Source organism: Myotis daubentonii, chromosome 9 (assembly GCF_963259705.1).
Source record: "Myotis daubentonii chromosome 9, mMyoDau2.1, whole genome shotgun sequence".
NCBI lineage: Eukaryota > Metazoa > Chordata > Mammalia > Chiroptera > Vespertilionidae > Myotis > Myotis daubentonii.
The window spans coordinates 3,493,520-3,631,833 of NC_081848.1; the positions used below are offsets into that span (position 1 = coordinate 3,493,520).

A 138,314-nucleotide genomic window follows, 5' to 3' on the forward strand; every position below is an offset into this window, starting at 1 on the left:
TGGGGTGGGAACACCCTCGCAGGTGAAGTGGGAACACCCTCGCAGGTGGGGTGGGAACACCCTCGCAGGTGGGGTGGGAACACCCTCGCAGGTGGGGTGGGAACACCCTCGCAGGTGGGGTGGGAACACCGCGGGAGGATCGTGGAGATGCGCTAACAGGCGAAAAAGCGCTTTGCGGGCTGCGTGGGGTGGTCAGCCGGGCAGGGATTCCATCCCCATGGTCTTTAAAAGCTGCACAGCGGGAGGGTCATTAGACATGAAGGTTGCTTTGGCCAGTGTATCTCAGGTGGGTCTCGGGGAAGCTATGGGCTCGCAAAGGCTCAGAATCCGCATGGGCACATGCGACTCAGGCCGAGGGCGCGCACTGCAGGACTTTGCCCACAGAGGGTGCTGAGCAGGGAGGTGCTTCCGGAGGCCAATCACTGCGAGGCAGTTTCAACACTCCCTTCCCAGGCGGGCCTGCAGCCTGTTTGTAAAAAGCGTGTGCAGGGGCCAAGGCCAGGGCGGCTGGGACGCAGCAGCCTGGCACCACCTCCCCGCTGCTTCCGAGCCACCCGGAGGCCAGCGCCCAGAGGAGCCGAGCAGGAGAGCGAGGCTGCGGCTGTGGGCTCTGTGCAGACTCGCTCAGGGCAGAGGGCGGAGGGAGGAGGCAGGGGGGAGGCGCTGGGAGCGGAGGCCCCACCTTTCATTCCAGCAAAGTGCACCCGCGGAGCAGGGATGAGTCACAGGCGCGGGCGCTCGGGTTCCCACAGGTGAGGGGCTGCCGCGCTCCGGACAACGCAGGTGCCTGCTCGGGAGTGGCCTGGCAGGGGGCTGGTGCCTGCTCGGGAGTGGCCTGGCAGGGGGCTGCAGCCCTCCGTCTTCCCGTCTGGCCTGGGGGCCAGGGCTGGGCTTCCTCATGTATGGCCGGAGCCTCCCGCGCGCGGCGCTGCTCCTGCTGGGCATACAGCTCACAGGTAAGGGCCGGGGAGCGGGGGAACGGGGCGGGGGGCTCCCGCAGCACCCCCCTCACCGCCCAGCCCGTGAAGGGAGCGAATTGTCTAGGAAGGAGCCAGAGTTTTCCTCTGGAGCCTGAGCCACAGTGGCAGCCGCTTTGGGTGGACTTTACTGAAACCGAAGTCAGTGGGTACTTGGAGGAACTGCTTTTGGACAAACAGGTTTCGGTGAGACTCGGCTGGCAGCCGGGCACAGAGAGGGTTTTCAAATCTCAGGTTACCAACCATTTTCCTGCCGCTGCTTCGCCTCCTCTCAGGCGGGGCTTGGGCGGGCCCCCTGGGGGTGGGGTCTGGGCCACCGGGAGCCCGGGGCAGCGCTGGGGAGCCGCATTGTGCGGGGAGAGGACAAGTGGTCTGAGCGTGACCCTCATGCCTAGGAGGCCGCGGGTGTGGAGCGTCAGGGGCCCGGCCAGCACGAACCGTCTGGCCTTGAACTTAATTTTTGCAGAAGACATAGCAAGGGCCCCTCTGGACAACTCCCTGCTCAGGGACCGTCACAGGCAGCACATACCGCTGCACTCGAACCCTCGTCCAATGCATGTTCGGATCCGTGTAGACTTCTCGGTTTCTGCTTCCCTTTTGATTTGCCGATGGCTGAGGTTTCTCCCAACAGTTTGAAGTGGGTGTCATGCCAGCAGGCAGGCGGGTGGAGAAAGCTGAGGAGGCCTCTCTGCTCTGCTCTGCGCCCGCTCACGCGGGACTTGGGCGGAGGCAGCAGCTCTCCGCTCCCGCCTGTTGACCCTTCTTCCTCCTGCTCCCGCCGCAGCTCTCGGGCCCGGAGCCGCCGTGGAAATTTACACGTCCCGGGTGCTGGAGGCTGTGAACGGCACGGACGTCCGGCTGAAGTGCACTTTCTCCAGCTTCGCCCCCGTGGGCGACGCTCTGACCGTGACCTGGAATTTCCGCCCCCAGGATGGGGGCTCTGAGCAGTTTGTAAGTGATGGGCGTCATTTTCTCGGGGATCTGGGTTAGGAAAACAAGCCGGTCTGTTTCTCCTGGCCCTTCCTGTGTCTGTTCATTTCTTTATTTTTTAATATATTTTTATTGATTTCAGAGAGGGAGAGGGAGAGAGAGATAGAAGCATCAAAAATAAGAGAGAATTGCCGAAACCGGTTTGGCTCAGTGGATAGAGCGTCGGCCTGGGGACTGAAGGGTCTCAGGTTCGATTCCGGTCAAGGGCATGTACCTGGGTTGTGGGCACATCCCAGTGGGGGGTGTGCAGGAGGCAGCTGATTGATGTTTCTCTCTCATCGATGTTTCTAACTCTCTATCTCTCTCCCTTCCTCTCTGTAAAAAATCAATAAAATATATTTTTTTAAAAATGAGAGAGAATCATGGATCAGCTGCCTCCTGCACACCCCACACTGGGGATTGAGCCTGCAACCCGGGCGTTGTGCCCTGACCGGGAATCGAACCTGGGACCCTTCGGTCTGCAGGCCAATGCTCCATCCACTGAGCCACACCGGCCAGGGCCAGTTATGTATTTATTAGAGTTTTAGCAACGAGCACAAGGCAGGGCTGGGAAGCAGTTCCCGGGACAGAGGCCGCTGGCAGGGAGAGCCGGGAGCTCCTGCTGAGTGCTGCCGGCCGCGAGGCTGGCGGGGTCTCTTCTGCTCCCCCCACGCCCCCCAGCCCTGGCCCTGAGGAAGACCTTTGCCATTTCTCCTCCCAGGTTTTCTACTACCACATGGAGCCCTTCAAACCCATGAGCGGACGGTTCAAGGACCGGGTGGTCTGGGACGGGAACCCCGAGCGGTCTGACGCCTCCATCATGCTCTGGAAGCTGCGGTTCGACGACAACGGGACGTACACCTGCCAGGTGAAGAACCCGCCCGACGTGGACGGGCTCGTCGGGGAGATCCGGCTCAGCGTCGTGCAGACCGGTAGGTGCCGCTGGGGAAGGGTCTGGGGAAGCCTGGGAGCTTGTAGAAAAGAGAGGGCAGCCCTAGCCCGTGTGGCTCACTGGATAGAGCGTTGGCCTGCGAACGGAAGGCTCCCAGGTTGGATTCCGGTCAAGAGTGCGTGCCCGGGATGTGGGCTCGATCCTCAGTGTGGGGCCTGTAGGAGGCAGCTGATCAATGATTCTCTCTCATCATTGATGTTTCTCTCTCTCTCCCCCTCTCCCTTCCTCTCTCTGAAATCGATAAAAATAAAGAAAATAAAAATAATTAAAAAGAAAAGAAAAGAAAAGAAAGGGGCCATCTTTTGTGGTGGCTGAAAGTGTAGAGAGAAGGATGAGCCCTTTCAATCTGGAAGCTACGGAGGGAGAGTGAGGAATCCGGGGGTGAAAGAGAAAGGAAAGCAAGGGATCCAAGGAAGCTGTTACAAAAATGGCGTGAGACCGTGGAGGGAGAGGAAGCAACTCCCTGGTAAAGGGTAGCCATGGTCTGTTCGTTCGGCCACTTCCGCCCAGGAGGTGAGCGAGTGCCTGCTGGGCCCTTGCCATCCGAGCTGGAGGCGCTGTCTCCTGGTCCTCACAGCCCACCTCGCCGCAGACGCCCATCAGGGCCCTTTTTTACCGAATGGTGTCGGGGCTTTGCAATCTTCACGTATCCTGTCAGTTCATTGTGTTCTTGGTGTCCCCCACCCCCATTTTACTAATGAGGACACTGAGGCTCACAGAGGTGAAGTCACTTGTCCACAGCCACGTAGCTGGTGGGTGGGGCACTTTTGGCTCCAGAATGATGCTCCCAACAACGGCATTGCATCGTCTGCGCGTTGTCTGCGTCCCATGACCCAGCCCGGCCAGCGGTGCCGGGTAACAGAGCAAAGACCGTGGCACTGCAGCTGTAGATGAATCATTTCCCTCCAGGCAAGTGAGAACAATAGAGCGAGGATTAGGGCTGGGGTGGGCAAACTTTTTGTGAGTGCGTGCCAAAACCAGCAAAATCTCTGACTCAAAATTCTTCTGCGTGCCAACCCTAATTTTTTGAGAACATGTTATGCCTACTTGATATCTCTTAAGGTGTATGTATGTGAAGAACCTTGAAGAAATAATAAAATTCATTTGAGTGACAAAAACACAGTATATGATAATGAAAAATACATTTATTTTTTAATGTATACATGTACACTGATAGTCCGACAGAAAACTTTATGACTCCGTTTGATATTATCAGTGGGACTTTTGCTGCTGCATCACTGATGACTGAGATTTTACATCAGGTTTGTATTTCCTGATCTTCAGAGATATGCACGAGCTACTACTTTCATCCGTCAAGCTACTCCTACTAGGAGACTTAACAAAACACATCACTGAGAACAAAGATTCACAATTGTAAATGGAAGATTATAAGAGAGGGATTCGTGAGCCAGTAAAAGTTACTGGCATGCCATGTTTGGCACACGTGCCAGGGGTTGCCCACCCCTGGATTAGGGTGAGGATAAAATGAGATAACAAATGTAAAAAGTCCCCAAACTCTTAATCATACTGAAAATTATAGTAGTTACTGTATGCTGAGTGTTTATTACGTGGAGGCACAGCCGGGAACAATTTAAATGAACAATTTTATTTTGAGTAAGAACCCAAGAAATGGGTATTGTTATGTCTATTTTATACATGGCGGAAATGGATGCTGAAGGAAGTTAATTACCCCAATCGCACAGCTAGTAAGTGGGGGAGCTGGTATTTAACCAAGCTTTCTCTGCTGCGTGCTCTGAACTAACACAGTATCACTGCCTGTAAAGTGGTTGATTTCCTCCTTCCCGCCCCAGCACCGGCCTCCAGGCCCTGTCAGGAGAGAGCTGTGTGGCTGGAGAAGTAATCTGCGTGCTGAAAGGAGTAATAGCCTATCCTAGGACCTCAGTTTCTTCCTCTGCAAACCGAACAGATTAGACAAGACACATGGTTCTTAAGCATACGGGATCACTGCTCTGAGATCTAACAAAAGCCGTGGCCTTGCGTCCACAGAATGCGCACACACAGTGAGCCGTGGCCCTGCGTCCACAGAGAATGCACACACACAGTGAGCCGTGGCCCTGCGTCCACAGAGAATGCACACACACAGTGAGCCGTGGCCCTGCGTCCACAGAGAATGCACACACACAGTGAGCCGTGGCCCTGCGTCCACAGAGAATGCACACACACAGTGAGCCGTGGCCCTGGGTCCACAGAGAATGCACACACACAGTGAGCCGTGGACTCCAGGCTGGGAGCCCCCGAGCTAGACATCTCTACTGTCCTTGCTGGTTCTGAGGGTTTATTGAATTTTAAATCAGAAATCAAGCCCTAGGCGGTTTGGCTCAGTGGATACAGCGTTGGCTTGCGGACCAAAGGGTCCCTGGTTCGATTCCGGCCTGGGATCGATGTGTTTCTCTCACACTGGTATTTCTTTCTGTCTTTCTCTCTCTCTAAAAATCAATGGAAAAATATCCCGGGTGAGGATTAAAAGAAAGAAAAAAAAGAAAGACAGAGACCCAGACGTCACAGGCGCAAGGTCCCTGGTTTAGGGACCCTGACCTGTGGGGCCCCTCTTGCATCGTTCGCCCGCTAGCCTGTCAGTCCGTCCTGTGCCACATGATGATGCTTCGGTCACAATGGACCACATGTGCAGTGGCGGCCACAGTGACCACAGAGCCGGAAAATCCCGCCCCCAGCGGCGCTGTAGCCGTTCACATCACAGCTCAGAGGCGGTGAGGAACAGGGATGTGGTTGCGATGGGGAACGTTAGCCTCAGCGTGATGAGGGCCACCCGGAGCGCCTAGCCTGGCTCCCCAGGGACGGACGGACGGGGAGGGGCTGGATTGGCACAGCGGGCACGGCTGCAGAGGAGGCAAAGGAAGGAAACTGCCGGGCAAGAATAAGGCCGCAGGAAAACGCACGGGAAGCTCAGCAGGAGCCTCTGCAGCCTCAAAAGCTCCGTAAAAAGCTGGGAAACGTGGGCCTGCCTGGTGGCCGGGTGCTTGGGCGTGGTCCCAGGCACCAAGGGTCCCGGGGTGATGCCCAGTCAGGGCAGGTACCCAGGTTGCGGGCTTGACCCCTGGTGGTGGGCGTGCAGGAGGCAGCCGCTTGATGCTGCACTCTCCAATCGATGGTTTTCCCTCTCCCTCCTCTCTCTCTAAAATTCTATAAACTATTCTTTTAAAACATTTTTTAAAAAAATATTTTTGTTGATTTCAGAGAGGAAGGGAGAGGGAGGGAGAGATAGAAACATCAATGGTGAGAGAATCATTGATCAGCTGCCTCCTGTGCTCCGTCTCCTGGGGCTCAGAGCCCGCAACCCAGACAGAATCGAGCCGTGACCTCCTGGTTCATAGGTTGATGTTCAACTACGGAGCCACGCAGGCTGGGCTTTTTTAGCACGTTTTTATTGCACCTTTTCCATGTGTAGATGTGTTTCTATGCACAAATACCACTGTGTTACAACTGCCTGCGGCATTCAGACAGTGACGTGCCGGCCAGGGCTGTAGCCTGGCAGCAGGGGGCTGCGCAGACAGCGAGGTGTGTAAGGCGCTCTAGGATGTCTGCACAGTGACAGCATTGCCTACCGAGGCAGCTCTCAGGAAGCGGCCTGTTGTTAACGATGCACGAGTGTGGTCACTGATTTACCCACCTGTCTCCCCAGGGGCGTGAGTTCCTTGAAAGTGATGTCAGTTTCTGGCTTGGTGTTTCCATCAGTGCCTGGAACATGGTAGGCCCTTCACACATCTGAATAAACGACTGACTGAATGGCAGAGGGACTGAGGGAGAAAGGTTTGGGCCCTCGATGGGACTACGTCAGCAATAATCTTACTCAACCGGCCCAGTGGTGCTCACAGGTTAGCGGGCATCACCACCTGCAGGGACTGTCAGAGCAAACGGCCAGCCCCACCTGCAATTCAGTAGGTCTGGGGCGGGGCCTGGTCATTTGTGTTTCAAAGTTCTGTTGCTGGTCCTCCTGGGACACAGTCTGAGAGACACCAAAGGAGAATGTTGGCTTTCCTGTGCTACTAGAGTTTACAAGGTAACACGGTAGGTGAACGATTCCACTTAATGACAAAAGTACATCCCGTCTGCTGGCGTGGCTCAGTGGTTGAGCGGTGACCTCTGAACCAAGAGGTCATGGTCCGATTCTGGTCAAGGGCACATGCCCGGGTTATGGCTTGATCCCCAGTAGGGGTCATGCAGGAGGCGGCCAGTCAATGATTCTCTCTCATCATTGATGTTTCTATCTCTCACTCCCTCTCCCTTCCTCTCTGAAATCAATAAAAAAATTTTAAAAATTGCATCCCTATTGTACCTTTAGCTGACATCACAATCCTCCGCTGTTCGAGAACCCTAACTGGACCGTTTTTCTCTCCCCAGTGCGCTTCTCCGAGATCTACATCCTGGCCCTGGCCATTGGCTCCGCCTGCGCGTTTATGGTCATCATAGTGATCGGGGTGGTCCTCTTCCAGCATTTCCGCAAACGGCGGTGGGCCGCGCGGGCCCACAAGGTGGCGGAGATTACACCGTAAGGCTGGGAGCCGGGGCCATCTCCTCCTCTCCCTCAGGGCGGCACCTGGCGCTTACGGGGGGGCTAGTCCCTGGGGAGCGGCGCTCTGCCCTTTGAGTGCATCTTAGAGGCAGGGCTCAGGTTCACAGGATGAGCACGTTGGGGTGGATTAGGGACTGTACAAAAGGCTCTTGGTTTTACAGATTTCACGATGGCCTCTCTTTATGATGGAGGATTTGATATTGAAATCCGTCTCATCAGATGGGTATGAGGTTTATCAGGAGGATCACTTAGCAAGTTACATAATGTCTAACTGGGGTGTGCACCTGAAACTAATATAATATTGTATAAGAAACTCATATCTGTTAGACAAAGCTTTTTTAGCGCACTCCTGCCCTGGCCAGTGTGCTCAGTGGTTACAGTACTGCCCTGTGCACCTAAGGGTCCAGCGTTCAATTCCCAGCCAAGAGTATGTACCTGGGTTGCAGGTTCAAACCCTGGCCCTGGTCGGTGCACTTGCGGGAGGCAACTGATTGATGTGTCTCTCTCACCCTTGTTGTTTTTTTCTCTCTCTCTTCCCCTCCCTCACTCCCTTCCACTCTCTCTAAAAAATCAATGAAAAAAATATCCTTGGGTGAGGATTAACCAAAACAGAAAAAAGAAAAAAAAAAAGAATACTCCTTACCTTTAATGGAAAGCATACATTTCTAAGAACCACTGGTTGGTCAGCAGGGTCACTGTGGATCAGTGCCTAGGGAATCAGCCATGCTGCTATTAGGCGCTCAATAAATATTTTCTTATTGAGATAAAATTTACACACTATAAAATTCACCCTTTTAATATTCCATAGTCACCACTAATTCCAGAATATATTCATCACTCACAAAAGACACCCCACACCCTCTTGCTGTCACTCCCTCCAGCCTCCTCTCACCGGCCCCTGCCTACTCTGCTCTCTGTCTCCGTGGATTGGCCTGTTTGGGACGTTTCCTATAAATAGAATCATACAATATGTGGCCTTCGTGTCTGGATTCTTTGACTTATTATAGGGTTTTCAAAGCTCATCCATGTTATAGCATGTAGTAGCACTTCATTCCACTCTGTGTATATATCACATTTTGTTTATCCATTTAATTGATGGACATTTAGGTTTTCTCTACTTTTTGGCTACTATGACTAATGCTGCTATGAACATATGTCTATAAATTTGTGTGTAGACATGTTTTCTTTTTTAAAAAATTTAAATTCTTTATTGTTGAAAGTACTACATATGACTCCCTTCCCCCCCATTGACCTTTCCCTGGCCACTCCCGCCTAGACATATGTTTTCAATTCTTCTGGGTATATACCTAGGAGTGAAATTGCTAAAATACTTGGTAATTCTATGTTTACCTTTTCCAGGTATTCCCAGACTATTTTCCAAAACAGATGCACCATGTTACATCCCACCAGCAATGTATGAGGATTCCAGTTTGTTCACATCATTGACAACACTTATTATTGTCTGTCCTTTTGATTATAGCCATAGTGGATGTCAAGTGGCTTCTCATTGAGGTGGTTTTTAAAATTTTTTACTTATTGATTTGAGTGAGAGAGAGAAGAAGAGAGAAGAAGAGAGAGATTTGTTGTTCCACTTATTTATGCATTCATTGGTTGCTTTTGTATGTGTCCTGACTGGGGTTCGAACTGCAGACCTTGGTGTATAGGAAGATGCTCTAACTAACTGAGATACCTGGTCAAGGCTCACTGAGGTTTTGATTTGTAGTTTCCTAATGACTAGTGATGCTGAACATCTTTCCATGTATTTATTGACCATTTTTATATCTTTTTGGAGATATATCTATTCAAATGTTTTGCCTATTTAAAAATTGGGATGTCTTTTTATTGTTGAGCTGTAAGAGCTCCTTATATATTTTAGAATATCTAAAAGTGCTTTATTAGATGTATGATTGCAATGATTTTATCTCATTCTGTGGGTTGTCTTTTCACTTTCTTCACAGTGTCTTTTGAAGCACAAAAGTTTAAAATTTTGATGAAGTCCAATTTATCAATTTTTTTCTTTTGTTGCTTATGTTATTGGTGTTGTATCTAAGATACCATTGCTTAACCCAACATGATGAAGATTTGTGCTTATGGTTTCTTCTAAGAGTTTTACAGTTTTAGTTCTTACACTTAGGCCTTTGATTAATTTTGAGTTAATTTTTGTAGGTGGTGTGAAGTAGGAGTCCAAATTCATTCCTTTGCACAGGTTGCAGTTTTTTGGTACTCCCAGCACCATTTGCTTCTTTTCCTTGAGAAATATTTACTGAAATAAATAGAATTGATTTTAAGGAGCTTAACGAACTCACCTCTGAGGTTCTGGTTTAACCCTTCGAGTGCCAACCAATATCCTAGGAACTATGCTAAAATTGCCAAGGCATTTTGAGTTAAGGTTTTAAAATTTTTTTCCCCCACATAAAGAGTGAATTACTAGCATCTAATAGTGACACTGCAGGAGGAGCGAGATCGCGCTCCCCAGCACTCTAGGGGTTAAACTGAATATACTAGTAATGAATAAAGATGACTTCTAGGTTAACACAAAACTTTTTCTGTCTTTTTAAAATTTTTCAAATACAATTTACTGTCAATATTATTTTGTACTAGGGGCCCGGTGCACGAAATTCGTGCACTGGGTGTGTGTGGGGAGGGGAGTGTCCCTCAGCCCAGCCTGCCCCCTCTCACATACTGGGAGCCCTCAGGCATTGACCCCCATCACCCTCCGATCACCTGATCGGCCCCTTGCCCAGGCCTGAGGCCTCCGCCAGAGGTGTCAGGCTTGGACAGGGAACCCCCATCTCCCCCTGATCACTGGCTCTGGCCCCCGCCCAGGCCTGAGGCCTCTGGCCCAGGAATCATGCCTGGGCAGGGGACCCCCATCTCCCTCTGATCGCTTGCTCCACCCCCCGCCCAAGCCTGACACCTCTGACCCAGGCTTCAGGCCTGGGCAAGGGGACCATCATATCCCCCCAATCCCCGGCTCAGCCCCCCGCCCAGGCCTGATGCCTCGGCCAGAGGAGTTGACCCTCATCACCCTCCGATCACCAATCACCGGATCGGCCCCTTGACCAGGCCTGAGGCCTCCGGCAGAGGTGTCAGGCCTCGGCAGGGGACCCCCAGCTCCCCGTGGTTGCAGGCTCCGCCCCTGCCCAGGCCTAACGCCTCTGGCCTAGGCGTCCGGCCCGGGCAGCGGGGACCCGCAGCTGCAGCGGCCCCGCGATCGTGGGCTCCGCTTTAGGCCCAGGCAAGGGACCCCTAGCTCCCGGGACTGCCAGCTTTGACCGTGCCCAGCTCCCATCGCTGGCTCCACCCCTACTTCCTGCTATCACTGGCCAGGGCAGCAAAGGCACCTGATTCTCTGATCATGGCTGGGGGGCAGGGCAAAGGCGGCCCCAGGGCCGCCTTTGCCCTGTCCCCCAGCTCTTAGCTCCCCCCTGGGTTTCCGATCACTGTCAGTGGCAGGGGGCTTCTTCCTGCTTTCCCTTTCGCCTCCCTGCATTGTGCCTACATATGCAAATTAACCGCCATCTTGTTGGCAGTTAACTGCCAATCTTAGTTGGCAGTTAACTGCCAATCATAGTTGGCAGTTAATTTGCATATAGCCCTGATTAGCCAATGAAAAGGGTATCGTCGTACGCCAATTACCATTTTTCTCTTTTATTAGATAGGATTGGTTTCAGGTGTACAATGTAGTGGCTAGATAGACAATCATACACTTCACACGGTGTTCCCCTCGATAGGCAGGACCCACCTGGCCCCGTACGTAGTCATTGACTGTATTCTCTATGCTCTACGTCACACTCCCTTGATTATTTTGTAACTTAATTCTTTCACCTCCTTCCCTCCCCTCAAACTTTTTCTATTTTGAATAAGGAGTAGAATTAGAGGTAAGATACCAACAGTAAACTAAAGTGTCTGCTTTAAATCCCTGGAGTTCCCTAATTATATGGCTCCCTTCTACAAATATTCTGGGAAGTGTCTGAGTTCAGACACCCAGGGTCATGGGAAGGCACTGAGTGTGAGAGGTGAGACGGCACTGGTGCCCTGGCTCTCCGGAAGCTGGGCTCTATATCCAGGTGCATGTAATTCTCCCCAGAATGTGGGGAAGGATGCCTGGCCTAAGCTATGTAAGACTCGCCTCCCTTGCTCTGGTCTTGTTGGCTTGACATTGGTTTCTGCTTCTTTCTTACAGAAAAGAAGAAGAAAGACTCAACCAAGAGAAGAAGGTCGCGGTTTACCTGGAAGACACAGACTAACGTTCCTCAACGGTGAGGTCGCAGAAGGTTCCCTTCTTTCCTCAGCTCTCCGGGTCCGGCTTGTCTCGAATGTGGGTCTCCCCGATGATATGGCTGTTAAGTGGAGGTCAAAGTCTGCGTTACAGACGGCTTCTCCTCTGAGTGTGATTTGTGCAAAGTCTTAGGAAGCGAGGCGGTTAAACTGAGAGAATTCTAAGATTTGAGAATTCTTTATTTAAGAATAACAAATTAACTTTCAACATGTAAATAAATATATTTTTATTGATTGGTTTTAGAGAGAAAGAGAGAGGAAGAGAGAGAGAGAGAGGGAGAGAGAGAGAGAGAGAGAGAGAGAGAGAGAGAGAGAGAGATATCGGTGTGTGTCCTACTCATTTATGCCTCATTGGTTGACCCTTGAATGTGTCCTGACTGGGGATGAACCTGAAACCTCGGGGTCGGGATGACGCTCTAACCAACTGAGCTACCAGCCAGGTTCTAATATAGCTTTTAAAAAGATAGGCCCGACGTTTTGACAGAACTATTCAGTTCCTCTCATTTAGTTATTGGGACCATGAATCCAGTTTTAATAGTGTGTGATTTTGTTTTTCTAGTTTTCAGGTTTATCAGGCTTGAAAGATAGGATGATTTTTTTTTAAAAAGAATATATATTTTATTGATTTTTTACAGAGAGGAAGGGAGAGGGATAGAGAGTTAGAAACATCGATGAGAGAGAAACATCAATCAGCTGCCTCCTGCACACCCCCTACTGGGGATGTGCCCGCAACCAAGGTACATGCCCTTGACCGGAATCGAACCTGGGACCCTTCAGTCCGCAGGCCAATGCTCTATCCACTGAGCCAAACCGGTTAGGACGATTTATTTTTTTATATGATCAGAATTTCTTCTATTCTCTGAAGTAGGTCCACTATTATTATTTGTAAAAAGAGTCACATTTTTATAGCCCGAGACTCCGGTGAAAGCACCTTCAGGATCTATAAAATAGTCTATGGAGAGAAGCGATTCCATTGTGAACCCAGAAAGACGAATTTGGTGTCAGAGGGATTTTGCCAAAGGCTATTTTCTTCTTTTAATCAAGCAGGTTCTCCAACATGCGGGTCATGGAAAAAAGATGGAGCTCTTCTATATTCAAAGAAATGTAACGAGCTAACACAGCCAAGTGCAATGTGTGGTCCCTGACTGGATGGCACTAGTTTGAACAAACTAGTTGTAAAAAGATTTGGGGGACAATTGGGAGTCTTGAATATGAAAAATCTGAATATGGATATTAGGAAATTATTATTAATTTTTATTAGGTATAATAAGGGTGTTGTGGTTATATAGGAAAATGTTTCTATTCTAAAAATGCATATTAGAATATTTGTTGGAAAAAATGTCAGCCAAAAAAAATTTAAGTAAGGCAAAATGCTTTAAGATTAGGTGATGGGTGAATGCCTCTTACCTACTTTTCCGTTTGTTTGATTTTGCTTCCAATTAAAGGAAGAGAGGGAGGGAGGGAGGGAAAGAGAGGAGAAATGTATGTGTGAGTGAGTACAGATCACCAAGTGTCCACAGGAGGCAGAGGCGATGAATTAAGGACACTGACAGAATAAGAATCAGGAAACGTCTTTTAAAAGTGAAATTAGGGGAGAATAAATGCATTTAAGAATATTTTCATTCACAATGGAGAACAGGTCTATCAATATGTATGTACAGTAAAACCGCGATGTAACAGACTATTTGGGGGTGTCCGGTAAAGCCCCAAGTCCCTTATATGAGAAGGTAGGTTTTCCCAATTCATATGCTACAAAATGGACAAATTCGATAGTTTACCACCTGTTTTTACGTATGTGGACACATTTGTGTCATTAGAATCATGTAGAAGAGGTTTAACTTCACAGAGGTTTCTATTTGTGTGCTGCAACTTTAAGTTCATGCTGAATGGCCCTGGTGAGTGCGTGCGTTCACCGGTCACCGAGAAGGCGTGCACCGCGCTGGGCGCCGCGGGTTGGTGGTCTCGGTTGGAGGCCGCGGCCCGGACCACAGCAGCAATGCCTGGTGCGGAGCCGTGCGGCGGCTGGCCGTTCCCTACATTGTCTACCAGCAGCGACTCTGCACTTAAATGCTGGGCTGTGGTTGCAGACACTGTAGTCATATTATTCATGTCGGCGAAATCAGTGTTTTTTCCAACATGCGGCCACTCACGAAAATTTGTTAAAAACAACAGTGAATTGATAACAACAACAACAAAAAAACCAACCTGTTAATCTAATTATACGCAAATCTCGGTTAAAAGCACTTTAAATTCAACCGGTATTCATGTTCACATGTGACACACGGACGGCGTTCTGTCCGTTAAACCCAGTCTGTTAAATGGAGGCTCGCAGAGTCCACGGGCCAGGGGTCCCAGCGCCCCCTCCCCAAGTGCACGGTCCGCGGGCCAGGGGTCCCGGCGCCCCCTCCCGAAGTGCACGGTCCGCGGGCCAGGGGTCCCGGCGCCCCCTCCCCAAGTGCACGGTCCGCGGGCCAGGGGTCCCGGCGCCCCCTCCCCAAGTGCACGGTCCAAGGGCCAGGGGTCCCGGCGCCCCCTCCCCAAGTGCACGGTCCGCGGGCCAGGGGTCCCGGCGCCCCCTCCCCAAGTGCACGGTCCAAGGGCCAGGGGTCCCGGCGCCCCCTCCCCAAGTGCATGGTCCGCGGGCCAGGGGTCCCGGCGCCCCCTCCCCAAGTGCACGGTCCGCAGGCCAGGTCCCGGCGCCCCCTCCCCAAGTGCACGGTCCGCAGGAGCTTTGTGTTTCAGGAGGCGGAGGAGGCCAAGACCCCAGGAGGAGCCGAAGTGGGGGGAAGCTTGCCGCTGGCCCTTTCGTGGTGACCTGTTTCCGACCAGCTCTGCCCATGACCACCCAGACCAGCACCCCGAGCCTTCCCGGGGAGACACGGCCAAAGCACCCCTCGCTGAGGACCTCTTCTCTGTTAGTTACAGCGCAAGCAACTTCAAGTGAGCGTCTGTGCCCTGGGGAGCGGCGCTCTGGCCCCGCAGCCCTCGGGGATGACTCTCTGCACCCCTGGCAGCGCCTGGGAGGAAGCCCCTGTCCACCACGCATTTCCTGTGCCTTCGCTGGGGAGCAGCGCTCCTGCTGCTGGAGTTGATGGGTTCGCTGTCCTCCCTCGCAGCGAAGCAGGCGAACCTCCCAGCCGTTCCTAGGAACAGAAAACCCCATCGTTAAGCCGCGCAGAGCAGCTTGGTTCTCACGGCGCTCTAATCTGGGACACATCTGACTGTATGACCTTCCTTTCAATATCCCTAGATGGTAGTTTTTCCCTATTTTTGTCAATTGGTCAAAAGTTTACCAGAGAGCACCGTCTAAACCACAGAGTCGCTAAGGGAAGGTTACCGTAGTGCTAACAGGTGACACATGCCACTCTCTGGGTGAACTGCTCGTCACCGGCGCCTTTTTTCTGTTTTGTGAAAAGCCATGGACAGCGCAGGTCTTTCAGAGCAGTGCCGGCTGTCCCCGCCCCTCCCCACCTCTATGACCTGTACCAACAGAGCGAACTATGCTCATTCGTTTGTAGCCGGGATCATCAAGCGGTTAAATAGAAGGATTCTGAAACGGTATTTTGTGACTTTATAAGTTTAGGGCAGGTGAAAAAAATCAACCCTAAATGATGGTCATTTTGTTCAATGGTACACAAAGCTCTGAGAACTGGAAGAGGTTACTTACTTTTTTCTTTCTTTTTTAAAAATTCACTTGTTCTGGGGGAGAATTTGGTGTGGGGCAAAGAAATGCCAACACTAACAGAATGAAATCAACTTTATTCTTTTTTTCTCTTATACTAATAGATAAAAGAAACGTTATAAGTGAGCTATGAAAAAAAGAGAGCTTTTAAAAAAGTGTCTAGTTTTCTGGCTTATTTCCAAACTTAAGCTATAGCAGCATTTATTCAGAAGGCAGGAAACATCTCAAAGTTTAGGCTTCCCCCAAATCTTTACAACATGGTATGTTCAGTTTTCACTGACTGGGCTAAAGACGTTATTTCTTTTAATAAACTGGAATTTTCAAATAGATGATCTGTATTTAAAGATACTGAATGAAAGGTTAAACGCGGTGGTGGGCAGGCAGGCCAAACGGCCATCTCAGACGGTGAATAAAGACAAATGGAATTTCTTTAAGGGAAAGGGGCTGGAGGTTGGGGATATCCGAAGGGAAGGGCTGCACAGCACTGAGCCAAAGGGTACGGGGCCCATGATGGCAGCGGAATGTACTCAGGACAGTGAAGCAAGGAAGGCGGAGAAGAAGCACCAGGAGAGTCCAGGCTGCGCTGCTCTGCTCACTGGGCGGTCAGAGCACAGGGGGCCTGGAGACAGGGTCAGGGGGTGAGGCCCGGACGACCTGCCACTGCCCACCGCTCCCCTGGTTCCCAGTCTCGCGAGGTGGGGGAGACGTGCCTGTGAGGGGGTGGCGGGCGTGCTCCTTGGAGGGAGAGTGCACATGGGATCCTTTGCTCTGAGCATAGTTCTCTCTCTTGCAGGTGGGAATGTTAGGGGAGGGCTCAGGGCCTTAGGAGAATATTCATCAGCTTCCCAGGTGAGCTCTTTTCAGTCTCCCCTGATTTGTTGTTTCCAGGGTGGGGGTGGGGTGGGGTTCATTAGTCAATGTGGCTGGACCTGAGGCAGCCACGGTGTCACTTGTCTGGTTTTGCTGCTTTTCTGGGCCTGGAGCCGAAAGGCAACTGAGGCCTCGATGTTATCTGTAGGGAGGGAAGGTCGGGTCTAAACCGCCTCACCAGGGATAGGAGAGATCGGGGTCCAAACCGCAGGACCAGTGATGTGGGTGGGGAGGAGAGGTCACCCTGGGGGCGAGGCGCTTGTTTTCCCAGCTTGGCCCCTTGCTGGGCACCTGGAGCGTTCTGCACCTGGCCCTTCGTCCTCGCTCTGCTCATGTCTAACACTGAACTTTGATATTTCCCCCCAAGAGTTCTTAAATAAATTGGTGTAATTTACATACAAACCTTGATTCACAAATACATTCCATACCTGTCTTGTTTTGCCCATTACACTGACAAAGTAAAGTTTCAATACCCAGTTTTGAAACTAAAAATTAGATTTAGAGTCAGTATTATTTTTAATTCACATTTTCTATTTTTTCTTCATAATTCACCCTTTTAAAATATAAACACTGATGTTTCTCCAGACAGATGGCCTGGATGATGCCCCACAGTATAACGAAAAAGTAGTCACAAACTCAGGGAGTGTGTCCAGCAGAACTTGTAGCTGTGTCTTGGCCAAATACCCAGTTACTCAGTGTCTCCTTCCAAACAGAACTTCTGTGATTTATAGTTTTCTTCTGCCTTAAACATCTATGTAAATAACCTTTAGCAATAAAGATTTATCAGTTATACAATTGGCTTTATATACACATCTAAATTCTAAGTAGCAGGTAACAGAAAACAGACGGATATGTATTTCATCGTCACTGGAAATTTTCTTCCTGGCAGCCTGGACGTTAATAATGGGCAGGTTAATGTCTACTGGAGAAATAAACTGATACGGAGTTTCGCAGAATTTTCACATTGCCATGGGTAACTCAGAATCCGGCACAACAAACTACCTAGTTGGGGATTCTTTTGTGAGAAACGCTTACCTGTCTGAATTCAGATAACAGACTTGGAGACAGAAGAATAGCAAAAAATGAGACTTTTAATGCGGTCTTGCAAGATCAGGTGTCTGGTTGAGCAGGCACCCTGGGAGCGTGGACCCCAGGCCGTTTATCCCTAGTCCCAGAGCCCCTCCCCGGTTGCTCGTTGGCTGAGTACTATGGGGTTAGCAGCCCCCCCCCCCCCACCTTGCCTAGGTCTTATTGTCTCCTATTGGATTATTTTAAAAAATGGGCTGAGGCCTTTTCTAGTTGTCTCCACCTCCCCTTGTCTAGCTGCGGAGGGCAGATCTTCCTGGAACATGTGCTGCTGGTCTGCACCGTTTTTTATGCTCATACCCTTCCCCTCCTCCCTATACCCTTTGCTCCGCCTCCCCCGGACCCCCACCCTGAAAATTCAGTAACAACTGGCAACATGCTGCTGGTTTTCTGCACTAAAAGTTGGCTTTGCTGGAGATGGACCGCAGAGGCCTATTTCCTGTACTTTCAAGGGCATATATCAGCTATTCCATTTAGGACTCTTTCATTAGCTTCTTAAAGGTGAAAACCACCAGTTTTCACGCAGTGGTTCTCAACCTTGGCTGCATATTAGAATCACCTGGGGAATCTTTTTAAAATCCTGATTTCTGGGCCTCATCCTCCGGAAGTTCTGTTTCTTTGTTACTAATGTTGTGGCCCCACCCCATAACAAAGAAATGGAATTTCCGGAGGATGAGGCCCAGAAATCAGGATTTTAAAAAGATTCCCAGGTGACTCTAACGTGCAGCCAAGGTTGAGAACCACTGTACTAGAGGAATGAGAGTTGAAAAATGGAAAGTTATGACATTTCCCCAAAAGCTGAACAGAGTTCAGTTCCCCTCTTGCTTTCATTCAATATCCTGAGATGCCAGGTTGACTAGTGATGAAAGCAGGTACCGTCTATTTCTTTTTCAGAACGTGAGGCCATCTCTTCACGTCATGGTAAGCCCTGTGAAAACCTTACCTCTTCATCGTCCCAGAGAGGGACAAACATCAGTGTCTACCCGCCCCCGCATGCTGTAATGGTTTAATCCAGCGGTTCTCAACCTTCCTAACGCCTCGGCCCTTTAATACAGCTCCTCATGTTGTGGTGACCCCCAATTTCATTGTTACAAATTGAACATAATTAAAGCATAGTGATTCATCACAAAAACAATATGTAATTATATATGTGTTTTCCAATGGTCTTCGGCGACCCCTGTGAAAAGGTCCTTCGACCCCCGAAGGATCCACCCACAGGTTGAGAACTGCTGTCACTGCACCTTCAACAGCACTTTAATAAACACCAATTCAAGCAGGTGCTGACTTGGTGACCTAGCAGCTCCACCTAAAGGCGCTGTCACCGCGCAGGCCCAGCACATCGGTTCTGATCCGATCCCAGGTTATCTCTGAGCTGTCACAGAAGTCTGTCCTGGGGCACTCAGATGGGCACTCGGATGGGCACTCAGATGGGCATTCGAATGGGCACTCAGATGGGCACTCTGATGGACTTCGGATAGGCACTCAGATGGGCACTTGGATGGGCATTCGGATGGGCACTCGGATGGGCATTCAGATGGGCACTGAGATGGGCACTCGGATGGGCATTCAGATGGGCACTGAGATGGGCACTCGGATGGGCATTCAGATGGGCACTGAGATGGGCACTCGTATGGGCATTCAGATGGGCACTGAGATGGGCACTTGGATGGGCACTCAGATGGGCATTCGGATGGGCACTCGGATGGGCACTCAGATGGGCACTGAGATGGGCACTCGGATGGGCATTCAGATGGGCACTGAGATGGGCACTCGGATGGGCATTCAGATGGGCACTGAGATGGGCACTCGGATGGGCACTCAGATGGGCACTGAGATGGGCACTCGGATGGGCACTCAGATGGGCACTGAGATGGGCACTCAGATGGGCATTCAGATGGGCACTGAGATGGGCACTCGGATGGGCACTCAGATGGGCACTCGGATGGGCATTCAGATGGGCACTGAGATGGGCACTCGGATGGGCATTCAGATGGGCACTGAGATGGGCACTCGGATGGGCACTCAGATGGACATTCGGATGGGCACTCGGATGGGCACTCAGATGGGCACTGAGATGGGCACTCGGATGGGCATTCAGATGGGCACTGAGATGGGCACTCGGATGGGCATTCAGATGGGCACTGAGATGGGCACTCGGATGGGCACTCAGATGGGCATTCGGATGGGCACTCAGATGGGCACTGAGATGGGCACTCGGATGGGCATTCAGATGGGCACTGAGATGGGCACTCGGATGGGCACTCAGATGGGCATTCGGATGGGCACTCGGATGGGCATTCAGATGGGCACTGAGATGGGCACTCGGATGGGCATTCAGATGGGCACTGAGATGGGCACTCGGATGGGCACTCAGATGGACATTCGGATGGGCACTCGGATGGGCACTCAGATGGGCACTGAGATGGGCACTCGGATGGGCACTCGGATGGGCACTCAGATGGGCACTGAGATGGGCACTCGGATGGGCATTCGGATGGGCACTCGGATGGGCACTCAGATGGGCACTGAGATGGGCACTCGGATGGGCATTCAGATGGGCACTGAGATGGGCATTCGGATGGGCATTCAGATGGGCACTCGGATGGGCACTGAGATGGGCACTGAGATGGGCACTCGGATGGGACAAGCGGCGGGAGTGGAAGGTCCTGGAAAACAGCCGAGGGTGGGACTATTTGACCTGCAGGGTCCGTAACCGAGGGAGGGAGTGCCCAGGCCCGGGCCGCGGTTCCAGGCAGCAGAGAACCACCCGCCGCGTGGGGGGTCGTGCGCAGGTGCGGCGCGGTCCCGGGAGAGCCCTTCCCGCCTCTCGGAACCGCCATCTCACGCGTTTCCGCCGCCACCTGCGCTGCGCCACTTCCGGTGTCACCTGCGCTGTCAGGGCGGTAAACAAGGTGCGCCGCGCGGGAGTCGGGAGACGGGAGACGGTCGGGATGCAGCCGCCGGGAGCCGCTCCAGGCCGCGTCCCGCTCGCGCTGCTGGGCGTCCTGCTCCTCCGGGGTGAGCGCGGGGCGGGGGGCGGGGGGCGTCCTGCTCCTCCGGGGTGAGCGCGGGGCGGGGGGCGGGGGGCGACCTCTCCTTCGGGGTGAGCGCGGGGCGGGGGGCGGGGGGCGTCCTCTCCTTCGGGGTGAGCGCGGGGCGGGGGGCGGGGGGCGGGGGGCGTCCTCTCCTTCGGGGTGAGCGCGGGGCGGGGGGCGGGGGGCGTCCTCTCCTCGGGGTGAGCAGGGGGGGGCGGGGGGCGGGGGGCGTCCTCTCCTTCGGGGGGAGCGCGGGGCGGGGGGCGGGGGGCGACCTCTCCTTCGGGGTGAGCGCGGGGCGGGGGGCTACCTCTCCTTCGGGGTGAGCGCGGGGCGGGGGGCGGGGGGCGGGGGGCGACCTCTCCTTCGGGGTGAGCGCGGGGCGGGGGCGCGCGGGGGGCGTCCTCTCCTCGGGGTGAGCGGGGAGCGCGGGGCGGGGGGCGGGGGGCGTCCTGCTTCTGCGGGGTGAGCGCGCCGAGCTGGGGGCGGGCGCGGGTCGGGTTCCGCGAGAGGGTCTCGAGGGTCTCGGGGCAGGAATGAAGGGGGCGTCGGGGGATGCTCTCTCCCTGCGATCACCACCCCCTCGGCTGGTCCGCACCTTGGGGAGCCCGGGACTGACCCGCTGGCCGGGCCGCGTGGTTCGGGGAGGCCCGGGTTAGGGCACACCGCGGTCTGGTGCGGGTTTCGGGGGCTCGGCTAAGCTGCGGGTTTGCGGGCTCTGTTAGGATGAGGCAGGGGCAGTCCTAGTGTTTAGGAGCTTGTCCCAGGATTTTGGGGAAGAAAAACATGACTTGGTAACTTTATTTCTGGGAGGCGATTATCAGAGCCTAGGAAACAAAACTTTTATTAGTTACAGGAAAGACGTGCTGTGATTTGGTTTTGTAACAGAGGCACATTTTGTTGAAAAAGATTTAGCATTTTAATAGCACATTTTTCTAAATACAAGAAAGGTACATGGATTCTGTTAGAAGTTTAATGTATAGTGTTAACTGATATCAGAAGTACAGTATCCACCCTGTGACTTATTCTCAAAATTTGGGTAAGTTTTGCTTTCATGCAGTTCCCAAATTGCAGAAATTTCAATCCAGCTTAATTGTCTAATTTTACGTTGCAATTATTTGCTGGATTTTTGAAAATATGTATGTGTGTATCTTTCTGGGAAATCCTATTACTAGAGCTAGCAGGAGAGTGACTCATTACCATGGTAACACATCCCTGTGGGTCATGGGAACTTCTGAAGGGGACCTTTAGCATGAAGACTTACGGTGTGCTAAGTCTCAGCACGGAAGGCGGGGAAGCTTTTATTTGTTTGGTGAGTAATATTCCTGCTGCCAGCACACTCCCTGACCCTCCCAGCTGCTGCTGTCATTACAGGTGACCAGTTTTTCAGCTAAATTATTTTGCAACAGAATACTTAGGTTGACCTGTCACTCCTCATAATCCCAGACCCCTCCCACAGTAAGGTTCAAATATTGTCACATTGAGGAAAAAAAATAGTAGAAATGGTGGGTGGGTTCTTAAACTTGATGTCATTTCACAGGTAGTCTGCATCAAATCTGGCAGACCAAATAATTCAAACATTAAAAGTTGATTTTATGATCTGTGTACTTTATGAATTGATTTATCTTTTGCCTTTTAAATATAAGTTGTTTTTTAAAATATATATTTTTATTGATTTCAGAGAGGAAGGGAGAGGGAGAAAGAGAGAAACATCAGTGATGAGAGAGAATCACTGACCGGCTGCCACCTGCACGCCCCACACTGGGGATCAAGCCCACAACCTGGAGATGTGCCCTGACCAGGAATCGAACCATGACCTCCTGTTTCATAGGTGGATGCTCAACCACTGCCAGCTGGGTTATAAGTAACTTTTGTTTTTTAGATATAATTCACATGCCATACAATTTGTCCATTTAAAGTGTACAATTTGGTGGCTTTTAGTATACTCACAGAGTTGTACAGTCATTAGCACAGTCAATTTGGCATCATTTTCATCCCCCCGGAGAGAAATCCCACGTCCATGAATAGTCACTCCCATTCCTCCCTTCCCCTCGCTCCTGGCATACGTCAGTCTGCTTTCTATTGCTGTGGATTTTCGTTTCTGGACGTTTCAGGTAAATGACATCCTGTAATTCGTGGATTTGTGAGTGTAGGCGTGTGTGACTAGCTTCCTTCAATGAGCGTGATTTCAAGGTTCAGCCTTTAAAAACAACCCTTTGAATCTGTTGGTGATGCCTTTGTTTCACACCATGTTTATTGTCTTCACTCCTCGGAGACGGGACCCATTGATTTATTAGCGAGCTTGAATTCTCCCTAAGTCATAATGTGGTCCCGCTGGATCAGTTGTCTGAGTACTATAAACTGATTAGGCACCTCAGGCTCTTATACTTATCTCTTTCTCATTTATTTATTTATTTTTTACAGAGAGGAAGGGAGAGGGATAGAGAGTTAGAAACGTCGATCAGCTGCCTCCTGCACACTCCCCACTGGGTATGTGCCCACAACCAAGGTACATGCCCGTGACTGGATTCGAACCTGGGACCCTTGAGTCCGCAGGCCGATGCTCTATCCACTGAGCCAAACCGGTTAGTCTTTTTCATTTAAATGGGCAGTTTTATGAATCAAAGGCTGACAAATTTATATTTTGGAAAACTGGGAGTACAAAATTGGGAGTTTGGTCATTTAAAAAATGTCTTCCATGGCTAAAATTACTTATGTTTGAGAGAGAGAGAGACATCAATTTGTTGTTCCATGTATTTATGCATTCGTTGGTTGATTTTTGTATGTTCCCTGACTGGGATTGAACCTGCAACCTCGGTGTATGGGGACAACGCTCCTACCAACTGAGGTACCTGGCCAGGACAGAATTAAATCTAAAAGAAGCATGAAAGTTACTTAGAGATAGGGAATGAGGAAGATTCCAGACACACAGAGGAACACAAACAAGACATGGAAGCATTAAATAACTCGCCAAGCAAATTTTCTGAAACATACTTTTGCTGGGTTAACTCAGAGCACAAATGTGGTCAGACATCCCTGTGGTCAGGAGGGTGATAAACGGGTCCGCTCCCACTGGCTCTCGGAGCCGGGTATGCACATGTTGTCCTAACAGCCTTCGGAGACTTCACCTTTGTAGCTTGAAATTAGCCATGTGGGAATATTTTATCACAGAAATTGTCAAACCCTACATATTTGAATTTTTAAATTTTTTTATGGATTTCAGAAAGGAAGGGAGAGGGAGGGTGAGAGAAACATCAATGGTGAGAGAGTATCATTGATCGGCTGCCTCCGGCACGCCCCTCACTGGGGACCTAGCCTGCAACCCGGCATGTGCCTGACTGGGAATCAAACCGGGACCTCCTGGCTCATAGGTCTACACTCAACCACCGAGCCATGCTGGCCGGGCTTGGATTTTTTTCCCTGTAGCTGTTTACCAGCACACCTCTGGATGAAGTGATTGTTTTAATCCGGTCTGGTCCTGCCCCCACCTCCCAGGCTGGGGTAGGGTCAGTTGCTAGTTACACCTCATTTGCTCCGCTCACCTGGTCCATTCACTTCCCCGCTCTGCTCTCTCCTCCCTGGGAGGCTGACCCTTCAGAGCACCAGCCGGGCTCTCTGCCATTGGCTTCCACGTAGGTCTAGTCACTGGGTGGCACTGGCAGGAGGTTGGAGGGCAGGAGGGGAAAGACACCAGGGTGTTCCTGCCCTGCTCGCTCCTTGCCGTGGTGCCCTGGCCTGTGTGGCCGAGGCCCGCCATGGCTGCAGCCCCTAGTAGGTGGCCGTAACGCCATCTCTACCCGGCTCTGGTAACAGCATTGTCTTCCTTTGTTCCTTCAGGCTTGGCTGGCCAAGGGCGGGGCCTTTGTCGGCTTCCTTGACTCTTTGAAAAGTCCCTTTGAAAAGTGGCCCATGTGCTTTTCAAAATCTCAGCGTTTATGCCTTCTGTGTCCTGCCTGGGCCCTGTCCGCCTGAGGCATCTTCCCCAGGGGCTACATGGGGAAGGGTGGGTATCCAGAGCAAGTCTGTGTATTGTTAGGAAAGGAGTGGAGGGAAAAGGATCGAACTCGCAACCAAGTTCATTCCATTCCACTTGTGCTGCGGGGTGGTATTCAGGGGTATGCCCAGTCACACGTGGGCACTCAGAGGCCAGTCGTGGCTAGCGTTAAGGTTGGGGAATCATTAGCCAGTTGGCAGTTGTTGCATCTATAAAAGTGGGCAGGATTATCCAGGAAAATGTGTTGTATGAAGAACCATGGGCTCAGGGTGGAGCTCTAAGGAACACCAGTATTAAGGGGTGGGCAGGAAAGGAAGAGCCTTCGAAAGAGATTTTATAAAAACGATCAGAGATGGGGAAGTGTGTGTGTAACACAATCAGTGTGGAGAGTTGGTTGGAGGGAGACTAAAGAGATTCTGGTTGTAACTCTAACCCATATTCTTTGCTGTAAACCAAGGTTGGCAACCTTTTGTAAAGGACCAGAGAATAAATATTTTAGGCTTTGTGGTCTCTTGCAGTTAACTGCTCAGCTTTGCTGGAGCAGCACTAAAGCGCCCGGAGACAGTACAGCAGTGAGCCAGTGTGATGTATTTTTGTGGATGTTGTGGGCTGACTTGGCCCATGAGCCATAGTTTGCTGACCCTGCCCTCAACCAGCTACCCACTTGACATTATCCCTTACATGTATCCAAGGCACCTTAAGCTTCTCCAACATAAAACTCGTTTTCTTTCCTTCCAAGCTTGGTACTTTTCTAGTCTTCCCTGAGTGCGTCAGCGAATGGCAATCCCAAGTCAGCAACCTGAGAGCGTCCTTGACACCTCTCTCTCTCTAGCATCCACATCGGATCTATCACCAGTTCTGGCTGATGTTACCTGGAAGGTATCGTCTTCCCTGTCCCCTCCATGCCCATGGCCGCCAACGTAGTTCCAGTTCCCTGATCCTCACTGGACTATCGCAGTGGCCTCCTAAGTCATCTTCTCTTTCCTCTTGGCTCCTCCTCATTGTCTTCCCTAGAGCATTCTTACAAATGCAGACCTTGTCATGTCTCTTATCGCTCATTTCCCATGGCTTCCCCTTACTCTAAGAATAAGGACTCAATTTCTAAGGTCCTACATGATCTGGTTCCTGCTTACCTCCTAGCCTCGCCTCATCTCATCTCATCTCATCTCATCTCATCTCATCTCATCTCATCTCATCTCATCTCATCTCATATCTCTCTCCTCTGTCTCTGTCTCTCTCCTCTCTGTCTCTCCCCCCCCCCCCCCCCCCACCTTTGGGTTAAGGCCATACTGCCTGCATTTCAGTTCCCTCATGCTGTGCCTTCTGCCTGGAACACTCTCCCTCTCTCACTTTCTTGCCCTTCAGGACTCATCTCAAAAGTAGCCTTTTCAGGGCTGCCTGCTTAGCCGCTCGCTGCTCCCCTACACACAGGTGGGTTTTCATAGCCACTCTCCTGTCTTTCTTCATAGCACTTACCGAAGTTCGTCATTATGATTTGATTAATATATTGAATTTCTGTATTTTAAGTTCCAAACCTGGGTGTATATTTATTTTGCTCACATTTAATTTCTTGCTGAGAAAGTGGCACAAAACAGATGCTCAATGAATATAAGTTTGAAGGTTGAGCGAATGAATGAGAGAATTTGTCCTGGGAGCTTGGGATAGAGAAGGTCAAGTAGTCGCTGCTGCGGAGACAGCCAGTAAAGTCGGGAGAGAAAGTTCCTTGTGTTTTGCAGTTGTCAGACCCGGTGCCCTTTGCCACAAGTGGTAGGGGAGTCCGGCTTGGGCTTTCGGGGTCCGGAAGTGGATGGGATGGGAGGAAAGGGAGATGGCGGGTGTCGGCCCGGGCTTAGGAAGGGAAGAGAGCAGTAGTTGATAACGTAGTATTACAGGGCAAGGAAAGGTGATTGTTGTTTTGTTCGTTGTTATTTATTGGTTCGCGTGTGTTTCAAGGTGAGAGACTGTGTGCTTAGAGGCCGAGGGAGGGAGAGCCTGTGCCGAAAGGAGGCTGGAGGCGGTGGAGAGGGCTTTCTGCTGGAGCAGGGCTGCGAGGGAGACACAGGGCTGCGCAGAGGAGCTGGCTTTGCAGAGGAAAAGGAGGTGGGAAGCAAGGATGGATGCACATGCGGGGAGGTGAGCGGCTGGGCCCTTTGTATGGCCTTAAGTTTCCTGAAGAAGAGGAGACTGTCTTCTGAGAGGGAGGGATCTATGGGCTCCGAGGGTGAGAGAGAAGGCAGTTTGAAGAGTCAGACAGAGGAGCTGGCCAGGGCTGGTTAGAGGGCCCCCGGCTTCATCCAGGGCTCCGCTGGGGGTGGATTCAGGAGTTTCTGCGGTGACTGTCTGTGCAGTGGTGGGAGTTCCTCCATCTGCACACCAGTCACAGGCCCAGGAGCGCACCAGCCACAGGCCCAGGAGCGCACCAGCCACAGGCCCAGGAGCGCAGGGGTTGAGAATGTTGGAAACACTGTAAACGGTGTTTCTCCCCAGAAGAAACTGTCTTTCGAAACAGATCACCAGCGGTGTATGCCCTGGAGGAGCGCTGTGTGCTCGATGCAGTGAGAACATTCAGAAATGCGGGGAGCTGCAGTCAGAGGGGGCTGCTGCTCGACTGGGTTGTGAAGGTCTGTGACCCTGGTGTGATGGGGGCGCCCAGGCAGCACTCATAGGGGTGGGGAGATCCTTCCGGACAAAGGCAAGGCACACAGTGTGAACGGAGAACAGGACGTGTAGGAAATGGCAGGGCGTTCAGGGCCCGGGAGAGGGGATGGGTGGAGGGGAGAAGCAAAGGTTTGGGTCAGGGCGTCGCTATTTGGATTTTATGCTACAGCCCGATAGAGAATTCTTGGAGGGTTCTGAATGTCTGTGACGTTTATTTTAATGATGATAACCTCCATGGAAAGCTTCTGTTTCAGGCGCTGTGTTGCGCGTTTTGTGGTTATTATTTGATCTCATCGCCTCCTCCCCGCGATCCAGTGAAGTAGGTCTTGTTATTCCCATTTGCCAACAGAGGAAACGGGCTTGAGCAGATCAGGTGACTGTGATGCAGGTCTTACAGCTAGAAAGTGTCTGGGCTAGAAATCGCAGCCCGGATCTGTCTAATTCTAAACCCACACGTTAAAATGCTACATTTATGCTTCAGGAGGAAGGACGGGTCCGGGAGAGCGTAGTTTACCCATCCATTCCCACCTTGCATTTTCTCAGCCGCTTCTTGAGTGATGCAAGGTGGCTCAAGAGCGAGGTCCCCAGAGAGAGCTGGGCGGAGGGATGGAGGCCTTCCAGGCAGCACTGCATTGCAGAGGTGTCAAGGGCAGAGAGGACGCTGTGGGCGAAGCAGAAGTCACTGTCATCCTCACTGTCATGTGGGCGGGTCAGGTCTTAGCAGAGTTGTGAGCAGCCCTGGTGTCCCCCTTCCAGAGGAATGTGAACGGACTGGATTGTCTGGAGAGGAGCAGGAAAAAGGGCTTGAGGCAGCGGAAGGGCAGGCCTGGCTGGGACTCGCCTGCCTGGGGCCGCCTGTCTGGGAGCGTGGGCCGGACTGAGGCGCAGCTATGAGGAGGCTCTGATGGAGCTGGCGCACGCGCTCTGGGTGGGTTGGGCTTCTCGGGCTGTACGTGTCTTAACTCATGTATTCCTCCCGAGCTGCTGGGAGACGTGCTGTGATCATCCCCACAGCGCGAGGGACTGAAGCAGGAAAGTAACTTGCTAAGGCACAGGGCCGGCCAGCCATGGGCCGGGGTGCGCCCCGGCTGCTGCCTGGGGAGCTTGGCTTTGGGGTCGTGTGCGGCTGCTGCCTTCAGCCTCCTGCTCTGTGAGCCCAGAGCCTGGGCCATTGCCTAGAGAAGGAGCAAGACACAGCCCCAGCGGCTTGCTTTCCTCAAAGCCGGCGCCCATGTGGGAGACAGCCCCGCTCACTGTTCTCCGAGGCAGAGGGGATTGGTCAGAAGAAGGGCCCACTCTTGTGGGGGTGGAGCTTCAGAGCTGGATATGGGAGGTGGTTTTGGAAAGAGTAAGTCTCTAGAGAATTTAAAAATGATATCTTATTTTTACTTTACAAATATATGTTTTTATTGATGTCAGAGAGGAAGAGAGAGTGAGAGGGAAAGAAACATCAATGATGAGAGAGAACAATCCACCGGCTGCCTCCTGCACGCCCCCTCCTGGGGATCGAGCCCACAACCTGGCATGTGTCCTGACCGAGAATCGAACTGTGGCTTCTGGTTTATCAGACACATCAGTTAGTTGCCTCTCCCACTTGCCCCAATGGGGGCTGGGGAACCTGCAACTGAGGTACCTGAGGAATCGAACCCATGACCCTTTGGTCTGCAGGCTGACACTCTAACCACTGGGCAACTGGTCAGGGCTTTTATTTTTACACTAGGGGCCCAGTGCACGAATTTGTGCACCTTGAAAGGAACTGTGGGCCACGGTGGGCACAGGGGCAGGTCTTGACTCATCCTCTGTGTCCTGCCTGGCCCCTCCTGCCATGGCTCTGGTCCCCTGTCTGCTGGCACCCCCATTGCTGCCACTCCCATGTGCTAACGGCAGCGGCCCCACTCACACCCGCTGACAGTGCAGAGTGATTGGGGCTGGTACCAGCAGCAGGTCCGAGTGGGGCCGGCAGTGGGTGTGAGCAGTGGCTCCGGCACCAGCAGCGGGTGTGAGTGGGGCCTGCAGCGGGTGTGAGCAGCGGCTCCTGCACCAGCAGCAGGTGTGAGCAGCGGCTCCGGCACCGGCAGCAGGTGCGAGTGGGGCCGGCAGTGGGTGCGAGTGGGGCTGGCGCTGGGTGCGAGTGGGGCTGGCGCTGGCAGCAGGTGCGAGTGTTGGGCAGGACTGTAGCACGTGGGAGCAAATAATTTTCAATAACCACCAGAGGCTCGCCCCAGTGACAGCGACCGGCGCCCCGCCTTGGTCTGGCGCCCCCGCTCACCTGCTCCACCATCCCGTCGCAGCTGATGCCTGCCATGTGGTGCGCTCTGCTGCCTGCTGCTGACGCCCCCCATATTCCATGCGCACCCCCTGGTGGTCATCACACGTCATAGCGACCAGTTGTTTGGTGGTTCTGCTGTTCGGTCTATTTGCATATTAGGGTTTTATATACGGTAGGTCCTTGGGTTACATCAGAGATCCGTTCCTATGGTGCGATGTAACGCAATTTTTGCCATAAGTCAGAACCCACCTACATAAGCACCTACGTCACTCACATGGAGCACATACACAGTGGTAATGAAGTGAAACAGTAAAAAAAATTTAAAAGAAAGATAATTCCTGACCTTTACTTGTGGTAAATAAATAATAAAAAAAACATAAAGCACATATGTACATACGTTGAAATGATGCAACTTTTTTTTTATATATAAACTAGTGGCCTGGTGCACGAAATTCTTGCATGGGGGTGTCCCTCAGCCTGGCCTGCACCCTCTCCAATCTGGGACCCCTTAGGGGATGTCCAACTGCCAGTTTAGGCCCGATCCCTGTGGCAGTAAGACATCCCTCTCGCAATCCGGGACCGCTGGCTCCTAACTGCTCACCTGCCTGCCTGCCTGATCACCCCTAACCACTCTGCCTCTTGGCCTCCTTGCCCCCAGCTGCCCTTCCTGCCGGCCTGAGTGGCCCCTACTGCCCCCCACTGCTGGCTTGCTCACCCCCAACTGCCCCCACCCCCGGCCGGCCTGCTCTCCTCCAATTGCCCTCCCCTTCTGGCCTGATCGCCCCTAACCGCCTCTGCCTCGGCCCGCCACCATGGCTTTGTCTGGAAGGTCTCCCGGTTTAATTGGCATATTACCCTTTTATTAGTTTAGGTGGGAGATGGCGCTGTAACCATGAAACGACGTACGTTGAGTCCGACGTAACCCCGGGACTGCCTGTAGATAGATAGATTTTAGAATGCTTTCCTCCCCCTGGTTTACTTTTAAATTTTTCTTTTCTTTAATATATTTTATTGATTTCAGAGAGGAAGAGAAAGGGAGAGAGATAGAAACATCAATGATGAGAGACAATCGTTGATTGGCTGCCTCCTGTAGGCCCCCCACTGGGGATCCAGCCTGCAACCCAAGCTTGTGACCTTGACCAGAGTCGAACCCGGGACCCTTCAGCCTGCAGGCCGACACTCTGTCCACTGCGCCAAACCGGCTAGGGCGCCCTGGTTTACTTTTAGTGGATGTGTGAGTCATTAACCAGCCTTGAGACCGAAAAACCAAAACAAAGCTAGATAGAACCTTAGGGCAGTTTTATATGATTTTTTGAAAAACAAACAAACAAAACACACACACACACACACACACCAAAAAATGAAGTCCTGTTCTTTTTTCCTATTCGCACTGCCGGTGGTTGAGGCAGTGCAGCTGCAGGTTGCAGCCACGCTGGCTGGGGGGAAGTCCCTCAGACCTCAATAGCGACACGTTCCTGGACGAGTGTGAGGGCGTGGGTGGTGATGCCGCTTGGCCTGCTGTGGGCTGACCCACTTGTTCGCACCAGTCCAGCCACGCATCAGTGTTTGGGAAAACCCACTTTTACAGTTTCACCCAGCATTCCTCCTACGACTTCACATTGTAAAACGACAAAAACACTGCCCGTGATGGATGCGGACGTCCACGCCTGGTCCCCCGGGCTGGTACGGGGAGGTGTTCGCTGCGATGGTGTTTATGAGAGCCTGAAAAACGATAAGTAGCGCGTTTCTATTGTTCAGTCATCGGTATATTCCAAATGAACACATTTCCAGTGTCTGGCTTGCTTTGATCAGGTGTTCACACGGTCCTCACCTTGGAGATTAAAGTGGATGCGCATGTCCGGGGTTACGTCGGAGAGAAGATCAGGTTGAAATGCATTTTCAAGTCGACGTCGTCTGTCACTGACAAGCTCACCATAGACTGGACCTACCGGGCCCCCAGCAGCAGCCGCACAGAGTCAGTAAGTGTGTGGCAAACAGCTGTCCTCGCGTCTCCTGTGCTCCGCGGCCGGGAACCCTTTCACCCGGAGCCCGGGCGCCCCTCCGCCGTCCGTCTCAGACTGGAGGGTGTGCGTCCCCTGCCCGACCGTCACAGGGTCACGGGAGGCTGTTCATGCTTCGCTGCAAGAGTTGCAAATAAGGGACAGGAAAAGCTCGTCCGAAGGTCAGAGGACGTGTGGCTGGGCGTGCTCCCTCCTGGTGGTTTCTGTTGGCCTGGCTTCGCAGCTTCCTTTTCAGGTTCCGTGCGCTCAGCGGTCCTGCAGGACCGGTGGGAGAAAGGTCCTCGGGGTCCCAGCGCAGGCATCCCTCTCTCACAGCTCACTTCCTGCCGCCCAGGTGGCCCCAGTGGGCGTGTCTGCTCTGGCCCTGTGCTCTGTGGACCTGCTGGCAGCGCCCGTAGTGTAAACCTCAGCACTGATTTAGGTGGTTCCTTTGATGACTGACAGATGCTGTCGGTGACAGATGGTCTGTTAATAGTAGAAGCAGTATCCTTGTGTCACATGTAGACTGCATTTATGGTTCAGATCCCATGTGGAGGCCTAGTTAAAAAGCCCTTTCTCTTGCCCTGGCTGGTTTGGCTCCATGGATAGAGGGTCGGCCCTTGGACTGAAGGGTCCTAGGTTCGATTCCGGTCAAGGGCACGTACCTCAGTTAAAGACTCCTCCTGGCCTGGGCCCTGCCCCGACCCGCGGGACAACAACGGGGGGAACAAAGAGACACCCTAGGAGAATGAAACAAACAAGGGACACGAAAGAATGGAGGCAAGACAAGTCCTGATCAAGCCTCCAACTTTATTCTCACCGCGGCAGAATATATACTGTTTTAGGGAAGGGGGGTGGGTAAAGGGGTCTATGGGCAGTAACCTATTACTAGAGATTTATTAGGCTCCTGATGGCTGTGCTTATCAGTGGAGATTTAGCAGGCTCCGGATGGCTATGTGTTTATCAGAGGAGATGTGTGATTTAGCGGCTGTGTGAGGGTAGTTTATTTTTAACTGCTGGCCAATTTGCAAGACACAGGTGGTTTCTGGTAATTAGGAGTTTCTGGAGGAACCAGAAACTTATAGTTTTTAAGATGGCTTTGTCTAAGCCAATATTTCTAATGGCTCCCAACAGGGCCCTAGTCGGGGCATGTGCAGGAGGCAACCAATCGACGTGGCTCTCTCACAACGATGTTATTCTCTGTCTTTTCCTCTCTTTTCCACTCTCTCTATAAAAGATCAATGGAAAAATATCCTCGGGTGAGGATTAACAACAACAACAACAAACAAAACCCCCTTGTTATGTTTCCAGCAGCACCCTCAGCTCCGGGTAGCTGCGGTCAGGAATGTGAATGTCAGCTGTGTATAGGACTGTAGTATTGGAAGTCCCTTTAATCTGCTTTCCTGTTTCCTGCATTGGGAAAACTTTCCGATTGATTTTAACGTGTAGCTTTGCATTTTGTGTTAGGAGTCCTTGTTGAATGCCAGGACGCTTGGGTAGGCAGGTGGCTCTGGTGAAGGAAATCAGGCTGTATTCATGGTCCTTTTTTCTTTAGACTTAAAATAGTTCACTTTGTTTTGAGTGGTTGGAAACTGTGGCTGGCCTTGTTTCGCTCTGCCCCCGTGGCCAAAAGTAGGACAGAAGAAGCAAGGGGGATTTTCTTGGCTCAGAAACCTCAGATACAAGCAGCAAGGGTTCTGCGTGGCGCTTCCTGTGAGCTGGTCAGGAAGCCCGTTCACCAGCTTGGAGTTCCTGGGCCTTTAAAGGCACATGAAGTGATGCTGCAGTTACGTCCTGGCGGACTAACCAGGATTACACCTCAACTGAACTTGGAATTCGAGGTCACATCCATCTCTCAGTGCACAGCAGGCCTTGTGTGGTCAGTAAGGAGTTTCAGACCCTTGCTTTTATGTTGCTGCTGATCATCAGCAGTAGGTATTCTTTTTCTTTTTTAATCCTCACCCAAGGATATTTTCCCAGAAAGTGTAAGAGAGAGGGAAGGACAGAGAGAAATATCGAAACACATTGATTGGTTGCCTGCTGCATGTGCTCTGACCAGGGCCTGGGCTGGGGAGGAGCCTGCAACCGAGATTCATGACCTTGACTGGAATAGAACCCAGGACCCTTTGATCCGCAGGCCGATACTCTACCACTGAGCCACACGGGCCAGGGCAGCAGTAGGCATTCTCTATGTCCCTTTGTGGAACACAGAGCACACATGTTGTTATTTATTTATTTATTTATTTATTTAAATATATTTTATTGATTTTTTACAGAGAGGAAGGGAGAGAGATAGAGAGTTAGAAACATCAGTGAGAGAGAAACATTGATCAGCTGCCTCCTGCACATCTCCCACTGGGGATGTGCCCGCAACCAAGGTACATGCCCTTGACCGGAATCGAACCTGGGACCTTTCAGTCCTCAGGCTGACGCTCTATCCACTGAGCCAAACCAGTTTCGGCTGTTGTTATTTATTAATGCCTGTGTTTCCCACCAGACTGCAGACTCCATGAGAGCAGGGCCTGTGCTTCTGTGGCTCCCATTATCTCCTTTGGCATAGCACACAGTAGGTGCGCAGTGCGTAGTTGTTGGATGAATGCATGAACAGGGACCCATAAGTGATTCAGCATCTTCTTTGGGAAGTTGCTCTTCACAATTGGGCAGTGGTTCCGAAGTGGGGAGGTGCCAAGTAGGCAGAGAAAGGGGACAGCCAGACTCCCGCCTGAGACGATCGTGCGGTGTCGCAGGACCTGCCGGGCCACCAGCAGGTGTACGTAGGTGCTTTGCTGGGAAGCGTCCAGTCACCCTCCTGAGGCAGCGGTGTTGTAATTCAGCACACGCCTTACTTCCCTCTGCCCTTGGCCACAAGTAGGACTGAGTGCTGATCATGCATCGGCCGGACGTTTGTTAATTGCCGAGAGAGGTAACTTGAGAGAGGCTTGGTTATATCATACCCTCCTGGTGATTTTGAAAATATACAAACATCCCCCTTTTTCACTTACTGGCCATGTGCCTTTGATAACTCACTTAGTTTTTTGTTCTGGGCCTTGTTTCCCTTTCTGTAAATTTGGAAGAATTATACTTGCCCCAAATGTAGTTGTTATGAGGCTCAAATGGGCAAATGCATACGAGTCATTTGTAAACCCTACAGTGTTAGACGAAGACTAGAGGCTTGGTGCACGAATTTGTGCATGGCTGGGGCCCAGCCTGTCCGCCCAGATCCAGCAGATGGGGCTGGGCCTGCAGCGGGGAGGGGTCGTGGACGGTTGGCCAGCCCCACCCCCTGGTCCAACTCCCAGTCGAGGGGGTAATTTGCATATTAGCCTTTTATTATATAGGACTAGAGGCCCGGTGCACAAAAATTTGTGCACTCGGGGGGGGGGTCCCTCAGCCCGATCTGTGCCCTCTCCCAGTCTGGGACCACTCGGGAGATAACGACCTGCTGGCTTAGGCCTGCTCCCAGGTGGCAGAGGGCAGGCCCAATCCCTAGGTGCAGCGCCTGGTCGGGCTCAGAGCAGAGCCGATGGGGAGTTGGGGTGCCGCCCACTGTGATGCACAGAGCAGGGCGGATTGGGAGGTTGCGATGCCACCCTCAGTCATGCTCAGGGTACGGCCGATTAGGGGGTTGGGGCACCGCCCCCTGTCACACTCAAGGCAGGGTCGATGGGGAGGTTGCGGCGCCACCCCCTGTCACGCACAGAGCAGGGCCAAACAGGGGGGTTGGGGCTCCGTACCCTGTCACGCACAGAGCAGGGCCTGTCAGGGGGTTGGGGAGCTCCCCCCTGTCACGCACAGAGCAGGGCCGATCAGGAGGTTGAGGAGCTCCCCCCTGTCACTCACAGAGTAGGGCCGATAGGGGAGTTGGGGCACCGCCCCCTGTCACACACAGAGCAGGGCAGATCAGGGGGTTGGGGCACCACCCTCTATCACCCACAGAGCAGGGCCAATCAGGGGGTTGGGGCACCGCCACTGTCACACTCAGGGCAGGGCCGATGGGGAGGTTATGACTCTACCCCGTCACACACACAGCAGGGCCCGTGGGGAGGGGGTTGGGGCGCTGCACCCTGTCACCCACAGAGCAGGGCTGATCAGGGGGTTGGGGCGCCACACCCTGTCACACACAGAGCCACAGGGCGATCAGGGGGTTGGGGAACTCCCCCCTATCAGGCACAGAGCAGGGCTGATCAGGGGGTTGGGGCGCCTTCCCCTGTCCCGAACAGAGCAGGGCAGATAGGGAGGTTGTGGCCCCACCCCTGTCACACACAGAGCCGCAGGGCGATCAGGGGGTTTGGGCGCTGCCCCCTGTCACGCTGATCCCGGTGCTGGGAGGCCTAGCAGCTCCGCTGATCCCAGTGCTGGGAGGCATGTGACCCTTTTACTATATAGGATAGAGGCCTGGTGCATGGTTGGGGGCTGGCAGGTTTGCCTTGAAGGGTGTCCTGGATCAGGGTGGGGGTCCCCACTGGGGTGCCTGGCCAGCCTGGGTGAGAGGATGATGACTGTTTGCAGCTGGTCATACACCCTTCAGGGTGGGGGTCCCCACTGGGGTGCCTGGCCAGTCTGGTTGAGGGGCTGAGGGCTGTTTTCAGGCTGGCGAGTGACTGAAGCTCCCAACTGCTCCTTTTTTCTTTTCTTTTTTTTTTTTTTTTTTAATTCTGGGCCAGCTCTAGCTCTGGCTCCAACTCTGAGGCCTCTATTGCTGAAAGCAGGTATCTGGTTTGTTTGGGTTCTATAATCGAAACACTGTATCATCTCCAGCTCTGAGATCTCGGCTGGCTGAAAGCAGGTTTCTGGGGTTTTGTTTAGCTTCTATATTTGTAACAATGTTTCAAACTGCAAGCTCAGAGGCCGGCAAGGCAGGTGGGGAACGTTGGAGTCCTCGGTTACTGAAGCAAGCAAGCCTCATGTTCACTTCAAGCTGCCTGGCTGTCGGCCGCCATCTTGGCTGGCAGTTAATTTGCATATTGCCCTGATTAGCCAATGGGAAGGGTAGCGGATGTACAGCTAATTACCATGTTTCTCTTTTATTAGATAGGATTAGATGCTACTTTGGAAAAGGGTTTCTCAACTTTGCCACTGCTGCCATTCTGAGCTGGAGGACATTTTGTGGTGGAGGCTCTTCTATGCATCATAGGATTTTATTTTATTTTTGTTTTTAAATCTATTTTTTTTATTGATGTCAGAGAGGAAGGGAGAGGGAGAAAGAGATAGAAACATCCATGATGAGAGAGAATCTCAGATCGGCTGCCTCCTGCACGCTCCACACTGGGATTGAGCCTGCAATTCAGGCATGTGTCCTGACCGGGAATTGAACTGTGACCTTCTGGTTCATAGGTCGACGCTCAATCACTGAGCCACGCCGGCCAGATTCTGCCCTCCATCCACTGGATGGCAGCAGCACTCCCCCCGTTGTGACAAGCAAAACTGTCTCCAGACATTGCCCCGTGTCCCCCTTTGAGAGCTCCTGCTTCAGGACTTGAGGGAGACATAGAAGAGGCTCCAGGGTGCGGGCGAAGTCTTCCGTCAGGCCTGCCTTCTGTTTCCTTGGCCCTCTTTGAACCTACAGGATGGAGGCAAACCAAGTATAAAACAGTGCTCAATGGAGAAGACCCCTGACACACCTGTATTTTACTTAAGACCTCTAAGCTTTCCATTGTCTTTGCGTTTTTCAAATTAACTGTTTCTCTCCTGTGCTGCTTTCTTAGATTTTCCACTACCAGTCCTTCCAGTACCCCAGCACCGCAGGCACGTTTCGCGACCGGATCTCCTGGGTCGGAGACGTGTACAAAGGGGATGCGTCCATAAGCATAAGTAACCCCACGACCAGGGACAACGGGACCTTCAGCTGTGCCGTGAAGAACCCCCCAGACGTGCACCATAACATTCCCACGACGGAGCTCACAGTCACAGAGAGGGGTGAGCCTCCTCCAGCCCCTGAGGGGTTCACAGTCAGAGAGGGGGGAGCCCGCCGCCCTGAGGGCTGGGGCTGCGCTCTGGGGAGAGGCTGTGGCAGCGGAGCCACCTGTCTGAAGCCAGTTGAGTTGTCCATTAGGATGCACTCTTTAATCTTTATTCTACAAACTGACGTTTTTCTTTTTCCTTCTTTTGTGAATCCTCACCCGAGGATATGTCCCCATTGACTTTTAGAGAGAGTGGAAGGGAGGGAGGGAGAGACAGAGAAAGAGAGACATTGATGTGAGAGAGACGCATCAGAGAGACGCATCGATTGGTTGCCTCCCCCAGGCGCCCTGACTGGGGCCGGGAATTGAGCCTGCAGCTGAGGCATGAGCCCTTGACCAGAATCGAACCCGGGACCTTGCAGTCCGCGGGCCGATGCTGTATCCGCTGAGCCAGACCGCCTAGGGCCTAACTGAAGTCTTTCTTCAGATATTGTCCCAGTTTCTCCATTTCTCTTTGTTGTTTTAGACTTCAGGTGGCCAGGGGTCTTGTGGACAACGTGTGACAAATCCTTGAGTAAACGGACGATGGTTATCTCTGTGAAGTAGAAGTCATCTGATTTCCCTAATGTGTTCTCGCCCTCAGTGATGAGACATGTGCTTGCCTGGGTCCTGAGAGGCCCCCCCGCCCCATGGTGAAGGGCCCCCGCCCCGTGATGGAGGGTCCCCCCACCCCATGGTGAAGGGTCCCCCCGCCCCGTGGTGAAGGGCCCCCGCCCCGTGGTGAAGGGTCCCCCTGCCCCGTGGTGAAGGGTCCCCCCGCCCCGTGGTGGAGGGCCCCCCGCCCCGTGGTGAAGGGCCCCCGCCCCGTGATGGAGGGTCCCCCCACCCCATGGTGAAGGGTCCCCCCGCCCCGTGGTGAAGGGCCCCCGCCCCGTGGTGAAGGGTCCCCCTGCCCCGTGGTGAAGGGTCCCCCCGCCCCGTGGTGGAGGGCCCCCCGCCCCATGGTGAAGGGCCCCCGCCCCGTGATGGAGGGTCCCCCCACCCCATGGTGAAGGGTCCCCCCGCCCCGTGGTGGAGGGCCCCCCCCCGTGGTGAAGGGTCCCCCGCCCCGTGGTGAAGGGTCCCCCTGCCCCGTGGTGAAGGGTCCCCCCGCCCCGTGGTGGAGGGCCCCCCGCCCCGTGGTGAAGGGCCCCCGCCCCGTGATGGAGGGTCCCCCTGCCCCGTGGTGAAGGGTCCCCCCGCCCCGTGGTGGAGGGCCCCCCGCCCCGTGGTGAAGGGCCCCCGCCCCGTGGTGAAGGGTCCCCCGCCCCATGGTGAAGGGTCCCCCCGCCCCGTGGTGAAGGGCCCCCCCGCCCCGTGGTGGACGGCCCCCCCCGCCCCATGGTGAAGGGTCCCCCGCCCCATGGTGAAGGGTCCCCCCGCCCCATGGTGAAGGGTCCCCCCCCCCGTGGTGGACGGCCCCCCCCGCCCCATGGTGAAGGGTCCCCCCGCCCCGTGGTGGAGGGCCCCCCCCCGCCCCATGGTGAAGGGTCCCCCCCCCCCCCCGTGGTGAAGGCAGTGCCTTTGTGCTGTGAAGACCAGCAGTTGCCTTTCGGTGACAGGAGAACAGGCTAAGGACTCCCTTTTTATCTGCCTCTCTTCCTGGGGACGAGTGGCAGCCCAGCCCTCGGTTGAATTTGAACCGAAGGCTTAGAGATACAGGACTATATGATTTTTCTAAAGACAATCACCCATACATTTTAAAGACCTGAGCACCTTCCTCCTGGGGGTGGGAGCAGAAGTGACACAGTGTCTCTGGAAGACAGCTGGCAGTGTGAATCGGGTGTCTTACCGGTGTGCACTCTTCCATCTAGAATTCTGTTTAAAAAGTTACCTTAAGGAAATAGAGCTCAACATGAAGGTTTATGTACAAGGATGATCACCATAATGTCATTCATAACTTCAGAGAATGGGGGTGACTGGAATGTTCAGCACTCGAGGACTGAGTCCGTAAACTACACAGGGCGATAGAATACTACGCAGCCATTAAAAAGGTCTCGCCTGGCGGTGTGGCTCAGCAGTTGAACGTCGACCCAGAAACCAAGAGGTCACCAGTTCGATTCCCGGTCAGGGCACATGCCCCGGTTGTGGGCTTGGTCCCCGGTGCAGGAGGCAGCCGATTGATGATATTTGTCTCTATCTCTCTATCTCTCTCCCTTCCTCTATCTCTAAAAGCCAATAAAAAATATTTTTACAAAAGGTCAGATCTGGAAGGAATCTTTACTGACATATAAGGTACTTGTGTAGTAAGTAACTAGGGGTTGGGAATGATACATAAAATACGACTCACACTTTTAAAAACATGCACTGTCCTCCCTATTGCAGACCCTAGTCACGTGTCTTGGGAAGAAGATGGAATGGGTAGATGACAAAGCGTTACTCTAGGGCAGTGATGGCGAACCTATGACACATGTGTCAGAGGTGACACGCAAACTCATTATTTTGGTTGATTTTTCTTTGTTAAATGGCACTTAAATATATAAAATAAATATAAAATATATAAGTCTTTGTTTCACTATGGTTGCAAATATCAAAACATTTCTATATGTGACCCGGCACCAGAGTTAAGTTAGGGTTTTTCAAAATGCTGACACGCCGAGCTCAAAAGGTTCGCCATCACTGCTCTAGGAAATAGGATTCCGGGTAAGTTTTTACCCGTTTTGCATGTTTAGTTCTTACCTTTCTGTCTGTTGAATCTATTCCTTTTGTTACGAGAAAAGTGTGAGTGCAAAAGTGAGACCCACCTCATGTCAAAGGAACAGGTCTGCAGGGCCTCCTCTGCCTGCCCCTCCCGCAGGCTTCGGCACCATGCTGTCCTCCGTGGCCCTCCTCTCCATCCTCGTCTTCGTCCCCTCGGCGGTGGTGGTGGCGCTGCTGCTGGTGAGAATGGTGAGGAAGTCTGCGGGGCTGAGGAAGAGGAGCAAGTCCGGCTACAAGAAGTCGTCCATCGAGGTTTCAGATGAGTAAGTGCAGCGGAGCCCCGAGCGGTGCGCCCGAACCCTCTCAGACCCCTGCCTTGCGGACGGTGCCAGGCCCCGGCAGCCTTGCTTTTCTTACTCCCCGCTACGCTTAGTTCTGCTGGTGAAATGTCCTTTTTTTTCTTTTTATATTTTTTACTGTTGATAGTATTACAGATCTCTCCTACCCGCCCCCCCAATTGGGCTATGCATTTTAGTATGTAAGTCCTTGGGTTGGTCTCTTCTCGCCCCCCCACATTCGGTGTGCCAGTTGTTCCAGCCTCCTGCTTCGGGTCTCATTTGGTTGGTCAAGCCCGTTTGTTCATTAGGTCCCGCAAGCAGTGCGACCACGTGACGCCTGTCTTCTCGGTTTGGCTTATGGACTCTCCTCTCGAAGAGGCCAGCTCTGGGGAGCAGTACTGGACGGGAGGCTGGAAGTGAAACCTGGGGGCAGATCTGGGGAAAGATGGGGGTGACAGCAGGTACGAGCTTCCTGCTCTGGAGATCAGACGATGGGTCCTTTGGTTCTGAACTTAAATTGTGAAGTAGATGCCTCGTTCCTTCAGAATCAGCAGGATTCCCACAGCCGCCGTGTTCCCGGCCACTTCCCATGCGCTCCGCGTTCCAGCCACAGCCAGCTTCTGTCTTCTCTCAGCAAACTGCACTCCGGCCCGTCTCCCGCCACACCCTCCTCCCTCCCCTGGGTCCCCTCCTCCTTTCCCTCTTTTGCTGGAACACTCTTCCTTCCCTCCAAGACCCAGTGGAAACGTCCCTTCTCTTGAGTTTTCCTGAGTCTCAGGGAGGAGTCACTCCTCCTCTTTGCTCCACAGCAGTTACCTCAGCCCGTTCAAACCCTGGTGGCCTTGCATGAGCGCGAGCTTCTGCGGCTCAGCAGGCCTCTCACCCCAGGAGGCGGGATACTCCCAGGGGCTGTGCTTTAGCGACGGCCTTGTCCCCGCCCAGCACGAGGCCTCAGGCATGCCTGGTGCCCGTACATTTCTACAGGAGTGGCTGTGACCAGCTCCCATTTATTGAACACTTACTATGTGCCAGGCACTGTGGTATGTGTTTGATGTGTATTTATTTTTTATTTACTCCTAGCCACTGTGCTTTAAGCATAGATGTAATATCTGCATTTTATTATTTATTTTTATTTTTTAAAGCCAATAAAAATACATGTTTAAAATTGTTTTCAGAGAGAAAGGGAGAGGGAGAGGGAGAGGGAGAGATAGAAACATCAATGATGAGAGAGAATCATGTATCAGCTGCCTCCTGAACGCCTCACACTGGGGATGGAGCCCACGACGCAGGCATGTGCCCTGACGGGGAATCAAACCATGACCTTCTAGTTCATAGGTCGACGCTCAACCCCTGAGCCACGCCGGCCGGGCTAATATCTGCATTTTATAGCTGAGGAAACAGTGCCGGAGCTGAAGTCCCCTGCCAGGCACCCTGCCGAAGATGGCAGAGCCGGGTCTGACAGCAGAGCTGTGGACTTCAGTGCCGGCTGTGCCGTGCGGAGCCAGTGATGGTTTCGGGGGGCGGGGGGTGTCCTGTTTTGCAGCACTGACCAGGAGGAGGACGACTGCATGGCGAGGCTCTGCGTCCGCTGTGCCGAGTGCTTGGTAAGCCACGCCCTCTGTGCCCTGTTCCTGGGTCGCTTCTTGGCTCATTTATGGGGACCCTTTGCCTTTGGTGGCCGCAGAGGGTCGTGCCGGTAGGTCCAGAGCATGGTGGCAACCGAGGTCTGTTAGGGTTCAGGGCACTCCCTCAGCTCAAACGGTTGTGTTTTGTCTTCTGTCTCCTGGGCACAGAGTGGTGGCTTTGGACTGGGGTAGGGACTCCGTGGCGCAGTCTCCGCTGGGTGACAGCGGACCTGCTGATGGAGGGTGTCCTCTGCCCTGCGCTCACTCTAGGAGACTTCGACCGGCTGCATCCAGAGCCCGGAATTGAACTTTACTGTAGACCCTTGGGTTTTTCCATCATTACATGGCTTTCATTGCATCTTTTTAAAAAAATATATTTTTATTGATTTCAGAGAGGAAGGGAGAGGGAGAGAGAGATAGAAACATCCATGATGAGAGAGAATCATTGATTGGCTGCCTCCTGCATGCTGCAAAGAGAGTGAGGAGGTGGTTTTGGAGGTTCGGGAGAGGGGAAGGTATGCGCAGTCATCTAGGAGAACAGGAGAATGAATGGCCTGCAGAAGTGTGGTGTGCCGGGGAGCGCCAAACGGCCCGCTTGAGTTCAAAGCAGTGAGTACAAGTTGGAATATAGGCGCTTCGCTTACCAAGAGCCAGGCAGTGTTTAGTGAGTTACAGACATCGTCTCATGCAGTTTTCGGAGCTGTGCTATGTGGTGTCAGTATTTTTATTATCCCCATTTTACAGATGAGGAGACTGAGGCTTAGAGAAGTTAAAGAGCGCGACTCAAGGTCACCCAGCCAGCAAGGGATTGAAACTCAGAGGGAGCCTGACTCCTGGCCGAAACGCCAGGCCACAGCCCTGCACGTTCTGCAGCCTCTGGGCGCCTTCCTATGAGTGCCGAGGTTTTAAAAAGTATTCACCGAGGAAGAGGGAGCGCTTAGGGTTTCAAAGCAGAAATTCGCCATGAGACCATGTAGGTGGATTGAGCCAGTGCCACCTCATGTTGATGTTGCCCCCAACTGGGTTCCTTTGGGGGGGTCCTAATGTGTGGCCATTGGCTAAATTCTGACTCTAATTATACTTCCCGTACTCACCACAGCCGCTGCTCTTTCCTCTCCAGGACTCGGACTATGAAGACACGTACTGAGGGAAGTTTGCAGGACGTCAGAAGAATCACCGAGTCACTGAGAAGTATCGCCCCCGGCACGAGGCCCTCGGAGGAGTGGAGCCGCCGGACAGCCGGGACGGAGGGCTCTGGAACCCACCAGTAAAGACTTTAGGAACCACTTACTGATTGGCGATTTCTTGTTGTATTTATGAACTGCTCAGAAACTTGCAGAAGAGACTCCTAACGACCCCTTTAGTCACGCATCCTCTAACTGAATGAAGGAACCCTTTTCCCGAGGAGAGAGGGACTTTATTTCGCCGTGCTCTTGATGTATTACACCTTCTCTTCCCGTCATTTGAGGGAGAGCCCTACCTGTTAGCCACACTGCCGATGCCGGAGCCTTTCATTTGGAAGGAAATGGAGCTCGGGGTTCCTGATGTGCTGGCGGATGGGACGCGTTTGGGATAAGCATTCTCCGGTTTTGCTCCGGGAACATTTTCAGCTGTGAGTGAGCACACGGCCCGCCCTCGCCGCTCAGCGACGCTTTGGCAGTTACGTGGGCGACGTGGCGTGGACGGCATCCGTCTCCCTGGTGGTCGGACCAGGGGCCACGCTCTGACCCGGCTCCCCCGCCAAGTAAAGGGACAGGGAGGCGAGGCAGAGGGAGGCCTTCCTTTTGTCCTGCCGGGAGCAGTTTGTCATCTCACTCTCTTACCGCTGGCTTCCTTCTTGACTTTTAAGATCTGAGGCAAGAAAGACCCTTCAGCAGATTCTGCGGGACTGTATAGAGTAATTTTACCGGTTATTTACAATGAAATATTCTTTTAACCCGTGTTATTCTTCAGAACGTCTTTGATTTCTAAAATGCACCAAGTCTGCGCGAGCTGAGGCACTGACAGACTGTTGGTCTGTAACGTGCGAGACAGGGAAGTGGTGTTGTGCATAAGCGACGCTCCCCCTCTGGTCTTGCAAAACCTTTCACCAGCGGCCCCCACTTCGTGCAGACGCCGCCTGGGGTTTCTCTAAGCCGTTAGGGAGTGTGCGTGCCGTCCGGAAGGACAGCAGGCAGCCCCTGGCGCCAGAGCGATGGGTTCATGTCTGGGTTCGGACAGCGAAACGATGCCTCCTCCCATCTTCGTTTCCACAGGGCGGCCCCTCCACGGGCCTCCCAGGGGGCGGGAGGTGTCCCGAGGACGGCACCACACACTGGACGTCGTGAAAAAACACCTTTACAGTTCTTGCCCAGATCTGGTTATACATTGTGGGTGGTTAGCTCTGCCTCTTGGACTTGCCCCGCCCTCTTTTGCTATCCTGGTCCACGGAGGAGAGCCTGGTTGGTTCACAGACAGCACGATGGACCCTGGTCGGGCGAGGCAGGGTTCGCAGTTTACATTTCCAGCGCGACACCTCCATCCGGGCCTGCTTGGTGGGGCGGTGGTCGTCAGGCCGCTCACGGAGAGGAGAGCAGTGTGAGCACTAAGAAGTCACGGGGCCACAGGGGGACTGCCAGATAGAGCTCTCGCGGCGAGGCGGCCTTTCTGTGGCTCCTCGTGTCTCCCACAGCGAGCTGCTGTGACGGGAACCCGGCCAAGTCCACGTCCCGTTGAAGGAGGAACCTGTTTTCGCCGCGTTTGCTTGTCATTTCCTTCGGCCTGTGTGGAGGACAGGCCCGTGTGATATGTCTGTCACCTTAGACAAAAGGCCCTGGGGCTTCCTCAGTCGTGTTGTTTTGTGGCCTCGATCGTGGTTTGAACCAGTTCCTTCCTCCAGAAATGAACAACAGCGCCCTTCACGGGGGAGAGCAAGCTGGGGGTTCAGTGCTGCCTGGGCCTGTGCTCACCTCACAGCGCGGCCGCCAGCGTCCTCCTCCCCGAGGGGCAGGCACAGCTCCCCTCGCAGGAGCAGAGCAGCCGGACAGCGGCTCCCCCAGGGTGGAAGGAGGGAAAGGGCTGGTTTTAGCCCGCGGCTCTGACATGGCCTGGGTGCAGGTCTCCCTCTTTTTCTTCCCGATGCCCATGAGGTTTTGTCACACTAGAAACCAGGCCGGTCTACACGAGGAATTGAATCCTGCCATCTGCCGGGGGCTGAAGGCCTTCAGAAGTCCCTGGCCGATGAAGCCTCTCTGTGCGGCTACGTGACGTGATGAGTTTTGTGCGTTGACCCCTTAATTCCGTCAGAGTGTGAGCTCACACAGGCCTGTGGCCAGCGGCTTCTTGGGAAGCGCTCAGCTCTCTGCCCGGGGGCTCCGAGGGGCACGTTCCTGCCTTGAAAACTGGGGGCCACATCCCTAGTCGGCAGGTTCTGGGTGTCACTCCGCTAGGGTCCCAGGGGCGCCGTGGAGAGAGCCACGGGGCGGGTCCAGGCTGCCATCTCGTCGCACCGCGTGCGCCTTCGCAGCAGAAGAGGCCGCTGCACCCGTGCCCGCGCTGCCGTTGGGCAGAACTGCCATTTCCCTGCGGTTTTTGTTTCTGGGCGGTAGGAGGATGTGCGGGTGCGCAGACACCGTAGCCTTGATCTCTTTGCCACATCAGAGTGAATGACCGGCTCGGCACTTTCTGGTGCATATTGACATGTGAGATGAGAACTGCCGTACGAAAGGGGCAGGCTTGTGGTTTTCAGCATCGAGCAGCGGCTCCTGAGCTGCTCTCCGGCGAGGCCTGCGCGGACGGAGCAGCGAGGCCCCGCTCCTGGGGCTGGAGCGGCTGCTAAGGTTCAGGGATTTTTAAATCCTCTGGTCCCGGTGTTGGTGGCGGGCAGCGGGCAGCGGGCGCATTAGGGACAGGCTGGCTCCCAGCACCGCTGCTGCGGACCCGCGGCGCATAGTCCTTGAGAAGAGCAAGCGGCACCGGGCGCGGTGCGGAGAACCCGGGTGCCGCGCCCCCGGCGGTGCGGCGGGAGAAGGCCTGCGCGTGGGAACACTGATTGGGAAGCGGTGATTTAAAAGCAAAAGATTCCTTGAAGCCAAGAAGCCTTGAGCTCTTATCTGGGGTGTGCAGGTCACCCCCCGGGCTTCTGGGGGGTGCGTGCAGGCAGGGGAAACGGCAGGTGGGTGGTGAGCGGGGCTCTGGGTCGAGGGAGGAATCAGAGAGGTGGGTATGTTCTAAACGCGTTCTGTGTGCACGAGGCTGACGGCGCACTCAGGACCCCCTCCGAGAGCTGCTGACCTGGCGGAGGGACCCTCAGGGTCTGGGCTTGAGTTTCTGCTCTCCTAGAGGGATTTACCCTGGGAGCATTCATGAAAACGGGGCAGCGGGCCAGAGACGGAAAGGAGAACCTGCACGCAGAGAGGTTCCTGTTTTGCCTCCGCAGCCACCTCTGGACGCACGCATCTGCCTGCTCTGACCGCGCCTCCCCGGCGCCGCCGGCATCAGACCCGAGCGGCTGCAGCGACCGGTGGCTGTCAGACACTCGGGCGGCCTCCTCTCCGGTAAGTGGCTGTTTTGTTTCCTGAGCAGCAATTGCACTTTCTTCTCGGGAGGAGCTGAACCTTAGCGGTAGCCCTTTGGGATGGCGAGGCCTCGATCACAGACCTCGGGCTCCGGGTGGGGGACCATCAGAGGTCGCCTGGCGGGGTGCAGTTGCCTTTCTGCAGTGGAGAGTGACTTCTGTGAAGATCTCAGAACAGAGGAGTGAGGTTTGCTCTTAGTAGAAGAGTAAATGGTGATGACACGCTTTGAAGCTCAGCTCGATGCAGAAAACCACACACCTGCGGCTTGAGGCAGAGCCCCGACGGCTGTCTTGGGCCTTATGGCGAGACTCTCCTTCCCTGTTGTTCCCTCTCAGCCTGAGACAGACTAACGTTTAACCTCAAGAAGCCAGGGACGTAGACCTCGCAAGAGAGCCAGGCGTTGTCCGTGCTCGTCACCTCTGTGTAGCCCTGGCCTCAGGAACGACCGATGTGGCAGGGGTAGGTCACCTGGTCGGGAGGGTGGGCAGGAGTAAGACTTCCAGGTCGGACACCGGGCGGAGCGGTCTGCTGAGGCCGGCCCGGAGGGCGTGGGTTCTTGACCGGGTGCAGGAAAGATTTCACAACGCGAGTCCAGGTGATTGTGAGTGTGTTCATTAGAGCTGGGTCAGAGACAGGAAGGCTGAGGTAGAAGCAGCAGCAGGAGCGAGCCAGACGGGGCTGTGCTTAGCTCCATAAAGAGTAGGAAAGAAGTGAGCCACACTGGGCTGCGTGAATTCACTGGGAAGCACAAGCGACAGGGACAGGAGTGAGCCACACAGGCTGCTGTCAGCTCACTGGTAAGTCAGGAAGGGGGGCCTTGGAGACGGGTTCCGCTGGGGTCAGCTTGGGATGAACTGCTGCTGCCTGCTACGCCCCAGAGAGCAAGTCTTGTGGGGACCCTGAGAGTTGAGGAGAGAGAAAGTAAACAGCCCATGCCTGAGAAGAGGCCGGGCGTGCTGGGCCTTTGTTTGGAGGGGTTTCTCTCTCTGCTGGCGGGAGTCCTAGGGAGGTCTCAGGGGAGGGTCTTACAGAATATTCATTAGTTTTCCAGGCGTGGCCTTCGAAATGTTGATACTTCACCGTGAGCCTGCCGGGAGTTTGGGATTATTCTCTGGTCACTTTCACCGCCTTGCTTTTATCTTGGGTCTGTCTGGCTCTAGTTGTTGCTGTGGTTATTTGTTGCCCTGACTCCATCTGTCCTTGGGTTTGGCTTTTACAAATGGCGTCAATTGGGTCTTTGTGATCTGTCTGCCTGACCAGCGTGATTTAAGCTCTGTGTTCTCCGGTTAGGGAGGGGAGGTATAAACCATTTGCTCTCAAGTGGCCTTGGCGAGGGAAGATAGCGTCACTGTAAAGCGTTCACATTGTTTGGCCTTGTTTAATGATCTCGTCTCAGGTTCCCCGTTGCACTTGCCCAGGAGTTTCCCAGCTTCTTGCGCTCCTGCCTCACTGATGGTAGAGGGTTGACAGCTGTCACCCAGACGGTGTTCAGGAAGCCTGTGACCTATCAGGCTGCATTAAATGGGCTGGCAGGGAAAGCGAGGACGTGTTTTGAGAGGTTCAGGCCTCGTGGCCGTTGTGTGGACTCATATCTAAAGCCTTGGAGACCCCGAAGGCACGCAGAACCCAGGCGGACGGCTGTGGAGAAGGGCGGGCTGTGCAGTGCTTCTGCTCAGTGGTTGGTTGTCCTTACGGGGGGCAGGCACTTTGAGACAGCACCTCTCCCGACCTTGTCTTGTAATGGAATATGTGGGGGTCCTTTTCACATCCTGAGTGGGGGTCTTACTGTTCGGAGTCTCTTCTCTGAAGATTTTTTCCTGTCATAATTGGGTCAAAGATAACAATTCCCCGGCACGTTTAATGGTAGGGGAGCGGGTCCTGAGTTACAACTCCCCAGGAGTGATAGATACTTGCCAGTTATTATAGCTGCAAGAGCCATGAGCCCAGGTCGGAACACTTAGCCAAGGTAGGAGACCGCTTACTCTGTAGAATTATCTCAAAGATATCTGCTGAGGAGATAAATCAGTCTGTGGAGAAGGAAGCAGGGCAGAAGTTGAGACTTCAAAGGGAGCCTGTTATTATTAAGGTGCATCTGAATGCTTTTCTGGATTTTTAAAGACTGAGATTTATTTTATATACTGTATGTCCTTACTTCGTGTCATCAATAAGTTCTTGGAAACTGTGACTTTAAAGGAAATGATGTATACTGAAACTGACCTTGCTATAGATTGATATAATCAAGAGTTACATTCTTACAGCATATTCCTACTCACAAAACATCACCTAACGTCTGAATAAAGACCCAAACACTTCTGATATTAAACATTGAAATAAAAGTGAGCTACACATACGTTTAGGAAAGATTGATAAAAACTAGTAAGATAATTACTTTCCAGATCACTTTCTCCAGTTCAGGGTCGCAGGTGGCTGTGTCTATCGCTGCAGCTCATGGGCAAGGAAGGAACCACCCTGGACAGGGCCCCTTCCACCACAGGACCACGCACACCCACACCCACCTACGCAGCACAGGACAATGGAGCTGTGCCAGTTAACCTAACGAGCCCAGCTTAGGGTGTGGGAGGAAACCGGACTCCCTAGAGAAAACCCGCGCAGATATGGGGAGAAGTGCGAACTTCATAGACAGTGGCCCTGGCTGAGAATCATTTTTTAAAAATATACATATTTTTATTGATTTCAGAGAGGAAGGGAGAGGGAGAGAGAGATAGAAACATCAATGATGAGAGAGAATCATTGATCGGCTGCTTCCTGCATGCCCTACACTGGGGATTGAGCCCACAACCCGGGCATGTGCCCTGACTGGAAGTAGAACTGTGGCCTCCTGGTTCATAGGTTGATGCTCAACCACTGAGCCACACCGGACAGGTGGGAATCATTGTTAAAAAAATCATTATAAATGAAATGATGTTGAAAAAAATGTATGTGTAGCTCACTTTTATTTCAATGTTTAATATCAGAAGTGTTTGGGTCTTTATTCAGACGTTAGGTGATGTTTTGTGAGTAGGAATATGCTGTAAGAATGTAACTCTTGATTATATATAAATAGTTGACCCCGGAACAACATGAATTTGGACTGTGTGGGTCCACTTATATGTAGTCTTTAAAATAAGTATGTATAGAGCTGTAACTATATTTTCTCTTATTATTTTTACTAGCACTTTTTAATAACAGTGATTAATACATACTTTGTATGTTATAAAAATGCTATTAGTAGTTCAGTTTTGGGGGAGTCCAAAGTTATACTTGGATTTTTGAGGGTCTGGACCCTCAACCCACATGTAAAATTCAGAATTTTATTAGTCAGATATATAATCCTGAATTTATATATACACACATGTGTACTTAGAAATTCCTGAGGCAGACTAAGATGGTGGCAGATTAGGTGGAAGCTATACTCACCTCCTCCCAGCACTAAACTGGAATTACAACTAAATTATAGAGCAATCATCCTGAATAATCAACTGAAGATTAGCCGGAGAGAAGCCATATAACCAAGGACTTTGAGAAGGAGCCTCATCGAGACTGGAAGAAGTGCAGAGGTATGAGAGGGCTGGCCAGGCTGTCATAGGCAGCGGCTGAAGTTCTGGAGGGATATCTCAGCTGTGGGGGGCTAAACGCCAAGCCAGGCTCCCCAGCCTAGAGCACCAGAACTGGGAAAAGAGCCCACATAGCATCCACTCTGAAAAGCAATGGGGTCTCTGTCCACTAGGGAGAGATGGTTAGCGACACAGACATCCTCTCTAAAGGCCCAATGCCCCAAATTTTGTTTGTAGTCACTTACCCTGGGCTCTGGCGGAGGGAGGGCAGAGTGGACTTCATGAGGAGAGTCTGAGGTTGGTGGCTCTGGGGAGAGAGCTAAGGGCTCAGCCACCAGGATCCCTGTGCTGAGTCATTCCTTTATACTGTAGAAGCCATCTTTCTCGGGCAGGGAAATCTGGTCCATACACATAGCCTGTGGGGCAGCAATAGCCCCACCTACTGGAATGCCTCTCCCCACCCTATGGAGCTATGCCTTGCTGAGGAGTACAGCGAGAGGCTCTAAGTCTAACTGGACCCTGAAGGCGGAGGCAGGTCTCTGTGAGCTTTGAAACACTTGCTGACCTGCCCCCCCGGCCTGGTGCTGCCGAAAGCCAGCCTGGCATGCAGCTTAGTGCTTTCCACGTGCGGCCAGGCCCAGCAGAGAGTCATAGCTGTGTGTCACTGATAGCTTCACACAGGCGGCCCAGGCCAGTCACAGGCAGTGCCTGAAATTGGCTTGCACTGGAGTCTTTCTGAAAAGGCCCGGAGTCCATACACCTGCGGGTTCAGACAACGACAGAACAGGGATCCAGTAAGCGTCACAAGCAGCATATCTGCAGGGAAATCTCAGCAGGCACCAAACCCTGCTGAGGGAATTCTGCTTCGTGTGATCAGCACCTGCACAGCAGCTTGCACACCACGGTCAGGGTTGAGCATCACAGTCAGCCAGCCAGAGGGTCGATCCCATGCACGAATGGGCCAATAGCAATCAAGACTCAATTATAAGAGGAGGGCCCACATTACATACACAAGGGGGATTCCAGAGCATCCAGCTCAGATGATCAGGGAAACTGTGCCACTGGGTCCCACAAGACACCTACTATATAAGGCCACTCTAACAAGACTGGGAGTAATAGCAGATCTATCTCATACTCAGAAACAAACACAAAGAGGCAGCCAAAATGGGGAGACAAGGGAACAGACCCCAAATGAAAGAACAAGAGGATTGTCCAGAAGAAGGGCTAAATGAAATGGACCCAAGCAATTTATCTGCTAAAGAGTTCAAAGTAATGATTATCAGGATGATCGACAGCATGAAAAAGGACATAGATACCACAAAAAAGTACCAGTCAGAAATGAAGAATGCAGTATCCAAAATCAAGAATACACTGGAAGGAAAAAACAGTAGGTTGGATGAAGTGGAGGATCAAATCAGTGATTTAGAAGACAAGGTAGGGAAAAACACCCAATCAGAGGAGTAAAAAGAGAATTTTTAAAAAATGAGCATAGTTTAAGGGACCTTTGGGACATGAAGTATAACAACATTCACAACATAGGGATACCAGAAGGAGAAGAGAGAGAACAAGGGATTAACAACCTATTTAAAGAAATAATGACTGAAAACTCCCCTCACCTGGTGAAGGAAAAGACACACAAGTCCAAGAAGCTTTGAGTCCCAAACAAGAGGGACTCAAAGAGGCTCACACCAAGACACAGCAGAATTAAAATGGCAAAAGTTAAAGATAAAGAGAAATCTTAAGCCACAAGAGAAAGGCAGTTAGTTACCTACAAGGGAGCTCAGCTCCCATAAGACTGTCAGCTGATTTCTCAACAGGAACGTTTCATGCCAGAAGGGAGTGGCATTACACATTCAACATGTTGAAAAGCAAGGACCTACAACCAAGGCTACTTTACCCAGCAAGGCTACCATTTAAAAGTAAGAGAGAAATGTTTTCCCCGACACGAAAAAGCTAAAGGAGTTTGTTACCACCACACCAGTATACAAGCAATGTTAAAGGGCTTGCTTTGAGAAGAAGAAGGAGGAGGAGGGAAAGGAGGAAGGAAGAGGAAAGAGGAAGGAGGAGAAAGAAGAAGAGGAAAAAGAAAAAAAACCCAGGAACACAGTTAAAAAAAATAAAATAATGGTAAATATGTACCTATCAATAATTACTTTAAATGTAAATGGCTTAAATGTTTCAATCAAAAGACATAGGGTAGCTGAATGGATAAGAAAACAAGACTCATACATATGCTGTCTTTAAGAGACCCACCTGAGAGCGAAAGAAAGACACGACTAAAAATAAAAGGATGGAAAAAGACATTTCATGCAAATGGAAAGGAAAAAGAAAAGCTGGGGTAGCAATACTTATATCTGACAAAATAGATTTTAAAAGCAAGCCTATAGTAAGAGACAAATGTTTATAGTAAGGACACTACATAATGATAAAGGGAGCAATCCAACAGGAGGATATAACCCTTATAAACATTTATGCACCCAACATAGTAGCACCTAAATATGTAAACCAAATCTTGATGGACATAAAGGGACAGATTGACAGTAATACAGTCATAATAGCGATTTTAACACCCCATTAGCATCAATGGATAGATCTTCCAGACATAAAATCAACAAGGAGATGGCAGCCTTAAATGACACATGAGACCAAATGGATTTAAATGATATCTTCAAAGCATTTCACCCCAAAGCAGCAGGATATACATTTTTTCAAGTGCACATGTAACATTTTCTAGGATAGACCACATGTTAGGACACATAAAAGTCTCAACATATTTGAGAAAATTGAAATCATATCAAGCATCTTCTCTGACTATAATGTTGTGAAACTAAAAATCAATCACAAGAAGAAAACTGAAAAACACACAAAGACATGGAGGCTAAATAACATTTTACTAAACAGTGAATGGGCTAACAATGAGATCAAGGAAGAAATCAAAAGATACCTTGAAACAAAGGAGAATGAGAACACAACAACCCAAAATCTGTGGGACACAGGAAGAGCAGTCTTAAGAGGGAAATTCATAGCACTGCAGGCCTATCTCAGGAAACAAGAAAAAGCTCAAGTAAGCAATCTAACTTGACAATTACGGGACCTTGAAAAAGAATAACGAACAATTCCCAAAGTGAGCAGAAGGAAGGAAAAGGTCAGAGCAGAATAAACAAAACAGTCTAAAAAAACAATATAAAAGATCAATGAGACCAAGAGCAGGTTCTTTGAAGTGATAAACAAGATCGACAAACCTTTAATCAGACTCACCAAGAAAAAAGAGAGAGGACCCAAATAAATAAAATCAGAAATGAAAGAGAAGTAACAACTGACACCAAAGAAATACAAAAGATGGTAAGAAAATATTATGAGCAGCTATATGCCCACAAATTGGACAATTTGGACAAAATGGATAAAATCCTAGGAACATACAGTCTTCCAAAATGAATCAGGAAGAACCAGATAATCTGAATAGACAGATTACAACTACTGAAATGAAACAGTAATAATAATAAAAAAAACTCCCAACAAACAAAAGTCCTGGACCATTGGCTTTCATAGATGAATTTTACCAAACATTCCAAGAATAACACATATCCTTCTCAAGTTATTCCAAATAATTCAAGAGGAGGGAAGACTCCCAAGCTCATTTACAAGGCCAGCATTATACTAATTCTAAAACCAGATAAAGACACTACAAAAAATTAAAATTATAGGCCAATATCAGAAGAACATAGATGCTAAAATCCTTAACAAATTATTCACAAACCGAGTCCAGCAATACATTAAAAAGATCATACACCATGATCAAGTGGGATTTATTCTGGGGATGCAAGGTTGGTACAATATCTGCAAATCAATAAATGTGATATACCACATAAACAAAATGCAGAATAAAAAACCACATGATCATATCTATAGATGCAGAAAAAGCATTTGATAAAATCCAGCACCCATTTATGATAAAAACTCTCAGAAAAGTGGGAATAGAGGGAACATACCTCAATGTAATAAAGGCCATATATGACAAACCCATAGCCAACGTCATTCTCAATGGGCAGAAACGACAAGTGTTCCCCTTAAGATCAGGAACAAGACAGGGATGCCCACTTTGACCACTCTCACTCAACATGGTACTGGAAGTCCTAGCCACAGCGATCAGACAAGAAGATGAAATAAAAGGCATCCAAATTGGAAAGGAAGAATAATAAAACTGTCATTATTTGCAGATGACATGATACTGTATATAGAGAACCCTAAAGATGCCACCAAAAAACTACTAGAATTGATCAATGAATTCTGTAAAGTAGCAGGATACAAAAGAAATATCCAGAAATCATTTTGTATACACCAATAATGAATCATTAGAAAGGGAAACTAAGAAAAAAATTCCATTTACAGTGCTTAAAAAAACAATTAAATACCTAGGAATGAAATTTAACCAAGGATGTGTAAGTCCTGTACTTGGGAAATAATAAGACACTGAAAAAAGAAATTGAAGAAGATACAAATAAGCGGAAACATATACCCATTCATGGACAGGAAGAATTAACATCATTAAAATGTCCACACCACCCAAGGCAGCCTACAGGCTCAATGCAATTCCTGTCAAGACACCAGGGTGTATATCACAAATATTCCACAAATTTATACAAAACCACAAAGGACCCCAAATAGCAACAGCGATCTTGAGAAAGAAGAACAAAATTGAAGGAATCACGCTACCTAATATCAAACTGTGCTGCAATGCCGAAGTAAATAAAACAGCTTGGCATTGGCATAAAAACAGACACACAGACCAATGGAACAGAATACAGAGCCCAGAAATAAACCCACATCTTCAGTCAATAAATATTTTCCAACGGAGGCAAAAACATAAATGGGAATCGACAGTCTAGTCAATAAATGGTGTGGGGAAGTTTGGACAAATGTGTGCAAAAAAGTGAGACTAGACCACCTTTTCACACCACACACACGACGAGACTAAACTCAAGCCCTAACCGGTTTGGCTCAGTGGGTAGAGCGTCGGCCTGCAGACTGAAAGGTCCCAGGTTCGATTCCAGTCAAGGGCATGTATCTTGGTTGCGGGCACATTCCCATGATCGATGTTTCTCTCTCATCGATGTTTCTAACTCTCTATCCCTCTCTCTTCCTCTCTGTGAAAAATCAATTATATATATATATATATATATATATATATTTTTTTTTTTTTAAAAAAAAGACTAAACTCAAAATGAAATAAGGCTGAAATGTTGGACTCAAAACCAGAAGACTCCTAGAAGAAAACCTAGCAGTAGAATCTTGGACATTTCCTATAGCAATATTTTTTCTGATGTATCTCCTTGGACAAGGGAAACAAAAGCAGAAATAAACAAATGGGACCACATCAAACTAAAACGTTTTACACAGCAAAGGAAACCATCAGCAAAATGAAAAGATAACCCGCCGAAAGGGAGAACATATTCACCAATAATACATCTGATAAGGCTTAATATCCAAAATTTATAAAGAACTTATAAAACAACACCAAGAAAATAATTCAATTTAAAAATGGGCAAAGGATCTAAATAGACACTTCTCCGAAGAGGACACACAGAGGCCACTAGACGTGAAAAGATGCTCAGCGTCACTGATCATCCGAGAGGTGCAAACTAAAACGACAATGAGGTACCACTCACACCTGTCAGAATGGCCATTGTCAGTAAATCACAAATGACAAATGGTGGTGAGGACGCGGAGAAAAAGGAACCCTTGTGCACTGAGTGGGGATGCAGACTGGTGCAGCCATTGTGGAGAACTGTGGAGGTTCCTCAAAAAATTAAAAATGGAATTGCCTTATGGCCTAGTCTTTCCACTTCTGGGCATTTATCTGAAGAAACCGGCAACACTAATTGGAAAGAATACGTGCACCCCTATGTCCATCGCAGTGCTATTTACAATAGCCAAGGTTCAGAAGCAGCCCAAGTGCCCCTAGAAGATGAGTGGATAAAACAGCTGTGGTACATTTGCACAGTGGAATACTACTCAGGCGTAAAATTGGAAGAAAATTTTACCCAGTGCGACAGCTTGGAGGGACCTGGAGAGCATTACGCTGAGTGAAATAAGCCAGTCAGAGGAAGACAAGTACCATCTGGTCTCACTCATATGTGGAATCTAATGAACAAATTGAACTAACAAGCAAAATACAGACTCATAGACAGAGAGCAGCTGACAGGGAGGTTGGGGAAGGCAGGGGGAATGGAGGGACTGAGCAAAAAAGGAAAAACAGAGAAGGAACTCATGGACACGGGCAACTGTGTGGTGATTATGGCGTGTAGAGGGGTGTAGGGGGACAAGTGGTGATGGGAAAAAATAAAATAAAGAGAAAAAATAAATTCCTATCATATACATATGTGTGTGAATATATATATATAATTATTCTATATATATATAGAATAATTATAAAGGCAGCATTTATTAAAATACATTTCCTTTTCAAAATGGAATAGACGTCAGTGTGTATGCGTTTTGGGACACCTGTATATGTGATAGGAATTTCTGAGTAATTGCCAACTAACGAGACATTGACACTTGACTAGCGTGTGCCTGGCCCTGTGCCACTGCCTCCCGGGACAGTGGCCACCGCCCCACCTGGGCCTTCCCCTGCGGGCACTGTGGAGGGGCGGCGCACAGCACAGCTCTGGCCTCCTGGAGCGTACAGTCTTGGATGGGTGCGGCTGGGGAGCAAGACTTTAATCAAACAAGCAGGCTCAGCACCAGATCATCAGAACGGTGGCTGATGCCCGGAGGAATGACCGACAGCGCTATTAAAACCTGGGCCCATTGGGACAGCATGGAGGGGCCTGGAGAGTATCATGCTGAGTGAAGCCAGTCAGTCAGAGAAAGACACGTGTCACATGATCTCACTCACATGAGGAATCTAATGAACAAAATAAACTGATGGACGGAGGGGGCCCAGAGACATGGGAGCAGGGAACAGAGTGCGGGATCTCCGAGGGAAGGTGGGGGAGGGCGGGTGGGTGGGAGGTGATCAACCAAAGACCTTGTATTAATATATGCATGACCCATGGACACAGTGGGGTGGTGAGGGCCTGGGGCAGGGGTGGGGGCAGGCTGGAAGGGGCCAATGGAGGAAAAAGGGGACATATGTAACACTTTCAACAGTAAAGAATTATTAAAACCAACAGAACAGAAACAGAAAAACAAAAACACCTGAGCCCAGGCAGCTGGCCTAGGAAGGGCGCTCCGGAGAGGGTTCCCCGAGGAAGTGACATTTACCCCGAGGTCTGAACGAGGGGGAGGGGGTGGGACAGCATTGAAGCCGGGAGTTGGTTCCTCTCCCAGACATGGAGGTGCAGCGCTTGAATCCTGGTTCTGCCGCTTGGTATGTGTTAGCAGGCACGTCACTGACCAGTCTTCGCCTTAGCTTCCTCATCTGAAAAACCTCATAGGGCTGCTGTGAGCGTTAAATACCTGGCGTGGAACGCTCTCTAGTTTATTGCATATCGAGTACTGATGTCTAGTGTGGTGCTATACTAACTAGGGGGGTGAAAGCGTCCGAGCCTTTGCCCTAGCTGTGTGGCTCAGTAGTTGGAGTGTTGGCACTTGCACCAAAGGGTCACGGGTTCGATCCCCGGTCAAGAGCGTGTACCTGGGTTGCAGTTCGATCCCTGACCGTGGTTGCCCCAGTTGGGGCACCTGCAGGAGGCAACCGATCAATGAGTCTCTCTCACATTGATGTTTCTCTCTTCCTTTTCCCTTCCCCCCTTCCACTCTCTTTAAAAATCAATGGAAAAAATATCCTTGGGTGAGGATTAACAACAATGAAAAAGTCCGAGCCTTTACTGTGAAGGAAGAGACGTAGGTAAATTGAGTGATTTCCCAAAATCAAAGAATTAGGTAATGGAAGATCTGACCTGGGACAATAATTTTTTAAAAATTCATTTTGTGCTTTTCCCCCTTCATTAAATCATTGCTTCTCTGTTCATTTACACAGCGAGCGATGCATTTGAGTATTTAGAACTGAAAATGGCTCTGTTATTCATCAGATGGTTTCCCCAGTTCCTAGGGATTGTTTGAAAATGGTTTGGGTGTGGCTCTGGGCGACTTGAGTTTGGGGATCAGATTCGGGTCCTTTGGTGGTTGCTGGTGTCCCCTGACAGTAGCGGGGTGCAGTTGCAGGGATTTCCATCTGATGGTCTTTCCTGCAGCTGTCGCCCTTACCCGTGTGGGCCTGCCCTCAGTCGCGTGGAGGGAGTGTGGTTGGTGTTAGTCACGTACATCGAGCACCACCTCTCCGTGCAGGGGGTGCGGTGTGTGGGAGCTTCCGGAAGCTGCTTGCCGGGCGGGGGCGGAGCACAGCTCCCTGGAGAATAATTCATCCAGAACTCTGAGGAGGCCCCAGGGATGATGTGCTACAGGCATGGCATGCTGTGAAGGGCCCCCTTTATCATGCTCACCATGTGTGGGGGGTGAGGTGGGTGTCACGGAGCAGGAATAGGGCTGTGGTGACCCTGAGGGGCCTGTGTTTGCCTAGAGGTACTTGTGCTCGGGGAAACTTACCGTCACTTCTGGTGTATCTGAGTCGGTGTCGTCATCATCGACATTGCGGGCTGGGATTCAGTAATGGAAACTCACATGTTCCCAGCTCATTTAAATGAATTATTTGCTATTCTTCTAAAGATAGATGCTCTAACCCCATCCTCTCCCCTGAAAGCTACAGACTATTGCCTCTCAGGTTAGAAAGAATTGGATCTTCTGTGGTTATGCTTTATCTTCTTCAAAGCACGGTGACTTTATCAGCGCTGGTCCCTGCATTAGCAGCCGGTGTGATAGGTGAGGGTCGGGGTTCAGGGTTTCACCTGACTTCTCGGAGTTGGGACCAGGTCGGACCTTCTCGGACAGTTTGACCCTGGTGCTCCTTGTGGAGCTGTGGTTGATTAGAATACAGGTAAGGACTGTTCTAGATCTTTTTTTTAATCCTCACCTGAGGATAGCTTTCCATTGGTTTTTAGAGAGAGTGGAAGAGAAAGGGAAAGAGAGAGAGCATCCATGTGAGAGAAACACATCGATTGGTTGCCTCCTGCAGGAGCCCCAACCAGAGTCCGGGCCGGGGAAAAGCCTGCCACCGAGGTATGTGCCCTTGACCGGAATCGAACCCGAGACCCTTGCCGATGTTCTAGCCACTGAGCCATACTGGCAAGGGCTGTTTATGGATTTTAGAGAGAGAAACAGCGAAGTGAGAGAGAAACATCTATGGGATGATGCTCCAAGCAGCTGAGCCACACCGGCCCCGGCTGCCCAGCTCTCGTCTGCGCAGGCGGCCCTGTCTGAGGAGCTTCACAGAGAAAGCGGACGGTGTTCGGCGTTCCTTCCTGTGGCTTCTGTGCCATCGAGCTGAGTGATCCCGCACCCGGCTACAGAGTCTCCCTGCTCTGTCTGAGGCCTGGGCGGCCTTCATCCGTTAAAGGTGGTCACGTTAACTTCAGGCCGAGCGTCCCGTCGTCTTGTCCAGGTGAAACTCAGGCTGTAGAATGTCCAGGGTTGTCCTCGCCAGGGCATTCTCAAACCATGTGCTTTTTTTCTCTTGAAAAGCAACTTTCATCCCATCTGCCCTTCCAGCTCAACTAAGGCAGCCCCAGCGACTCCCAGGCCTGGCGGCAGCCCCACCCCTGCCGCTCTGTTGTTCGCCGTTGGCTGCTTTTCGCCTCTGGCTCCCACGCAGCCGCTGCCTGTCTCCCCTCCGTGCTGCGCCCCAGAGCCGGGGGGCCGCCGGGGGTCTCGCCGTGGGGGTGACGTGAGTGAACTTCTCTTGAAACTGTTTCCTGACTTTTCCCTTTTCTCTTCAGGCTGAAGATGGAGAGCGGCGTGCTCTGCCTCCTGCGCCTCACCCTGAGGCCAGTGCTGCTGGGTGAGTGGAGGCCGGGGGGCGGACGGGGGCGCGTCATTTCTTATAGGCCCCGTGAGCAGCGGAACAGCCGTCGGGGGTGTTTTTGTTTCTCCTCGATTTGCCGGAAATGGAAACCCTAAGCTGGAGCGGCACCATCAGTGGGGACAATGGTTTCAGAAGCCGCTGTCTGTCCTGGAAAGTCCAGGCTCATTCCTGTGCGAGACAGAGAAACCTCCCTCCTCCTGCCCTTCAAATCGGCATCTTTTTATTTATTTTTTATTTTTAATCCTCACCCGAGGATATTTTCCCATTGATTCTTAGGGAGACTGAAAGAGAGAGGGAGAGAGAGAGAAATGTCGATGTGAGAGAAACACATCGATTCGTTGCCCCCTGCATGAGCCCTGACCAGGGCCCAGGCCGGGGAGGAGCCTGCAACCAAGGTATGTGCCCTTGACCGGAATCGAACCCGGGACCCGTTGGTTCACAGGCCGACGCTCTGTCCACTGAGCCACACCAGCCAGAGCTCAAATTGTCATCTTTAAATTCACCGCGGGTGTCAGATCAGGAAGTGAAATCACCAGAGAAAGTCCCAGAATCCCTGTCGTTGCTTCCTGCTTCATCCAGGGTAGCCTTCTGTGGCTCCCCAGACACACCCAGCTCCTCCTGCTTTGGGAGGTTTCTGTGCCTGGAGCCTCTCCCCGCCTGCCCGAGGCGCCTGTCCTCCAGGTCCCCACGCCTGCGGGCTGCCTCCGCCACAACGGCCTCCCTGCTGCAGGTGCCGAGAGCTCGGGTGCCCTTGCCCGTCTCAAGTGCCACCTTCCCGTCACGTCCCGTCTTTCTCACAGTCCCATGTCCCACCTTCCCGTCGCGTCCCGTCTTTCTCAGGGTCCCATGTCCCACCTTCCCATCGCGTTCCGTCTTTCTCAGGGTCCCATGTCCCACCTTCCCGTCGAGCCCCGTCTTTCTCAGGGTCCCATGTCCCACCTTCCCGTCGCGGCCCGTCTTTCTCAGGGTCCCATGTCCCACCTTCCCATCGCGTCCCATCTTTCTCAGGGTCCCATGTCCCACCTTCCCGTCGCAGCCCGTCTTTCTCAGGGTCCCATGTCCCACCTTCCCATCGCGTCCCGTCTTTCTCAGGGTCCCATGTCCCACCTTCCCATCGCGTCCCGTCTTTCTCACGGTCCCATGTCCCACCTTCCCGTCGCAGCCCGTCTTTCTCACAATCCCATGTCCCACCTTCCCATCGCGTCCCGTCTTTCTCAGGGTCCCATGTCCCACCTTCCCATCGCGTCCCGTCTTTCTCACAATCCCATGTCCCACCTTCCCGTCGCAGCCCGTCTTTCTCACAATCCCATGTCCCACCTTCCCGTCGCGTCCCGTCTTTCTCAGGGTCCCATGTCCCACCTTCCCATCGCGTCCCGTCTTTCTCACGGTCCCATGTCCCACCTTCCCATCGCGTCCCGTCTTTCTCAGGGTCCCATGTCCCACCTTCCCATCGCGTCCCGTCTTTCTCACAATCCCATGTCCCACCTTCCCGTCGCAGCCCGTCTTTCTCACAATCCCATGTCCCACCTTCCCATCGCGTCCCGTCTTTCTCAGGGTCCCATGTCCCACCTTCCCATCGCGTCCCGTCTTTCTCACAATCCCATGTCCCACCTTCCCATCGCGTCCCGTCTTTCTCACAATTCATGTCCCACCTTCCCATCGCGTCCCATCTTTCTCAGGGTCCCATGTCCCACCTTCCCGTCGCGTCCCGTCTTTCTCAGGGTCCCATGTCCCACCTTCCCATCGCGTCCCGTCTTTCTCAGGGTCCCATGTCCCACCTTCCCATCGCGTCCAGTCTTTCTCAGGGTCCCATGTCCCACCTTCCTGTCGCGGCCCGTCTTTCTCACAGTCCCATGTCCCACCTTCCCGTCGCGTCCCGTCTTTCTCAGGGTCTCATATCCCACCTTTCCGTCGCGGCCCGTCTTTCTCACGGTCCCATGTCCCACCTTCCCGTCGCGCCCCGTCTTTCTCAGGGTCCCATGTCCCACCTTCCTGTCGCGGCCCGTCTTTCTCACAGTCCCATGTCCGACCTTCCCGTCGCGTCCCGTCTTTCTCAGGGTCTCATATCCCACCTTTCCGTCGCGGCCCGTCTTTCTCACCGTCCCTGGTGTCTCTGTGAGAACAGACGACCAGACCCTGCTCCCATGGCCTTTCCTTTTTCTCGTTCTCAGTGTTTGTAACTGGGATGGTGACCCAAATTCGGACTCAGCAAGTACATGAAAGAACCCCCTTTGCTCTAGTTCCAGGCAATAGGGTGCACGTGCACACACATGGACAGACATGGACACACACACACACATGTACACATGCATGGGCACATGTACACGCACACGTAAAGCGCACATGTGCACAAGCACGCGCACGCACACACTAAGTATATACGTCTGAGAGTTTTTCTCCGGGGTTTTAAGCACTTTCAGAGGTCTGCAGCCATTTCCCAGGGGCTGCCCAGCAGCCTGAGGAGGCTGCCCGCTGTGTTACTGGCTGGTGGGTTCGTGCCCAGGCGGGGAGCTTCCCCCTTAGAAAGTCTCCTTTTCCTCAGCCATTTCTCTACAGAGGGGACCCGGAGCTCTAAGCTTCCCTTTGCTTAGGCTGCCGCTCTTGCCTTCCTACCAGCCTCATTTTACCTGCACACAGCATGCTCCATGTGAAATCACAGTCCCTCCATACAGCGTCACCCACACGCAGACTTGCTCAGTTCTTCCTGACAGGAAAATGCCAGACTGTTTTTGGAGCTCATTTTGATTTCTTTCTAAGTAATTCTCTGCAGAGGGTCCAGAGTCCATGTTTCCTTTTACGTCTTCCCCACTGTGTGCCCGCTGTCTCCCTGTCCCCACTGTGTGCCCATTGTCTCCGTCTCCCCACTGTGTGCCCACTGTCTCCGTCTCCCTACTGTGTGCCCGCTGTCTCCGTCTCCCCACTGTGTGCCCGCTGTCTCCGTCTCCCTACTGTGTGCCGCTGTCTCCCTCTCCCCACTGTGTGCCCGCTGTCTGTGTCCCCCCACTGTGTGCCCGCTGTCTCCCTGTCCCCACTGTGTGCCCACTGTCTCCCTCTCCCCACTGTGTGCCCGCTGTCTGTGTCTCCCCACTGTGTGCCCGCTGTCTCCGTCTCCCACTGTGTGCCCGCTGTCTCCCTGTCCCCACTGTGTGCCGCTGTCTCCCTCTCCCCACTGTGTGCCCGCTGTCTCCATCTCCCCACTGTGTGCCCGCTGTCTCCCTGTCCCCACTGTGTGCCCGCTGTCTCCCTCTCCCCACTGTGTGCCCGCTGTCTCCGTCTCCCACTGTGTGCCGCTGTCTCCCTCTCCCCACTGTGTGCCCGCTGTCTCCCTCTCCCCACTGTGTGCCCGCTGTCTCCATCTCCCCACTGTGTGCCCGCTGTCTCCATCTCCCCACTGTGTGCCCGCTGTCTCCATCTCCCCACTGTGTGCCCGCTGTCTCCCTGTCCCCACTGTGTGCCCGCTGTCTCCCTGTCCCCACTGTGTGCCCGCTGTCTCCCTGTCCCCACTGTGTGCCCGCTGTCTCCCTCTCCCCACTGTGTGCCCACTGTCTGTGTCTCCCCACTGTGTGCCCGCTGTCTCCCTGTCCCCACTGTGTGCCCGCTGTCTCCCTGTCCCCACTGTGTGCCCGCTGTCTCCATCTCCCCACTGTGTGCTTGCTGTCTCCCTGTCCCCACTGTGTGCCCGCTGTCTCCCTGTCCCCACTGTGTGCCCGCTGTCTCCGTCTCCCCACTGTGTGCCCACTGTCTGTGTCTCCCCACTGTGTGCCCGCTGTCTCCGTCTCCCCACTGTGTGCCCGCTGTCTGTGTCTCCCCACTGTGTGCCGGCTGTCTCCCTCTCCCCACTGTGTGCCCGCTGTCTGTGTCCCCCCACTGTGTGCCGGCTGTTGGCAGGGCAGCAGCACTCAGCCTCGACTGCAACGTGGATGAAAAGCCCACACAGTCTTCATTCCCCGTGTGTGCTCTTGGCTCTTCTCTGATAGAAACTGGCCAGTATCTCACCTTGTCTTTTACTTTTCTCTCTAATTTAAATGTCATCTTTCAGGTGTAGTTTACAGCATCGTGCTCAGACGGTCGTACATTTTAGGACGTGTGCCCCCCAATCTTCCCAGTGCCCACCTGGCCCCTACACAGTTATTACAGTACTAGGGGCCCAGTGCACAAATTTGTGCACCTTAAAAGGAACTGTGGGCCGTGAGGCCGTGGTGGGCACAGGGGCGGGTCTCGGCCCATCCTCCGCACCCTGTCTGGCCCCTCCTGCTGTGGCCCCCAGTCCCCTGTCTGCCGGCAGCCCCACTCCCACCGCCGCACGCTTGCACCAGCTGACGGGCAGAGAGCGATTGGGGTTGGCGTCAGCAGTGGGTGCGAGCAGGGCCAGCGCTGGCAGTAGGTGTGAGCGCTGGGTGGTGCCGGCGCACGGGAGCAAAGAATTTTCAGTAATCACCAGAGGCTCACCCCGATGACAGCAACCAGCGCCCTGCCTTGGTCTGGTGCCCCCCCCCCCCCACTCACCTGCTCCTCCATCCTGCCATGGCTGACGGCCACCATGTTCCATGCTCTGCTGCCTGCTGCCGATGCCTGCCATGGTCTGCATGCACCCCCGCCCCCGGTGGTCAGCACACATCATAGCAACAGGTTGTTTGGTTGTTTGGTTGTTCCAGTGTTCGGTCCATTTGCATATTAGGGTTTTATATAGATAGATTACTGACTGTTCCCTGTGGGTACCTCCCATCCCCAGGACTGTTCTGTAACGGCCAATCGGTGCTCCTCATCCTTTCCCCTCTCCCCAGCACCCCCTCCCCATCAGCGTCATCTCTAAAGGTGTCTTTCTTGACAAGGGTGTCTCTTTTTGTGAGAACAGAGCAGATCTTCTGGAAACAGGAATACCCATCAAACGGTCCTCCCTTAGTGACAAGAGGAATGACTGGACAGGTGCCGGGCCAGCGGGCTGGTGCCGTGGGCACCAAGCCCCGGAGGCTGGGAGCCAGGGCTGCTGGCAGGGCTGGGGCAGTGGCCCGGGAGGAGGTGGACACCAAGGCCACGCAGGGAGAGCCATGCCCTGCGCTGGCCTGATTCCGAGGACCCGCACGCAGGGCAGCCAGAAGCAGCGGCGAATGCAGAGATGAGCTTTTGTGAAGGAACCAAAGAACAGAGCAAACAGGAGGGAAGGGAAAGTACCTGGGAGTCATTTTTTCAGATGGGGAACCAAGAACAAGGGACACATTCCTGTGCGTAGGCGTTTAAATACCTCCGACAGCAGGGACCTCAGGGTTTCTCTTCTTTCTTTGGAAAGGAAGTGGGGGGGGGGGATTGGAGAGGGGTTCTGGAAAGGGGAAGGGCCAGGTAGGAGGAGGCCAGGTAGCCTGTGTGGAGCGTGGTGGTCGCAGAGCCCTTACCTGATCCCGATGGGAACTAGAGGCTAATTAGCGAGGGCCTCAGCTTGTTGTCCCCGTTGGGCCGCCTGGGAGGGAGGTGTGGCCCTTGGTGATGAACACTGATCTGTGTCCTCCGGGGCGCTTTCCTAACGGTGCCTCCTCTTGCCTTGGCTTCTGCAGGCTATTTCTTGGGCCTGAATGACCTGATCGTGTCCTCGCTGGAGCTGACCGTGCACGCGGGTGAGCCCGCCCTGCTGGGCTGCGTGTTCCAGAGCGTGGAAGGGAAACGCGTGACCAAGGTCGACTGGACATTCTCACCCAGGGAGCACGCCCAGGTGACGAGGAGGACACAGGGCCGAGCTGTGGGAGCCTTGCCCGGGGTCGGGATGCGAGGGGCGGGGGGGGGGGCAGGTCTCCAGGGGCCATGAGGTGAGTGTCAGGAGCTCGGGCTCTGGAGCGCGCCAGGACCCCTCTCCGCCCGGACGTCCAGCCTCGCTGCGCGTCCGCCTCCCTCTGTGAGGAAGCTGAGGCCATCATTGGGAGCTCATGGGAGGCGTGCACATACGTTTCAGTTTGTTTTCTCAGTGTTGCCCTCCGTGGAGCAGCGCAGGTGCCTGGGGCGGGTGGCGGGGAGTGAGTGGTCTGCACAGTCGGTTGTGACCTCAGCATGTATGTGCGGGAGAATCGGCCTCCTTCCCAGCTGTGTGCCCCGTGGGGGTGGGCAGGTGCAGCACAGCTGCGGAGGAGGTTTCGTGGGCTCTTTGGAGCAGGAAGGAGAGCTTCTGCGGAGATGCTTCTATGTCAGGATCACTTGGGGAAAATGTCCTACTGGCATGTTATTAACAACAAGCTCCCAAGGCTTGCAAATGAAATATTATTTTTGAAGCTCAGGACATGTTATTCCCAGAATGCTACGCTCACTGCAATGCTCATGGCTGCTTAGTGTTACGGGAGGATGTCCCATGTGTAAGTAGAGATGAGAATCCCCAGGCCTGTCCCTACGGCCTGTGCGGCACTTCCTGTTGATGACTCCTCGTGCCTCACTGGAAGCTGCCAAGAGGGGGGCAGACGGGCGAGTGACAGCCCCAGGCTGGGACTCTCACGCAGCCAGCCGGGGCGTCCCATCGTACCTCCGATTGCCAGCTGCTCCCAGGGCTGTGGCAGAAGACGGGGTGAAGATGGGAGGTGGTTCCCACGAGCGGAGTCTGAACCCCCAGAGCGATCTTCAGAGTGGGTGCTGCATTTCACCCCCAAGGCCAGGGCCGAAAGGTGTGGCCCCTCTTTCTCCATTCAACTCTCTGTGAGCCATGGAGCGTGTGCACGTGAGATGCTTCCTGGCACATGATGATGTTTGAATCCCACTCAAAATATTTCACTCTCGCCCTGGCCGGTGGGCTCAGTGGATAGAGCATCAGCCTGTAGACTGAAGGGTCCTGGGTTCGATTCCAGCCAAGGGCACATGCCGGGGTTTCAGGCTTGATCCCCAGTGTGGGGCGTGCAGGAGGCAGCTGATCAATGATTCTCTTTCATCATTGATGTGTCTATCTCTGCCTCTCCCTTCCTCTCTGAAATCCATAAAAAATAAATTGCAAAAAAATAATAAGAAAATATTGCCCTTTGAATGAGCACCTTCTGATGATTCACATCAGCTGACTTGGGCCCTGATGCCGTGCCCTCCAGGTCGAGTACGTGCTGTACTATTACGCCAACCTCAGCGTGCCGGTGGGGCGCTTCCAGACCCGGGCGCGCCTGGCGGGGGCCCTCTCGCACAACAACGGCTCTCTGCTGCTCCAAGACGTGCAGGAGGCCGACCAGGGAACCTACACCTGCGAGATCCGCCTGGAACTGGAGAGCCGCGTGTTCAAAACCGAGGTGGCGCTGCACGTGCTGCCGGAGGAGCCCCGAGGTGCGTGGCCGCCGCTCAGAGGGGAGGCGGGGCTGGAGACATGAGGGCGAACCGGGCAGGGGCCGGATGTTGTGGTAGATGCCAGCCCCGGCTCCGTGCTCACCACAGCACGAGCCTGCAGTCAGGAGTGCTCTCCAGTTAGAGCGAGGAGGAATTCCCTAGCCGGCTTGGCTCAGTGGGTAGAGCGTGGGCCTGCGACTGAAGGGTCCCGAGTTTGACTCCAGTCTGGACACATGCCTGGGTGGTGGGCTCGATCCCCAGTACGGGGTGTGCAGGAGGCAGCCAACCCATGATTCTCTCTCAGCATTGATGTTTCTCTCTCTCTCTCCCTCTCCCTTCCTCTCCGAAATAATAAAATATATTTAAAAAATAAATAAAACGAGGCTGACCGACATTATTAGTTTAGAATCTCTCATGCTCCTGAAAGTGCTTCGGGGGAAGTGCATTCCTTCCGCTCACAGGCTCAGAGAAGCCCAGTGCCGGCTTCCGCCCCGTGTTTAGTAAACGCCAGATCCAGGGCTTGATCCTGTGGCCTCTGACATGCCCTTTTCACCGCGCCCACCCTTCCCGCCGTTCCCACGCTGATGCCACGGTGTGTGGGTCCTGCAGGCAGCGCTCGGGGCATGCAGGGCGCGAGCAGGTTTCCCTAACTTCTTTGGTTCTCAGTTTCCCATTGGTAAACGGAGCGAGTGGCTTCAGTAGATGGTGGTGTGAGAGCTGCTCTGTGGAGCCTGGGGGCGCTCGAAGGATGAGAGCAGGGAGGGCGGATGGAGGGCCTGGCCAGGTAGGACCTCACGCTCTCACCTGCCCTGCACACTCAGCCCTTATCTTGTTCCTGGTTTATTATGGGGCCGCCAGGTAAGATTTTGTTTGAAGAAAGAATGCTGCTGCTTTAAAAGGTTTGGAAACCCCAGAATTCTGCACAGTTTTTGCAAGTGTGAGACAGAAGGAGATGTCTGGTCTGTGGCCTCAGGAACTAGTTGGGGCACTGGAGTGTGCTCCCCCGCCCCCATCCGGCTGGTTTGGGACCCTCCTTTAGAGAGCTCCTCCCGCCACCCCGCCTCCCGCTGGAGACGCTCATCCCTGCTCAGCTGTCTCTGCCCCGGCACCTGGGTCTGTGTTTTTTGTCCCCTTACCAGCCCTGACCGGCTCCTTTTGTCCCCTGACGGGCACAGAGGGAGCGATCAACAAACACTTATGAATGAATGAGATTCTTGAATGTGCCCCTCACTGGAGTTTGGCGTCTGGAAACTGGAGTTGTAGACGGCAGCTTCTGGCCTCTCTCCTAATTTATTTATGTCTGTATTTATTTATTTTACTTTTCTTCAATTGTCATTTTTCTGATTCCCAAGCTATGGCCCTCTGGGAAGAGGACAGCAGTCAGCTGCCCGTGTCCCCTGGGCTTGCCTCGGGGCCATGGCTGTCTGCTCTGTCTCTCATGCCACGCTCCAACACGTGTCCACACAAGTGTGGCCCACAAAACGGGGCCTTTTCCTGTTTAGAAGAAACGTAGAGGGAATGAACCAAAAGGAGCGGATTCCAGGCGTTGAATCCGTCCGCACAGCGGGGACATTTGTGGGGTAGTTAGATGTTCCCCAGGGCTGTGTCTACTTCCCCCTCGCGCCCGATGGGAGTAGATCCAGCTCCTCGCCCCGCGCGGCCCATGCCTCTGCCCTCCTCTTCCCTGGAAGCTCCGTCTGTGCAGTGGCTCTGATTTTCTCCACCAAGTGACCCTTCAGCTTGTAATTTTTCTGATTCTAGGGCTTTAGTTCTTTTTTTCACTGTTCTTATTTAAACACTATAGACAATATTCTTACAAATAAAAACAATACCAGCTCCTGTTCGGCTGCTCTGGGGCGGCCGTCCTTCCGCTCTGAGGTGTGGAGTGAGGGAGTGAAAGCTGGGCGTGTGCCCACTCAGGCGGCTCTGGCCTCTCAGGTTCACCCTCTGTGCATGGGGAGGGTCCGAGTGAGTAGCTCCAAGTATTGTAATGCCCAGTCACAGGCTACGCATGGGTGCCTCCCACATGCCCGCTGCATTGGGAGGGTTCAGAGGGTTCACTATTATTATTGCTTTTAAAAAACAGTTCAGTTTTAAAAATATACACATTTTTAATATTGATGTCAGAGAGGAAGGGAGAGGGAGAGAGAGAGAAACATCGATGAGAGAGAATCATTGATCGGCTGCCTCCTGCACTCCCCGTGGGGATCAAGCCCACAACCCTGGCATGTGCCCTGACCAGGAATCGAACCGAGACCTCCTGGTTCAGAGGTTGACGCTTTAACCACGGAGCCACGCCAGCCGAGCTAGAGTTCAGTTTGTAATGCGTTGCTAGCATTCAAGGCTCTTTCCTCCTCTCCTGGTATTCTTTGGAGTGAATTTTTATGACTTTCAAAACAATTCCCTCTGCAGAGTTTCGAGTTCATAATGTTTTCGTTGGCTTCGCTCTCGTTCTGCATTTGTCCTGCTGGGCAGGAAGCGCGTTCTCCGAGGGGAACGGGTGGAGAGGCCGGCTGTGCGCCTTTTGCTCCTTCCTGAACTTCGCTAGTGCTCTTTGGAAGGAGCTTTGTCCAGTTAAGACCTGGGCTCGTGCCTCCCTGAGCACCACCCTCCCTTCCCTTTCTTCACTGGCTTTGTGTTTGATTTGGGTAGGGCAGCATCGAAAAAATCAGCACATCTTCCTTGTTGTTTTCTTTTCCAAGGGCCTCTTGCAATGATTTACAAAGTACACATGTGATGGGGTCAGCTGCTCACAGAATAAGCAGAAGAGGAGCCCAGGACTTGCAAAGCCAGAAGCAGGGGAAGTGGGAGCAGGCTGGAGGGTGGGGCAGGGAGTGAAACAGAAACAACATTCAGAGGAAAACTGTCTGTTGTCTTGGCCTAATTAGTAAGGAGTCCTGTGACCTGCTCTGTAGCCAGAACTGTCCTAAGCAAGTCCTAAGGCAACTTGTAGAAAGAAAGGAAGTAGAGGAGAGCCACCTGTGACTCAGTTCTTCAGCTGGACGCAGGGAGTTATCCTATTCTAGAGGCCCATTGCAGGAAGGTTCCTGCAAGAACTGGGCTTCCTGAGGCCAGAGCGAAGCGGAGAAGGGAGCAAAGCCAGAGGTGGGCTTCGCTCCCTCCCTTCCCTGCTGCCTCGCTCCCTCCCGTGTCCTCTGCCTCACCTCCCTCCCGTGTCCTCTGCCTCGCTCCCTCCCGTGTCTGCTGCCTCCGATCCGTTCCCTTCTCCGCCACTTGGCCCCTTCTGCAGTGCTTGGCTTCCTTCTACACTGTCTTCACTCTTCACTGGGCCCTGTGTATGCAAATTAACCATCTTTGTTGGGTTAATTTGCATACTCACCTGATTGGCTGGTGGGCGTAGTGAAGGTACAGTCAATTAGCATCTTTGTCTTTTATTAGTGTAGATAATAAAAGGCTAATATGCAAATTTTCCCCTCCACCGGGACTTCAACTTGGAGTTCGACCAGGGGCAGGGCCACCGGCCAACTGCCTGTGGCCCCTCCCCCCCGCCAGCCTGGCCCAATCAGCCCTGATTGGGTTGGGCTGACCGGACCCTGCCTGTGCACAAATTTGTGCACCGGGCCTCTAGTATATGTATAAGAATGAGAGCGTTGTACCTTCCCACTTCCTGTTTATGCGAAGCAGGTGTGGGAACCTCAGGAGGTGGGCAGAAGGTGGTGGTCTTCACGCTTTCTTGTACTGCCTTCAGTAGGAACTTGAAGTGGAGTGGGGCCCATGTGAGGGAGAAGGGAACTGAAGACCAGGAAGTGTTTGTCGTACGAAGACAACAGGACTCTCACCTTGATGTGCATGAGGGGCTCTCTTCCTTGGGAGCACTGTGTGGTGTGAGGGGAGGCTTCTGAATTCGTGGTCCATCCGGACCATCTGGGCCATCCGTGGAGAGGATGTGTGTAGTGTTGGTTGGTAATGTTGACCTTATTGTGGAGAATCTTCGGCTAAATGTTATCTCTTCTAGAAGTTCTATGGCCTCTACTGATTGTATCTTGGGTTTGACCTGATTTATCCTTTTATCCCCAGAGCTCACGGTCCATGTGGGTGATTCAGCTCCGATGGGCTGTGCTTTCCAGAGCACGGAAGAGAAGCTCATGACCAAGGTCGACTGGACGTTCTCGCCAGGGAAGCATGCCAAGGTAAGGAGGAGGGACCGCCTCGGTGTGGTAGGAGCCCCTGGTTGGCAGTATCAGGACAGTGGGGGAATCTAGGCATCCGGTGCCATGTGGTGGCATGACTGGGCCACTTGGCTGGGCCACTTCAGCTTTTTGGTGGGAAAAATAACTCTAATGAATATGATAAGATAATGAAGAAGGAACCTTAGCTGATGTGGCCCAGTGGATAGAGCATTGGCCTGCGGACCAAAGGGTCCCAGGTTTGATTTTGGTCAAGGGCACGTACCTCGGTTGTAGGCTCCTCCCCAGCCTGGGCCCCAGTCAGGGTGCGTGCAGGAGGCAACCAATCAATGTGTTTCTCTCACATCAATGTTTCTCTCTGTCTTTCCCTCTCCCTTCCACTCTCTCTAAAAATCAATGGGAAAATATCCTGGGGTGAGGATTAAAAAATATAAAAAAAAAAATAATGAGGAAGGCGAAGGAGGGTGAGGAGGAGGAGGAGGAGGAGGAGGAGGAGGAGGAAATGCATAGCTCGTATGGCAGTGGAGACTTGTATGAGGTGGTGCTTGTGAGGCATCTGTGCATGGCTCAGCCACTGTGTATCGTTTCCCCCTCTCTCCCTTCTTCTCTTCGTGGAGTTCCTGGGAGAGAAGGCAGGGTTTCTGTGGCCTAGGCAGGAAAGCTGTGGGCGGAGGGAAGAATGACAACTGTGTTCTTATGTAGGTTACTTTTGTGAGTTTTCTTCTGCCTGCCATTGCCCCACTCATGTGGTGGAGAGAACCCCCTGTCGTCAGGGGGCTCCAGATGCTGGGACTGTCGCTCCCAGGGGCCGGGGCGAGGAGCATGTCCTGCGAACCCTGAAGCTGTAAAATAGCACGTTCGTTCACGAAACCAGGGATGTCACTGTGGCGGGTGAGGTGCTCCTGGGCCCCGCTGTGTAATATAATATATTACTGTTAATATAAGTTAAGGCGGACACTTCATGCAAGTTTTAGCTTTTATAAATTAAGACAGAGGTCATCCCTATAAAAAGTCACTGAAATTCACTCGATTCCTCTCTGCTCTGAGGGTCAGGAAGGGCGGCCTCGAGTGGCCTATGGGGAGGTCCGAGTAGTCTCAGGCCACCGCTGGGAGCTTGTCATGCACTTACATGTCAGCCACCAGTGAGTCCCACAGCAAACAGGTGAGAATTGACAGTCTGAGCTGTGAGTTTGAATCACAGAGGTAAGAGGTTAGGGTGAGGCCTTTTTATTCGTCTTTGTCTGTACAGCCATCCGTTTCTTCTCCTAAAAGCTTTTAAAAATGCGAATGTTTATGTTCCTGACTTTAAAAATGCCAACACGTCCTCATTTAATGAGTGCTTTTGGGCATCTGCTGTGCAGTGAAAGCCCCGCCCTGACGGGGTCCCCCCCCCCCGGGGGGGAGGGAGCCACAGTCCGCTAATGCAGGGGCAGCTGCAGCCCATCAGTGAGGAGACTGGAGAAGGAGCCGCAGGGTCTTGCTGCTGCTTGCACAGGCCTCGGGGAGGCCTCGCCGAGCAGGTGGCATCGGAGCAGAGGTGGGAGGAAGGAAGGGACTGAGCCATGTGCATGTCTGGGGAGAGGAGTGTCCAGGTGTGCAGAGCAGCATGTGCGAAGGCCCTGAGGCCGCGACTCAAGGGGCAGCGAGGAGGTCAGTGAGGCTGGAGCGCAGTGACCCAAGTAGGTGCGAGAGCAAGTGGGCGATGGGCCCCGAGGAAAGGGCCTGTAGACGTGCAGGCGCATCGGAGGGTTTGCAGAGGAGGAACATGCTGTCACTTCCGTTTCTAACGGCTCATCTCCTGGGATTGGACCGCTTGGGAGCAAGTGGGAGACAGTGAGGAGTCCGGGTGAGAAATGGCCCGAGGAGGTGGGAAGGGGCTGGAGGTGAGGTGCCGGGGAAGGTCGCGGTGAGGGGTGAGATGTTCACGGAGGAGGGAGCGAGGGTGACTCCGAGAGGTGCAGCCTGAGCCTCTGAGCAAGGCGCCGCTCACAGAACCCAGAGGAAGGCCTGGGCGGGAGCCCGGAGCGCAGCGCTCCACCGCTGCCACTTCCCGGGAAGCCGCCTGGACAGGGCAGCAGCGTGACGCTGCGCTCTACTTCTTGGTCCCAGGGACGAGTGGAAAGCAAAAGCCCCTTCTCACTTCCTCGTCCCTCCCTCCCGACGGACCGTTGTCGTGACGTGGGAGTGTCCTTCCCGACGACACCGGCCCGCACACGCGTGTGTTCGCGCAGACCTGCTGACAACACCGGTGCTGCTTACACACTCGCCCCCCTTTGACTCTAGGAGGAGGTGATGCTGCGCTATTACCCCACACGCGGGCCCGGGGGGTACTCCCAGAGCGGGGGCCGCTTCCGGAGCCGCGTCGCCCTGGCGGGGGACACAGCGCGCAACGAGGGCTCCGTCCTGCTCCAAGAGGCGCGGGAGTCCGACACAGGAAGCTACACCTGCAGCATCCACCTGGGGGACCTGACTTTCAGGAAAACCTTCGCGCTGCACGTGATTCCGGAGGAGCCCCGAGGTGTGTGGGTGTGCCGGGGAGCGGGCGGGGGCGCGGCTGGTTAGCAGGACCGGGGCTAGCGAGGCCGGGGCTCGCAGGGTGGGAGACGTCAGGAGGCCTCACTCGCGGTGCTGCCCCGGTACTGGCACGGCCCTGAGGCTGGTGCCTCTTTGAATGTGGTGCCCTGGGCAGCTTGGGGGCCTCGCCCTAGTTCTGGCCTTGCTGGTCGGTCAGTGAAAAGGAGCCAATACGTTCGGGGAGCCCGGCCCTCTGCCAGGCCTCCCCGTGGCCAGCGCCGTCTGCCAGCTTAAAGGTCCCGGACGCAGGTGGACTGGAGTTGAAGTTCAGACCGTTTTCACTGTGTGCTCTGGGGTGGAGGGTGAAGGGACCCTGAGCTGGTGGGAGCAGCAAAGAACAGAGAAACAGGAAGGCACCAGAACCAGCAGTAGGTGGGGGGGGGGGGGGGCGGTTTCCTGATCAAAGGTGCTGTGTTCTGGGAAACACAGGCATTGAGGCCGGTGTGGAGGAGGACAAAGACTGGGTTGTGTTGACTGAGAGGTTGCTAAGTGAGGGTTAGAGTTAAACCTTAACCCAGTTAGCAGCCAGGATGTGGCTGTGGAGTCTGCACGCTTGGTTGTGGTTGGCTGGAGGGGGGTTGGGGGCAGGATGGGGCTTACCTGATGCCCCTGGCCTGGGACTTAAGTCTGTGGAGGCACCTTCTTGTCCGTAGCAAAGGGTCCCAGCTGCAGAGGGAAGCAGGACAGACAGCCTTCTCCACCTCCGAAATCTTATCCCAACGTCACAGACTAAAGACCAGCCATAGTGGGAGCACGTCCACCCCCCAAGCCCTCCCCCCAGCGGTCTCTGTCGCCCGCCGCCCTCTGGCCCTGCCCTGCCTCCAGCACAGGGCGCAGGTGCCTTCCCGCTCCTTCCCCCTCACGTCAGTGGCTCCTAAGGTTCAGTAAATAAATGCTCACCTCTTCCTCCTGCCCCAGGCTCCTCTGCTTAGCTCGCATCCTATAGCTTTCTTCTTTTTCTTTTGTTAATCCTCACCCGAGGATATTTTTCCATTGATTTTGAGAGAGAGAGGAAGAGAGAAATATTGATGTGAGAGAAACACATTGATTGGTTGCCTCCTGCAAGGCCCCAACCAGGGCCTGGGCTGGGGAGAAGCCTGCAACTGAGGTACTCGCCCTTGACCGGAATCGAACCTAGGACCCTCTGGTCCGCAGGCTGACGCTCTATCCATTGAGCCACACCGGCCAGGGCACTGCCTTTTTCTTAAAACAGCTTTATTGAGATATGAACACAGCGCACCCACTCAGTGCACAGCTCGTGGTGGGTGTTCAGAGCTGTGCAGCCTTGACCACATCGGGTGTGTGGTTTGACGAGGTGCTTGCTGCAGCGCTCGTGTGACGTCTCTCGTCTCACTGCCCATCATCTCGTTTCCTCCGCCCACCGCATTCTGGCTGCCGCTGCTTCTAGCTCAGCTCCGATCCAACGGCACTTGGCACATCCTGCCCCCTTTCCTCATGGGATTGGACGCCACACACTCCGTGTGGGACACAGTCTGTCCATCTCTGTCCATCTCTGCAGAGCTGTATGGGGTCCACCCCAGTGCCCCCCAAGTCCTTCAAATACAAGACATCCAGCCGCGGCCACCTCTTCCCAGCCCACCTCACCCCCCAGCCGCCATGATTGCTGCCACCTACCCGTTGTGCGCGCTGCTTCCCGTTCCGAGGACCCTGTCTACCCGGTGGACGGTCCTGTCGTCTGTGCCTGACTCTGAATCTGCCTTCTTCCCGTCCATCCTGCCGCCTTCGTGCTGGTGTCTTTATCTCCGTCTTGAACTCAGGCCTCTGACTGGTCTCTGCTTTCATGCGTGGCTGGGCTCCCTCTTCCTGCAGCAGCCACAGGTCCCAGCGCTCAGCCCCATCATGATGTCCTCTCAGCGGCTTCTCGTTGCCTCCAGCACAAAAGCCAGACCCTGTATTTGTGTGTTTAGAACGAATGCGGAAACGAGTGCAGGAAAGTGCCCCGAAGGCCTCCCGTGGCGTCCTGCCCGCGGCTGAGCTTTGTAGCACAGAGACTTTCGAAAAGAACGACTTTCCCTCTGCCGGCGTGGCTCAGGGGCTGAGCGTCGCCCTATGAACCAGGAGCTCACAGTTCGGTTCCCAGTCAGGGCACCTGCCCGGGTTGTGGGCTTGATCCCCAGTGGGGGGAGTGCAGGAGGCAGCCTATCCGTGATTCTCTCATCATTGATGTTTCTATCTCTCTCTCCCTCTCTGAAATCAACAAAATATATTTAAAAAAACAAAATCACTTTCCCATAGAAAGCTCAGTAGCGTCCAAGAGTCTGTTATGTCTACGTCACTTGTGACCCAAGTTTTAAGATAGAATTGTTCATGCACAAGGGAGCTCTAGGTGAGGTGCCGTCTCTTCTCCTCCGCCCGTAAGCAAGGGCGTCAGGCTTTGGTTCTCAGTCTGTAGGGACTGCAGGAGTCCTCGTGCTTCAACACGGAGTGGAGTCGGCCTTCTCCCCCACTTCCTGCCCGGCTGTGGCTGCTGCGTCTATAACTGGGGGCCTCAGCCCTTTCCTGTGCACTGAGGCCCCCACTGCTTCCTCCCTCCCCAGCACTGGTGACCACCGTGGCCCGCAGCCCCGAGGTCCTGGGCAGCAACCATCTGGTGATCATCGTGGGCATCGTCTGCGCCACTGTCCTGCTGCTTCCTGTGCTCATCCTGACTGCGAGGAGGATCCATGGGAGTAAGAGGTACAGGCCGCTCTCGCCTGAGACGGGGGCTGGTGGTGCCAGGCTGCCTCTACCCCGAGCGGGGAGGGAAGACCGGCCGGAGCGGTGCCCTGTTCCCAGAAGGGCTGTTTCAAAAGGGAACGTCCTCTGTGGACGATGTGGTGTCAGATGCCCTTGGCATAGTCACCCGCACCCTGCACATTCCCACACCCGCCTCCTTTGAGTGGGTGTTTTACAAAGATCGGCAGCTCCTCTACAAATGGTGGTCTGGGTCAGCGGTTCTCAACCTGTGGGTCGCGACCCCTTTGGGGGTTGAAAAACCCTTTCACAGGGGTCGCCTAAGACCATTGGAAAACACATATATAATTACATATTGTTTTGTGATTAATCACTGTGCTTTAATTATGTTCAATTTGTAACAATGAAAATACATCCTGCGTATCAGATATTTACATTATGATTCATAACAGTAGCAACATTACAGTTATGAAATAGCAACAAAAAAAATTTTATGATTGGGGGTCCCCACAACATGAGGAACTGTATTAAAGGGTCTCGGCATTAGGAAGGGTGAGAACCACTGGTCTAGGTGGTCTAGGTGCAGCATAATTCAGAGTCTAAACCAGCCGTGGGCAAACTACGGCCCGCGGGCCGGATCCGGCCTGTTTGAAATGAATAAAACTAAAAAAAAAAAAAAGACCATACCCTTTTATGTAATGATGTTTACTTTGAATTTATATTAGTTCACACAAACACTCCATCCATGCTTTTGTTCCGGCCTTCCGGTCCAGTTTAAGAACCCATTGTGGCCCTCGAGTAAAAATGTTTGCCCACCCCTGGTCTAAACCTTGCCCGGCCGGTGTGGCTCAGTGGTTGAGCATCAACCTATGAACCAGGAGGTCACAGTTTGATTCCCAGTCAGGGGACATGCCAGGGTTGTGGGCTCAATGCCTAGTAGGGGGCGTGCAGGAGGCAGCCAATCGATGATTTTCTCTCATTGATGTTTCTATTTCTCTTTCCCTCTCCTTTCCTCTCTGAAATCAATAAAGACATATTTTTTAAAAAATTTTAAGGAGTATAAATCTAAAGCACAAACTATAATGGTGCCGTTCAATGCCTGAGATAAATGATTAAAAAATATTTTTACTGATTTTTAGAGAGAAAGAGAGGGAGAGGGAGAGAGTGAAAATAGGAAATAGGCCAAAATAGAAAAAAGTGTATTCAATGGCAAATGCAGAAGGCAAATGGCCGATATCAAAGGCTGAGGAGTGGGAAGGGGCCAGAGCGCATAGTGGGGTGCTTGTGGGGTAACTCGGCTGGGCCTTTGACCTGCTTCCCCTGCTGGCCCAGCAGCACCTCCCTGGTCCTGGGAGATAAGCAAGTAGCCTGTCGCCCGGCTCTGTGCACCCACTTGCATGGCTACAGACAGAAAGTCGGGGTGACAGTGGGGAAGGGGGAGCTGCTGCCCGGCCTCACGGTCTCAGGACACTCTCTGCTCACCGGGAGGTGCTGCGGGCTTCGGGGTGAGCTGGGGAGGAGTCCAGGGAGAACAGCCCTGCCCTGGTGCCTCTTCCCCAAGCGCTGTCGGCACCTGGACTGGCCAGTCCTGGCCGCTAACCGCCTGCATCTCCTGCCTTGCAGTTCCGGGACGTCCACAGCCCTGGTGAAGAGCCTGGAGGACAGGGACAAGGCTCCCCCTGAGGTAAGAGGAGGCTCTGCGCTTGCTGTGCCCGCCGAGGCCAGGTGAGCCCTGTGCCTATCAGGGTGGTGTCGCCCTCGCTCCTGCACCCGCGTCTCACTCATCCTGTGTCTCAGCACGTGGGCCAGTGGCTGGCACAGAGCCCGGCTCTGGCCTCTCACCGCTGGACTAAAGCCCCCGGCGGGGGTGGTGTGGGCCACCAGCCGTCCAGTGTGTGAGCGTTGGGGGGGTGGGGGGGGGGTAGGGGCGCGCCTGAGCCGAGAGCACTGGACTCCGGCCAGACAGTCCCTGTGCGGGCCCAGCCCTGCGCCCTCTCTGAGCAGGACAAGGGCACCCAGACCTGCCCTGCCGTGGGCTCAGGTGTCGGGGTGACACGCAGGTGCTTCCTAACGCATGAGGCTGTGTGCACAGGAGGGGGAATCAGGGCGCGTTGGGGAGTGTCTGGGGGAGCCCCGGTTAAGGGGAAAACCCAGGCCCCGTAGACAGCAAGGAGCCACCAGCCCTTTTCTTCCGCGTTCGTTGTAACAGAGCTGTGAATGGTTACGGCTAGGGACTGAGAAATGGATTTGTTCCTTTGAACTCCTTTTTCTTTCTTTTTTTAACTTTTAAAACCCCCTTTGGGATGTGGACCTTCCCACCTTTTGTCTGTTTGGACCCGGGGAGTCGGGTTTCCTCACAGTGCAGGGCTCCAGAGCCCAGAGCCTTACACTGGATGACGTTGCTTCCCCAAGTAAAGACGGAAGTGGGCATCGCCAGTGCCCCAGCCTCCCAGGTGAGAGGCTCTGAGAGGCCGCCCCGCCACAAAGCCTCTGAAAGGCTGGCCGACAGTCAGTGGCTGGCTGGTGCCGGCCTCCCCGCCAGGATTAATGAGGAGGATTAACCATGGAGTGGATCTGATCTGGTGAGATAAGGGTTCGGGCTGCTCCCTAAGGCCCACCAAACAGAGACTGGCAAAGAATTTGGTTCCTAAGATAGTGCTCTTTGCTGATGAGCTAATTTTCTGGAACATTGACGATGGAATTATCGTTATTGATGATAATTCTCTAGCTTTCAGTAACCTCTCGCCTGCCCGTGTGGGTGGCTTGATGCCTGTGAATCATACCAGGTGGCCTTTTCTCTGTCACAGAACCACTGAGCCCAGTGGGGGTGGATCAGCAGTTGAGTATCGACCCAAGAACCAAGAGGTCAGGGTTCAATTCCGGTCAGGGCACATGCCCCGGTTGCAGGCTTGATCCCCAGTGTGGGTGTGCAGGAGGCGGCCGATCAATGATTCTCTCTCATCATTGATGTTTCTATCTCTCTCTCCCTCTCCCTTCCTGTCTGAAATCAATATAAATCCTAATATATAAAAACCCAGGGTCCGTTACAACCGACCGAACACCGGAAGTCAGTCCTGCAGTCACTGTGGGCGTAGCGACCCAGCACTGACGGCCGAGGGGGCTGTGGATCAGGCCCGAGAGAGGCCCGGAGAGAGAGGCAGGGTCTGATCTGCAGCCTCCATGGCAGCTGTTGATCAGCCGTTGCCTCCCTCTTTCTCTCTGGGCTTTGCCAGCAGCCGTGTCTGGCGTCTGTTTCTCTCCGGGCCTCTGACTGGACTGCTGATCAGCCCCGCCTCTCTGATCAGGCCCGGAGATAGGCCTGGAGACGCTGACTGGCATAGAAACCGACCAATCAGAACCAAATTGGCCAGCAGGGGAGGGCAGTTGGGGGTGAGATCAGGCCAGCAGGGGAGGGCAGTTGGGGGCGATCAGGCTGGCAGGCAGAGGCAGTTAGGGGCGATCAGGCAGGCAGGCAGGTCAGCGGTTAGGAGCCATCGGTCCCAGATTGCGAGAGAGATGTCCAACTGCCAGTTTTGGCCTGATCTCCCTAAACCGGCAGTCGGACATCCTCCAAGGGGTCCCCGATTGGAGAAGGTACAGGCTGGTCTGAGGGAACTCCCCCCCGCCCCCATGCACAAATTTCATACACTGGGCCACTAGTGTATATATAAAAAGTAGAACCACTGATTTTCAGGAACGTTTTACCATTTTCCCCTGTAGAAGCACGTTTACTCCTCAATCAACACGTGGGAGGTGACCAAGGAAGAAGAACCAAGTGACAGATCAGAGGCCACCTACATGACCATGGTGAGGAGGGGCCGGGTGTCTGGAGGCAGAGGACATGGCGGGGATACAGCTGGGACCTAGATTGGGGGGATACAGCCAGGACCTGGGGGGAGGATACAGCTGGGACATGGGGGGAGGATATGGGGGAGGAGATGGCCAGGACCTGGCGGGGTGGGATATAGCCAGGACCTGGGGGGGGGCGGGGGGGAGCTGCTGAGGGCAGAGTCTTCTAAGCGGCAGGAAAGTCAGACGCTGAAGCTCTGCTGGATAGAAGAGTCATTCCAAGGTGCCTTCTCGCCCAGCCTTGAGTACGAGGGGCATGAAGGCCAGAGGTGGTGGATTTTAGGGGTGAAGAGGAACTTCAGTGTGGGGGGACAGGGTGCCTCTGCCCCATCAGTAGGGCCTGACAAAGAGGGCACCATGGGTCCTTGCTTAGGTCCTACGTCAGGTTGAACACACCCTAATGAAGGGGTGCCGTTGATCCTTGCACAGCGCTGCTGTAAGGGCAGACTCGCAGATGGCAGGCAGGCACACAGCCTGTGGGCTGGGCAGGCGGGAGGGTCTTGGGGGGTGGGGGATTGAGGGAAGAGAAGAGAACTCATGGCTGTGGATAGCAGTGTGGCGGTGGCTGGGGAGGGGGTGGAGATGGAGGAGGGCAGAGGGGGGCCCCTCCCAGCTCCTAGATTCCATCACTCTGAGAGCGACTTCTTAACTGCCGGGAGGGCTGCACACTGGATCCCATAGCATCACGAGGACCTGGTTCCTTCTCGCTCTTGGCTCAGTTCCCCAGGGAAGCGTAGCAGCTGGAGGAGGCACCTGGGTGTAGGGAGCGGGGCAGGACAGAGGCTGAGCGGCAGGACAGGCTGCTTGTGGACTAATCATAGACCCAGGCCCCGGGGAGCGCAGGCTCCGCTGTGCGGCTGATGGCTCGTGCGCTTCCTGCTGACCCGGGGCTGAGGACACATGACTCCCCGCGGACACAGGCCGGGAGGCTCTCCAGGGACGCGAGGTCGGGGCCTGGCCTGGTGCCTACGGCTGGAACAGTAGCTCCTCTCTGGAGCCACAGTCGGACATAGTCACCCCCCTCGGCCATCACTGCCCTGTGACCTGCCATGTGGTCTGCAGGGACCTCCGGCCCAGCCGCCCTGAGACCTGCTGACGCAGCCGCCCTGGCTCCTGCCCGCGGGTTCACAGAGGCTGTGGGAGGAGGTGGGTGCGAGTTGTCTTCGAAGCTCCCTGCCCAGGTTCAGTGGTAGGTGCTTCTAATTTATTCTTTTATTTTTACTTTTTTATTTTTATTTTTTTATTTTTACTTTTATCACCTGAGGATATTTTTCCATTGATTTTTAGAAAGAGTGGAAAGGAGAGAGAGAGACAGAGAAACACCAATGGATTGGCTGCCTCCTGATGCCCCTGAGCAGGACCGGGAGCCTGCAGCTGAGGTGTGTGCCCTTGACTGGAATCGAACCCGGGACCCTTCAGTCCCCATGCCGATGCTCTATCCACTGAGCACAACTGGCTGGAGCGGTGCTTATAATTTAAACTCTGCGGGAAATAGCACCTCTGTCCTCTTAAAATGGGCCGCCAACTCCCTGGCCGTCAGAGCTGGTCAGGTTATTGTACCACACTCTGCGCCAATGAGTAAGCTCGGGGCGGACTCCGCCTGCAGGGCAGGGGGCAGGGGGCAGGGGGCAGGGGACAGGGGGAACACAGAACCTTTGATTTTGTTGTTGAGTTGATGTAAACGAAGGGGCCCCATACCGGTCCCTTTCTCAGCTTGTACAGCAAAGTGGCTAAGATCACAGCTTTGGAGCTGGGCTGACCCACAGGTCCAACCCTGACTCTGACTTAGAAGCGAGGTGACCTTGGGCAGGTCACTTAGCGTCTCTGAGCCTCAGTTTTCTCATCCTTAAAATGGGAATAATATTACCTACTTCCCCGGTGGGGGCCGGATGGGCGGAAAGAGCTCCGTACGGGGTGACTGTTCGGATTGAAATCCGTTTCACAAATTGCTTTCTGCTCCTTCCCTCCCTTCCCTGCAGCACCCAGTGTGGCCTTCAGCACTGAATTACCCGCCTGAGAAAAAGTGGGCCGAGGGAGTGCCCCAAACAGGGCAAGGCTTTTAAGAAGAGTGCCCTCACCTTCCCGAGGCAGAGGCGCCCCTGTGCGGCCTGTCCCTGTGCCAGCCATGCAGACCCCCCACCCCCACCCCAGCTGTCCTGCCGCCCTGGCCGGCCAGAGGCTGAAGATGGCCACAGACGTGGGCCCTCTGGAGCGGACCCTGGCTGAGCTGCCCCAGCTGCACCAAGCACCCCATCCGATCCATCCCTCAGGTTGAATGTGATCCTGGGAAGAATCACAGTGAAAACCAACCCGAATGTTTCCTGTGGCACATCGTCCCTAAATAAATGTGACCTGTGGATGTCATCCTGTCGTCGTCCCCTGGCTGGGGTGAGAGGAGTGGAACCCTGAGTCAGCCGAGGGGACTGAGAAAGCTTTGGAGGGTTGGAAGTGGGGTATGAATACACCTCTAAAATGTAAGCCAGCGCTTCTTTAACACACACACACACACACACACACACACACACACACATAATTGATTTTAGAGAGGAAGTGAGAGGGGGAGAGAGAATCATCGATGGGCTGCCTCCTGCAGGCCCACACTGGGGATCAAGCCCACAACTGGGCATGTGCCCTGACTGGAAATTGAACCCTGACCTCCTGGTTCATAGGTTGATGCCCAGCCACTGAGCCACGCCAGCTGGGCACACCAGTGCTTCTTAACTCGGGCTGGGTGCAAAGTGGCTGGTGGCTCTGCGGAGCCTCACGAGGCCCCCGGAAGTCCCGGGTGGAGCGTGGACATTTGTCTCTTTCAGAAGCGACGCCCGCAGGTGGCCAAGGTAAGTAGCCATCGACCTAACTGTTGGTCTGAAATGCGAGGTCCCTATACCTTCTGGTTACCATTACAAGATTCACTACGGTTAGTTTTTAAAATCTCTGGTTCTGAGCTCCGATTTCTAGCCTGGGCTCAGCTCACGTCTCCTCTCGCCTCCTGTGGGCCCCTGCTCGGCCGCTGTCTCCCGGCCTTCCCTTGGGCTGTCCGGGCAGGTGAAGAGGCCGTCATGCTTCTCTGCTTCTGGTACAAGTTCGAGTGGAGCTACCTTTTTCAAAGCGTCCTCTAACTCTAACCAGCAGCACCCTCTCATCACCACCCACGAGCGGCGCCTCTCTTTCCCGCTGTTCTGGGGTCTCCACCTGGAGGCCTCCTCTTGCTCTTGCTCAGCCAGGGCCGAGGGTCATTAAATACTGTCTCCTTGCCCCGGCCAGGGCGTCGGCCTTCCCCCCCCCGCAGGGTCTGGGTTGGATTCTGACCGGTCGGGCGTACCTCGGTTTCAGGTTCCTGGTCAGGGCTCGCGCAGGAGGCAACCAATCGATGTGTTACCCTCACATCGATGTTTCTCTCTGTCTTTCCCTCTCTCTTCCACGCTCCCTAAAAATCAACGGAAAAACATCCTCAGGTGAGGATTACAAAAAATAAAAAATATTGTCTTCTTACCTTTAACTCTAAATGAAGACGGTGCCAAGGGTTTCGCTATGCGCATTGCAGGCAATACCCTGCCCAGGACTTGCCAGCGGGGACACATGTGACCTGAGGAAGTGGCTTCCTTTCTGGGCTGTTAAGCAATGTGTTGTCCTGGGCTAGGTGGCCCTTTCCTACTTCCTCAAACCCTGGCTGCATAGGGTTAGGTGGGGGGACGGTGGTTTCGCAACTGCTGCTCTGGGTCAAAGAGAGTAGCTGGGGCGAGAGCTGGCGGGTGGCCGAGCAGCTCCCACAGGCCCTGCCCTGTGCGCACACCCTCCAGGGTCTGACTTGCCCAGATTTGAATTTGATTCTTTCAAGGCTTGGCTTTTATCCTGGGCTCAGCAGCTGTCACTGAGGGGGGAGAAGGAGGAAGGCCACTCCCCATCCTACCTCCCCACGAACCTTCCTCTTGTCCCAGGACGGAGTCCCGGTTGAGAGGAAGCCTGCGGCTCTCAGAAACGAGCCTTGCCTAAAACCCATCTCCCTCCGGGGCGAGAGGAAGACCTGCTTACGCCCGCGTGCCTTCTCCTGGGATTGTCTGGCACACGCAGGAGCCTGGAGGCCTAGGCGCAGGGAATGGGCTTCGTGGTCCAACGAGCCTAGTTCGAATCCTGCTCTCTCTTCAGCATTGCAGCGTTTACTTCAACGCTCTGAGGCTGTTGCCCTACACAGGCAATGGGGGCGCGGGCATTTTGGGGGACTACACGAGGGCCCTTGGGGACAGTGCTGGTCCGAGCCTCCACCGCTCCAGTGTAGTTTCCCCGGGGGGGGGGGTGTTTCTTCTGCTGACTCAGTCCCCATCTCTCATTCATTTTTAAATTTTTTATTAAAAAATATATTTTTATTGATTTCAGAGAGGAAGGGAGAGGGAGAGAGAAACATCAATGATGAGAGAGAGTTATCCATCAGCTGCCTCCTGCAGGCCCCACACTGGGGCTCGAGCCCACAACCTGGGCATGTGCCCTGCCCAGGAGTCGGACGGTGACCTCCTGGCTCGCAAGTGGACGCTCAGCCACTGCACCACGCGGGCTGGGCTCTCACTCACGTTTTATTCTTTGTGCAGGAAGCTCTTTAACCCCAATACCCAAGTTCCTCTTCCCACCGGAGAGAGAGGTAGGAGCTGAGCGCGGCGGGAGGCCGCGGGAGGCGGAGCAGCTGGGCCTCCTGTGGCAGGGCCTGCAGCATCAGGCTTCTGCATGAGTCTGCGGTATTAGAAGTTCCTAGAAGCACACAGGCCTTTGCTAATAGAAAGCAGCCTAAAGGTGGAGAGGGTGGGGCTGCCCATAAACAATGAAGAATCCAGCCCTGGCCTGGTTGGCTCAGTGGTTGGAGGGTCAGCCTGCGGACTGAAGGGTTGCGGCTTTGATTCTGGTCAAGGACACGTACCTGTTTGCAGGTTTGATCTCGCGTGCAGGAGGCAACCGGCCGATGCATCTCTCACATCGACGTTTCTGTCTCTCCCCCTCTCTTCCACTCTCGCTAAAAATCGATGGGAAATATCCTCGCGTGAGGATCATGAAGAGTCTAGTAGCACCGGAGTTTGGCCGCCGCCGCCAGCCCTGCAGGCTTTCGCTGCTCGCTGCCACCACGCTTTTTTCTCTTTGCCTGGTCAGTGTGCTGACATGTCAGCATTAGCCTTTTTTTAAAAAAAGTTGTTTGTTTTATTTATTTAATTAATTTATTTTTTCATTTATTTTGGTTAATCTTCACCGAGGATGTTTTTCCTTGATTTCTAGAGAGAGCAGAGGGAGAGACAGAGAGAGAGACACCGATGTGAGAGAGACACATCAATTGGTTGCCTCCTGGACCGAGGAACCTGCAACCAAAGTACGTGCCCTTGACCAGAATCGAACCTGGGACCCCTCAGTCCGAGGGCCGATGCGCTATCCACTGAGCCAAACCAGCTAGGGCTACATTAGCCTTTAAACACACAAACACACACGAACACAAACCCCACTGTGTGTGTGTGTGTGTGTGTGTGCGCGCGCGCGGCAGGGGTCAGGCAGCTGCTGAATCAGCTCAGTGACTTCGACCCAAAGCACCTTAGGTTGCAAGTTCTCTCCCACGAGACCAGCGGCCCTCTCACTAGGGATAAACCCAGTTTCCCAGGACGACCGACCGTCCCAGCCAGTGGGTTTGCAAATGTGGTCTGGTCTTCCGCAAGGGGGTCAGGCAGTCGTTACCACTTCTGTAAAACCAACTCGCAAGACGTCTCTTCTCTCTTGTAAAGTGAGGCCACTCGCATTTTCTCAGAAAGCAAAGGCCTTCGTGTGAGGAACTGTGGGGAACCTTCGGAGCGCCTGCCTGAGCCCCACCTGGGTGCCTGCGCCTCCTGGAGGCAGGTGCGGTCCTGTCGGCCCGGCCGCCCCTTCCTCTGTTTTCGTGGCAGGAATCTTATTTTTAAAAAATATATGTTTTTATTGATTTCAGAGAGGAAGGGAGAGGGAGAGGGAGAAACGTGAATGATGAGAGAGAATCATTGATTGGCTGCCTGCTGCAGGCCTCACACTGGGGATCTAGCCCACAACCTGGGCATGTGCCCTTGATGGGAATCAAGCCTAGGACCCTTCAGTCCACTGGCCGATGCTCCATCTACTGAGCCACACCAGCCAGGGCCATGGCAGGAATCTTCTGATACAAACACCTGTGTCTTTCCTGCTCCTGTGCCTGTGCTCTTGGTGCACCCTGCCTGGATTGCCCTTCCCTCCTGCCAGCTGTCAGCATGCCTTCAGGGGCGGCTGAGCCCTGCCCACCGGGCCCAGCTCCTGCTCTCACATCTTCTGGATGTTTCTGCTTTCCGCAGTGCATCTTCTGAGGCTCTCTAGTTATTTTTATGGGAGCGAGGCTGTAATCTCTCGCAGAGCTCCTAAGCTCTTGGAGACCTATGTCGGGTCAGCAGGGACCCCGTGGGGACAATCTGTCCTTGAACAGTTCCCAGGGCCGGAGAGGCCCCGCGTGCCCAGGAGCCGCACCTGCTCCCACCTGGCCCACCTGTGCGAGGCTGCGTGAGGCCAGGCTGGCGGGGGGGGTGCCTTTCTCTGGATGTAAACAGGCATTTGTTCATGCGCATCTGCTGGGGGACCAGGCCGGCCCAGCACAGACTCAGAACTTTAAGACACATCCCTGTCCTCACAGAGCTCAGTCTGCCTGGGAGGGGGGAGTGTCAACAAAGAGGGCAGTACTCTCCGCTGGTCGGCACGGGCCCGAGAAATGTCAGGAGTGCCTGTGCCCGTCCTTGGCAATGGGCTGTGCCCCTCGCTCTGTGGGAGCTCTCGGGGGTGAGCTGTGGCTCATTCGTTGCCGGGTCTCCAGTTTCTAGCTGGGTGCCTGGCACGTACGGGGCAGTAAATAGATATTTGAGTTTGTTGGATGAGGGACTTGATAAACAAATGCGTGAGTGTGCCCAGTGTCACAGGAGCAAAGAGAGAAGAGGTAAGTAGAAGACAGGAAGTTGGTGACTCTGCAGCAGATACTTAAAGGAAAACTAGGAGTTGGTTGAGCAGGCAAGAGAGTGTTACCGGGAACCCCCGGGTGGGCTCCGGCCGCTTGTCGCTGTGCCCACTCATGAAGTCAGGCTTGAATCATATGAGGCGTTTACTGGGGCCAGCCAACCAGAGGACAGGGCGCCTACAAGCATCAAATCCTGCCTTCCCGCAAGGCACAGGGGGCAGGATTATATAGGGGAAGGGGCTGGGGTGAGAAGCACAGCCACGTGCAGGCCGGGGGGCCCACAGATGTCAGCTATCATAATTAGGCATTAGGCAATGAGATGATGTTGAGATGATGGTTTGACTCCTGACCCTGACCCCGCTTATCGGTTCTGATTGGTGGGTTCACAGCTGAGTCACCTCCCTAATTGCTTCCCAAAGGTTTGGAAAAGGAAACTTTAAGAAAAACTTACCCCCCCCCCCTACCTATCTAATAAAAGAGAAACATGGTAGTTAGCATATGACCGCTACACTTCCCATTGGCTAATCAGGACGATATGCAAATTAACTGCCAGCCAAGATGGCGGCCAGCAGCCAGGCAGCTGGAAGCTAACATGAGGCTTGCTTGCTTCAGTGACGGAGGACTCCAACGTTCCCCGCCTGCCGCTGCCGGCCTCTGAGCTGCAACTCTAAGCAACTATGTTACAAATATAGAAGCTAAACAAAACCCCAGAAACCTGCTTTAGTCCGTTGGGCTTCAGCCAGCAGGATCGCAACATTGTTTCAAATACAGAAGGTAAACAAAGGCCAGAAACCTGCTTTCAGCAGCGGAGGCCTAAGAGCTGGAGACAAGCCTCAAAGCTAAAGCTGGCCCAGAATAAAAAAAAATTAAAAAAGGAGCGGTTGGGAGCTTCAGTCACTCGCCAGCCTGAAAACAGCCCTCAGCCCCTCACCCAGACTGGCCAGGCACCCCAGTGGGGACCCCCTCCCTGAAGGGTGTGTGACCAGCTGCAAACAGCCATCAACCCCTCACCCAGGCTGGCCAGGCACCCCAGTGGGGACCCCCACCCTGACCCAGGATACCCTTCAGGGCAAACCAGCCAGCCTCCACCAGTGCACCAGGCCTCTATCCTATACAGTAAAAGGGTAATATGCCTCCCAGCACTGGGATCAGCGGAGCCGAGAGGCCTCCTGGCACCAGGATCAGTGTGACAGGGGGCAGTGCCCAAACCCCCTGATCGCCCTGCGGCTCTGTGTGTGGCAGGGGGTGGGGCCACAACCTCCCTATCCGCCCTGCTCTGTTCGTGACAGGGGAAGGTGCCACAACCCCCTGATCAGCCCTGCTCTGTGCCTGATAGGGGGAGCTCCCCAACCCCATGATGGCCCTGCAGCTCTGTGTGTGACAGGGTGTGGTGCCCTAACCCCCTGATCAGCCCTGCTCTGTGTGTGACAAGGGGCAGCACCCCAACCCCCTGATTGGCCCTGCTCTGTGTGTGACAGGGTAGAGCCATAACCTCCCCATCGGCCCTGCCCTGAGTGTGACAGTGACGGCGCCCCAACCCCCTGATCAGCCCTGCTCTGTGTGTGACAGGGGGCAGCGCTCCAACTCCCCTATCGGCCCTGCTCTGTGAGTGACAGGGGGGAGCTCCTCAACCCCCTGATGGGCCCTACTCTGTGCGTGACAGGGGGGAGCTCCCCAAACCCCTGATTGGCCCTGCTCTGTGCGTGACAAGGGGCAGCGCCCCAACCCCCTGATTGGCCCTGCTCTGTGTGTGACGGGTTAGAGCCATAACCTCCCCATCGGCCCTGCCCTGAGTGTGAGAGTGGCGGCGCCCCAACCCCCTGATCGGCCCTGGTCTGTGGGTGATAGAGGGCGGTGCCCCAACTCCCCAATCGGCCCTCCTCTGAGCCCGACCAGGAGCTGCACCTAGGGATTGGGCCTGCCCTCTGCCACCCAGGAGCAGGCCTAAGCCAGCAGGGCATTATCTCCCGAGGGGTCCCAGACTGCGAGAGGGCACAGGCCGGGCTGAGGGACCCCCCCTCCCCCCCGAGTGCACAAATTTTTGTGCACTGGGCCTCTAGTCCTATATAATAAAGAGCTAACATGCTAATCAGACTGGACAGTGGAAGGACCTTCCTAACGACCAGTGGGTGGGGAGTGGGGCCACAGCTGAAGCTGTGAAAGCCTATCCTTGCACGAATATTGTGCACTGGGGCTCTAGTCCATATATAAGAAACTTAAGCCCTCAGTCACATAAGTATATGTGTTCTAAGATCTAAATAATATGATTACGTTTCAGATAAATTTAGATGCTCTATCTACCAGGTTAGAGGTGCCCCTATGGAGGGGAGGGCGTTCTTGGAGGAGGGGCTGCCGAGACACAGACACCAGAGGTGAAGCCCCCTGTGGGTGAGAGAACCTCCCCTGGAATGGGATGGTTGGGACGGGCGTGGGCCAGAGAGGAGAGGGGAGCGGCCGAGCCCGCCAGCCGCCAGGCCGTGGTGTCCTGAGCCAGCGCGGTGTTTGCAGGTCCCCGAGGCCAGCATTTACCCCTCCGCTTGCTCCTGCTCACCAGTCCCGTTCCTCCAACCCCCAAACCCGACCGCTTGCTCCGGGCTGCAAACCTTTTCATATTCGCTGAAGGCAATACTTCTCAGACTTTACTGTGCTCAGGCATAACCTGGAGCTCTTGTTAGAAATGAAGATTCTGATTGGTTGGGTCTGAGCTGGGCTCTGTGAGTCGATCTGGGGACCGCACTCTGAGAAGTGAGGCTCGAAGCCCAGTGCAGCGAGGGAGGCTCTCTCTGCCTCAGGTAGGCATTCCGAAGGCGACAGCCATCTTCCTCTGGGTTACGTGTAAGACCGCTTCTCCCAGCAGAGCAGGTACCTGAGTGTCATCTGGTAAAATCTGCAGGATGTGTGGTAGTTGGTAGAAATGCAGCCCATTTTGGTACTGGTGTTTCATTCTGCAAAGTACTGACTTCCTGCTCCCTGGGTTTCATTAGTTCCTGGGAAGACCTCCTCTTCCGGGGCAAAGGGCATCCGGAGGCTCAAGTGAGCGGTGGGGGGGGGGGGGGTGGTTCTGGGGAGCCCTCTTCTGCGTGACACCGTGAGGGACCTCGCCCCTCATTCAGCCCCTTCTGACCCTTCTGCTGTACATCACATACCTGGTTTCTCTTGGTCAAATACTGAATGGAAGCAGAGGGAACTTCTCGATACACTTCTTTTTTCTTTTTCAAATTAAAGAATGTTTTTATTGACTTTAGAGAGAGAGGAAGGGAGAGGGAGAGAGCCATCAATTGGCTGCCTGCTGCATGCTCCCTGCTGGGCATCAAGCCTGCAGCCTGGGCATGTGGCCTGGCCAGGAATGGAACCAGCAGCTGTTTGGTGCACAGGACGACACCCAACCAGCGGAGCCACACCCTGACCAGGGTTGGACCCACTTCTTATCCCAAATGTCCCCAAATGGAAGCTCCTGGACCCAGTGTGAGGCCAAGTGAGCGGGAGAAGTGGCTTCCCTGGGCCGCACGGCATCCTCAGCTGCATTACGAAAAAGGAGGAGGCCGGCCACGTCAAACCAAAACTCTCCGGCTGACATGTGCCTGCGGCAGCCTGGGCGGCTGGGTGCAGCCAGGGGCCTGAAGGAGGCTGAGCCTGGCAAGGCCCTGGCTGCAGGGGCAGCAGGGGCTGGGCTGCAGGTGGGGGGCGGGGAGGGGGGCACAGGGTGGGGGTGAGGGGACACTTCTCCCTGGGTCGCCCGCTTTCTCCTTCCCTGATTTTCATTCCCATGGGCTGTGTGTCCTGGGATGAGCCAGTGGGGCCGTAGCTAGCATACCGACCAGGGCACCTGAGGACAGAGTCTGTATAAGGTCCAGGCATGGACACCCCTCAGCGGGGAGAGAGCCCCAGCATTTCCGTCAGCCCTCTGGCTCCAGCGCCTGCCACGCACACCTGGCCTCCTTCCCTCCCCCTTCTGACCTAGAGGCCGAGTCTGGGCCCCACTACCTTCACCATGATGGCTGCTTCCCCTCACTCCCTCCCCAGATCCATTCATTCATTCACTCAGGGGGGCGGGGCGGGGCTGCGCAGCCACGCAGCTCCTGTGTATTGAGAGTCTGCTCTGAGCCGAGCCCTGAGCCGCCTGCCCTGTTCCTGCAGGCCCTGCCCTGGCTCCTTCCTCTTCAGCACAGGCAGGGCCCTGGCCCCTCTGTGGCCCTAGACAAGCCGAGGCTAGGCCCCCCTCTGGGTGGCAGTGTGGCATGCTGGGAACGCCCAGTGCTCCACACAGACGCCGTGAACCCCAGCTCTGACTACCCAGGCTACTGTACACATGTCAAACTGGTGGCTAGGCCCGGCCGGCCTGGCTCAGTGGTTGAGCGTGGACCTATGAACCGGGAGGTCACTGGTTCGATTCCCGGTCAGGGCACGTGCCCTGGTTGTGGGCTCGATCCCCAGTGGGGTATATGCAGGAGCCAGCCGATCAGTGATTCTCATCATTGATGTTACTCTCTCTCTCTCTCTCTCTCTCCCTTCCTCTCTGAAATAAAAAATATATATTTAAAACACACATACACAAATAACCCCCGGGCTGAGGCCTGCCAACCGCTGTGTCCTCATTGGAATAAAAAACGATGAAGAAGAAGCCGCCTTCCCCGGGGTCACAAGCTGAGGAATCGCGTGGAAGGAGCTTGGTGCAGCGTTAATGCCCAGAACAGCAGCTGCTCCTGGGTGGGGCGTCGGCAGCCCGTCAGGCCGCAGGTGGCTGCCGCCTGAGAACCTACTTAAATGTCTTCCCAGAAAGTGGGGTGATCTTCTCTGCTTAGAGGCCCTTGGGACTCCACCCCAAGTTCTCCTACTCTTGGTATTAGCCTATTTTTCCCTCCTTTTTAAAGAAAAATGTCAAGCATATGCAACAGACGAGAGAACTGTGTCATGAACCGTGGCACCCACCGCCAGTTCCAACAACTGACCCCACCTCCCTCCTGCCTTGTCCCCCTGGAATATCTCCAAGCGAATTCCAGGCATCATATGATTTTACCTGTAAAATTTCTGGCGTGTGACAGATAAAGCTCTCAGAGCACATACCTAACAAAATTAATAAACTTACATTAATATAATCAATTACACAGACTATATGCATTTCCCCCCAATTGTCTCAGGAATGTCTTTTTACTGCCCACGTAAGAAACATTCAAACCTGTGGAGAACTTTTGTGAGTTTATTTGAGCCAAACTGTGGACAGGGAAGCAAAATCTCACGTCATGGAGATAACGCCCCAGGGAATGGCAGTTTCCCACCTTGTTTTATACATTACAACCAACAGAGGAGACATAAGTGGGGCACAGGAGACCCATTGGTGATAGGTTAGGGAGGCGGGAGAAAGCAAAGTGGAAGGAGAGGGCATCTCTGGGATTGGATAAAAAGTAAAATGATAGACAGACACATACACAGGGGGTGAAAGGTTAAGGTCGGTGGTGCATCTCAGATGGTGATTAAAGAAAATTGAATTTATTTAAGGAAAAGGGGATGGGGCTGGAGACCGCTTCAGGGGTTTAGCCCGGGACTAGCTACCACTGTCCACGGCTCCCTGGTTGCAGTCTCATGGGGGCCCTTAGAGCTTGGGGGAGACGTGCCTGTGGGGGAAGGAGGGGAAGGGAAGGGCACAGGCGTGCTCCTTGGAGGGAGAGTGGACATGGGGTCCTTTGCTCTGAGCATAGTTCTCTCTCTTGCATGCAGGTGGGAATCTTAGGGGAGGGCTCAGGGCCTTAATAGAAAATTCATCAGCTTCCCAGGTGAGCTCTTTCGGGGTCGTGGTCTCCGCTGATTGGTCAGCACCAAGGCCAGGGGTCATTGGTCAATAGAGTTGGTCCTGAGGCAGCCATGGTGTCACTTGTCTGGTTTTGCTGCTTTTCTGGGCCTGGAGCCGAAAGGCAACTGAGGCCTCGATGTTATCTCTAGGGAGCGAAGGTCGAAGGTCGGGTCTAAACTGCCTCACCAGGGATAGGAGAGATCGGGGTCCAAACCGCAGGACCAGTGATGTGGGCGGGGAGGAGAGGTCACTCTGGGAGCGAGGCGCTTGTTTTCCCAGCTTGGCCCCTTGCTGGGCACCTGGAGCGTTCTGCCCTGGTGACCTCCTGTACCCGCCCTTCGTCCTCGCTCGGGTCTAACAGTGGGTACGGGATAGTAGTTAACAGTTAACAACATAAAAATATCAACGAGGACATTTGTAGTCTCTGCTCTGGTGCAGTGGCTGTGCCCTGAGGGGTCTGGAGGAAGGGAGTTACCCTGACATTCCAAAGGCCGGTTATCTTAGATGCAAAAGACCACAGACAGGCTCCATTAAGGTAAAGAGTGACCTTTATTTGAGCATGGAAACCATTGGAGAGTGTTTTTTTGTGTGTGTTTTTTAAATTGATTTTGGAGAGAGGAAGGGAGAGGGAGAGATAGTAACACCCATGATGGGAGAGAATAATTGATCCATTGCCTCCCGCACGCCCCGGATTGGAGATTGAGCTCAAAACCCAGGCATGTGCCCTGACCAGGAATGAAACCATGACCTCCAGGTTCATGGGTTGACGCTCAACTACTGTGCCACACTGGCTGGGCTGTTTGGTTTTTACAACACAAACTTATTATCTTACGGTTCTGTCGGTTAGGAGTCTGACACTGGTCTCACGTCGCGAAAATCAAGGCAGAGGCAGAGTTGCATTGCTTTCTGGAGGCTGTAGGGGAGCATCCCTTGCCTTTTCCGTTCCAAACATGGCCATCTTCCTTGGCTTATTACCCTTTTCCTCTATCTTTAAATAAATGTTGCTGATACGTCTCCTAGGGCAAGAGAAGCAAAGGGAAAAATGAACAAGGGGGGCTACATGAAGCTAAAAAGCTCTGCACAGCAAACACCAAACCATCACAAAGTGAACAGGCGACCCACGGAATGGGAGAACATATTTGCCAGTGACACATCTGATAAGGGTTAATTTCCAGAATATATAAAGGACTGATATAGCTCAACAAAAGGAAGACAAATAACCCAGCTTAAAAAAAATAAATGGGCAAAAGACCTGAATAGACACTTCTCCAAAGAGAATGTACAGAACATGAAAAAATGCTCAAAGTCATTGATCATCAGAGAGATGCAAATTAAAACCACAATGAGGTATCACCTCACACCTGTCAGAATGGCTACCATCAACAAATCAACAACTGATAAGTGCTGGCGAGGATGCGGAGAAAAAGGAACCCTCTTGCACTGCTGGTGGGAATGCAGACTGGTGCAGCCACTGTGGAGAACAGTATGGAGCTTCCTCAAAAAATTAAATGTGGAGCTGCCATTTGACCCTGTGATCCCACTTCTAGGAATATATCCCAAGAAACCAGAAACACCAATCAGAAAGGATACATACATGCACCCCTATGTTCATAGCAACACAATTTACAATAGCTAAGGTCTGGGACAGCCCAAGTGCCCATCAGCAGGTGATGGATAAAAAGCCGTGGTACATCTACACCATGGGATACTATGCAGCAGTAACAATGGAGGATCTCTGACCTGGAGAGCATTATGCCGTGTGAAGCAAGTCAGTAAGAGAAAGACAAGTGTCACGTGATCTCCCTCATGTGTGGAATCTAATGAGTAAAAGAAACTGACAAATGCCCCAGAGGCACGGCGCCTGGAACAGAACGACAGCTCTCAGAGGGCGGTGGCGGGGAGCAGGTGACCAAGGATGCGCGTGCACACATACATAGCCACAGACACAGGCCACAGTGTGGTGAAGGCCTGGGGTGGGCGGGAGCTGGCAGAGGGGGACAAAGGGCAGAAAAGTGGGGAACATGTGTGTTCTCTCAACAATAAAAAGATCGGCCTCGATCAGGGAAGATTCTAGCCGAGGACGTGACCACCTGCCTTAAACGGCTTTCAGTTAAACAGTTTTCATTTCAGACCATCTTCTGTGGTTATTCTGGGTCTCTTGGTGGCACGGCCGCCACGCAGGCCTCCCCGAGCTCGTCAGGTTGGCGTGGCCCCTCCCCGCACGGCTGTGGATGTGCCTTACACCCCCCTGTAAGACTGCTTAGGTGCGTTCGCACCAGCTCGCTTTGACATACTCTGATTTCAGTGAAAATGCCAGAATAATGAGGAAGTCCCTACTTCCCCAAAGTCTCCTGACTCACTTCCCCGAATGCTTTCCAAATAACATGAACAAGTGTCTCCTTTTTTGGGGTGTCCCCTCACCCTTACAGCAGCTTTGAAATAAAGGGGTTCCTCTAACAGCTTTCAAAACCCAACCAAGAAGAAAGGCAGGGTCTGCTTTAGTTCTTGTTTTCGAGGGTAAACATTTCCGGGGAACTTGCTTCTTTTCAGAAAGACTTTTTTACGCCCTCCCACCTGCCTTTTGAAATCCAACAACCGCAAGATTTACTCCATCCCCCTTTTCTCGCTCTCCCTCACACACTCCCTCGTTCTTTTTAGCAGCAACAGACAGGCCGGCCATATTAGAGATGGAAATAAAGCTTCCTTAACGCTGTGTGTGTCATTGCAGTACACCCGGGTATCCTATTTATTTTTTTGGCCCCTAACAATTCCTCCCGCGCAGCCCTCGGCCGCCCTCGCCCACATCCCAGGGCTCCCAGGCTCTGGAAATGCACAGACATGCCTGGCTCCCGCGCCCTGCCTTCGGCCTCACGGGCCTCGGTCTCTTTTTCTCTCTGGGTAAGTCAGATTGCACACCGTGTGTCGCATGCTTGGAGGGTCCCCAGTGCAGCCCGGAGGAGGCCCCCAGACCTGCCTCCCCTCCGCGTCCTGGGGAGGGGGTGTGGGGCCGGAGAGGATGCTGGGGACTGCGCAGCGCTGGCTCAGAAGTGCTGAGTGTTGCTCAGGGCTGACAGGCGTCTGGGGAGGCAGTTTGTGTTTGGACAGCTTTGCAGTGGACCTATGTGTGTGTGTGTGTGTGTGTGTGTGTGTGTGTGTGTGAGTGTGTGTGTGTGGGGGGGGGGAGCTCCATGTGCAGAGGCTGTGGGTGTTGGAAGCTGCTGCACAGGTGGGGTGCTGAGACTTAATGCTCCCTTCAGGGGTCCTCCTGGGGCCCCTGGCCCTTGGAATCTGGGGGATGATGATATTAGAAGAGACGGGGGGCAGTGGGGAGGGGGGGGCAGGCAGCAAGTTGAATCTGTCTGGCTTTTGGAACCCAAACCACTGACGTTTTGAAACGTGTGTGTGTGTGTGTGTGTGTGTGTGTGTGTGTGTGTGTGTGTGTGTGTGTGTGTGTGGTGGGGCGGGGGGGGGGGGGAGCTGGCTGAGGAACGGTCTCTGGGTGGGAGGAGGCTTGCTGCTCGGCACTGGGCCAGAGGGAGCAGAGGAGGGGTCAGGGGAAGGAATCAGGAGGAAAAAAGAAAAAAAGAAGGAAGCCACGGGCCAGTGACTTTGTGGCCCTTTAAGAACGGTCCAGCCCAGGCATGCGGACGGCCCTGTTCAGGGATCCAAGTGCTAATTTCCGATCAGACCGCTCATGGACCTTCTGGTGGGAGGTGGGCTGGAGAGCTATGCGCTAGATTGCGTTACGGGAGTTTCATTCTCGCTCCTAAACGTCGCGTTGCTGGTGCAGCAGCTGAGGTGCGCCCGGGCTGTCGCAGGAGCACCGCGCAGTGCCTCTCGCTGCCGGGCGCCTGTCTGGCCAGAGTGCTGGACAGAGGCTCGCCCCGGAGCGCGCAGGAGACCGTCCGCTCTGCCGAGTTACCAGACATCTCAACAGCAGAGCAGCAGTGTGTGGCGGTGCCAGAGATGAGCTGCGGAAGCCGATCTGGGCTCCAGGCCGCCTTGGCCATTTACTTCATATCCGTAGACAGGGCACTGGATCGCTCTGAGCTCAGTTCCTTCCTGGGAGCCTGGGGAGTACCTGCCGCCTGGGTTTCTGTGAGAGGATAAGCGAGCAGGTGCTCAGTACCAGGTGACCTTTATGAAAGCATTTCCTGTGCCCGGGCGCTGTCCACCATGGTGGCCGGTGATCGGAGGAGTGGATGCTGTTATCACCCTCGTGTTACAGTGAGGAAACAGGTACAGAGAAGTTAAGCCACGTGCCCACTGAGGTCACAGGGTAAGGTCAGCTGAGACTTGAACACCTGAACTGTTGGCCTCTGCTGCCCCCGGTGTTCAAGAAGCGTTACTGCTACATTGCTTAATGGTCAAAGCATCTCCGCAGCAGGTCCAGCCTTGGGTGTGTGTGGAGCTGGGGTGGAGGGAGGTGGCCTCCACTGGAGTGAGGGCTCCCTGGGGAGCCGCTGGAGAGCCTGTCTAGTGAGGAAAGGAGCGGCTCATGGCCAGCACGAGGTGGCTCAGGGGAAGATGGATTCTGGGGTGAAGAGGTCGGGCCTGGCTGTGGCAGGAGGTGGAGGAAGCCGACGCCTCTGCAAGCCTGGTGGAAGAGGAGGGAGGAGACGCTGGCGTGGCTGAGGCGCTGTGCGAGGCCGCCGGCTCCCCGGACAGCGGGGCTCGGGCGGCCGTGGCAGCATCGCCCTCAGCGGGAGGGACGCTGTAAGTGACGAGAGAGGAGACGGCCAGGGGCTGCGTGTGGGGAGGACAGAGCTGGCAAAGCGGACGTGCCGGGCAGCCGCTGCCCACACGACAGAAGCACGTGGGACCAGTTTTCCGCCAGAAACGATCCACGCGGCTGGGCTTCCCTGGAGTTGCTCCTGACTTGGCTCTGCGGTCACTGGCGCGCTCACCAACATCTGGGTGGTGCTAGGTGAAGCCCCCCGTGGAGTCTGGTCCCCGCTCAAGCCCCCTGCAGGTGTCTGCTGCTGGGGGGGGGAACCCCGACACGGCGGGCGGGACCGTGCCTTCCTTCCTCCTGCAGACGCCCACGAGTGCCCACCGGGTGCCACATGGTGCCTGGGGCCAGGGATGCTGAGGCGAATAGGAATCGGCCCGGCCGGCGTGGTTCAGTGGTTGAGGGTCCACCTATGAACCTGGAGGTCACGGTTCAATTCCTGGTCAGGGCACATGCCCGATCCCCAGTAGGGGGCATGCAGGAGGCAGCTGATCTATGATTCTCCCTCTCCCTCTCCCTCTCCCTCTCCCTCTCCCTCTCCCTCTCCCTCTCCCTCTCCCTCTCCCTCTCCCTCTCCCTCTCCCTCTCCCTCTCCCTCTCCATCTCCCTCTCCTTTCCTCTCTGAAATCATTAAAAACATATTTTTTTAAAAAACATCAGTTCCTCGGAGCCTCTGGAGGGACTTAGGCACAGGACAAATAATAGCAACCCAGCATTGAAACGCTGTGATAACAGCAATAATAGTGATAAGAATATCAGCTAACCCCTGGCCAGTTTGGCTCAGGGGATGGAGCCTCGGCCTGTGGACCAAGGGTCCCTGGTTCGATTCCAGTCAAGGGCACTGACCTTGGCTGCAGGCTCTCCCTGGCTTGGGCTTGGTTGGGGCTCATGCAGGAGGCAACCAATAGATGTGTTTCTCTCACATTGATGTTTCTCTCTAAAAGTCAATAGAAAAATATCCTTAGGCGAGGATTAAGAATAATAATAAAGGAAAGAAAAGAATAGCAGCTGACGTGTGGAGAACTGACTGTGCGGGCGCTGCAGTGAGCTTCATACTGCGAGTGAGCTAACCTCCCAGCAGCGAAAGGGTGGTGTTCTACTACCGTCCCCATTTACAGGCGACACGAGGCGCTGGGAGGTTAGCCACGCTGCCCAGGCCAGCTGGGGGCACTGGAGCCCGCTCCGGCCCCTGTGCCATGCGGACTCCGTCCTGTGGAGGTGGCGGGCGGGGCTGAGTGTGGGCACAGGCAGTGGCGGGGCCGTCACCCAGGCGACGCCTTATCAGCTGGCATCTGCCGGGTACGTGGGAAGCCCCAGGTGGGGGAGGTGAACTCGCTTCCCATCTTGAAGCAAAGTCACGGGGGAAGGTGTGAAAGGGAAGCGTGAAGGAGGGCGGTGTTTCCAGGGAAGTCAGAGCCCGGTCCCTGGTGCGGAGGAAGCACAGGGCTGGCCGCTGGCAGAGGGCGCGGGCGCCGCGCAGCACCTCGACATGGTCCAGGGCACCAGGAGCCAGGGAAGGTCTGGGGTTATCGCTTCCTGGCTGCTGGGGAGGGACAGGTCTGAGAGGCAGGGACTGCCCCAGGAGACTGTGGGTCCAACAGTCAGGGAGGCAATGTCTCTGCTTAGTCCGACCCTCCCTTCCTTCCTTCCTTCCTTCCTTCCTTCCTTCCTTCCTTCCTTCCTTCCTCTCTCTCTCTCTCTCTCTCTCTCTCTCTCTCTCTCTCTCTCTCTCTCTCTCTCTCTCTCTTCCTTAAATATACTAGAGGCCCGGTGCACGGATTTGTGCACTGGTGGGGTCCCTCAGCCTGGCCTGTGCCCTCTCACAATCTGGTACCCCTTAGGGGATGTTGGCCTGCCAGTTTCGGCCCGATCCCTGGGTATCAGGCCGAAACCGGCAGTCCAATATCCCCCGAGGGATGTAGCAGTGTGTGAAGCGGCAGGCGTCCTGGGATGAGCCCGAGCTGGGACCGGGCACCACGCTGCTCCAGCTCATCCTGGTCCAGCCCCACTGTGCCTGCTGCTGCTGCCACCGCTGCTGCTCGGTAGCACTGCCATGGAGGCAGCAGAGTCTCAGCCGCCACAGCTGTGCTCACCAGCTGTGAGCCTGGCTTCTGGCTGATCGGCACACCCGCTATGGGAGCGTACTGACCACGGGGGGGCGGGGGGGGAGGGGGGTGCTCCAGTGTTAAGTGTCTGCCCCCTGGTGGTCAGTGTGTGTCATAGCTACCTGTTGACCCGTCATCTGGTCATAAAGGTCACTTAGGTTTTTATATATATAGATAGATGTTTATTGATTTCTGAGAGAACGGGAGAGGGAGAGATAGAAACATCAATGATGAGAGGAAACCATTGATTGGCTACCCCCTGCACGCCCCACACTACTGATCGAGCCCACAACCCGGGCATGTGCCCTGACCAGGATCCTCTGGATTCAGAGGTTGATGTTCAACCACGAGCACGCAGCCGGCCTCTCTTTTTAACCAAAAAGAAGATAAACCTGGCCCATCGCTTGCTGAGGTTGGAAACAGGCATGGAGAGAAGTAACTTCTGGCCTCTGCGGTGACTGTTTGGCGGGAGACAGCGCAGTTGTGTGTTTTGTGTGCTCTCTGGATGGGCCGGTGAGAACAGTGGGGGACGGGGCAGGGGGTGGGGGGCAATGTGCTTGGAGGAAATGGGGAGCCCAGCACCAGGGAGGTTGGAACTGAGATCAGAAGCGACATGCTCACTGCCCCCTGTGAGCGTCATTTCCTTTCTGAGACTTGGAACTCAGGAGGCCAGGCCCGGACCTGGTCTCAAACAGACTACCGGCAGCACTGTGGGTGGCCCTGGAGGGAGGTCCCTGGAATAGACCCGCCCGCTCTGGGAGCCGCCCCGAGGGGCGCGCCTGCTGTGTAGACAGTGGGAGGTCAGGTCCCTGGGACCCCTGGAGAAACAGTCACCCCACCAGCCTCAGCCCCTCGGCCCTCGGTGGGGGGCATGCGGCCTGGGTTCAAATCGAACTTTGCCACTTACTAACGCGGCTGTTCATGGGCCTGCCCTGTGCTTAGCTTTCTCCTCTGGAAGACAGAGGGGTCAGTGTGGTGAGGATTAAAGGGGTTGGGCAGGGCCTGGGACACATGGCAGGTCACTGCCTCCTCGCGGGCCTTGGCTGGGACTCGCTCTCCCTGACGCACCGGCTTCACCAGCCCAGGGTTCTCCTATGGCTCCCACCGCGTTGGGGCGGCTCCTGTGTGTCAGGAGGGCCTGCGGCCCCTCCCCCTGAGGCCTCGCTGGCGGGTCCTGGACTAGGAGCCGGAACTGGCTCTGGCCCCAGCTCGCCCCATCCTCCGTGTCTCTCGCAGCGCCTCCCTTTCCCCGTTGGCAGGACAACAGGCTGGACGCCCGTTCCTGAGGTCCCTCTGGCCTCCTCTGAGTTGGGACTTGGTGGTTGTCCTCTCTGGCCAGTGCTTTCCGCAGGACCCGCTGTCAGGGTTTGGGGGAGGGACCCGCATTGTGCCTCTCTGTCTGCCCCTCCTGACAGCCCCTCACCTCGCGCTCTGCCCTCCTACCTGCCCTCCTACATGGCAAAGTCCCGGCTCTTTGGGCGTCTAGGTGCTGCCTGGGGGCTCCAGCTCTCCTGGGCTGATGTTGTGGGCTGGGACAGGATGGGGGCCAGGGGTGGGCCAGCCAGACTGGCAGCCCCTGCTTCCTGGTGTCACTTGGGGGCTCCTTTGACGGGGGAAGGGGGTGGGGAATGGGGAGCCTGGGATGAGGCTGGCCTTTCCAGGGAAGATGCCATCGAAGCAGGGAGCTTTTGGGAGGGAGGTGAGCTCAGGATGAGGCTGCCAGGCTCCTCTGCGCGCGCGCGCCCCCCCCCCCCCCCCGCCCCGGCCCTCCGCAGGGGTGGGGGGCGTGGGGGGCGCCCTCCCTGCCTGGAGCAAGCCAGCGCTTCCCTCCGGGCTATGAAGTGGGGAGAGGGAACAGTCCCGAGGGTCGTGCCCAAGGCGCCCTCTGCAGGGGACTGTCCGAAAGCCCTTCCCGTCTAGGGAAGCAGGGCTGAGAGCTCCCTTTGCCGGCAGACTGCGCTTTGTGCTCTGTACAGTTCATCTTCTTTAATTTTCTCAACAACAGGAGCTGCGTTCCTCAGGGGCGGGGATGAGGCTTGGAGGGGAGGGACCTGCCCGGGTCTCGCAGCAGACTGAGGGCAGGAAGGCAGGGCGGGGATTGAACTCACATCTGGTCAGGTCTCCAGGTCAGTGCAGCTCCCACAGAGACCCCTGCTCCCAGGGCCCTGCTCCCAGTCCCGTGGCTTCCTGTCTCACCCCCAGGAGTTCCACCCTAAGTCCTGTCTGGCCCATGGACCTGCGCCTCGGTCCCTGCCTCACCCTGGGCCTCAGCCTCCCCATCTGCCCCTTGGTCACTCTGCTCCTGGAGCCTCAGAGACAGGACGCTCACTCCAGCTCCTGGGCCCTTCCTGCCTCAGGACTGATCCCCTCAGCATGTCAAGAGGCTCCTGCCCTCCCTTCAGCCAGGGGCACCCACACGCCTGGCAGCCTCCCCGACCACAGACAACCCCCACCTCGCTGCATCGCTGCATTTCTTACACCTGTCGCCTGTCTCACAGCCAAAGGCACAGTCCCACGTCCTTTCCTCCCGAGAGGACGAGCTCCACGCGGCGGCCACTGGGCCAGCCTCGCCCACAGTCTCCCAGGCTGGGCTCAGCGCACAGTGGGTGGTTTACCAACGTCGTAAAGGAGTGAGAGTGACTGACACTGAAGGGCACTGCTTGTCCTCAAGCTTTGGGGATGAGGTTTTGACAATATTGGCAAAGAACCTTAGAATTAAGGCCAGGGTTAGGCCCGACTGGCATGGCTCGGTGGTTGAGTGTCAGCCTATGAACCAGGAGGACATGGGTCAATTCCCGGTCAGGGCACATGCCCAGGTAGGGAGCAAACAGGAGGCTCTCTCATCATTGATGTTTCTCTCTCTCTCTCTCTCCCTTCCTTATTCTCTGAAATCAATAAAAAAATATATTTTTTAAAAGGCCAGGATTAGGGTGAGGCAAGTAGGGGCCTGGGGTGCAAAGTGTCAGGAGGTGTCTGACACGCTGGGGACACTTGGCTCAGCCCAAGGGCTCCCGCTCCGCGGAGGTGGCTGGGAGTGGAGGAGAAGAGGGGAGACTGAGGCAGCACAAGGGAACTTTTCTCCAGGGTCTGCAGCTAGCAGAGCAGGCAGCACGGCCGGCCGAGGGCCGGGAGCAGGCGGCGGGCAGAGGGCTGCCTGCCCGGCCTGGGAAAGGCGTGGGCCCTTGTCTGTCCCTGGCGGACAGGGGATCTGGTTTCTCTACCCCAGCTTTGTTCTGCCCCCACTTTACACCCAGGCCACATCGGTTACCCCTTTGGAGTTTTGCTTTCCCCACCCTCCCCTGACCCCCTGACTACTTCAGCCATAAGGGACGCCTCTGCATAGCTCTACTCCCACCAGGTGCAGTGGGCATGCCCCCTCCCGGCCCCACTCCCACCAGGTGCAGTGGGCATGCCCCCTCTCGGCCCCACTCCCACCAGGTGCAGTGGGCATGCCCCCTCCCGGCCCCACTCCCACCAGGTGCAGTGGGCATGCCCCCTCCCGGTCCCACTCCCACCAGGTGCAGCAGGCATGCACTTTCTTGGCCCCACTCCCACCAGGTGGCGGGCGTGCCCCCTCCCAGGCCCACTCCCACCAGGTGCAGCGGGCATGCCCCCTCCCAGTCCCACTCCCACCAGGTGGCGGGCATGCCCCTCCCAGCCCCACTCCCACCAGGTGCAGGAGGCATGCCCCCTCCCAGCCCCACTCCCACCATGTGGCCGGCGTGCCCCTCCCAGCCCCACTCCCACCAGGTGGCGGGCATGTCCCCTCCCAGCCCCACTCCCACCAGGTGCAGCGGGCATGCCCCCTCCCAGGCCCACTCCCACCAGGTGCAGGAGGCATGTCCCCTCCCAGCCCCACTCCCACCATGTGGCGGGTGTGCCCCTCCTGGCCCCATCAGCCAGAGCCCTCACCAGCGTGTGCTCTGCCCGCAGTGCCGCCAGGGCGCAGCATGGAAGTCACGGTGCCCACCACCCTCAACGTGCTCAATGGCTCCGACGCCCGCCTGGCCTGCACCTTCAACTCCTGCTACACCGTGAACCACAAGCACTTCTCCCTGAACTGGACCTACCAGGAGTGCGGCAACTGCTCCGAGGAGATGGTGAGTCTGGCGGGTGTGGAGCCCTGCCCTGCCTGGACCGGACCTGGGTCGTCTGCTCAGGCGGAAGGTGTGTTGTCCTGCCGGCCCGGGGAGGGGTGGAGGTCTGGAGGTAAGGGCCTGTCTCCAAGTAAGAACGCTGGGGGGAGGCGCCCGCTCCCCAGGCTTGCCACCCCCTCAGCCTGCCCCTCGCCACCCCCAGTTCCTCCAGTTCCGCATGAAGATCATCAACCTGAAGCTGGAGCGGTTCCGGGACCGCGTGGAGTTCTCGGGGAACCCCAGCAAGTACGACGTGTCCGTGACGCTGCGGAACGTGCAGCCGGAGGACGAGGGCCTCTACAGCTGCTACATCCTGAACCCGCCCGACCGCCACCGCGGCCACGGCAGGATCCAGCTGCGGGTCCTCATGGAGGGTGAGCGGCGAGGGCAGGGAGCGGCGCGGGCACGGCGCTGCAGGCCCCTGGCTGGTCCTGGCCGTTACTCTCACCTGCTGCCCAGGGGAGGCCCCTGGGAGTCTGTCCTGGGGGGGCGGCTGGGGAGCCGCCGCTGAGGGTGGTCCCAGCACCTGCTCTCTTCCCTCCAGTCCTTAGAGACCTGGGGGCGTGACTCCGAGAGCCCTTATGATGCTGTCAATCAGGATCAGGATCTTCAGAATCCTTCTAGCAGCTTCCGCCGACTGGGACTTGATGTGTCTCAGGTCCAAGACGGAGCTCTAGCTGCAGCCACTCCTTCACCCTCAGGAGGCCTTAGGGAGGAGCTGCTGTTTTATAAGCGCGGAGGCAGAGAGGGGAGAGGAAGTCATCTGAGATCAGCTCTCCACAGATACCGCCAGGGCTCCCATGGGGTCTGCTTGACCTCCAAGTCCATGCCCTCCCCTCCGCCTCCTCCTGCGGCCCTGGGCTGTCAGGGGCCCTGGGATCCGGGGTGGGGCTCAGAGGCCCATGGCCTGGGCGGATGAGGCTCTGACTCCAGTGCTTCCCCCGGAGGAGAGGAGCGCTGGGACGGCCCGCACCTGGGAGCAGGGGACGGAGGGCGGCTCCCTGGCAGCCTGGCCCTCAGCGTCTGCCTCCTGTTCTTCCCCAGAGCCCCCCGAGCGGGACTCCACGGTGGCCGTGGTCGTGGGCGCCTCGGTCGGAGGCTTCCTGGCCGTGGTCATCTTGGTGCTGATGGTTGTGAAGTGTGTGAGGAGGAAAAAGGAGCAGAAGCTGAGCACCGATGACCTGAAGACCGAGGAGGAGGGCAAGACGGACGGCGAGGGCCACGCTGAGGACGGTGCCAAGTAGCAGCGGCCGGCGCCCCGCGCCCATCCCCGCCCCCGCTCCCCTGTGCAGTGTGCCCCCGCCTCGGTGTGCGCTTCTCTTGGGCCAGGTCCCAGGGCCGGCCTGCGCCTCCCAACCCCTCACTGTCCCCCCACTGCATCAGCCACCCACCTCTCTCATGGGAGAAGCCCGCCGTGGAGTACGGGATGTGAGGGCCCTGGAGGAGGGAGAAGGGGTCCCGCTGCCCCTGAGGGGAGGGGAGGCCGTGTGATCGCCCCAGGGGCAGGGGGGGAGTGGAGGAGGGGTCCGGCGGTCTGCCTGCTCTCACGGGACTCATCTGGGGGCAGCCTCAGAGGCACCTGTGGGTGGCAGGGCTTCCCTGAGCTGCGTGCTCCTGCGGGCAGCCCTGCAGGCTGGGTGCTGATGGGCGCCTGGAGACCGGGGTGGGCACGAGCAAGGCCATCGAAGGGAAGCCGAGATGGAGGCGAGTGGAGATGCCAGTCCGGGCGCCCAGCTCCGCCCTCTCCTCCGTGGATGAACTCTGAAACCGGTGGTTTCTGTTGGCTGTGATGCTGGGGGGTTTGGTGAGAACAGTACGGAAGGGCCAGGAGCTGGTCACGATCAGGCACGGTCACGGGCGGGCGTGTGCTCCAGGTGGTGGTCATTTCCTGCCACCAGAGTGCCCCCCAGCAGGAGGCACATGTCAATGAGCGGAGGGACGGGGAGGGGGCGCCAGTGAGCTGGGCCCAGGGCGCAGGGCGCAGGGTGAGGGACCGACCTCGCAGCCCATCCCAGGCCCCCAGCAGTTTCCACGAGCTCCACTGAGGGGAGCCCGTGGCCGTGGCCATGTCCGGTCTAGAGCTGGGCTACACCCCCCCGCCGTGGCTCCCTGGGGAAGAAGGGGCGTTTGTGGGAGCCGATCTCCCTCCACGTCACACACATTGAGGGGAATCTCAGGAGAGGGAGGCGCGGTGAGAGGCCTTGGGGGACCCCCAGAGGCCGAGCCACATCACTCCTACTGCGCACAGGGAAACCGAGGCTCAGGGGGACAGAGTGAGGGCCCTGGCACCTCCTCTGGCCGTCAGCCTCCGGTTTGAATGAACAGCCATAGTTGTCCTGGTGGGAGAGGAGGGGAGGGGGTGCCCTGCTCCTCCCTCGAGTGGGGATGCCCGTGGCAGGGGTGGGGGGATGCCCACGGCAGGGGTGGGGTGATGCCCTTGGCAGGGGTGGGGGGATGCCCGTGGCAGGGGTGGGGTGTGGGAATGAGGACAGAGCCGCAGGCATGCCCCTCCCCTGCCCCAGGTGGGCCTCCTCCTGGGGTCCCGGGGGGGCCCAGGTCCTGCGCAGACTCAGGGAGGCAGAGCTCAGGGCGGGAAGGAGCCTGGGGGAGGGGTGGGGACAGGACAGTGACAGTCTCAGGGACCACTCTCTGCCTCTGCCCGTCAGATGGCCAATCAGGGGAGTGAGCATCTGGGAGGCTCAGTGTAATTCACTTCCATTTAACATCCGTTTACTGAGTATCTGCTGTGTGCCAGGCCTGTGTAGGTGCTGGTGTTGTACACAAAGCCATACGGAGCTGGGAGCCGCCAGGCCAGCACGGGGTGGGGGTGGGGGGGCAAGATTAATTGTTGTGGTGCATCTAATTCCATTTGTGCAGCCGCTGCTGCCAGGGCTGGAGTTAGGGAAGAAGGAAGAGAGTCCAGGCACAGGGGGCGTGGGCCACCAGCTCGGTGCGTCCTGGGTGGGGCGGGCCCAGCCCACCAGGAAATTCTAACTCTTCTGCTCAGTACCTAACTGCCAATCAGCACACTGCCAACGGGGTGGCTAAGCCACCAGAAGGCCCGGGGCAGGCGGCATGGCCCATCTTTCAAGCCAGCCAGCCGAGAGGGGAGAGGTGGGCGGGCGCCTGGTGCCGCTGGGACCGGGGGTGGTGGGATGCTTCTTCAGTCCGCAGATGTCGCTTTTTGCCACCCCTCAAGGCCCCTCTCCTGGATGAGTGAGGATCTGTGCTGGGCCAGGCCTTCCCCTTTTCCAGGACTCATCACATTCCGGAGAACGATTGTCAGATTCCCGGGGTTTAGTCTAAGAAATCCCAACTCCCCATAATGTAGCCCAAGATGTCTGGGGGCCCAGGGCGGGCAAGTCTTCTCCATGGCCTCAGGGCCAAGCAGAGGGGGATGGGCCGGGACCACCTTTGCCCCAGGCGCCCACCCTGATACCACGTTATCCTCCAGCCCCTTAGGACCCCTCCACGACTCTCCCAGAGCCGCCTCCGGGCACTGAGGTTGGGGACAAGCCAGCTCCTGTGAGTGGAGGTGGGAACGCGAGGTCCCCCTGCCGCCTGCTCTCCCCCTTGCTTTCCTTCAGACCGGAGAGGTGGCTTCCTCTGCCCTGTGGGCCCCAGGCCCCCTGGGCTGCATGTCCCCTCCCTGCGCGCTGCTGGGGTTAGCCTGCTGGTTCCTCCACTGCCCCCTTTCCTGCTCTCCGAACCCCCAACTGTCTCTTCTCCCTAATGAAGGGCCGCCGTAAGGAGAGAAGGGCTGGCCGACCGGGACTTAGCTTAAAGAACCAAGCACAATCATTCCGGACCGACACGCCTCTCGGGGCCTTGGAACTGGCTTTGGATGTATCCGCTGCCCTAGGTGCGGACTGATCCCACCCGCTCTCCTTCGGTCACCAGGGGCGGGCTGGGCCGCGGTGCCTCCGAGGCCAGGGCAAGCAGATGGGCAATAGCAAATGCCGGCCAGGTCCAAAGGACAGCCCTGGCCACGGGAGTGGCCGGGGCAGTTGGAATGGGTGATGAATCAAGAAATTCTCCTTCCTGCTTCTGTTCTAAGGACAGACAGCCGCGTCTCCCGCTGTGTCTCTCGCGGACGCCTTCTTTATTAAAGCCTGCTGATGCATTTACAGTCTCTATAGGTGTAGGCATATTATATAGACAAACACACAGATCACACCGCTCACTACGTCCACCCCAAAAGCAACGCTGGGGAGGGAAACAACCATTTCTCCGTGTTTTGAGTTAATTCACGAAAGGCAAGTGATGGAATGCGTTTCCTGCTCTTTGCGCACTTGGAGGGGAAAGCTCAACTACTGACGCACTTCAAGGTTCCCCGGGCCACCCGTGGGCGAGGTGGCGGCGAGCAGCTCTCACGGTCCCTGTGGCCCGGCCGTGCGGCGTGTCTGCCTTTTGGAGCAGCCCGAGTCCGGCAGCTCGTCCGCTTGGTTGGATCGATTGCGACAATAAACAGATTGTCTTCCCTGAACCTCCTGTGAGCGTGGCTTTTTTTCTGGGAGGGCGGGGCCAGAGACCCTGGGCCGCTTTCCTGGTCCGGCTGCTGCCATTGCCCCATCCCACCCGGACGCAGCTCCAGGCTCCTCCCGCGGCCCTGACGGCGTGGCTCCTGCCCCCTGGCCTCCCCTGTGCCGCCACTTCTCGGTGGGCTCTCGGTTATTCCTGGGGCGAGGACCATCTTTCACGCCCCCCCGCGGCTGCCTGGGGCACTGATGTGTCTGTTCTTTCTGAGCAGAGGGCTCACCCCTCCCGCCCCCGCTTGCAGAGCCTCTTTTGCTTGCTCTGGACTCAGGGAAGACAGAGGACAGCTGGTCAGAGTCTGCCCCGTGCAGCTCCACAGCAAGCGTGGCGGGGGGGTGGGCGTGGGGGTGGGCGTGGGGGTGGGGGGGGGAGGTGGGGAGGTGGGGGTGGGGGGAGTTATGTCCCAGCCGCCGCCCTACCCTGCTTATGTGCTGCTGGGCCAGCCCCCAGCTCAGGGCCAGAGTCAACCCTGGCGCCACTATTGCAGACACACTCAGTCTTTTTCTCTCTTGGTCCCTGTTCTTATAGCTCTTTGCACTTTCTCTTTCACACACACACACACACACACACACACACACGCCAGATGAGAAAAATCGCAACTCTGCAGGGTAAGGTAGTGCTGACGGGGTCGGTTCCTGCATTTCTGCTGTTCACTGTCACCTCTGAGAGGCCTTGGCCAGTGGCTAGCGGCAGGTGCATTCTAGAACATTCCAGGAGAGTCCTGATGCTGTGAGGGTTACTGCTCTGGCCAACAGAGAGGCCAGGAAGGAAGTGGCAGGTTCAACTGCGGTGGCCGGTCTCTGATGGAGCCACGGTTACCTTGGTGTGAAAAGGCGTCTGGCCCAGCCGCCGTGGCTCAGCGGTTGAGCGTTGACCTATGAACCCAGGGGTCACAGTTTGATTCCAGTCAGGGCACATGCCCGGGTTGCGGGCTCGATCCTCAGTGTGGGGCGTGCAGAAGGCAGCTGATCAATGATTCTCATCATTGATGTTTCTATTTCTCTCTCCCTCTCCCTCAATAAAATATATATTTTTTAAAAATTAAAAATAAATAAAAGGTGTCTGCCCTCTGGAGCCGCCAAAAATGGGCCATCAGACAGGGTGCTTTTCTGCTGAGCAGACAGGGAAACTGAGGCCTGAGCCGCAGAAGCACTGGGCTTCTTGCCGGTGCTTCTGGGGTCGAGGCAGCATCTTTCTCATCCTGGGGCTTTGCCCCCAGGGCACTTGGGAGGACACTTTGGCGCTGGGCTGGCTTCCGGGAGGACTGGCTTCGGCTCAGGCTTTGCCCCTAAATCAATGTTCTTGGGTCCAGCCTGCTTGGGGCCTCGAGGAGGAGTTCTGGCTGCAGAACCAGCTGCCTGGTCGGGGAAGGGCTAGCTCCACTCGAGGGCTCAGCATTCACTGGTCACCGGCTGTCTGTGTCCCCCAGCTGAGGTGGGGGTGCCTGGACAAGCGCCTCCCAATTCCACTGCTCCTTCACGGCCCCCTGGTGCCCCCTGCAGGCTCAGCAGGGCCTCGCAAGCACTGCTGGCTGCATGGACCTGGAGTCTGCACTCCTGGGCTCTCAGGGCGTGAGGCCAACACGGGGGGGGGGGGGGGGGGGGGGTGGGGGGGGGTGGGGGGGTGGGGGGGGGTGGGAAAGGAGATCTTCATAACCTCAGAGTCAGAGGAACCCCAGGGACCACCTGGCCCGCCTCCTGATCTTCCTGAAGGGAACACAGGGCTAGGACAGGAAGTGACCTGCTCACAGCCACGTGATGAGTCAAGGACAAAGACAGGCTCTCCTATCAGGCTCCAGAGCAGCTCTTCTCCCACAGCCCACACTCGTCTGGGCCTAGCACACGCTCAGTGCACACCAGCCCTGGCACCTGCTCCCCGCCCCCGCCCCAGCGGGGCCTGAGTTTAACTAGAAGAGCCCCCCACGCCGCCTGCAAGGGCTGCTTTTAAAGGTGAGGTGCAGAGAGACAGAGAGAGGTCCTCCCAAGCTCACACAGCTGGCCACTGAGAGCCTGGACAGACGCGTTGCTGCCCAGGCAGGGGCCTTCGCCAGGCTGACCTGATGGCCACGGGCGGGGAGACCCCCGTCTGTGAGCTCCCGTTCCCGGTCCCATTCCCAGGTCTGACAGGGTTGGTCTGTACCGGGTCCCTCTTTAGGGCATTGTTTTCCTCCCATCTGGGGGGGGAGGGGGAGTGACTAAAAGTCTTCAGGTGGCCTGGCCGGCATGGCTCAGGGGGTGAGCATTGACCTATGAACCAGGAGGTCATGGCTTGATCCCAGGTCAAGGCACAGGCCCAGGTTGCGGGCTCCATCCCCAGTGGGGGGCATGCAGGAGGCAGCGGATCTATGATTCTCTCTCATCATTGATGTTTCTATCTCTCTCTTTCTCTCCCTGCCTCTCTGAAAGCAGTAAAAATATATTAAAAAACAACAACCTTCAGGTGAGAGGAGGCAGGGCAGCGCCTGCTGGGATGTGAGCTGGGCAGCTGGATGCAGAGGCAGGAGCACCCCTAGGCCCCGCCTTCCTCTGTTGACATGCTGGGGGCACAGACGGGCCCTGCTGGCAGGCTCTGCAGGAACCCTCTCAGGGCGCCTGTGGCCTTGTCCCCCAGACCGCTCACCACACCTGAAGCCGCCGGTTCCGGACGGGCCCGGCCGCCTGCGGCTGCTGATGTCAGGTGCTGCCACCTCCGGGACAGGCCCGGCTGTCCAGGGGTAAAAGCCCAGAGGGCTGTGGGGAAGGCAGCCCAGCTGAGAACCACATCTGGACTTGGCATGTGGATTTGGTCCGAAAAACAGATTAGCCTTGCCAGGAGCCACCCCCTGCAGGGCTCAGAGGACTTGGCTAGAAAAGGGGAAACGACGTGATGGTGATGGACGTGGTGGGAGGAGATGAGGTGGGCGTGTGGGTGGGAGCTTGGAAAAGCAGCTTTTCCTTTTCTCTGGCAGCAATGACCTTGAGCGCCCAGGAGGTGTCAGGGGAGAGCGGGCAGTGGACACTGGACACCCATCTTGGCTACTTGGGGTTCCGTGGACAGGCAAAGTCACCTTTATCCCAACCACAGCTGCCTCTGCTTCTCCGCTGCACCAGGCTCCCCACGACCCGGTGGCCCAGGGACCGGACTGTTTGCCCCCACAGCCTGAGGGTCGCTCCTGTGGGCAGATGGGCAGATCCGGAGGGTGTGTCCCACCCGGAGGGGAAGCGGGCATCAGAGCTGGGGGCCAGTGCGGGGCTGGTGCTGCAGCCGCGGGCAGAGGGCTCCGCCTGGCCCGGTGGCGCCAAGGGGAGACGTTAGGGCTGGCCGGCAGACACATATTGATCGGATGAAGTCGGAGCGGTGCAGAGCGCTGCTCCCCTGCAGTGACGAGCCCGTTCTGGAAGGCGTGCAAGCGTGCCATGGGGTGCTGACGAGAGGACGCCCAGGCCAGCGCTTACTGAGAGCGGCCCTTGCAGCTCCCGTCTCAGGGTTAAAACGACAGCAGGGGATTCACTCTCGTTTGCCCAAAGGTGACTATGGCACATGTAGAGGCCAGCTCCTGCCCCTGCCTTCCTACCCAGTCCTGCTCCCCTCAGGCGGCCTCTTACACTCAGGCCCCTTCACCCTCTCCATCTTTACCCAGTGGGGTGAGAAGTGATGAGCCCCATTCAGTGAGAAACCGGCGGGGAGAGGGTAGAAACGAGAAGCTAGGCCCCCTGGGAACTTCTTTCCAAAATCAGGCCCCCTCTAACTTTCGTCCTTGGCCCTCCAGCCAGGGCCTCGCGTCCCAGGCCTTCAGGCAAGACTGCAAAGGGGGACAGGCTTGGCCTCCCTTCACCCTCCCAACCCCTGCCCCGTAGCAAGGCTGATGCTGTGGGCAGGGCTGTGGGGTGGGCTTGTGTCCCCCTGAAAGGGCCTGGAGGGTGTGGGAGGAGAGAGAGGGGGCGAATAGTAAGAAAAGTTGTCGTTAATGCATGCTGGGGCCCAGCGAGGATTCTATGTGTGTCAGCAGATGGAGCTCAGGGCACCTTCCCACACGTGCTTCAATCCTCACCTCACCCACCGGGCGCCAAGGCCCTGCGCTGCTGAGTATGCGCGCTCACAGGGGGCCGGCCAGGTGCTGTGCTTGCAGGGGGCATGGCTAGAGGGCAGCAGAGGACTCCTCTGCGGGAAGGGGGGGGACGAGGAGGGGGGAGAGGGGGGGGGGAGGGGGGGAGGGCCAGCCTCAGAATGACTGTGGGCGACGGGGCAAGGGTGAGTGTTCGGAAGCAGAGCGCAGCCTCTCAGGAGGCCCCTGAGGTCCCCCCTCCCGCCTCCCCCCCCGCCCCCCCCCGCCCCCCCCCCCCCGCCCCGCCCTACAGCTCCACAAACAGCTCTGACCTCTGGGGCCCTGCTCCTCGCTCAGCACCTGAGGCCTGTCAAAGCCTCTTGGCCTGCTGGCTGGTTGTCTCCCTGTCCCTCCCCGTCCTCCTCGGCTGCAGGCCATGCCGCCTCCAACTCCTTTTTTAAAAAAATGTATTTATTTTTGTTAATCCTCACCCGAGGATATTTTTCCATTGGTTTTTAGAGAGAGTGGAAGGGAGAGAGAGACAGAGAGAAACATCAATGTGAGAGGAACACACCCTGCACGAGCCCGACCAGGGCCCAGGCCAGGGGAGGAGCCTGCAACCAAGATACATGCCCTTGACTGGAATCAGACCCGGGACCTTTTGGTCTGCAGCCTGGCGCTCTCTCCACTGAGCCACACTGGCTAGGGCCATGTTCCAACTTCTCCAAGGCACCCTGCCCTCCAGGGAGGCTCTCCCTGGCCCCTGCTTCCGTCTCCCAGACTCCCTCCCTCCCCATCTCCTCCCCCTGACCACATCTCCTTTCCCACTCCCCCCTCCCCCCCACCCCAGTCTCCTTCCCCCACCACATCTCCTCTCCCACTCCACCCCTCCCTCTCCCCTCACTTTGCAAGACACAGCTCTGCATCAGGTTCACAGGGACGGGGCCAGCGCCCAGGAGTCTGCCTGGCCCTGTGCACCCGCTGACACTCTGGCTGGGACCTGGCCTTGGTTCCGAGAGGACATCTGGCCGTTCAGCTAACCAGGCGGTTGGGTGGGCAGCCACCTGACCACAGCCTCCCCAAGGCCTCCAGCCCTCACCCCCCTGGGCCCTCCTCCTTTGCAGGAGGCGAGAGGTGAGGGCTGCTTGGGGTGAGGGTAAGCCCCTGCCCTGGGACTTCCCATCCCACCCGACGTGGCCGTGGCCGCAATAAAGAACCAGACTCACCGTCTCAGCTGCAGGGAGGGAGCAGCGCCTGCTCCTGGAGTGGGCACACGCCCCTCTCGGCTTGGCTCGGGATATCCGGTGAGCAGCTCCCTGGCCAGGGCATTCCTGCTCCCTCCTCCCTCTGCCCGCAGCCTCCCAATGAGCTCATCTGCCCAGGGCTCCCCACCCCCTGGCCTGAAAGGATGTTGGACAGAAAACAGGAGAGAGGGGTGGAGGAGGGACCTGCACTCCTGCCTGTGCTCAGCCCCTTAGAAGGCGGAGAGGTGGGGAGGGCCAAGGAGGAGGAACTTCTCTTTAACCCCACTCGCTGCTGGGAGGGCTGGCCTGTCCACGCCCTCGTGCTGACCAACTTCAGGAGCCGCAGAGCCTGTGGGGGGCGGGCGGGCGCTCTGAGCTGGAGGGAAACAGTGGTGAGTAGGGAAGGGCAGGGAATAGACCTGGGGCACTAGAAAGAGACCCCAAATTAGTCCAGGAGGCTCGCACAGTATCCACCTGCAGGCGGAAGGACCGGGGGCATGGAACTAAGTGAGTGCACGCAGAGACCTCACTTCCTGCCGCCCCGCGTCCTGCGCGGGGGACCTGCTTCCAGCCGAGGGTGCAGAGGGGAGCGCTCCCGCCCATCCCCAAGGCTGAGGCGGGGGTGGGGGAGGGGGCTCCCTGCAGAGCCCGTGTCCTCCGCCTGGAAGAGCCGACTCAGCCTTCACCTGCAGTGCCCGCGGGGGATGGGAGCCCTGAGGCTTGTGGGGAGGAGGGGGAGGCAGGCAAGGGCACGGGCACTAGGGGAGCCCGAGGGGAGGAGGCTCGCAGCCCGGCCCTAGGTGCTCAGGAGGGACTCCTCTCAAAATAGCTCTGGAAACCTCCCCAGCGCTCCCTCCCCTCCTCCCTGCTGGGGGCTTGGCTGTCTTTCTGGGAACTGCCAGGGGAGGGGCCCTCCCCAGGAGAAGGTGGGACTGTCCCCAGGGTGAGTGCCTTCCGGGGAGCATCCCCGGGGGCCAGGCGCTGAGCTCGGCCCCATTCGTGCTGGTCCCACTGCCCACCACACGCACCCTCTCACCCGCTCTCCCCTCGTTCCAACCCAGCTCCTTGGTGGGCAGGAGCCGGCCGCCTGGTCTGGGACAGGGCTGCTGGGCTAATTGCTGCGAAGAATGGACATGACCCCCGGGCCTTCCCCTTGAATGTAGGCCCTCTCTCCTCCAGCCTGAGCCCCACAGCTCCTGGGCGTGGACCCCTCCACATCCTTGAAAACATGCCTCTCAGGCTATTTCTGAGCCAGTTCCCCTGAGACCTGGGCTGCACTATCCCATCACCAAGAATCAAGCTGGTCCAGGAGCAGCTGGGGGCTGTGTCCAAGTCAGCATTCCCACCCACAAGGGGCTTCAGTAGAAGGAGGGAAAGGGGGCAGGGCGCCCCAATGTTCCTTCCCACCCCGACTCTGGGAGGGCTCCCCAAAGGCAGGAGAGAAGGAACGCTGACCTCTTGTTGCCCCCTCCCCTGAGACCCCCTCCCCTGGCACCCCCTCCCCTGGCACCCTCAGGAGGATCCTCCATGCTTGCCCAATGGACAGGTGTTTTGAGAAATTTTGAGGAAAGTGCTCTATAAATGTAAAAATTCTCTAACTGCTAGCTAAGACTTGGAAACAGCCTAAGTGCCCATCAGCAGATGAGTGGATTAAAAGCATCTACACATTTTTACTACGCAGCTGTAAAAAAGAAGGATCTACTACCATTTGCAGCAGCATGGAGGGGCCTGGCGAGCATAATGCTGAGGGAAATAAGCCAGTCACAGGCAAGTATCCCATGATCTCAGTCACATGTGGAATCTAATGAACCCAATAAACTGATGACCAAGAATAGACCCAGAGCCACAGACGCATGAAGAGGCTGTTGAACCTCAGAGGGAAGGCAGGGGAGGGTGGGAAGAGCTCAACCAATGAACCTGTGTGCATAGGTGACCGCCCGTGGACACAGACAATGGGCTGGGTAGGGTGGGGGGGGGTGCAGGGGATGGGAGCGGCTGGACGAGGCTAATGGGGGAAAGGAGGGCCTGTGTAATGCTCTCAACAGTAAAGATTAAAAAACACACACAAATAAATAAAATTCCCCAGCTGCTAATGCATTTCCCAAGCGTCTCCCCCACCGTGGTGGCCCCTGATGGAGCTGGAGGCTGGGGAGCGAAGCAGACAGCAGGGGTGGTCTAGGCTGTAAGAGCCGTAAGAGCCGCCGCCCCGTGCCCTGACACGCTGGGCCTGTTTCTTCATCTGTGAGGCGTGTGGGTTTCCCAAGAAGTGGTGCTGAGAACTGGTGAACGGTGAGGCAGCAGGGGCGGTGGGGGCAGACGGAACGGGCACCTTCTTCTGTCCCAGGATCTAAAGGTATCCAGCGAGGCCTGGCCAGCTGCTCAGTGGTTAGACGCCGGCCCGCTGCCCTAAGGGTCTCGTTTTTGATTCCTAGTCAAGGGCACATACCTGGGCTGTAGGGCAGACAGGGGCGCGTGCAGGAGGCAAACAGTTGCTATGAGAAATACAATGGAAAAATGTCTGCTGGTGAGGGTGAACAAGGGAACAAACACACAAGCGAAATAAAGGCACCAGGGAGCTCTGCCCCCCCCCCCCCCAGGGCAGGGTCACTGTCCTTCCCTTCGGCCCTGCGCCTGTCTCACCTCACCTTCTGCTCCGAGAAACATGACCCTGCTGTAAAAATAAAGTGGCAGCGCGGTGCCGGCCTGCGGATCCCATGTCCGAGGCTCCCGGGAGGGAGAGGGTGAGTGTGCAACCTGGGGAGGGAGAGGCTGAGCCTGTGGGGCCACAGACGCTGAGGGTCTGAGAGCTTCAATGGACTGTCGACCCACCCTGTGCCCAGCAGCCGCCGGCACCTTTCATGCAGTCACAGCTCAGCCAGGCTCCAGAGCCAGGGCCACTGTGATGTGTGCATGACCTGGCAAGTGTACAAAAGGAAATGACATAGATGTCTAAATATAAGTTAAAGATTAAATATCAAAGTGTTCAAATTTAGCCCTAGCCAGTTTGCTCAGTGGATAGAGCATCGGCCCGTGGACTAAAGGGTCCTGGGTTTGATTATGGTCAAGGGCAGTACCTTGGTTGCAGGCTCGATCCCTGGCCCTGGTTGGGGTGCGTGCAGGAGGCAACCGATCATAATCTCTCTCTCTGTCCCTCCCCCTTGCTTCCACTCTCCGTAAAAATCAATGGAAAAGTACCCTCGGGTGAGATTAACAACAGTAAAAAAGCGTTAGCATTCACCTGTTAGCCCCCTTCCCCGCCTTGGTTACGTTTCTCGGCCTTAATTTTAAGACCAGGTCCAAAATCCACGATGGCCCACGCTCCTCCGGGCCCGAGGGAAGGCTCTGGGGCATCCTGGGAACGCTGCCCCGCATGCCGTCCCGTCAGCCCCCAGTGCCTGCAGACGCTGCCCCGCCTGTGGGTGCACACCTGCGGGTCAGCCCGGAGAGGATGTTGCATGGTCTAGAAGGAGGTGCATGGCCACTCCCTCCTGTCCCATGAACCCCTTCCCAGTGGGAAGAGTATGGCCTCCTAAACTCAGCGGCCCTGGGGGGAGGCCCCTGTCACCCAGCTCTAAGGGTGCCATTGCTCTTAACAATCCAGGAGGTAAATATCTTTCTTTTCACCATTTACAGACGAGGCTTCTGCAGAAGTTGCATAACTTGCTCAAGGTCACAGCTCAATGCCAGAGCTGGGATTTGAGTCCCCAGTGCCTGCATATAGAGCCACTATATGGGGGGCAACCACACCAGAGACAGCGCGTCTCAAAAAGAAATACACACTCGGCCGGCTGGCGGGGCTCAGGGGTTGAGCATCCACCTATGAACCAGGAGGTCACAGTTGGATTCCTGGTCAGGGCACGTGCCTGGGGTTGCTGGCTGGATTCCCAGTGTGGGGCGTGCAGGTGGTAACCGATCCATGATTCTCTCTCATCTCTGATGTTTCTGTCTCCCTCTCCCTTCCTCTCTGAAATCAATAAAAATACTAAAAACCAAAAACCAAGCCCACACACACACAAATACACACCCAGCATTTCTCATACAGCCTCAGGGGCCTCCCTGAAGCCACGGGGAGGAGGTAAGAAGGCGGTGGGCTGTAGCGGGGATCAGACAGTGAAGTGGGAGCCGGTCCCCAAGTCTGAACAGTTTCCAGACGCAAGAAGAAGGGAGAGTGGGAGGCAGCCAGGCTCTGCCTGGAGGGAGGAGGCTTGGGTGGTTGTGCGGAAGGCTCTCAGACATTAGCCTCCTCCCTCTGAACTCACACCCCCTGGAGAAAGGCCTGCTGGTGGGCAGTCTCACCCCCGCCCTCTGACCTGGCACACCCCCAAACCCGGAGTCCAAAGCAGAGGCCAGAACCTCCCTGGTTCTGGAGGAGGGGGAGGCCTTGGAGGAGTGAGAGGGCGGAGCCTGAGGGAGGCCTCCTTAGAGCGTAAGGAGGTAGGGGTGCCCGGGGCAGGGGAAGGAGGGAGAGGGTGGTGGTGGAACCCGGCGGGGATCAGGACGTCGGCCGAAGTCCATGACCAGGAGCCCCACATTTCAGCGGACTCTGTGAAGACATGGGGGTGTGGGGCGGGGGACAGTCAGTGCGCAATGGAAGCTCCGCTCCTGGAGCCGGGCACGCGGTTCCCCTGGCGCCCAGGGCAAGCCCGCACACGCCCACCCTGCGGCCCCTCGCAGCCCGGGAGGGGAGCCGCTGCCCCCACCCGCGTTCCCCACGGCGCCGCACACGGCTGCCCAACTCCGCAAAGCTCCATGCTACTCCCCAAAACTCTCCTCCTAAGGGGCAGCTCGGCGTAGGGAAGATGCGGCGAGTGCCCGCGACTCGGCAGTGCCCGCCGCAGCCGCCCGGCCCGAGCTGGAGGGGGGCCCGCCTGCTCCCCGCGCTCCCGGACCGCGAGGGGCGCGGGGCAGGTGCGCAGCGGGCGGGCGCCCTGGGCTCCGCGGCGCCTCCTCCTGCGGCTGGAGCGCTTCCAGGGCCGGGCACAGCGACGCGGCCTCCGCGCTCGCCCCGCGATCCTCCCGCTCCTCCTCCCCGCTCCGCGCACCCCTCCTCCCCCTCGCCCTCGGCCGCCTCTCCGCAGCCGGCTCCTCCTCCGCGCTCTCCCCGCTAACTTTCCCGGTCCTGCGGGCGCACCGCGCTCCCGGCAGGCAGGGCCACTGCAGACCGCGGGCCGCCGGCTCGCTGCGCCCTGGGTCCCATCCCCGCGCCCCTGGCGCGCTCTGCAGAGACCAGCGCCATGCCCGGGGCCGGGGGCCGCGGCGCAGCCCCGGCAAGATGGCTGGGCGCTGGGATTTTGGGTAAGGCAGCCGCCCCCCGCCCCCTTCTACCTGGCGGGGACACTAGGAAAAGCAGCGCCTGGGATGGGGTGTGTGCCGCGCTGAGCAAGCCCGCGGCTTCCGGCGTCCTGCCCAGCGCGCTGGGTCTGCGCCCCCCCCCACCCCCCTCCCCTGCCGCACTGCCCGGCCGCCTCGCCATGAGTTAGTTCTTTGCTGTTTTCGGCGTCTTCTTTGGAGCTGAATCTTGGGGCTGCAGTGCGGTCTCCCAGCTCCGGCTCCCAGGACGGGGTTCGGGTGTGGGAATGCCGGGTGGTTTGCACGTGTGATGGTTGGGATGGCGGTTTCTACCCCTGCCTGGGGCTGTGTGCAACTCGGACGCTTGTTCCTCAGGCCTCAGACTTACACCGATGGGGGGGCCTCCCCCTCCTCCTGGCCCTTTTTCCATTTGGCTCCTCTGCCCTCTGCCTCCTCCGGGGCCCCCGCCCCCTTCCCTGCAGCTCCACACTTGGCCTGGAGGGGTTGCAGGGACTTGGAGGATCCATCGAGCCCCCTTTTGGGAAGGGGTTTCTCTCTTCTCACAGGGCGGTTCCACAGGGAGGCCTGTGTAACTGTCCTGCTCCCCTTCCTGGGGGGACTGTGACCAGGAGGAGACCATGCGGAGGTCGCAGAGGGGCAGAGTGAAGATCTGTGATGTGCACATGAGTTCTGAGTGTCAGACGAGGAGAGATGCGGGAAGGGTCGTTATTAGTCCAGAATGTAATTTCATGAACCAGATGGGCTCAGTGTAAGCCGACTCCGGCCCTGGCACCGCACCTCTTCTTGTTTATATTGGTCAGAGCTGGCAGCTGCCCCGCTGGCTTGGGCACATGATGTAGGCAGTTGTGCTGAGAACAGAAGCTGGAAGCCTTCGGGGGCAGTGCAGCGCCGCTTCTGCCGATGTAAGTGCTTGCGCTGTCCCGGGGCTCGGTGGGCTGGTGGAGAGGGCAGAGTGGTTACTCGGGAGCCACTGATTTAGTGATACCCGACGCCGGATGGGTGAACACCGGCGTGTCCTCTGGTACCTTCGGCACCGCTGTACGCTGGGTTCACGGGCCCGATGAAACGGACCTCTGTGAGGCCGAGGTCTCTTGGGCTCCCCTCGGGGTGGCACAGTGCCACGCCACACCAGCTCCCCCTCCTCTCCTCTCTGATCAGCCCAGGTTCCCACATGACCACAGCAGCGGGTCAGGGATTCCTGGGGAATTCAAACCCACCGCTAGGAAACTGGCCCCTTATCCACACCTCCTGCTGCTGGGTCCCGGGCTGCTCCAGTGTTCACAGACCCAGCCTTCTGTGGGAACCCAGCGCACACTGAGCGTGTGTCCGTGTGTGTGCGTGCATGTGCGCATGTGCGTGTGCATGTGCCTGCGTGTGTGAGAGAGACTGTGGGCACAGCACTCTTCTCCAGGTGGCAGCCCTGCCTCCTCTGAGGACTGTGCCGCTAGGTCAGGGCAGCAGGGCCCACAGGAGCAGGTTTGGAGGGAGCCCTGAGCTACCCTCGGGGTCCAGGAGACAGCGGAGTGATGTGTAGGTGGGCGGCCAGCAGGCTCCAGAACTGGCCCCAGCTCGGCCCCAGCATCGCCCTGAGCTTGGGGCACAGATGCCATCCTTGCTCTCAGCCCCGGGGGAAGATGTGGGGACAATGGGGCCCGTGCACAGAGCTCCCCTAAGGACGAGGAAACCATGCCCCACAGGGGGCAGGAGACCTCCCACCTCGCATGGCTGAGGGTGGTCAAGGGGACGGAAGCAGGCCTCTCGGCTCAGTCATAGTCACTTGCCTCCCAGTTAGTCCAAGCCCGAGAAGGGGAAGGTCAGCAGGGTGTGCTGATGGGTTAATGAGAAGCTCTGGCCCTGGCCGGTGTGGCTCAATGGATAGAGCTTCGGCCTGCAGACCGAAGGGTTGTGGGTTTGATTCTGGCCAAGAGCATGTACCTCGATTGCAGGCTCCTCCCTGACCTGGGCCCTGGTCAGGGCGAGTGCATGAGGCAGCCAATCAATGTGTCTCTCACTTTGATGTTTCTCTCTCTTTCCCTCTCTCTTCCATTCTTTCCAAAAATCAATGGAAAAATATCCTCGGGTGAGGATTTAAAAAAAAGAATGAGGAGCTCTGGGGCCTGGGGGCGGGGGATAGAGCCTGGGGGTGGGGGATAGAGCCTGGGGGTGGGGGATAGAGCCTGGGGGTGGGGGATAGAGCCTGGGGGTGGGGGTGCAGACTATGGGGCCTGGGGGTGGGGGATAGAGCCTGGGGGCGGGGGTGCAGACTATGGGGCCTGGGGATGGGGGTGCAGACTATGGGGCTTGAGGATGGAGCAGAACTCTGCCCCTCCAGCCCCTCTCCCCACATCAAACTCAGTCTCCCAGACGAAGACTCAGTGACTAGGGTTGTCTGACCACACTCCCTTTTCCTGACCGAGAGGTCGTTCCGGAGGCTGCAGAATGGCAATCGAGGTTGTGTGGGGCCAGCCCCGTCTTAGGCATGTAGCTGGTAACATCTGGCCCGCACCCCTCCTGTTCCCGGAGTTGCTTAATTGCTGGGTTTAATGATCACCCGTGAGGGGGAGGTGCTGGATCGCACAGCCCCTTCCCCTTGCTGTGTATTTCTTAGGGCTTGTTCCACGAGAGAGCAGGTGATCAGAGGGTGCTCACCCCACTCAGCGGCGGGAAGAGGAGAGGGCAAGGAAGGAGGGTGGGAGGAGAGGAAGGGGCAGGAGAGAGCCCCAGGCTTGAATGTGGAACCAGGTTAGTTCTCTTTCTGGAGATGCAGGCCTGTGGGGCATCCCTCACCCTTATGGCTGGCCCCCTCCTGGCAGGGTCAGACTGACAGGCAGAGCCGGGCACAGAGTCACCCACTTTGCCCTGTGGCTGAGGGTAGAGGGATCTCTGTGAGCCCTGAGCTGGTCCTGCCAACACACCTCTGGGGCCTGCAAGGGGAGGGCAGGCACACTGCTTGGACTTGTTTGCAAAGCTGGTTGGTTGAGCACCCGGGCTGTCTCAGGGGCCTGCTCCTACCGCAAAGCTCCAGGGGGCGGCAGGAAGCAGCCGTGTTGCCTAGGGAGAGAAAGCTGAAATCTTTCCCGGTCCCGGGCCCAGGGGCCTTGCCTGGCCGGCTCTGCCTCCCACAGCCCCCAGGGCCTGCACCCCAGGAGGAGTCTCATCCTGATTTCTGCCTCCCGGCTCTGGCTTCAGGCTTCTCCGACTCCCCGGGGCTGAGCGTGTCCGCTTCCCTGTGAAAGCCAGCCAGCTTCCGCCCGCCATGCCGGGCCAGCCCTTGGAGCAGAACTCAGAGTGGGCGCCACGCGGCCCCTTTCTCCCCTCCGCACCGGGTGGGAGTGGCTGAGGCTTGGGTGGGCGCTGGCCTTGGAGAGCTGAGGGTAGCCCTGAGATTCCTGCTCCAGTGAATGTTTGGAACTCGCATTTGCATGTACCAGATACTTTTCACCTTAAGAGAACTTGGGAGCCCTGAGTCAGTCCTCAGAAGTGTGGCGCCGGGAGTCGGAGGGGGTGGGGCTGCAGACCTCAGGGCTCAGCGGACAACGGTCCTCCGAGGGCCGACCAAGGCGAGGGCCTCTCGGTGAGAAAAGGCACAACCCGGCTCAGGACCGGATCCCACGCGTGTTCATCAGTCCCCGGCCCAGAAACAGGCCCCACCCCAACGCACCTGCTCCCCGAGAAATCCTAGAGTGAGGCCTGGGACGAGAGCGAAGAAAGTCTTACCCCTTTACGCAGGGAAACAGCCAGACGCATGGAAATAGCTGCCGCCCAGAGGGGTGCAGGGGGGCGTATAGAACAGTGTGCGATGCCTGGAGACACCTTGGCCACGTGGGTCATTAGCTGGGGGTGCCTGGTTCCACCCAGGCCTGCCCTCCCTCCTTCCAGCCCCACCCTCCTCCCCGCAGGAGCCGAGGTGGAGGGATGGAGCACGGAACCCTTCTGTGTCCTGTGATCTGGTTTGGCTTTAGCCCCGGGTGGGGAGGCAGGGGAGAGCCCGCCCTGGCCTGGGGCTGTGCACACCGATGTGGCAGCTCGGACTTCCTCAAGGTCAGTGGGCAGCATGGGGCCTGCCTGGCACCTGACCCGTCCTCTCCTGGCTGGGTCATCTCCCCCACCCCTGCTGAGCACTGCGGGGGGGGGGGGGGGGGAGGGGGGAGGGGAGGTGTGTAGGGGGGAGGGCGGGTCTCCCTGCTCCCTCCTCCTCCAGCACAGCTTCCCAGGTGACCCAGACCAGGCTGGGCATCCCTGTGCCCAGGCCCCCAGGTGGACCCCGCTGGCAGAACTTCGCAGGCTGAGAGGGGTGCGGGGAATGCTGGGGAGGTGAAGGCCAGGCTGGTTGGCTCACCTCTCGGGCGCCTTAATATGGGCGGGCTCTGGACTTGGGAACCCCGTCTCTGGCTGTCCTGTGTCCCCTCCAGGCCCAGCGGGAGTGGCAGTGCCTCACTCTGGGCATCTGGGAGCTCAGTGTGAGCCAGGCCATCCCCACAGGCACCCTCTAACCTGGTGGAGATGTGCACCGCCGTGAGCCAGGCCTCAAGGCAACAGTTTTCTCCACGTTCTGGACTCTTCTTTCTCTGCTTCCTCTGTGTGAGGCAGCCCACTCTCCTGTGCTCCTGGGTGTGCCGTTCTGGCTGGGCCGGGGCGGGGGTCTGGCCCCTACGTGGGTTCCCCTTGTCCCCAGGAGCACAGTCCCCAGGCAGGGGTGCCAGTGAGCTTGGGAGCCGGCGCTGCTGCTCCTGGGAGCAAAGCCTGGGATCCTGTGGGAAGCCCGCGGGAGGCGGCCTCCCCGGACAGGACAGCGTCCCTGCCAGCTCCACACTCTGCCCTTGTCTGTGGGGCGGGGGAGGGGGGAAGCCAGCTGGGGTCTCTGACCAGAGGCCTTCTCCTAAGCTGGAGGGTGGAACGACATTTTGGGCTCCTGTTCCTATACCTCTGGGGTGCTGGGTGAGAGGTGGGGTGTGGGGTGCGGTGCGGGGTGTGGGGGTGGGGTGTTGAGTGCAGGGTGGGGTGCAGGGTGAGGGATACAGGGTACAGGGTGGGGTGCAGGGTGGAGTGCGGAGTGGGGTGTGGGATGGAGTACTGGGTGTGGGGTGGGGTGCTGGGTGCAGGATGGGGTAAGGAGTATGGGATACAGGGTGCAGGGTGCAGGGTGGGGTGTGGGGTGGGGTGCAGGGTGCGGGGTGGGGTGTGGGGTGTGGGTGGGATGCTGGGTGCAGGGTACGGGATACAGGGTGCAGGGTGGGGTGCTGGGTGCAGGATGGGGTAAGGAGTATGGGATACAGGGTGCGGGGTGTGGGGTGGGGTGCAGGGTGCGGGGTGGGGTGTGGGTGGGATGCTGGGTGCAGGGTACGGGATACAAGGTGCAGGGTGGGGTGCTGGGTGCGGGGTGGGTGCGGGGTATGGGGGCAGAGGTTGAAAGAAGCCAGCAGCACTAGTCGGACAGCGTCATGCTCCTGGAGAGGTGCCCGCTGAGAGGGGGAGCAGCAGACCTGTGCCTGCCCCCCACTCACCCCACGCGGGGGCGGGAGGGAGCCTTGCCATCTCTGAGCCGGTGCCTCATTTTGTCCGTTGGGGCTAAAAACAGCCCTGCCCTCCCGGGTCCCTGTGAGGGGAGTGAGGCGCTGTCCCGTAGTGAAGGCGCAGGCTCCCCGTTTCCTGTGGACCCCGCAGCTTAAGCGCGCGGAGCCTCGCTTCCAGCGCCTGTCACGTGCGAACAGGACCCCGCGCTGCGGCTTTGTAAGGACAGTGGGGCTCATACAGCATCTCAGCGCGTGGCTCTCAGAGTCCCCTGGGCCCCGCAGTCCCCGGACCTGAGCAACGCAGCTCGCCAGGCCCGGTCTCGGCTCCAGAAACCAGGACCCGCAGACGCCGGGCCACGCGTCACTGTCCTCGGGGACTCAGGCGAGGGGTCACTGCAATAACCTCTCGGGCCCTGGCCGGTGTGGCTCAGTGGACTGAGCGTTGGCCTGCGGACCAGAGGGTCCCGGTTCGATTCCGGTCAAGGGCATGCACCTCGGTTGCAGGCTCCTCCCTGGCCCTGGCCCTGGTCGGGCTTGTGCAGGAGGCAACCAATTGATGTGTTTCTCTCAGATCGATGTTTCTCTCTGCCTTTCCCTCTCTCTTCCACTCTCCCTAAAAATCAATGGGAAAATATCCTCGGGTGAGGATTAACCAAAAAAAAAAAAGCAAAACACACACACAGAACACCTCTCAGACTCACTGGGACCCTGGTGGGCAGAGCCTGCACTTCTAAAATGTAAGGGTGGGGGGGGGGGCGGGGGGAATGGACCGGAAGCGAGTCATCTCACCCCCTGTGAGCGATGACAGGCCGCGCTCATCCCACGGGGAGCAGCCGGGCGGCACATGGTGAGTGCTCAGCGGTCCGGCAGCAGGTCCTCGGGTCAGGCCAGTTCCGTCAGGGGTTGGAGACGACGCTAACGAGATGCGTGGGAACGGCCTCCTCTGTCCATCGCTGACCAGTGTAAACGGGTTTGTTCCGCTTGTTTCACTTGGAGTCTCAGAGCCGGACGTGAAGCGAGGACTCGCTGAGTCAGGCTGGTAGCAGCCCGGCCCTGGTGCTGTCTGTGAGCTTGAGGGAGAGCCCTTTGGCTTCAGGAGCCGTGATGCCGCGAAGCCCAGGGGGCCGGGAGCGGCCACGGGCTGCCGGCTGTCCTCGGAGCGACGCCCTGGTCACTTCCTGTCCCTGTTGCTCAGGCGCACGAGGTGTCATTCCCGCCTGTGGGCACCTCGGGAGGAAACTGGCCTGGGCCGCGCTGCGCTGCGAGGGAGGGAGTCGGATTGAAAGGCCCCGCCTGAGCGGACTCGGGGGAGGAGAAGGCCAGCGACACACATTTACTTACCTATTTATTTATGCATGGCAAGGATTTTACATTTTATTGCACTTAAAATTTTTTTTTGGCTAATCCTCACCTGAGGATATTTTCCCATTGATTTTTAGAGAGAGTGGAAGAGAGAGGGAAAGACAGAGAAACATCGATGTGACACATTGATTGGTTGCCTCCTGCACAAGCCCTGACCAGGGCCCGGGCGGGGAGGAGCCTGCAACCGAGGTACGTGCCCTTGACCAGAATGGATCCCGGGAGCCTTCACTCCACAGGCCTAGCTCTATCCACTGAGAAAACTGGCCAGGGCTATTGTACGTTTCCCATGACCATTAAATACTGCTGGGCTCTATGGCCAGCGTTTGGGGTTGCAGGACCTGTAAGGGTGAGGTTATGCAGTCATTGAGGGGTGGGCTGCCCAAGGGAAGCGGAGACTGAGGGCCTCGTTGCAATGGTTAGAAAAAGCTGTTCAGGCAGAACAGAGGTCCTTGCTTGCCCCGGCAGTGTGTCCTGGACCAGCTTTGACCAGGAGAAATAGCAACCAGGCTGGTTAGCTCTGGCTCGTGACGACGGTGGGCCCAGGCAGGAGACCTGGCGGCGGCTGCAGCTCACATTCACAATCCGGGGGAAAGGCGGACATACAGCCCAGCAGGTGGTCGTTTCACGTCCAAACCCTCTCTCCAAACCACCGCCGGGGGGCTTTCCTCAAACCGCCGGACAAAGCAAGGCCAGCGGCCTTTAAAACGCAGGCCGCCCCCGCGGCTGGGGAACAAGCCGGGTCGGGGTGCGCCTGCAGGGCCGGGAGCCGCCTGGGCGGAGAGGGTCTCCATCGGCCCAGCCGGAACCGGGTCGGCTCAGCCAAGTCTCCTCCGTCTGGGGCCGTGGTGGTTCTGTCTCTACAGGGAAGCGGTGGGGTTAGCGGGTCCGTCCTGGTCCTTTAGCTTTGACATTCGTGGGGACGCCAGGCCGGAGGTCCGAGTGGTTGAGGGGAGCAGCGTCTGGGAGGGCGAGCCGGGGAGACGGAACAGGCGGCTGCGCTCAGCTGCCCACGAGACCCGAGTCTGACCCCTGGAGGTCGCGAGGCTCTGGGCGAGGCCCGTGGCTCCTCTGAGCCTCGCTTTCCCCCCTGTGACATGTGCTTGTAACACCAGCTCAGGGAGGAGGTGAGAATGACGCGCGTGCTCACGTGCATGCGCACTGAGCGAGGATTGGGCCCAGGTCAGCGAGGTGCTCTCGGGTCACTGGGAGCCTGGGGAGGCCCCCTCTGAGTCCGCACCCTCCTGACTCCAAGGACCATCTGATCTGGGGGCAAGAATAGGTGGCATCCAATGCCAACCCCCTTCCCCCACCTCGATGCACAGTGGGGTTTTCTCAAGGACTTTGCAGGGTAGCAGGAGGGCCGGTCCTCTGGTCCCCGAGGCCGGGGTGGTATGGATTCGCCGGTTAGTGGGTGTGGAGGTGGGGGGGGTGTGGAGGGGATAGAGTGGGGCTGTGGGGTTGGGGGCGGGACGGGCTACTCAGGAGAGGACAGGCCAGCGCTGCTTCGCACCATCCCTCTTGCGTGATCCCGATGGTCTGATCATCAGGATTCTGCCCGCCCAGTGCTCTGCCCTGACTCTCCCTGATCTGCTCGCTGCTGTGGTCGCTCTGCCAGCTTCTGCCCGGCCCGGGGACCACCGTTCCCACGCCCACCGCGCTCCATCCTGGCCCTGGGGGGCTCCGGGCTCCAGTGGAACAGGGTTCAGGCTCAGCACTGAGCACGGGCCTCATTTTCTTGGGTGGGGTGACCCCTAGTGGTCACTCGGAATGCCACCAGGGCTAAGTGGTCCCGCCTTCAATCCTGCCCAGCCAGGGGATCAGACCGAGAAGGAAGGCTGGTGGCCCAGGTAGTGTCTGTGGAAGTCAAGAGAACCATCTTCCTGCAGTTCCTGCCTGGAAGGTGACTGCACCCTGCCTGGCCGAGCCACCCCCTTCCCGGCCCCTCCTGAGCTCCAGCCTGGAGGCCTCAGAGGGCTTCGATTTGTTTATTTTTATATATAGTTTATTGATTGGAGAGGGAGAGAGAGAGAAACACTAGTGATGAGAGACAATCATTGATCGGCTGCCTCCTGCACGCCCCACACTGGGGATCGAACCCTGACCTCCTGGCTCATAGGTCAGTGCTCATCCACTGAGCCAGGCAGGCCCAGCCCGAGGGCTTTGGTTAAGGGAGTGGTGCCCGCACAGGTCTCTTCCTGCTGCCCGCGGCCCTGGCGCTGGAGGTGTCGGTGGGGAAGGCCGCCACCATCTACGCCGTCAACGGCACGGAGGTCCTGCTGCCCTGCACCTTCTCCAGCTGCTTCGGCTTCCACAACCTGGCCTTCTCCTGGTCCTACAACAGCAGCGACGCCTTCCGGGTGGTAAGTAGCAAGGGGGGGGGGGCGGTGCAGAGGGGACGGGCCAGGGCAGACCCCCTCCTGCCCTGTCGCTCAGCCTGGCCTCCATCCCGGACTCCGGGCCCTGGAGACTGGCCCCCGGTGAGGGTCCCCATCCTTTGCTTCTCCTGGTGCTCTTTGCAGAGCCGGCCCAGGAAGAGCCCCCCAGGGGAGGGATGCTGGGATCATGCCGCCAGGGGGCTGGGATTGGGGGCTGCTGGGATTCTTGTTGGAATCTTCTGTGTGGTCGAAAGGAGTACCTGATGCCGGAACTGCTTGTGCAAAAAGGAATAGTTTAATTTCTAAAGCAGGAGCGAGGAAGGCGTGGGGAGGGAATGAGGAGAGTCCAAACAGGAGAAGGGACTTGGAGAGCAGGGGGAGGGAGCCGAGAAGACAGGGAGACCTATAGGAGCACCCCCAGGGCCGGGGCGGTGGGGGGGGGGGTCAGCCACAGGGGTTCCTGAGGCCTCTCCTGCGATCTCACAGGGGCCCAGAAAGACCACCAGGGAAGCCACGGATGGCCGCCTCCACATAATGAAATGCTGAGCGCGGACCGTGGGGTTGGGGGCCACCGTTCCGCGGGACAGAGGGCGGTGCCCGCCAACCTGGGGGGCGGCAGAGGGGAGCGAGGGGGGCGTTTGCAGGCATTGTGCTACATCCCAGGGAGATGCAGCCACATCCGGCTCGCCCGGCAGAGCTGCGGGTACAGGCGGGAGGGAGACAGGCGGGACGGAGCATTCTGGCCGCAGGCCGCTCCTGCGAGCAGGCGGGACTCGGAGGCTGGAGTGATGCCCGGACTGATGCTTCTCGTCACCGTCTCTTCCCACCGCCTCGCAGCTCCTAAGCGGGACCGTGAAGAACGAGAAGGCGGACCCCAGGCTGCACCTGAGGAGCGACGACCGCATCACGCTGGAGGGCTCCACCAAGGAGAAGATGAACAACCTGTCCATCCTGCTGCGGGACCTGGACTTCGGCGACACCGGCCGCTACACCTGCCATGTGCGGAACCCCAAGGAGAAGGACCTGCAGCACCAGGCCACCATCTTCCTCCAAGTGGTGGATAAGCGTACGCGGGGCGGGAGAGCGGGCGGGGCGGGGCTCAGGGTGGGGGGCGGGGCTCAGGGTGGGGGGCGGGGCTCAGGGTGGGGCGGGGCGGGGCTCAGGGTGGGGCGGGGCGGGGCTCAGGATGGGGGGCGGGGCGGGGGGCGGGGGGCGGGCGGGGCTCAGGATGGGGGGCGGGGCGGGGGGGGGGGGACGGGGTGCCCTTGCAGCGTTCCGATGAAGTGGGAACCTGGGCCGCGTGGGTCTGAGCCTGGAGTCAGTGCTCGGAGGCAGGTCTGCCCCCCTCTTGCTCTCTGGAGGCCACCCTCTGGGGGCTCAGCCTGTCCCTAGGGAGAGGGGAAGGGCACCCAGTCTGCGGCACACGTGGCTCCTCTGCCTCCCATGCTTCTTCAAGCCCAGGGTCCCTGCCAGTGACAGGCTCAGTCACCCACCTGCAGCGCATGCGCCTTGAGCCCCTGCCTGTGGCAGGCATTGCTCTGGGCGAGGCGGGAGCAGGCACGGGATGGACACATTCTTTCCTTATTTTTATTCGTATTTGTTTATTATTATTTTTAAAATATATTCTTATTGATTTCAGAGAGGAAGGGAGAGGGAGAGGGAGATAGAAACATCAATGCTGAGAGAGAATCATTGACTGGCTGCCTCCTGCACACCCCCTACTGGGATCGAGCCTGCAACCCGGGCATGCGCCCTGACCGGAACCGAACCTGGGACCCTTCAGTCCACAGTCCAACGCTCTATCCACGGAGCCACACTGGCCAGGGCAAGGCAGACAAATTCTTGCCCATATGGAGAGTACCTTCTATGGGAGGAGACATCTAGAAAACAGAATAGAGAGGAACGTTCTATTGTGTCAGAGAACAGGGTCAGTGTTATGGAGAGAAAGGACCACGGGCAGGGAGGCAGGTGGTGCTGGCAGGGTCGCTCGGGGAGGCCTCCTGGCGAGGGCGGCAGAAGGAGGAGGGAGGAGGTGTGAGGAGGCCTTTGGGAGGACAGTCCCAGCATTGGGCGGGAGCGAGGACGAGTCAGATTAGGCCAGACTCCGGGGGCGTGTGAGGGTGGGGAGCGGCTTCTCTCTGCGGGCTCCGAGCAGGAGACTTAGTGCTGGAGCAGGTCCCTCTGCTGCTGGGCCCAGAGCAGATGGTGGCCGGCCAGGGGCTGCGACCGACACCCTCCCGGATGTCCAGATGGCCGTGGTGGCCAGAGGTCGGCTTCCGGAATTGTCTTGGAGTTAGGGCGTCGGGGTTCTCAGGGGGCGTGGAGACGGCGTGAGGAACAGAGGGGTTGAGGACGCACAAGGATTCTGGTCGGAGCCGCTGGAGAGATGGGAGAGGCTGTGGGTGGGGCAGGTGATGAAGCCAGGAGGCCACTCTCCAGAGGAGAGACAGGCGAGGGGTTCCATGACCTGCTCAGGGCCACCAACCGGGAGTGACCCCAAGACCTGCAGTTGGAAGCCGGGCGGACTCCCCAGTTCTCCCGCCACGGGAGACACGGGGAATCTTAACGTTCTCTGCTCAGGGAAAAGCCCAGAGGGAGGCCACGCTTCTCACGTGGGCTCGGGGGTCTGAGTCTGAATTCTTCAGAACCTGGGCCTGTGGGAGGATGCGTGTGGGGAGGGGAGAGGACCTGGGGCTCCTTTGGGTGGCCCCTATGTCCCAGCTTCTCTGCTCCATCCCTAAAGCGTGGCCCTGGGGGGGGGGAGGGTAGGAGCACAGGTGGACATCCCAGATACAGGGGTCGGAGGCGGTGTCGGCCTTGGACGGCCACCGTGCTCGGCTCCAGGTGACCTCGCGCCCCTGTCTGTCCCCCCCCCCCCCCCCGCCAGTGGAGGAAGTGGACAACACGCTGACACTCATCATCCTGTCGGTGGTGGGCGGCGTCGTTGGGCTCGTGGTCCTCATCCTGCTGATCAAGAAGCTAGTCACCTTCATCCTCAAGAAGACCCAGGAAAAGAAGTAAGTGGCTCCACTGCCGCCTGTCCCTCCACCCACGCGCCCATGGGTGCCCCAGCATCCTCCGGGGCCACTGTCCTCCCCCGTCCATCGCCCTCCCCCTTCCATCGCCCTCCCCCTCCTATCGCCTTCCTCCTTCCATCTGCCCGTCCCATGCCGCCTTCCTAGCCCCACCAGGCGCTCCTGGCTCCCCGCTCCTGCACTAACCGCTCCCTCTTCCCTGCCGCCAGGAGGTTTCTGTGGTGGCTGCTCAGTTCCCCGAGGGCAGGGGTGCAGCCTTGGGCTCCTCACCCCACTGTCTTCTGCCCACCCTGTTAGCCTCCCTCTGTCTACTCGTGTCGCCCTAACCCAAGGCTCTAGTCAAGGGTTTAGGAGCCCCTCCCTTTTCAAGTCGGAGAAAAGGTAAGAGTCCATGTGCAGAAGCCGCAGGGGGAGACCTTCTAGGGAGATGGGAGTGTTCCTGGGAGATTCTGAAAATCCCCTGGGAGACAAAGAAACCCACAGGGGCAGGTGCTGCCCCCTGGAGCCCATAGGGAAGGGAGATGTCTTCCCCCCTCTTTCTCCCCCCGGGCCCCCTGCCACCCCCAGGCCAGAGCCTCCTGCTCCTGCCACTGCTGGGGGCAGGGAGCAGGGGCTGCTGGGTCCCCTGGGCACACCGCCCGCCCGGGTGGGCACAGCCTGGGAGGACCTGGTTAGACTCCCTCAGCACTGCACCTGGGGACGGGGCCTGACAGCTGCCTCCTGCCATGTTGAGGCGCCTGGTGAGGGCCTTCCCCGGGCAGGCGTTCGCCAGCGCTGGTCCATCCACAGACCACAGGCGGGCACAGGGATGTGGGGGTGGGGGGTGGGCTTGGCCTCTGGCTTCTTTAGCTCTTTGAAAGGCCAGTGAGAGGGCTGGGCATAGGGCCCATCACTGCTCCCTCCCCCATCACTGCTCCCTCCCCCATCACTGCTCCCTCCCCATCACTGCTCCCTCCCCCATCACTGCTCCCTCCCCATCACTGCTCCCTCCCCATCACTGCTCCCTCCCCCATCACTGCTCCCTCCCCATCACTGCTCCCTCCCCATCACTGCTCCCTCCCCCATCACTGCTCCCTCCCCATCACTGCTCCCTCCCCCATCACTGCTCCCTCCCCCATCACTGCTCCCTCCCCATCACTGCTCCCTCCCCATCACTGCTCCCTCCCCCATCACTGCTCCCTCCCCATCACTGCTCCCTCCCCATCACTGCTCCCTCCCCCATCACTGCTCCCTCCCCATCACTGCTCCCTCCCCATCACTGCTCCCTCCCCCATCACTGCTCCCTCCCCATCACTGCTCCCTCCCCATCACTGCTCCCTCCCCCATCACTGCTCCCTCCCCATCACTGCTCCCTCCCCATCACTGCTCCCTCCCCCATCACTGCTCCCTCCCCATCACTGCTCCCTCCCCCATCACTGCTCCCTCCCCATCACTGCTCCCTCCCCCATCACTGCTCCCTCCCCCATCACTGCTCCCTCCCCATCACTGCTCCCTCCCCCATCACTATTCCCTCCCCCATCACTGCTCCCTCCCCCATCACTGCTCCCTCCCCATCACTGCTCCCTCCCCCATCACTGCTCCCTCCCCATCACTGCTCCCTCCCCCATCACTGCTCCCTCCCCCATCACTGCTCCCTCCCCATCACTGCTCCCTCCCCATCACTGCTCCCTCCCCCATCACTGCTCCCTCCCCCGTCACTGCTCCCTCCCCCATCACTGCTCCCTCCCCCATCACTGCTCCCTCCCCCGTCACTGCTCCCTCCCCCGTCACTGCTCCCTCCCCCATCACTGCTCCCTCCCCCATCACTGCTCCCTCCCCCGTCACTGCTCCCTCCCCCATCACTGCTCCCTCCCCCATCACTGCTCCCTCCCCATCACTGCTCCCTCCCCCATCACTGCTCCCTCCCCATCACTGCTCCCTCCCCCATCACTGCTCCCTCCCCCATCACTGCTCCCTCCCCATCACTGCTCCCTCCCCCATCACTGCTCCCTCCCCCATCACTGCTCCCCTCACAGTGCCCTCCCCCCTCACTGTCCCCGCCCCCCCAGGAAGGAATGCCTTGTGAGCACCTCAGGGAATGACAACACGGAGAACGGGCTGCAGGGCTCCAAGGCCGAAGAGAAGGCACCCAGCAAGGCGTGAGCCTGGGGGCCACAGCCCAGGGCGCCGTGTGAGGGTGACTCCCAGGCCTGTGGGCCGCCTGCCTGACGCTGCTGCTTGGCTCAAACTCTCGTTTTCCTGTGGGAGCCGGGTCCTGCCCGGCCTGCCGCCCGGAGAAGGGGTGGGGTGCGGTGGGAGGGTCCGGCGGGGGCCAGGCCTCACCCCTGGGCAGGTGGCTCTCCTCTTCCCGGTGGCAGAGGACGTGGCCCCAGGCTTCTCCTGGAGCCGGCGCCCTGGGAGCACGAACTCTTCTGGGGCGCATTGGCCTCAGGGACCCTGGCAGGGTGTGGGGTGGGGCTGGAGGGTGCAGGGAGAGGCTCTGATGGGTTCCCGACCCCCTGCCCCCGTCCACCACCTCTGCCAGCCCGTCCCAGGGCACAGGGGCCCATCCTGCTTGGCGCTGCCCCCTCTGCTGTGGGTGCCTCGGTGCCCTCACGCCTGCTCCCCTGACTCAGGGTTGTGTGCGGGCACCCCCCCCCCACCCGCCGGCCTCCGCCTCAGGTCCCCTTCCTTCGGTGAGAGCGCCCTCCACCAGGGGTTCTGGCTGCTTCCTGCTCAGCTGGGCCTCGCCCGCCGGTCCTGGTGCGGAGGGGGGAGGTGCCAGTTTTCCTTTGCTTTTCCAGAACTGCTGACCCGTGTGTGGGGCTAGAGGCTAGACTGTGCCTTAGCTCCAGGTCCAGCTCCCCCTCCCCCTCATGCCACCCGTCTCCTGTGGTACTGCTGACGGCTCCCTGTGACCCCCCTCCCCCCCCCCAAGCCGGGTCCGGGGCGGAAGCGTGTCACTGTGGCCCCGTGGGCAATGGCTGAGTCACAGAGACGGCTCCCAGGCTCCCGGGGGCCCCTGGCTAGGATGTGGAGGTGCGGGAGTGGCCCCAGGTGCTGTCCCGGATGGGGGCAGAAGTCAGGTGGCAGGAGGTGGCATTCGGAGGTCAAGGTCACGTCTGCCCCCTCTGTCCCACTCTCAGAAGCCCTGAGGCAGGCTCCTGGGCCCTGGGGGGAGGGGAGGCGGCAGCAGCTTCCTCAGGGTGGAGACAGGGCAGGAGGGGGCGGGGAGGAAACTGGGGGGCAGCAGCACTACAGGCTGTCCCTGGCCCTGCCCCCCATGAGCTCAGGGTCCCCGCCAGCTGCCGCTGTCCCTTCTGTCCTTCTGCTCCCATAACCCATCCCCAGGCTCCTGGCATTGGGAGCAGACAGAGCAGAGCCACCAGGCACCGGGGAAAGTATACTGCCTTCCTACAGCCGCTCCGCCAGCGCCCGTGGCCGGAGGGCCGGTCCCCCTGAGGACAGGCTGCCGACCAGGCCCAGGCCCCGGACAGGAGGGGGTGCCCCTCGCGGCCGCTGCTGCTAACGCACACCCGGCCAGCACGTCTCTGACTCAGCTTCCCCATTTACACAATGGGCGGCCCGATGCCTGCCTCCCTCCCTGGACTATTGGGAGGCTTGGCGAGTTGTTTAAAAAGTCCTTTGGGCTTGGAAAGTGACCGAGGAGGCCAGCGTTATAACTGGTGGGATGTTCAAGGTTGTCCTGTCCCCTCTCTGTGTCCCTTCCCTAGAACACACATCCTCCCTCCTCCCATAACACACACCCTCCCTCCTCCCATAACACACACCTCCCTCCTCCCATAACACACACCCTCCCTCCTCCCATAACACACACCCTCCCTCCTCCCATAACACACATCCTCCCTCCTCCCATAACACACACCTCCCTCCTCCCATAACACACACCCTCCCTCCTCCCATAACACACACCCTCCCTCCTCCCATAACACACACCCTCCCTCCTCCCATAACACACACCCTCCCTCCTCCCATAACACACACCTCCCTCCTCCCATAACACACACCCTCCCTCCTCCCATAACACACACCCTCCCTCCTCCCATAACACACACCCTCCCTCCTCCCATAACACACACCTCCCTCCTCCCATAACACACACCCTCCCTCCTCCCATAACACACACCTCCCTCCTCCCATAACACACACCCTCCCTCCTCCCATAACACACACCTCCCTCCTCCCATAACACACACCCTCCCTCCTCCCATAACACACACCTCCCTCCTCCCATAACACACACCCTCCCTCCTCCCATAACACACACCCTCCCTCCTCCCATAACACACATCCTCCCTCCTCCCATAACACACACCTCCCTCCTCCCATAACACACACCCTCCCTCCTCCCATAACACACACCCTCCCTCCTCCCATAACACACACCCTCCCTCCTCCCATAACACACACCTCCCTCCTCCCATAACACACATCCTCCCTCCTCCCATAACACACACCCTCCCTCCTCCCATAACACACACCCTCCCTCCTCCCATAACACACACCCTCCCTCCTCCCATAACACACACCTCCCTCCTCCCATAACACACACCCTCCCTCCTCCCATAACACACACCCTCCCTCCTCCCATAACACACACCCTCCCTCCTCCCATAACACACACCCTCCCTCCTCCCATAACACACACCCTCCCTCCTCCCATAACACACACCCTCCCTCCTCCCATAACACACACCTCCCTCCTCCCATAACACACACCTCCCTCCTCCCATAACACACACCCTCCCTCCTCCCATAACACACACCCTCCCTCCTCCCATAACACACACCCTCCCTCCTCCCATAACACACACCCTCCCTCCTCCCATAACACACATCCTCCCTCCTCCCATAACACACACCCTCCCTCCTCCCATAACACACACCCTCCCTCCTCCCATAACACGCATCCTCCCTCCTCCCATAACACACACCCTCCTCCCCCTCGCCCCTCCCCACTTCCTCCCTCTCTCCCTCCCTCATTATCTCCCTCTCTCCCTGGGCCTCCTGCCTTCCCAGGTCTCCCCTGGGGACTATTTCAGTGTTTGTTGTCAGGAACCTGGGTCCTGATGCTTGAGACTCCTGTAATGACACTTGGTGGGTGGCTTTCAGCGGAGGTGAGGGGGACTGTCGGGGACTCCTGGTGGCCTGAGGCCCGGGGTTACCTGCTGGCACCTGTAAGTGGGCGGAGGAGGTTAGATTAGTCCCCACACCAAAGAACGGTCCTGCCCGACGCCAGGATCACACCCTGGGAAAAACTGGCGTGTCCTGCGGTGAAGCACAGCAGTCTCCCCGCAGACCCACCTGGAGTGCCTGCCGCCAATATCAGGGAGGGGTGTGTGTCAGGGCCTGTGGCCCCACAGGGCCATCTGCACAATGTCCTGGGGGCCCAGGCGCTGCGGCTGGGGGGCAGTAAGGTGAGTGCGAGCAGAGACAGGTCTTTCCCAGCTCTCCTTCCTGGCCCTGACCTCGGGCTCCGCACCCCAGGCCTGGGGCTCCTGGGGCAGAAACTGAGCAGAAGGCGGCGAGAATGGTCCGGGGCTGCTAGCGGGGCCTGGGATGCGGGTGGAGCCCCGGCGTCCCCCGTTCCCTGGCGGGAATTCATAACTGTGGGCGGTGGCTGTGAGAGAGAGGGTGCTGGAGGGGGGCAAAGGCTGGGGTGCCCGAGGTGGGCAGCCTGCATCGCAGGAGCTCTGGTCTGGTTCAGCGTGACCTGGGGGGCACCCAGAAGCTGAGCAAGGATAGGAAACGGGGGGGGGGCAGGGAGGGGGGGAGACCAGCCACACTCCTGCGCTCCGTGACTCAATGTCTGCACCTCACCAGCACCCCAGCTGCCGTCGGAGCGCTGGGGTGGACACCCGCACCCCTGGGAGAAATGAAACTGCCCACCCTCCCAGGCCGGAGCCGCTCCCCTCTCTCCCCCTCCCGCCCCCGCCCGGGTCTGCAGTGCTTCCGACTCATGCGCGGTCTCCCTGGCTGGGGCGACAGCAACACCCACAGCCAGCTCCCCGAGGGCCCCGGTCCGGTGCGCAGCAGGGCTGGAGCCCGGACCGGCCGCGGCCTCGGGAGGCCGGCTGTGAGCACCTTCAGCGCCGGCTCGGGGTCCAGCCGGGGTGGCCGGGCTGTCTCGCCTTTACAACCTGACTGCACTGCAGGGCTTTCTTTCGCTTTGCCTTGGAAGAAATAAATGTTACGTTGCACAGACGTGGTGTGTGGTCCTCATTGTTGGCTAACTGGGGACTGGGTTCCAGTCTTCTCACCTGCTGGCTTGTCACCAGCCTCGGCCGAGTTGTGTCTCAAATGTTACCCACTTGGACAGCGTGGCTCAGTAGTTGAGTGTCGACCTATGAACCAGGAGGTCCTGGTTTCCAGGTCAGGGCACATGCCCAGATTATGGGCTCGATCCCCAGTGTGGGGCATGTAAGAGGCAGCCGATCCATGATTCTCTCTCATCATTGATGTCTCTCTCTCTCTCTTCCTCTCCCTTCCTCTCTGAAATCAATAAAAATATCTTAAAAACAACAACACTGTGCTGAGCATTAAAACGAAGTTCCTGGCCTGGTGAGAACATGCCTGGCCTGAGGGTGGATCATGGGATCCACACCTCAGCGGCGCTGCCACCTTCCTGCAGAGGCTGGAGAGGTGGGTGTCACTGACCACCTTCAGGCCTCCCTGGGCTGGGGTGGTGCCATGATTCTGGTGCCACTAAATGCCATCCTCCCTCTTCCCTCCCCCCTAACACACA

The 138,314-nt window shown here is 56.4% G+C and overlaps 4 protein-coding genes across 21 annotated transcripts; all 4 read left to right on the forward strand.

Moving 5' to 3' along the window:
* Nucleotides 1-415: 415 nt before the first annotated feature.
* MPZL2 (myelin protein zero like 2) lies at nucleotides 416-15,742 on the forward strand. 4 transcript variants are annotated; one of them, XM_059707697.1, is made up of 7 exons: nucleotides 443-802; nucleotides 836-956; nucleotides 1,762-1,928; nucleotides 2,668-2,878; nucleotides 7,279-7,426; nucleotides 11,637-11,717; nucleotides 14,474-14,609. In XM_059707697.1, the coding sequence occupies exons 2-6, from the start codon at nucleotides 899-901 to the stop codon at nucleotides 11,698-11,700; spliced, it is 648 nt and encodes a 215-aa protein (XP_059563680.1). In that variant the 5' UTR covers nucleotides 443-802; nucleotides 836-898; the 3' UTR covers nucleotides 11,701-11,717; nucleotides 14,474-14,609. The 4 variants fall into 4 exon arrangements, with proteins under 4 accessions (XP_059563677.1, XP_059563680.1, XP_059563679.1 ...); XM_059707696.1 differs by having other exon boundaries at nucleotides 448-802; nucleotides 11,637-11,712; nucleotides 14,474-14,612; XM_059707694.1 differs by lacking the exon at nucleotides 7,279-7,426 and having other exon boundaries at nucleotides 416-802; nucleotides 11,637-11,712; nucleotides 14,474-15,742.
* Nucleotides 15,743-20,230: 4,488 nt separating this feature from the next.
* JAML (junction adhesion molecule like) lies at nucleotides 20,231-82,803 on the forward strand. 14 transcript variants are annotated; one of them, XM_059707722.1, is made up of 13 exons: nucleotides 20,231-20,387; nucleotides 31,138-31,304; nucleotides 37,031-37,241; nucleotides 40,035-40,227; nucleotides 59,814-59,875; nucleotides 65,449-65,603; nucleotides 66,949-67,174; nucleotides 71,213-71,325; nucleotides 73,606-73,840; nucleotides 76,455-76,593; nucleotides 78,214-78,274; nucleotides 80,311-80,397; nucleotides 82,419-82,803. In XM_059707722.1, the coding sequence occupies exons 1-13, from the start codon at nucleotides 20,321-20,323 to the stop codon at nucleotides 82,500-82,502; spliced, it is 1,800 nt and encodes a 599-aa protein (XP_059563705.1). In that variant the 5' UTR covers nucleotides 20,231-20,320; the 3' UTR covers nucleotides 82,503-82,803. The 14 variants fall into 14 exon arrangements, with proteins under 14 accessions (XP_059563705.1, XP_059563706.1, XP_059563711.1 ...); XM_059707723.1 differs by having other exon boundaries at nucleotides 40,062-40,227; XM_059707735.1 differs by lacking the exon at nucleotides 20,231-20,387 and adding an exon at nucleotides 20,417-20,430.
* Nucleotides 82,804-95,817: 13,014 nt separating this feature from the next.
* SCN2B (sodium voltage-gated channel beta subunit 2) lies at nucleotides 95,818-105,656 on the forward strand. The gene is made up of 4 exons (XM_059707753.1): nucleotides 95,818-96,095; nucleotides 103,968-104,134; nucleotides 104,334-104,544; nucleotides 105,215-105,656. The coding sequence occupies exons 1-4, from the start codon at nucleotides 96,026-96,028 to the stop codon at nucleotides 105,412-105,414; spliced, it is 648 nt and encodes a 215-aa protein (XP_059563736.1). The 5' UTR covers nucleotides 95,818-96,025; the 3' UTR covers nucleotides 105,415-105,656.
* A 13,315-nt stretch (nucleotides 105,657-118,971) lies between these two features.
* On the forward strand, nucleotides 118,972-137,773 carry SCN4B (sodium voltage-gated channel beta subunit 4). 2 transcript variants are annotated; one of them, XM_059707754.1, is made up of 5 exons: nucleotides 118,972-119,269; nucleotides 128,347-128,519; nucleotides 129,372-129,600; nucleotides 131,422-131,551; nucleotides 133,618-137,773. In XM_059707754.1, the coding sequence occupies exons 1-5, from the start codon at nucleotides 119,209-119,211 to the stop codon at nucleotides 133,709-133,711; spliced, it is 687 nt and encodes a 228-aa protein (XP_059563737.1). In that variant the 5' UTR covers nucleotides 118,972-119,208; the 3' UTR covers nucleotides 133,712-137,773. The 2 variants fall into 2 exon arrangements, with proteins under 2 accessions (XP_059563737.1, XP_059563738.1); XM_059707755.1 differs by lacking the exon at nucleotides 118,972-119,269 and adding an exon at nucleotides 120,166-120,186.
* Nucleotides 137,774-138,314: the final 541 nt, after the last annotated feature.

What these genes read in the sequence shown, in the direction of transcription:
- SCN4B (XM_059707754.1), top strand. Translation starts at nt 119,209, where the DNA reads ATGCCCGGGGCCGGGGGCCGCGGCGCAGCCCCGGCAAGATGGCTGGGC. An exon ending in GCAGCGACGCCTTCCGGGTG is followed by an intron (nt 128,520 to 129,371) that starts GTAAGTAGCAAG and finishes ACCGCCTCGCAG; the next exon opens with CTCCTAAGCGGGACCGTGAA. An exon ending in CCTCCAAGTGGTGGATAAGC is followed by an intron (nt 129,601 to 131,421) that starts GTACGCGGGGCG and finishes CCCCCCCGCCAG; the next exon opens with TGGAGGAAGTGGACAACACG.
- JAML (XM_059707722.1), top strand. Translation starts at nt 20,321, where the DNA reads ATGCAGCCGCCGGGAGCCGCTCCAGGCCGCGTCCCGCTCGCGCTGCTG. An exon ending in GGGCGTCCTGCTCCTCCGGG is followed by an intron (nt 20,388 to 31,137) that starts GTGAGCGCGGGG and finishes TGCTTTGATCAG; the next exon opens with GTGTTCACACGGTCCTCACC. An exon ending in GCAGCAGCCGCACAGAGTCA is followed by an intron (nt 31,305 to 37,030) that starts GTAAGTGTGTGG and finishes CTGCTTTCTTAG; the next exon opens with ATTTTCCACTACCAGTCCTT.
- MPZL2 (XM_059707694.1), top strand. Translation starts at nt 899, where the DNA reads ATGTATGGCCGGAGCCTCCCGCGCGCGGCGCTGCTCCTGCTGGGCATA. An exon ending in ATGGGGGCTCTGAGCAGTTT is followed by an intron (nt 1,929 to 2,667) that starts GTAAGTGATGGG and finishes TTCTCCTCCCAG; the next exon opens with GTTTTCTACTACCACATGGA. An exon ending in CAGACTAACGTTCCTCAACG is followed by an intron (nt 11,713 to 14,473) that starts GTGAGGTCGCAG and finishes TTTGTGTTTCAG; the next exon opens with GAGGCGGAGGAGGCCAAGAC.
- SCN2B (XM_059707753.1), top strand. Translation starts at nt 96,026, where the DNA reads ATGCACAGACATGCCTGGCTCCCGCGCCCTGCCTTCGGCCTCACGGGC. An exon ending in CGGTCTCTTTTTCTCTCTGG is followed by an intron (nt 96,096 to 103,967) that starts GTAAGTCAGATT and finishes CTCTGCCCGCAG; the next exon opens with TGCCGCCAGGGCGCAGCATG. An exon ending in GCTGCGGGTCCTCATGGAGG is followed by an intron (nt 104,545 to 105,214) that starts GTGAGCGGCGAG and finishes GTTCTTCCCCAG; the next exon opens with AGCCCCCCGAGCGGGACTCC.